At 44.1% G+C, this 118,463-nt stretch overlaps 1 protein-coding gene and 1 pseudogene across 3 annotated transcripts; both read right to left on the reverse strand.

Annotated features, from left to right (window-relative positions):
* Positions 1–9,131: 9,131 nt before the first annotated feature.
* Positions 9,132–79,815, reverse strand: LOC143765577 (uncharacterized). 2 transcript variants are annotated; one of them, XM_077252411.1, is made up of 22 exons: positions 79,580–79,815; positions 76,635–77,251; positions 71,969–72,044; positions 71,635–71,714; positions 71,204–71,257; positions 70,848–70,994; positions 70,318–70,764; positions 69,982–70,089; positions 46,430–46,492; positions 42,444–42,467; positions 42,204–42,347; positions 41,901–41,939; positions 31,796–31,867; positions 30,956–30,997; positions 30,688–30,715; positions 30,511–30,548; positions 29,670–29,804; positions 29,493–29,552; positions 29,325–29,393; positions 27,368–27,562; positions 27,169–27,284; positions 9,132–10,364 (listed from the first exon to the last, which is right to left on the reverse strand). In XM_077252411.1, exons 1-22 carry the CDS (start codon positions 79,725–79,727, stop codon positions 10,154–10,156), a joined length of 2,913 nt encoding a protein of 970 aa, XP_077108526.1. In that variant the 5' UTR covers positions 79,728–79,815; the 3' UTR covers positions 9,132–10,153. The 2 variants fall into 2 exon arrangements, with proteins under 2 accessions (XP_077108526.1, XP_077108525.1); XM_077252410.1 differs by having other exon boundaries at positions 76,635–77,257; positions 79,580–79,810.
* Positions 79,816–112,581: 32,766 nt separating this feature from the next.
* Positions 112,582–113,765, reverse strand: LOC143765578 (ADP-ribosylation factor 1 pseudogene; annotated as a pseudogene). The gene has a single exon (XR_013213419.1). The product of XR_013213419.1 is annotated as an ADP-ribosylation factor 1 pseudogene (transcript).
* Positions 113,766–118,463: the final 4,698 nt, after the last annotated feature.

Consider the following 118,463-nt stretch of genomic DNA (forward strand, 5'->3'; position numbering starts at 1 on the left):
GCCACATGCACACATTCAGTATTTGGTCAGTATTTTACCTCAGTATTTGTAAGCCAAAGCCAGGAGAGGAACAATCAGAGGGAAAGTATAATAGAAACATATGCACCACTTCTGTATTTATCACCCACTCCTGGTTTTGGCTTACAAATACTGAGGTAAAATACTGACCAAATACTGAATGTGGCCTGATAAAAAAAAACTTGCACGGCACTGGGACCACACGTGTGCAATCCAATCTTCACACACCAATGTCCTTTGATAACCCGGCAATTCATCTGCCCTGTTCTGTAAAATCACTACAGGATAGAAGATGGATTACATACAGTAAATACATATAGAATAGGTAGATATATAGATGTCAGTGACAAATACAATTAGTACAGTGTGTGTGCAAATTACTGGACGTGTTTAATTAACAACCGGAGGTAGTTTCATTTTTGCATCTTCGTTTTTCGCTCCCCTCCTTCCCAGAGCCATAACTTTTTTATTTTTCCGTCAATATGGCCATGTGAGGGCTTGTTTTTTGCGGGACGAGTTGTACTTTTGATCGATACCATTGGTTTTACCATGTCGTGTACTCGAAAGCGGGAAAAAAATTCCAAGTATGGTGAAATTGCAACAAAAGTGCAGTCCCACACTTGTTTTTTGTTTGGCTTTTTTGCTAGGTTCACTAAATGCTAAAACTGACCTGTCATTATAATTCTCCAGGTCATCACAAGTTCATAGACACCAAACATGTCTAGGTTCTTTTTTATCTAAGTGGTGAAAAAAAATTCCAAACTTTGCTTTAAAAAATAAATAAAATTATGCCATTTTCCGATGCCTGTAGCGTCTCCATATTTCATGATCTTTGGTTGTAGTACGCCTTTTGTTTTGCGTGCCGAGCTGATGGTTTTTAAATCACAGAGATATGTCACACAAAATACTTAATAAGTAACATTTCCCACATGTCTACATCAGCACAATTTTGGAACCAAAATTTTTTTTTGTTAGGGAGTTATAAGGGTTAAAAGTTGACCAACAATTTCTCATTTTTACAACACCATTTTTTTTTAGGGACCACATCTCATTTGAAGTCATTTTGAGGGGTCTATATGATAGAAAATACCCAAGTGTGACACCATTCTAAAAACTGCACCCCTCAAGGTGCTCAAAACCATATTCAAGAAGTTAATTAACCCTTCTGGTGCTTCACAGGAATTTTTGGAATGTTTAAATAAAAATGAACATTTAACTTTTTTTCACAAAAAATTTACTTCAGCTCCAATTTGTTTTATTTTACCAAGGGTAACAGGAGAAAATGGACCCCAAAAGTTGTTGTACAATTTGTCCTGAGTACGCCGATACCCCATATGTACTATTCCGTCACATGTCGGGAAGGGGTTAATGATACCATTTTGGTGCAGATACTTTCTTTTGATCGCCCATTTTAATGCAATGTCACGGCGAACAAAAAAACGTAATTCTGGCAATTTGACTGTGTTTGTCGCTACGCCATTTTGCGATCAGGTTAATCCTTTTTTTTAATTGATAGATCAGGCGATTCTGAACTCGACGATACCAAATATCTGTATATTTGATTTTTTTTTAATTGTTTTATTTTGAATGGGGCAAAAAGGGGGGTGATTTGAACTTTAATATTTTTCTTATTTTTTTATATTTTTAAAAACATTTTTTTTTTACTTTTGGCATGCTTCAGTAGTCTGCATGGGAGACTAGAAGCTGCCATAACTCAATCGGCTCTGCTACAGAGGCAATGATCAGATCACCTGTATGTAGCAGAATTACTCACTTGCTATGAGCAGCGGCGCTTATGGCAATCCGGCAGTTTCAACCATAGAGGTCTCCAGGAGACCTCTAGTTGTCATGCCGACCCATCGGTGACCCGCAATCACGTGACATGGTCACCGCTGGGCGGGATTTTCCGGCACGATTGCCAGAAGTGAATGTTAAATTTTACTGATTAATAGATCACTATTCCACCCGTGGCTGTTACGGGCACACGTCAGCTGTTCAAAACAGCTGACGTGGCAGGAAAGATGTGGGCTCACCACTGGAGCCCACATGAAAGGGAGGGAGTTTGACATTGGTGTAAATTTATGCCTGAAAAAAATGGAGTGGGCGCCCGCGTAATTTTCTTAATCAGAGTGAAAGCCAAAGGCTGGGGCAGATATTTTACTCCTTTACCCCCGAAGGTGGTGTGCAATTTAATGACCGGGCCAATTTTTTAAATTTTGACCACTGTCCATTTATGAGGTTATAACTCTGGAACTTTTCAACGGATCCCACTGATTCTAAGTTTGTTCTTTTTCGGGACATATTGTATTTCATGATGGTGGTAAAATTTCTTTGGTATGACTTCTATTATTTGTGGAAAAAAAAAACGGAAATTTGCAAACTTTGGAAAATTTCGTAATTTTCCAACGTTGAATTTTCATACCCTTAAATCACAGAGGTATGTCACACAAAATAGTTAACGAATAACATTTCCCACATGTCTACTTTAAATCAGCACAATTTTGGAACCCAATTTTTTTTCGTTAGGAAGTTATAAGAGTTAAAAGTTGACCAGCGATTTTTCATTTTTCCAGCAAAATTTTAAAAAAAACATTTTTTCTAGAGACCATATCACACATTTGGAGTCACTTTTGAGGGGTCTATATGATAGAAGATACCCAAACGTGACACCATTCTAAAAACTGCACCCCTCAAGGTACTCAAAACCACATTCAAGAAGTTTACTAACCCTTCAGGTGCTTCACAGGAATTTTTTGAAAAAAAAAATAATAACATTTAACTTTTTTTCACAAAAAATTCAGATCCATATTTTTATTTTTCAAGAGTAACAGGAAAAAATGGACCCCAAAATTTGTTGTGTAATTTTTCCTGAGCATACCGATGTATGAGGGAAAAAAAACACTGTTTTGGTGCACGGCAGTGCTCGGAAGGGGAGTGCCATTTGACTTTTTGAATCCAAAATATGCTGGAACAATTGGTGGACACAATGTCGCGTTTGGAGAGCCCCTGATGTGCCTAAATTTCCTACAAGTGACACCATTTTGGTAACTAGATCCCTCAGGGAACTGACCTAGATGTGTGGTGAGCACATTGAACCCTCAGGTGCTTCACAGAAGTTTATAACGTTGAGCCGTGAAAATTAAAAATAACAAATTTTATCCACAAATATGTTTTCAGCACAAAATATTGCATTTTCATAAGGGTAACAGGAGAAATAGCATCATACAATTTGTTGGGTAACTTCTCCTGAGTATGCCGATACCCCATATGAGGGAGAAAAACACTGTTTTTGGAGAGCCTCTGAAGTGCCTCAACAGTGAAAATCCCCCACAAGTGACACCATTTTGGAAACTAGACCCCTCAGGGAATTGAGCTAGATGTGTGGTGAGCACATTCAACCCTCAGGTGCTTTGCAGACGTTTATAAAGTTAAGCCGTAAAAATTAAAAAAATCTAATTTTTCTCACAAATATGTTTTTAGCGCAAAATTTTGAATTTTAATAAAGATAACAGGAGAAACTGCACCATACAATTTGTAGTGCAATTTCTCCTGAGTACGCCCATACCTCATGTGGGGAAATACTTCTTTTGATGCACAGTGTAAAGCTCAGAAGGGAAGAGGTGCCATATTGAAGTTCAGATTTAGCAGAATGGTTTGAGGGTACCATGTCACATTGGCAGGGCCCCCGAGGTGCTAGAACAACAGAAACCACCCTGTATGTGAACTCATTTTACAAACTACACTCCAATGAATTCATCTAGGGGTGCAGTGCTCACACTTACACCACATGTGCCTCACAAAGTTTTATACCACTGAGAGGTGAATAAGGAATAAATTACATTTTTAACACTAACCACTAAAATGTTATTTTAGCCCCAAGTTTTTAATGTTTCTAAGGGCTAATAGGAAATTTTTCTTACAACAAACTGAGGTCCATTTTTCTTGAGTGCGCCAAAACCCTACATGTAATTGGGAAATATTTTTCAGGCACAGTGCAAAGCTCAGAAGGCACGGAGCGCCAGATGTTACTGTTATGCAGGTGCCATGACCCACTGGGAGAGCCCATGAGGTGCCAGAACAGCAGAACCCCCCATAAGTGACCCCATTTTACAAAATACACTTCTTAATGAATTCAACTATGGGTGCAGTGATCATATTGACACCGCGGGTGTGTCACAGAATTTTATACCATTGGGCAGTGAAGACAAAATAACTACATTTTTGCCACCAAAATTTAGTTTTCGCCAAAGATTTTACATTTTCACACTAGTGGGTAAAAATGACAACAAAATTTGTCCCACAATTTCTACTGAATGTGGCAATACCTCATATGTGGCTGTACAGTACTACTTAGCCATACGGAGAGACTCGAGAGGAACGGAGCTCTGTTTGCCTCCTGGAGCGCAGATTTTCCTAGAACAGTTTGCGGACTCCATATACAGAGCCCCTAATTGATAGGAAAGCAGAATCCCCCCTCAAGTGACCCCATTTGGGAAACTATACCACATGGTGAATTTATCTACAGGAGTAGTGATGATTTTTACTCCATGGGTATTTTCCAGAAACTAGTAGCAATGAATGTTGCTGAGTGAAAATTGCAAACTGTTGTTGTAATGACCAGTATGCTGTAGTAACCAGTACGTTGCAATCACCAGTACGTTATGATCAACCTGTACGTCTGGAGGTATGCACATGTAAGTTAGGTGGGCTCTCATTGCTTCAGAAATCCCAAACGTGGGGCTCAGAAGGGAAAGGTTGCATTTGGATTTGGGAGCAGAGAATTTGCTGAATTTCTTTAGGGAGGGGGGGGCGAGGGCCATTTTGCTTTTCCAGAACCTTTGTACTAACAGTAACGTGGAAGCCCCCTATATTTCCATTGACAAATGACGGACCTGAGTGAAGGCTTGCTTTCTTGTGGGTTTAGTTGAAGATTTTATTGGAAACATTTTACATAACGTTTGGGATCACATTTATCCAGCGCTCTATGCTGAGCACTTACTTTGGGGGTTTCTATCTAAATCTCTGATTGACGGGATTCAGATGAAACGCCCGAGGGATCCATTCACTATAATGAGGCAGCAGAGTTACTCTGGACTCTGTCTGGGCTCTGTTGAGTGGTGCCCTTTTTTTCAGAGGTGCACAAAACTGTGGCCGATAGCACTTTTATGCACTTTTAATAAAAAGACTGAAACAGCTGGATCACAGGTCAGACAGCGTCTACAGTGCTTCCATCTGCCTCATTATAGGGAATCTGCCATGAGGGGTTCCGTGTGAATCACATATTTCAGAGATTTGCACAGAAATCCTGGTATAAATGCTCAGCGCAGAGCGCAGGGTAAACATGCACCGAGCCTTACTGCGATCTTTGGGAGGTAGAATGAACCACTCCACACTAGGTGAAGAATTGATTTTTTTTTTGCGCTATTCCTCTTGTGGTAAAAGTAATTAAACGATTTTATTCTTCGGATTGGTGTGATTGCAACTATACCAGATTTATATTGTTTTTTTATGTTTGGCTGCTGTGACACACTAAAAGATGCTTTTTTTTCAAAGACTAATTTTTGCATCACCTTATTTTGAAAGCTATAATTTTTCCAGATTTCAGCCGACTGAGTTATGTCACAGCTTGTTTTTTGCGGGACAAGTTTACGTTATTATTGGTACCATTTTCAGGCTCATGACATTTTTTGATCGCTTTCTATTCTGATTTTTGGGAGGCAGAATATCATTTTTTATATGTTTTGGCACTTTTACACAATAAAAACTATTTTATAGAAAAAATTATTATTTTTACATTGCTTTATTCTGAAAGCTATAACTTTTTATTTTTTGGCTGATGGAGCTGTGTGGCAGCTTGTGTTTTGCGGGACAAGATGAAGCTTTCAGCAATACCATTTTTACTTACATTCGGCTTTTTGATCGCATTTTATTGGACTTTTTGTTTGGCGGTAGATGATAAGGCATAATTTTTTGCCTCGTTTTATATTTTTTTACCTTATAACTAACTTTCTAGTGCCTGGTAACCCGAATGTTGTCATGATGACATCGGGCCACCATGGCAATAATCGGAACCCCATGATAACGTTGTTGGGTCTCCAGTTCAAGGGCAGGGGGGCTTTCTTCTCTCTGCCTGCTTGCTAAATGCTGAGATAGTAGCAATAGCAGCATTTAGGGGGTTAAGGTGCAGGAATCAGCTGACTCCTGGTGGCGATCACGAGCACAGCCTTTGTGCACGCAAAATCGCCTACATGTATCCATATGTCCAAGGTCACTAAGTACCAGGCAACCTCAAAGTATGGATACGTCTAAGGTCGTAAAGGGGTTAATGACCATTCACAGTTTCACTGTATCATCCATGTTGTACACAGTAGTCGTGGTAGAGGGCCTTATTTTCCAATCTTTTTCCAATTCAATTCATTTTTTTTTTAAATTGTCCAAATTTTTTTTCTCAGGGCAAGTCAAGTTCTTGCTTTGTCCCATCTTGTTGTATTTCTCGTTGTCAAATGTCAGTAACATCTGATGGAAATGAGTGTTCCTTCTGTGCACATACATCTCTTCTACAGTCCACAGCATGATAGCTTCTATGCACGGATTCATTGACAGATTCTCTCTCTTTGTACAATGTTTTAAAAAATGTAAAAGTCCCAATCTTATACAATTCAAACTCACAATCTTTTAACAATTGTCAAATCATTTATTCAGAGGCCCTCCAATGTTTGGCAATCCTTACACTTAGTGCATAGATGTTGAGAGTCTAGGAGTCACACTACCTCACTCACCATTTTAAGAGAATGTGTTGTGTATGATGCCCTCCTTTATGTCTGTACAGTTCAGTACAGTTTGTATTGAAGTCCATTTTCCTTCTAATTTTTGGCAGTTCAATGCAAGAACTGCCAAAAATTAGTAAGATGTAAGATTTAGAGTGCCTCCTTCATAAATTAAACAAGATGTGTCTAACCATGTCACATTCACCACATGCTCAGATAAGTAAGCAAAATGTTAAAATTACATTTATCGGTGGATATTTCTTTCACCATTGAAAGCAATGAAAAAGTGCAAAAACGATATGTGTTAACATAGCCTCGGGTGGAGGAGGTTTTTTTTTCCTGTCTCTTTTAATTTGCCTTATATAGTGGGTATGGAAAGTATTCAGACCTCTTTAAATTTTTCACTCTTTGTTTCATTGCATCCATTTGGTAAATTCAAAAAAGATCATTTTCTTCTCATTAATGTACACTCTGCACCCCATCTTGACTGAAAAAAAAAAACAGAAATGTAGTAATTTTTTCAAATGTATTAAAAATAAAAACTGAAATTCTGACCGTTTGCTCAGTATTGAGTAGAAGCACCCTTTTGAGGTAGTACAGCCATGAGTCTTCTTGGGAATGATGCAACAAGTTTTTCACACCTGGATTTGGGGATCCTCTGCCATTCTTCCTTGCAGATTATCTCCACTTCCATCAGGTTGGATGGTGAACGTTGGTGGACACCATTTTCAGGTCTCTCCAGAGACGCTCAATTGGCTTTAGGGCAGGGCTCTGGCTGGGCCAGTCAAAAATGGTCACAGAGTTGTTCTGAAGCCACTCCTTTGTTATTTTAACTGTGTGCTTAGGGTCATTGTCTTGTTGGAAGGTGAACCTTCGGCCAAGTCTGAGGTCCATAGCACTCTGGAAGAGGTTTTCATCCAGGATATCTGTGTACTTGGCTGCATTCATGTTTCCTTCAATGACAACCACTCATCCTGTACCTGCAACTGAAAAACACCTCCATAGCATGATGCTGCTGCCACCATGTTTCACTGTTGGGATTGTATTGGGCAGATGATGAGCAGTGCCTGGTTTTCTCCACACATACCGCTTAGAATTATCACCAGAAAGGTCAATCTTCATCTCATTAGGATTTTCACCGAAGGAAAAAATATGTATGCTACCAAAAGAGTATTACATTTACCAACTTTAGCACTTATGTCAATATTAGTTAGATAAAACTTAACCTTATTGGTTTTCTTACTGTGTGGTATTGTGTGCCCTCTAGATGGTAAAACAACCCTCTAGAATATATGAATGCCCTGTGCAAGGGCCCACAATTTGCCCCCTAGAAAATAATAATGTCCTCTGTGTGCCCCTTTGACAGTCACAGTAACCTGAGTTCCTCTATAACAATAAGTGCCCACTTAACATTTAGTAATGTCCCAAGTCTCGCCTCTGTACAGCTTCCCTGTATACAGTACAATACTCTTGTATACACAGTATAATGACCCTTGCACTGTATAGTACCCCCACACACAGTATACTGACCTCTTAGTAGTCTCCAAACTGTTTGATAGTCCTAACACTGTATAATGGCCCCCACACTGTACAAAACCCCCACACTGTATAATGGCCTCCTCACTGTAATCCCCACACTGTATTATGCTCTCTAAATAGCCTCCATATAGTATAATGCATACCATAGTCCTTCATATAGTATAATCCACTCCTCATAGTCCTCCATACAGTATAATGCACTCCCCACAGGCCTCTATATAGTATAAGGCACTCCCCATAGGCCTCCATACAGTATAATGCACTCCTCATAAAAAATACTATATTCACCTCTCCTCCTCTTTCCCCCCACTGCTCCGCTCTCTGCAGCGAGCATTCTGAACGCCCGCACGTCTCAGCACAGTGGGCGTCATGTAGTGACATCATTGCACCTGCTGTGCTGAGACGTCAGACGCAGAGGGAAAATGATGGGAGAGGGAGCATCAGCTAACGCTCCCTCTCTTATTGTTGCATTCAATTGTATCGGCATCCAGAATGCCAGTAAAGTTTAACTTACGATGACGGACGGGGCTCGGGTGCCAGCACTGGCTCACAGTCCCCATATTGTCCACGTGGCAGTGCAGGGAGATCATGTCACACGTTAAGTATTTGAATTTTTTACCTCAGTATTTGTAAACCAAAATCAGGAGTGGAACAGTCAGAGGAAAAATATAATAGAAACACGTCACCACTTCTGTATTATCACCCACTCCTGGTCTTGGCTTCCAAATACTGAGGTAAAATACTAACCAAATACTGAACACGTGAACATGGCCTTACATTGATGAAAATGGGTCACTTATTTTTATATTTTTTTATTTCAATATCATTTATTGAACTTTAAATAAACTTTTACAAAAAGTGATAATTACGGATTTTCACAATTTAATCACAGAATAAACCAAAATATTCAAACTGGCTGGTTAAAAAGGGACTTATCAGTATAATTTTCTTATAATATCAATAAAGGAATATGATCCAATGCAAAAATGTGATAGTTGGGGGAATAGGGGAAGAAGGGGGTTAGGTGCTTAATCCTCATATAGTCCACTTATCATGAAGGGTAAATTAGTCCTATTGTCTCTCAGAACTTTCTATGTTGTCTGTGTATTTTTTTGACCATGCATGGCGAACTATAAGCCTATCTGTTTGCCTATAGATGGCAGACTACTGACTTCTATAAAACCATTTACCGGTTAGTGATCTGCAAGGAAACCTGGTGCTGATTCTGGTCATTTCTGCTAAGGAAAGCATAAAGAACTGCAGAATATGCAATTATAACACAGATTTAAAAGATAAGTCACATGGCAGGCTGTGTGCTGTTGTTTACTTACACTGAAGATTTTATCACCTTATTATTACCATTGCCTGGACTACAGCAGCACATGCATGCTAGTCCAACTCCGCCCCCTCCCCTGATAAGCAGCTCACTGACAATAGACAATGTACATACAGAGCCTGGTGTGGGCAACTTTCTCAACTCTGCTTCATTGTTAAAGCTCAAAACTCTGATTATTTCACAACTGCTGCACCATGTAAACTAAGTGATACATTGTTGGATTCAGGGTCTCTTTGCCTAGATTATGCTGCTCTCAGATGAGGTAGGAAAAAGCTGGTGACAGACTCCCATTAATAGACACTTCATACGCAGAGTAGTAGTAAACTGTAAATAGTCACAACTCGAGTACATCATAATTCACGGTTGTACGTGTGATGTCCAGCATCTGTGAAATAGGAGAAGCAGGTGCAAAGACTATTGCTAGTTGCATATACAATATAAATATGGGAATATAAATATGCCGCCTGCGAGGTTTATTGCTGCTGATCTGCGATCACCACATGTAGTGATATGGGAAGGCGATTTCAATGCATAGAATGGCTAATGTCTTGGCACAACTGAAGGAATCATTTTCTTGGATCCAGTGACTTGTAAATGGTGATGCAAGGCCTTCTGCATTGACTTGATTTCTCCATTCTTTGCAGTTTCTGCCACGGACAGAAGACCCTCTTTGGCTAGCGCCATGCCAGAAAGCCTTATGTGGCCTGAAAGTGAGAAAATACAGTCAGTTATTTGTGAATACTTATTAATTCCTAAAAACAATAGCAGAGGTTTATCAACTTAAATGCACTAAAATTGAAGCGGAATTTGCACCAACAAACTGCCTTTCATGACTTCTAACAATATTTATTATGAGTTTTAGACACTTTCCACACTTTTTCTGACAGAGAGGTATGGCTAAGCTTAAAAAGGGGCATGGATTAGTGGAAAGGGGGCATGGCCTTGGGTTCGACACTGTGTACCAAAACTGCACCTAAATTTTGGTACAAATTTCTGACACAAAGTAAGAAAAATAAGTTGTATAAATTTAAAATGAATAGTCAAAAGTACACCAATTTTAGCAAACAGCATGAACAACTTTGAGGCTGGAGTCACACTAGCGAGTTTTACGGACGTAAGAGAGCAGAAAATACGTCCGTAAAACTCGCCAAACAAACGGCACAATTATTCTCAATGGGGCTGCTCCTATCAGCCGTATATTACGGATCCGTATTATATGGTCTTGTACGGCCGTAGAAAATCGCAGCGTGCTGCGTTTGTCAGCGTATTGCACAAAAAATACGCCAATGAAAGTCTATGGGGGCGAGAAAAATACGGATTACACACTGACCAGCAGTGTGACTTGCGAGAAATACGCAGCGGTGTTAGTGAAAAGCCGGTAATTCAATTGCCGGCTTTTCATTTCTCCTTCCCAAACCCGACATGATATGAGACATGGTTTACATACAGTAAACCATCTCATATCCCCTTTTTTTTTGCATATTCCACACTACTAATGTTAGTAGTGTGTATGTGCAAAATATGGTTGCTGTAGCTGCTAAAATAAAGGGTTAAATGGCGGAAAAAATTGGCGTGGGCTCCCGCGCAATTTTCTCCGCCAGAATGGTAAAGCCAGTGACTGAGGGCAGATATTAATAGCCTAGAGAGGGTCCATGGTTATTGGCCCCCCTGGCTACAAACATCTGCCCCCAGCCACCCCAGAAAAGGCACATCTGGAAGATGCGCCTATTCTGGCACTTGGCCACTCTCTTCGCACTCCCGTGTAGCGGTGGGATATGGGGTAATGAAGGGTTAATGCCACCTTGCTATTGTAAGGTGACATTAAGCCAGGTTAATAATGGAGAGGCGTCAATTATGACACCTATCCATTATTAATCCAATTGTATGAAAGGGTTAAAAAACACACACACACATTATTAAAAATTATTTTAATGAAATAAACACACCGGTTGTTTTAATATTTTATTGCTCTCTCAATCCACCTGCAGACCCTCGCTTGGCAAAATAATAAGCCCACAATATACATATCATCCGAGGATCTGTCAGGTCCCATGATGTATATCCTTCTGAAGGGGTTAAATAATTTTACAGGCAGGAGCTGCGCTAAAGCACTCACTCGTGCCTGTAATCCCTGGGTGCTGAAAGGAAAGCAGGGTGATCTGTACTTACATTGAGTCGCGGTGAGGCGCCCTCTGCTGGATGTCCTCATGAACTGGAGCCTTGGAAAAGTTCCCACGCTCGAGTTCATATGAGTTCATCCACCAGAGGGCGCCTCACCGCAACTCAATGTAAGTACAGATCACCCAGCTTTCCTTTCAGCACCCAGGGATTACAGGCACGAGTGAGTGCTTTAGCGCAGCTCCTGCCTGTAAAACGATTTAACCCCTTCAGAAGGATTTACATCGTGGGACCTGACAGATCCTTGGATGGTATATATATTGTGGGTTTATTATTTTGCCAAGCGAGGGTCTGCAGGTGGATTGAGAGAGCAATAAAATATTAAAACAACCGGTGTGTTTATTTCATTAAAATAATTTTTAATAATGTGTGTGTGTGTTTTTTAACCCTTTCATACAGTTGGATTAATAATGGATAGGTGTCATAATTGACGCCTCTCCATTATTAACCTGGCTTAATGTCACCTTACAATAGCAAGGTGGCATTAACCCTTCATTACCCCATATCCCACCGCTACACGGGAGTGGGAAGAGAGTGGCCAAGTGCCAGAATAGGCTCATCTTCCAGATGTGCCTTTTCTGGGGTGGCTGGGGGCAGATGTTTGTAGCCAGGGGGGGCCAATAACCATGGACCCTCTCTAGGCTATTAATATCTGCCCTCAGTCACTGGCTTTACCACTCTGGCGGAGAAAATTGCGCGGGAGCCCACGCCAATTTTTTCCGCCATTTAACCCTTTATTTTAGCAGCTACAGCAACCAAATTTTGCACATACACACTACTAACATTAGTAGTGTGGAATATGCAAAAAAAAGGGGGATATGAGATGGTTTACTATATGTAAACCATGTCTCATATCATGTCGGGTTTGGGAAGGAGAAATGAAAAGCCGGCAATTGAATTACCGGCTTTTCACATATATCGCGCTGAATTAAATATAAATACAGAATATATATATGTGTCTCAATGACATATATATATATATATCTAATATATAAAGCTGAATGTGTGTGTGTGTGTATGTATGTATGTATGTATGTATGTCCGGGATTGGCATCTGAACCGTAGCAGCTACAGCCACAAAATTTTGCACAGTCACACGTCTGGACCCCGAGAGCGTCATAGGCTATGTTGTGAGGTGAAATTTTAACCCCGCGCTTTCCAATTCACCAAACAATTTTGCCCCTATCTACATAATGGGGAAAAAGTGAAAGGAAAAGTGTTGGAGGCGTCGCAGCTACAGGCACAAAATTTTGCACAGTCACACGTCTGGACCCTGAGAGCGTCAAAGCTATATTGTGAGGTGAAATTTTAACCCCGCGCTTTCCAATTCACCAAACAATTTTGCCCCTATCTACATAATGGTGAAAAAATGAAACAAAAAGTGTTGGAGGCAAATTAACAGCTGCCAGATGTGAACAAGGGGGACTTAAAGAATGACAGCGATGGCACCAAAGAGTATATACTGTACAGTTGCTAAGGTGGGGCCCCAACATGGGATAATCACACCACCACGGGGATATGAACACACACACAAAATGCGCCACACACTACCACGTGCTCGAACACATATACCACCCTCAGTGCACATTTCACCACACATACACCAACCTCGCCACATAAAAGTAGAAACACAAAAGTCGCCGCTCAAAACTCGCCACGCGCAAAACTCTCCACATGCAAAACTCGCCACACGTGCAAAACTCGCCACACGCAAAACTTGCACACGCAGAAAAATAGCCACACGCAGAAAAATTGCCACATGCACAAAAGTTGCAACACATGCAAAAGTTGCCTCACACAAAACTTGCACATACTCAAAAGGCACCACACATAAAACTCGCCACGCGCAAAACTCGCCATGCGCAAAACTTGCTGCACACAACTTGCTACACTAACCTGTCACATGCAACTCGACACACAAAAAGTTGCTACACGCATGTCGCCACACAAAACTCATCTCACAAAAGTCCCTACATGCATGTCGCCACACGCAACTCAACACACACAACTTGACACACGAAACTCGCCCTAAAACACACACAAGTCTGGTATCCTTCAAAAATAAAAATCTGATTAATAAGCAGACAAACTACAAGAGCAACAAATGTACCATATAGGAATCCGGCAGCTGTCAGTCACATGACCAGTCTATTATGTGTATGTGTGAGCTAATATATACTGCCAGGGGGTGGGCTTACTGTTGGCTGGGGATTTATCAGGCTGCCATTTTAGCTTACAAATACTGAGGTAAAAATACTGACCAAATAACGTGTGAACGAGGGCTAATACAGGAGGAGATGACATACAGCTATATACTATATACAGGAGATGACACACAGGTATATACTATTTACAGGGGAGATGACACACAGGTATATACTATATACAGGAGGAGATGACACACAGATATATACTATATACAGGAGAGATGACACACAGGTATATACTATATAGAGGAGGAGATGACATACAGGTACATACTACATACAGGAGGAGATGACATACAGGTATATACTATATACAGGAGGAGATGACACACAGGTATATACTATATACAGGAGCAGATTACCTACAGGTATATAGTATATACAGGAGGAGATGACACAGGTATATGCTATGTATAGGAGGAGATGACATACAGGTATATACTATATACAGGAGATGACACACAGATATATACTATATATAGGTGAGATGACACACAGGTATATACTATATACAGGAGATTACATACAGGTATATCTAATATATAAAGCTGAATGTGTGTATGTATGTATGTGTGTATGTCCGGGATTGGCATCTGTACCGTCGCAGCTACAGCCACAAAATTTTGCACAGTCACACGTCTGGACCCCGAGAGCGTCATAGGCTAATATCAATAATATCAATCAGCTCAAAAAATACGTGCAACTAATATCAATGTGCAATGACCTATAAAACGCATGGGTCTTATCATATCCCCATGTACACAAAACTTGCACATACTCAAAAGGCACCACACATAAAACTCGCCATGCGCAAAACTTGCTGCACACAACTTGCTACACTAACCTGTCACATGCAACTCAACACACAAAATGTTGCTACACGCATGTCGCCACACAAAACTCATCTCACAAAAGTCGCTACATGCATGTCGCCACACGCAACTCAACACACACAACTTGACACATAAAACTCGCCCTAAAACACACACAAGTCTGGTATTGTCCTTCAAAAATAAAAATCTGATTAATAAGCAAACTACAAGAGCAACAAATGTACCATATAGGAAATACGGCAGCTGTCAGTCACATGACCTGTCTATTATGTGTATGTGTGAGCTAATATATACTGCCAGGGGGGAGGGCTTCCTGTTGGCTGGGGATTTATCAGGCTGCCAATAGCAACCAATCACAGCTCAGCTTCTATTTTGCTACAGTTAATTAACCTGAGCTCTGATTGGTTAATATAGGCAACAAAGACATTCTCAGTATAACAAAGCTAATATATGTTGTGAAATGCTTCTATTTGCTTAGTTTTTGCCTTTTAATAATTACATTTCTATCTATTTGTTTTGTGGTTTTTGTGTGCAGAATAAATTTTTGTTAACACATTCTATTTTGCTAACAGCAGTCATTAACCCGGGCGAAGCCGGGTAGTACAGCTAGTATATATATATATATATATATATATACACAGTGGGGCAAAAAAGTATTTAGTCAGTCAGCAATAGTGCAAGTTCCACCACTTAAAAAGATGAGAGGCGTCTGTAATTTACATCATAGGTAGACCTCAACTATGGGAGACAAACTGAGACAAAAAAATCCAGAAAATCACATTGTCTGTTTTTTTTATCATTTTATTTGCATATTATGGTGGAAAATAAGTATTTGGTCAGAAACAAAATTTCATCTCAATACTTTGTAAAATATCCTTTGTTGGCAATGACAGAGGTCAAACGTTTTCTGTAAGTCTTCACAAGGTTGCCACACACTGTTGTTGGTATGTTGGCCCATTCCTCCATGCACATCTCCTCTAGAGCAGTGATGTTTTTGGCTTTTCGCTTGGCAACACGGACTTTCAACTCCCTCCAAAGGTTTTCTATAGGGTTGAGATCTGGAGACTGGCTAGGCCACTCCAGGACCTTGAAATGCTTCTTACGAAGCCACTCCTTCGTTGCCCTGGCGGTGTGCTTTGGATCATTGTCATGTTGAAAGACCCAGCCACGTTTCATCTTCAATGCCCTTGCTGATGGAAGGAGGTTTGCACTCAAAATCTCACGATACATGGCCCCATTCATTCTTTCATGTACCCGGATCAGTCGTCCTGGCCCCTTTGCAGAGAAACAACCCCAAAGCATGATGTTTCCACCACCATGCTTTACAGTAGGTATGGTGTTTGATGGATGCAACTCAGTATTCTTTTTCCTCCAAACACGACAAGTTGTGTTTCTACCAAACAGTTCCAGTTTGGTTTCATCAGACCATAGGACATTCTCCCAAAACTCCTCTGGATCATCCAAATGCTCTCTAGCAAACTTCAGACGGGCCCGGACATGTACTGGCTTAAGCAGTGGGACACGTCTGGCACTGCAGGATCTGAGTCCATGGTGGCGTAGTGTGTTACTTATGGTAGGCCTTGTTACATTGGTCCCAGCTCTCTGCAGTTCATTCACTAGGTCCCCCCGCGTGGTTCTGGGATTTTTGCTCACCGTTCTTGTGATCATTCTGACCCCACGGGGTGGGATTTTGCGTGGAGCCCCAGATCGAGGGAGATTATCAGTGGTCTTGAATGTCTTCCATTTTCTAATTATTGCTCCCACTGTTGATTTCTTCACTCCAAGCTGGTTGGCTATTGCAGATTCAGTCTTCCCAGCCTGGTGCAGGGCTACAATTTTGTTTCTGGTGTCCTTTGACAGCTCTTTGGTCTTCACCATAGTGGAGTTTGGAGTCAGACTGTTTGAGGGTGTGCACAGGTGTCTTTTTATACTGATAACAAGTTTAAACAGGTGCCATTACTACAGGTAATGAGTGGAGGAAAGAGGAGACTCTTAAAGAAGAAGTTACAGGTCTGTGAGAGCCAGAAATCTTGATTGTTTGTTTCTGACCAAATACTTATTTTCCACCATAATATGCAAATAAAATGATTAAAAAAACAGACAATGTGATTTTCTGGATTTTTTTGTCTCAGTTTGTCTCCCATAGTTGAGGTCTACCTATGATGTAAATTACAGACGCCTCTCATCTTTTTAAGTGGTGGAACTTGCACTATTGCTGACTGACTAAATACTTTTTTGCCCCACTGTATATATATATATATACTGTATATATGTTTTAACGGACATTTGAGCACATAAATCCATTAGATGTCGGTTTTGCAAGCCTGCGAGAAAATATCGCAGTACGGATGCCATACGGATTACATACGGAGGATGCCATGCGCAAAATACGCTGACACACCCTGCCTACGGATGACATACGGACCACTATTTTGGGAACATTTCTCCGTATTACGGCCGTAAAAAACGGACCGTATTGTCTTACGCTGAGTGTGACTCCAGCCTGATAAGTCTGGCGCATTTTAAATGTCTGCTTACACTGGACGAATATCATTCCAAGGAGAGCTCGTTTTATGATAATCTTGCAGTCTAGGCTGCCAGTCACTCAAAGAAAAAGCAAAATGCTCTTTTGTTGGATGAAATGATCTTTTCTTTTGCACAAAAGATCATCGTTCTCTGCAGCACATCATTCTGTGTAAACAGAACTCATGTTGCTGAGAACCATGGCAGCCTATCTAGTGAAGATAGTTCAGTGCGCATCTGATGCCCGGTCTGCCTGCGTAAAAAGGATATTAAACGAGCACAGACCGGCAAACATGTAGCTGAAGGCTGGTTAGTTTGTAACGCCAGATGATGTATACGGATTTTAACCCCTTCATGACCGGAGGTATTTTCATTTTTGCGCTTTTGTTTTTTGCTCCCCTTTTTCCCAGAGCCATAACTTTTTTTTATTTTTCGGTCAATATGGCCATGTGAGTGATTGTTTTTTGCGAGACGAGTTGTACTTTTGAACAGCACCATTGCTTTTAACATATCGTGTACTGGAAAATGGGAAAAAAATTAAATGTGCCGTGAAATAAAAGTGAAATTCCACAATTGTTTTTGTTTTTTGTTTTTTTACCATGTTCACGAAATGCTATAACTGACCTACCATTATGATTCTCCAGGCCATTATGAGTTCATAGACACTAAACATGTCTAGGTTCTTTTTTATCTAAGTGGTGAAAAAAAATCCAAAGATTGATTAAAAAAAACCATTTGCGCCATTTTCCAATCTGATACTCGTAGTGTCTCCATTTTTCGTGATCTCGGGTTGCGTGAGCACATTATATTTTGCACGTCGAGCTGATGTTTTTAAAGATACCATTTTGGTGCAGCTACGATCTTTTGATCTCCCATTATTGCATTTTAATGCAAAGTTGCGGCGACCAAAAAAACATAACTGTGGCGTTTTTATTTTTTTTACCGCTACGCGTTTAGCGATCAGGTTAATTCTTTTTTATATTGATAGATCAGGCGATTCTGAATGCGGTGATGCCAAATATGTGTATGTTGTTTTTTTTTAACTGTTATTTTTAATGGGGCAAAAGGGGGGTGATTTGAAATTTTATATTTTTTTTATATTTTTAAAAACATTTTTTTTTACTTTTGGCATGCTTTAATAGTCTCCATTGGAGACTAGAAGCTGCCATAACCTGATCGGCTCTGCTACATACAGGCGATGGATGATCTGATTGCTTGTATGTAGCAGAATTGCTGACTTGCTATCAGCGCCAACCACCGGGCAGCACTCATAGCAATCCGGCTGTGACAACCATAGATGCAGACAAGCAAGGGCATGTGTCATTGGCTGTGTATGTCACATGTCACTCCTTGCCCAATGAGAACCAGCCATTTGCCCCGTCGTCACCATTTCCTCACTGCTGCAGCTTAGTGTTAGACGGCACCGCTGCTGCTGTGGGCGCTATACAGTCAGATAGTCTTTTTTTGCCAGTGAATTTTCTGAGAGATAGGTTTAGGGAGTCGGGAGTTGGGACTAGTTGTAATATCAGCCCTTTTCAGCACTGTTCATAGCACTGTTTGCCAGGCAGGTCTGAGCCAGTGCTGTGCAAGTGTTAGGGTACTGTCACACTCTGCAACTTTCCAACGATCACGACCAGCGATACGACCTGGCCGTGATCGTTGGAAAGTCGTTGTGTGGTCGCTGGAGAGCTGTCACACAGACCGCTCTCCAGTGACCAACGATGCCGAAGTCCCCGGGTAACCAGGGTAAACATCGGGTTACTAAGCGCAGGGCCGCGCTTAGTAACCCGATGTTTACCCTGGTTACCATCGTAAAAGTAAAAAAAAACCAAAAAACTACATACTCACATTCCGGTGTCCGTCAGGTCCCTTGCAGTCTGCTTCCCGCACTGACTGAGTGCCACCGTAAAGTGAAAGCAGATCACAACGGTGACGTCACCGCTGTGCTCTGCTCTTACTTTCCGGCCGGCAGTCAGTCAGAGCGGGAAGCAGACTGCAAGGGACCTGACGGACACCGGAATGTGAGTATGTACTGTTTTTTTTTTTTTACTTTTACGATGGTAACCAGGGTAAACATCGGGTTACTAAGCGCGGCCCTGCGCTTAGTAAACCGATGTTTACCCTGGTTACAAGCGAACGCATCATTGGATTGGTGTCACACACACCGATCCAACGATGACAGCGGGAGATCCAGCGACGAAAGAAAGTTCCAAACGATCTGCTACGACGTACGATTCTCAGCAGGGTCCCTGATCGCTGCTGCGTGTCAGACACAGCGATATCGTATGGATATCACTGGAACGTCACGGATCGTACCGTCGTAGCGACAAAAGTGCCACCGTGAGACAGTACCCTTAGTCACAGCATTTGGTGTAATCTAGCTCAGCCAATCCTTTTGGGCTAGTAGCATTGTCTGATAATCATCTGATTAGCCCGCCTGTGAAGCTAGCTACACCACCTGTGTATCTCAATTTTTACTGCATCTAACCCAGTAAATTGTTTTGGGGTTTTGGGCTTAGTAGCAGTGTCTGTACGTCAGCAGAGTAGCCCGCCTGTGAAGCTAGCTACACCGCCTGTGTATCTCAATTTTTACTGCATCTAACCCAGTAAATCGTTTTGGGGTTTTGGGCTTAGTAGCAGTGTCTGCACGTCAGCACAGGCAGAGTGCAGAGTAGCCCGCCTGTGAAACAAACTATACCGCCTGTGTATCTCTATTTTCACTGCATCTAATCCAGTTGATAGTTTTGGGCCTAGTAGCATTGTCTGCACGTCAGCAGAGTAGTCCGCCTGTGAAACAAACTATACCGTCTGTGTATCTCTATTTTCACTGCATCTAATCCAGTTGATAGTTTTGGGCCTAGTAGCATTGTCTGCACGTCAGCAGAGTAGCCCGCCTGTGAAACAAACTATACTGCCTGTGTATCTCTATTTTCACTGCATCTAATCCAGTTGATAGTTTGGGGCCTAGTAGCATTGTCTGCACGTCAGCAGAGTAGCCCGCCTGTGAAGCTAGCTACACCGCCTGTGTATCTCAATTTTTACGGCATCTAACCCAGTAAATCGTTTTAGGGTTTTGGGCTTAGTAGCAGCGTCTGCACGTCAGCAGAGTAGCCCCCCTGTGAAACAAACTATACCGCCTGTGTATCTCTATTTTCACTGCATCTAATCCAGTTGATAGTTTTGGGCCTAGTACCACAGTTTGGCCACTCAGTTCTGCTCGATTTTCATCCATCGGTTGTTGTTCCAACAACTTCAGATACAGAGTTGCCAATTAAGCACTAAAATGAGTGACAAAAGGCCTGCTGCTGGTGGAAAGGGGAATAGGCGTGTTGGAAAGGGAAAATAAGGTTGTGTCCGTGGGGTAGGTGGTAAAGCAACAGTAACATCTGCAGAAGAAAGACCATCTTCCAGCCAAAGTAAGATGTCTACTTCTTTTCGTGGACAATTTGATATGATCCCTTTCTTACGACCATCGCTACAAGCATCGCCAAAAATTCCAGATGAGGCACAAAAACAGCAGGTGCTTGAACGGATATCAAGTGCTCGTTCAAGTGGGCTCTCCTCCATGTCAACTTCAACATCAAACCTACTCCAGTCCTCAGAGTTGTCACCCCAATTGCACTTGCTTCCTCACAGCTCCCAAGTCTCCAGCTGCCCGTCTGAGCATGGGGTAGCACACATGGTTGAGTCTGTAGAGCTGTTTACGCATACTATAGCCTGGGAATCAGAGGTCTGCTCCAGAGCTTCTGTGAATCCAGACGAGGAAATTATCTGCACTGATGGCCAGAATCTTTGTGAGTCGGATCCAGGCCCAGATGAAGAATGTTCTGAGCATAATGTAGACCCTCGTTCCCAAACTGTAACTCCTGTTGGTGGAGACAATGAGGAAGATGATGAGACTGAGATACCTGATTGGAACGAAAACTTGACTTTTCGGTCGGGGCAGGAAGAGGTTGGCTCTGAGGACGACGGGTGTGAGAACACACAGGATGATGATGACGAGGTTGTAGACCCCACTTACTGTCAACCCCCAGTCCGCCAGTCCATGAGGTCAGCAGAGGAGGTGGAGGAGGATGCTAGTGATGAGTCTGATGACGAGGTAACGATGCGCCTTCCTGGATAGAGACGGAGTACTGGAAGCACGTCAACAACTGCATCCTCAAGCCCAATTATGCCTCAGACCAGAAGTCGTGGTGGCTCTACAGGTCGCACGGGCTCTAAGCCTTGCATAGCCTGGGCATTTTTTGACATCGCAAAGGATGACCCAACTCATGTTGTCTGTAAGATTTGTCAACAAAATCTCAATAGAGGCCAAAAAATCACTAGTTTGAGTACTTCATGCATGAACCGTCACATGGATATGAGGCATAAGTTGCAGTGGGAAGCTCACTGTGCTACAATGCGGCCCAGTGGGCCGGGTCAACCACCGTCTGCCCCATCAAGTGCATCTATAGGAAAAATCAGCCGTGATTTATCACCCACCAGGCGGACGCGCTTCCACACAACTCCACCAGAGCTGCCCTATGGGAACTCGGCTCTTTCTCCTCTCCTCTACCTCTTTGGCATAAGTGAGGTTTTGATAAAGACCCGCTGGGGTTGAAACGTTACCCGAATTGAATAGTCCGCCACCCATTTACCTCCTAAAAAAGCACCTGGTGATGTTTATTGTATATGTTAATAAAGAAACTACACAGTTTGCTGAACTTTCAACCAATTGAGTGCGGATGATTTTTCCTATACTTGGACTATTTTTGTTCATGCCTGCACCAACCTAGTGGCAGTGTGCACATCTTTTTCCTGGATTTCCATCAAGTGCATCCACGTCCTCTTCATCCTCTGTGACTGTGGAGACAGCAGTCGCACATGGTTTTGGAAGCAGACCTTCCACCTCTTTACCCGCAACAGCCAGTGTGATTGGCAGGTCATCAGGACATTTGCAAGTGGAAACACCTGCTGGTGTTGAGTGCTCTCCGACACCACATTTTGATCAAGGCAACATAACATCTCCGCCTGCACCTTCCTCACAGACCAGCAGTTTGCCGGGGACACCCTACTCAACTCTGTCTAAGCACGGCAGCCAGCCCTCAGTCCCTCAGATGTGGACAAGTAAAAGACCATTTCCTCCTAGCCATGACAAAGCTAAGAGGTTGAATTTCTCCATCTGCAAGCTGTTGGCTACAGAAATGCTGCCTTTCCGCCTGGTGGACACAGAGGATTTTCGAGACCTTATGTCCGTCGCAGTGCCCCAGTACCAGATGCCCAGTCGCCACTACTTCTCAAAGAAAGCTGTGCCTGCGCTACACCAGCATGTCGCATACAACATCACCGCTTCCTTGAGAAACTCTGTGTGTGACAGGGTGCATTTCACCACAGACACTTGGACGAGTAGACATGGACAGGGGCGTTACATGTCGGTGACTGGGCACTGGGTAACTACGGCAACATCAGGAGAAGGGGCTGCTGTCCAAGTCTTGCCGCCCCCACGAGTTGCTCGTCGATCCTCTATATCTAGAAGTTCCTCCACTGCTTCTGCCTCCTCAACCTCCTCTCAATCCTCCACCTGCACCCAAAGCCTGTCTGGTAATGCCACCCGCGTTGTAACTGCGCAGAAGGAATCCTGCACACGTCCTCACTATGCTGTCACCAGGGCTTAACGGCATCAGGCAGTGTTTACATTGAAATTTCTGGGAAATGTGAGTCACACAGCTGAGGAGTTGTGGTCAGCTCTGGAGACCAAGTTCCATCAATGGTTGTCTCCACTCAACCTGCAGCCAGTGAAGGCCGTGTGCGACAATGCTGCAAACCTGGGTGCGGCCCTTCGCCGGGGCAATGTTACACACGTGCCTTGTATGGCTCACGTTTTGAACCTGGTTGTCCAGCAATTTTTATCCCACTATCCCGGACTAGATGGGCTTCTGCAGAGGGCACGGTCGCTGTGTGCTCACTTCCGCCGTTCGCATCCCGCAGCTCGACGACTTGCATCTCTACAGAAGTCGTTGGGCCTGCCAGTTCACAGGCTGAAATGCGATGTGCCCACACGGTGGAATTCAACTCTGCACATGTTGCAGCGACTGTGGCAGCACCGACGAGCCCTGGTGCAATACGTTATGACGTATAGCCTGGGCCAACGAGATCAAGAGGTGGGGCAAATCACGCTGCTGGAGTGGTCTCAGATCAGGGACCTATGCACCCTTCTGCACAGTTTTGAAATAGCAACGAAGATGTTTAGTGCTGACGATGCCATTATCAGCATGACCATTCCGGTGATTTACATGCTGGAGCACACCTTACACAGTGTTCGGAGTCAGGTGGTGGAACAAGAGGAGGAGGAACAGGAGAAGTCGTATGCGGAAGGGATCATATCTCCAAGGTCATGAAGGTTGGCAGCACCAAGGCGGCTGGCATTGGAGGCTGGGGGAGAGGGATTACCGGGGGCGCATGGTAGCAGCCAAACTGTTGAGGAAGGTGCAGGAGGCGAGGAAGAAGTGGAGGACAAACTGGCGCTGGGCATGGAAGACTCATCAGATGAGGGAGACCTTGATCAAATTTCTGTTGTGCGAGGTTGGGGGGAGAGGGCAGACGATGGAAGCATGATTCTCACCTCGCCACCACCAAGACAACAAGGACTTGGTCCTCCTGGATGCGCAAGACACATGAGTGCCTTCTTGTTGCACTACCTGCAACATGACCCTCGGATTGTCAGAATCCGAAGTAATGCCAACTACTGGGTTGCCACACTCTTAGATCCCCGGCACAAAAGCAAATTTGGCGAAATAATTCCTGCCATAGAAAGGGATTCACGCATGCAGGAGTATCAGCAGAGACTGTTACAGAATCTAACATCTGCTTTTCCACAAAACACCAGTGGTGCACGTAGTGAATCTCTGAGTTCTAACTTGCCAACCGTGGGACTATCGAGTCATCACTCAAACCGTAACAGTAACATCGTATCTGGTGGTAACAGCAATTTTTTCCAATCGTTTCAAGATTTTTTTAGACCATCCTTTGCAAGGCCACAGCAGACAAAAAGTCTGACGCACAGCCAACGCCTAGAGAGGATGGTACAAGAGTATCTCCAAGTTAACATCGATGCCATGACTGTGGAACTGGACCCTTGCTCATTTTGGGCTTCCAATCTTGAAAAATGGCCTGAGCTCGCCACTCACGCCTTGGAGATCTTGTCGTACCCCGCAGCCAGCGTTCTCTTTGAGCGTGTGTTCAGCGCTACTGGTGGTGTGCTGACAGATAAGCGCACGCGGCTGTCCAGTGACAATGTAGACAGACTAACGTTCATCAAGATGAACAAATCCTGGATCCGCAAGGACTTTTCTACCCCTGTGTCATCTTGGGGAAACTAAAAGCTTGATGATTTTTGAAAATCACCTCACCAACCGTTTTAAAAAACTCTGGCGAAATTGATGCCACTTAAGTGGTGTCTGTGGCCGAATTTTTGGAAAAAATGGAGACTCTTTGATTTAGTCTCCTTGCTGAGTTTTACATGACGTTGCCATCGTCAATTCCAGGTGGGTGGGGTCATCTGCAGAGTTTATTTACTCATACTATGGCCTGGGATTCAGAGGTCTGCTCCAAAGCTTCAGTGTCTGCTAGTCAGCAGAGTAGCCCAGCCACCCACCGCCTGTTTACCTAAGTACTATTTTTAACAGTATCTGGCCCAGGAAATTCTTTGGGGCCTAGTAGAATTTGGTGCTACTCAGCAGCGTACTTCACCCATGAAGCAAGCTACACCGCCTGTTTACCTAACTACTATTTTGTAACGGCATCTAGCCCAGGAAATCCTTTTGGGCCTAGTAGAATTTGGTGCAACTCAGCAGCGTACCCCACCCATGAAGCAAGCTACACCACCTGTTTACCTAACTACTCTTTTGTAGCGGCATCTAGCCCAGGAAATCCTTTTGGGCCTAGTAGAATTTAGTGCTACTCAGCAGCGTACCCCACCCATGAAGCAAGCTACGCCGCCTGTTTACCTAACTACTATTTTGTAACGGCATCTAGCCCAGGAAATCCTTTTGGGCCTAGTAGAATTTGGTGCAATTCAGCAGCGTACCCCACCCATGAAGCAAGCTACACCACTTGTTTACCTAACTACTATTTTGTAACGGCATCTAGCCCAGGAAATCCTTTTGGGCCTAGTAGAATTTGGTACAACTCAGCAGCGTACCCCACCCATGAAGCAAGCTACACCGCCTGTTTACCTATCTACTATTTTGTAACGGCATCTAGCCCAGGAAATCCTTTTGGGCCTAGTAGAATTTGGTGCTACTCAGCAGCGTACCCCACCCATGAAGCAAGCTACACCACCTGTTTATCCTAACTACTATTTTGTAACGCCATCTAGCCCAGGAAATCCTTTTGGGCCTAGTAGAATTTAGTGCTACTCAGCAGCGTACCCCACCCATGAAGCAAGCTACATCGCCTGTTGATCTAATTACTAATTTTTAACTGATCTAGCCCAGAAAATCGTTTTGTACCTAATAGCATTTTGTGCTACTCAGCAGAGTACCCCACCTATGAAGCAAGCTACACCGCCTGTTTACCTAACTACTATTTTTTAATAGCATTTGGCCAAGGAAATCCTTTTGGGCCTAGTAGCAATTTCTGCTACTCAGCAGAGTACCCCACCCATGAAGCAAGCTACACCGCCTTCTTTCTTTCTCAATCTAACCCCTCAGGTCTGGGGTGTCCACTCTCCCTACAGCTCTTTCCTTCTCACAGGTGGACTACCGCGTGTTTTCACACTGCCGAATCTTTTGGGCCCAGGCATAAGAAGTCGTCGAGGTAATGGATAATATGTGCCGCCTTCAAACGTCCATGACGACACATTCGAGGAAGCAACTAAACGCCTCAAATAGTGAGCAGGATATGGAGCACCCCATGGGCAAACAGCGATTTATGTAGTATGCTCCTTCACAGAAGCAGCCCAATGGGAGGACACTATTCGGAGGCACAGGTAGTAACCGGAACGCCCCCTCAATGTCTGTTTTGGCCATTAGGGTGCCCCTTCTCAACTTCTTGACCCGCCTGATTGCCTCGTCAAAGGAGGTACAGTACATAATACTGTACTTGGTTCCGCGTCGATGTTGTTGTTTACTGACCTGCCCCTTGGATATGACAAATGGTGGATTAGTCTGAATGTATTGGGTTCAATTTTTGGCACAACTCCCAACGGGGGTACCACTACGTCTTCTAAGGAAAGTGTTCTGAATGGACCCGCCGCCATTCTACCTAAAGATATTTCTTTTTCTTTTTTTTGTCAAGACGTCTGGGTGTTGGTAGAGTGAGTTTAGATTTTTACTCCAGCCTTTCTTAACTTTAGAAGGGCATGACATGCCTATATCTGTGTCTCCTCCTCCTTTTACTCCTCCACCTCTTTTCTTTTCGCATGACCATGTGTAGTTGTGACTTTTCCATGTGTTTGTTGTGTCTTATGAGCAGTTTGTCAGCTTTTGGACACCTTTTAAGGTGTTTTCTATGTGTTTTCCATGTGTTTGTATGTGTTTGTGTTTGCCTGCCATTGGTTTCAATGGGGTTCGACGGTGTTCGTCGAACAGTTCGACGAACAGTTCAGCAAACATCTCCCTGTTCGACGAACCGAACCGAACCCGAACACTAGTTTTGCATATGGAGTATGCACAACCAGTATTTCGCCTAAGAGGATGATTTTTTTTGTTTGTTTGATATTTCTTTAAACTTTTTAAGTTTTTGCAATTATTATTGGACTGGAGACAGATAGAAAATACTTTTCTTACCATAAAGGGTCACTGAGTATGTTTCTTCCATTGAAAGAATAAATTGGAACACCAGACTTATGGATGGACAATTTACTATCAAAAAGAGAGTGCCAGTTTCTCATGAGCATTTCTCCCTATTGACAAGAAGAAATAGTATTTAGCTGCATCTTAACATTCTCTGAAGGTTAATAATGATCACACTGTAGCGTTTGCTTACCTTGAAGTTCACTATGGGAAGTCCCCTGTCAGTCTTCTTCACTATAGAGGACAGGGATTGACTGGAGGAGGAGAGAAGTGCTCTGAATGTCCCAAAAAGAGACATCTCCTGAGCCTGACGATAGCACTGTAAGTCGGCTCCACGGATCCCCGTCATGTCCCCAGACAGAGGAATGTTTAGTGCTATGAGACGTAGCTGTAGATTTCATAGAAAGAAGAACATCTGGTATTTATAATCAAAATTTGTCTCAGTCGGTAACTCCTCACCTATTCCTAAAGGGAACTGTCATGGCAGCCCAAGGCGTGCTGTACAGTATGCTGCTCTGACATCCCCTAATGTCTGTTTACATGGTTGACTTCCAGACTATATGTCTCAGAATTATCTGATCCTTCACAGTCGGCGTAGTGTTCAGGCACTTTACATGCTGTACTGCTTATTAGGTGCGGTAGCATTGATGACCGATTCTAAAGTAGACAAAACTTATCCTGCAACTTATACTCTAAGGTACATGTAATGGGTTGTATGCTTTCTGCCCAAATTATGTTAACTCATAAAAAGAAACACAAGTGCTTTATGGCTTACTCTGGCCAACCTCGTTAAACCCATAAGTGCCCATGGGTTGCACATGTAAGCAGATGGCTGCCACCATAGATTGACAAAATGGCTGTTGTGTGCTCTACTGCACAGATGAGAGCAGATACAGGAAGTCCTCCTGCTTGTATCTCCACCTGAGCTGGATGGTTTCAGAACCTGTGTAGTAGAGGATGCAGCTACAATCCTGGTACGCTATGGACACAGCAATTTGTTTCCAAGTGTTACTTATGGACAACGAGAGCTTCACTGTGTGAGCTAAGGTAAGCCCCAAAGCATTTTAGTTTTTCTTATGTTATTACATGTGAATGCATGGTAATTCTTTGAGCAGAAAGCTTACAATCCCTTTATAAACAGTAATATTTGTAATGTATATTTCTATTCACCTGCAATGGGATTACCTGCAATGCTAAACACAATCCATAGCCATGTATTACTGTTTCTTGAAACAAAGCCTCAGGATGTCCATGTTGAGCCTTTCTCCTCAACATGGATTTCCTTTTTACAAGCACTGAACTTTGCGGACAAGTCACATCTACAGTAGTCCCTATAGAAAACGGGTGCAGGAGCTGTCTATTCACATGCACTAGAATAATCAATGAATCGGAACAAACTAGGGCGTTTCGTAATTTTTTATCCACGTGGACTGGAGGTCTGTGTAAGCATGTGTACAATGGTCTATGTGTTGACAGTTGCACATGCGGACATCATACTTTCCAAAAGAACATTAATCTGAACTTAAGATTAGACCAAACGTGTGGTTTTGTTTCCTCGTTTTGCAGGCATTTGGCCGCCTTGGGTAGATGGAGTTTTGGTCACTTGGCCAACCTCTCACGGGTTTCCACCTTGGGGTTGTGTTATAACTTTCCTCTATTGTGAGTGTGCCACAGACAATAAATGAAAACTGCTATTGCCAAGAAGACCACCTGGTAACTGCTTAATGTTGGGGAAATCAAGTACTTTAAATTATTGTCTGGAGAGCAGGACAAGCAGCATGCATCATCCACCTCCATAGCGATAACAGACAATGTTTAGCCAGTGAGCAAAGTTGACTGTTTCCAGGTTGGCCTACATCTTTATGTAAGGAGATATTCTACTAAGAAATGTGCCCATTCAAGTTCCCTCTGCATTTATCGGACTATATACTGTATGTACAGTGTATGGCCTGTAGAAATATGGACACAAGCAGAGATGACAAATAATGATAGAAGCATATTACCCAGCAGACATGTTATACTCAGCCCTAGCAAATGGTGTATGCCAGCAGTCGAACCTCCACCTTTAAAGGCTTTTAACATGCCATGTCACATGTTTTACGAAAATATAGCCACTCAGAAGAAAATTTGATCATATGAAGAAATCTTACTGAGGGAATTCTGGGGCTGATGCTCGGCAGCACTGCTACAATATCATCATGGATATGAGAGTCTTCCTCCTGACAATAGAAAGTACTGTTAATAATAATAAAGGGCTATAAATGTGATCTTTGACAAGTAAATATAGCACTCAATGTAGGTCTCCATCGGTTACTCACTATTACTTCCGCCGACAATAAGGGGTCATCAGCTGAGAAAATGGGCTCAGACTCTTCCAACTAAAAGAAGTTAACCCATATACAACCATTTGCAACTGGTACTATAAATGTGAGGCACACATGCAAAAAAATTAGGCAAAATATACATGTTTAAGATAGTGTCTATATAAAACATACCATGATTTTACTCCATCCCACATTGGTCCGGAAGAAAGCACTACTTGGTACCTTCACGTACACCAGGCTGCCTTCCGCTACATCCTCCCAAGCCTGAGACATCTCATCTTTGTTTGCAAAAACCCAATTGTGTATCTGTTTCACCATACAAAACAAATTAATTGCCTCTTACCTCTGATAAAACATTGTGTAATAGATCATTTTAAAGATATTCATTCAAGTAAAATATCCCCCATTACTATATTCAACCAAAGAGTCTACTACACTCACCAAAGTAGATGCCAACCATTGATAGAGGCATAGGTTGAGAGGTGTGGGTGTCAATTATGTGCCAAAAAGCAAGTCTACCTTGACCAGGGTACTCAGGAGAGAATAGTAGTGTAACAAACTGAATCTTTGCCTTAAGCAGATGAAAGTCTGGCTATGACTACTGGTATAAATTGAGGATTCAGAAGAGTTTGCAAAGCAGCTCTCTCTAAAAAAGAAGAAAGACTATCTAGTTATTGCCACCTGACTCTAGAATAAAGCTGCAAGGCTGCCAGGGATAGACATTAAAGTTTGAGGTAGCTACCTCAAAAGGAGGCACTAGTGGGGTTTTCTTCTCTCTGTAAGATAATTAGTTTGTAGATTTGTTTCCTTTGCAGCATTTCCAATAAGACTCCATACACAGATGGTCTTTTGTACAAAAGTTATGGCCACTCTATCCCCAAAGTGAGAATCTGAGAAAATAAAATCTGTTGCATAGTTTCAGTCTTGAAATCGATACAAATGTATTGGTGGTATATGTGTGAAAGAATGTTTTTTTTCCTCCTGGAATAATTGAAATAATGTCCATTCTTACCTTTTGATGATGATGACCCTTTTCAGCTGGCCTAGCGTCTGATGGCAACAGAAAGTTAGATGACAAGGGAGTTTTGATGATTATGGATGTGGAGGATGACAGAACAATGAATGAATGCATTTACAAATGATGTGAATGTAGCAATAAAATTAATTATCGATAAGTAGATAACTTTACCTCGGTCTTCAGTCTCTTCATTGGGAACCTGTATAAAATGAACGAGGAGTAAGTTTTGGAATTACATGTAGTCTACCATTCTGTGTTTAAGAAAAAAAAGACATCACCACACGTCTCGCACTTAAAAAGTTAAACCTATTTATCATAGGTCATATTAAGTCATTAAATCCTGCACTCCATCCTATTAGTCTCTATTTTAATGGTGACAACTCATATTTATATTGGGTAAGTGTTTTAAATGATCCAAATTCACACTTGCTCTTCTTACCGTCTCCTTGCAATGTGGCCGTGCTGGGACAGGGAAGACTCTCTGCAGAAAGAAAGGCTTGCCAAGTAACACTTTATATGTTAAACATTATTTGTTCATAAACATAGGAATAAACCCTAGCACAATGTAAATGGTAGGAAAGTGTCACTTCTTACTTGTGCTTCTACTTTTGATGGACAAAAGGATACATGAGAAGACAGATTTCAAAATCGGCCATATTAATCTTTGATGTGCAAGTGATCTGGGATTGCTTTATCCCATAACAGTAAAAAAAGGGTAGAACTAACCAAACCGAACACTACATGATGGGTCTTAGTGGCAATAATTGGCAAGGTCCAAGAGAAGTAATCTTCTTTTGGAGATGACATTTTAGGTAATGACTTTTTCACCAGAGTCTACTTCTTATAGACTGTTTTCCAAAAAATCTATTAGATGTTATTAATGACATTTACTGTGCGTGCAATGTTAACCAAAGAGTTGACAGTACAATAAAAGTGGACGTGCACTCTTTCTGTATAGATGGAGGACAGGTGCTTGGAATTAAGGGCATAAGAACCACAGAGGTAGACCATGTGGCTGTCATAGTGTCCTCAGTTCTTTTCCCTTTACTATTAGGTGAGGAGAACCTGTACAGAACCCTCTCCGGATGAATTGCAATTTTAAGAAACAAAGAGTGAGGGATAGGCCTCGGTGGCAAAACTTGTACAATACTGTAGTAAGATTTTACTATAGGGTCACTATTGGTGTTCATAATTGCTTATTTTTGGTTACTCCAGAGGGCAGAGACCCCAGTGTAGTATAACAGAAAGCTGTTATTTCACTCATGAAAATCAAACTTACATTTAGATAAACAACTCCAGGTGGTCCGGGAGGTCCTGGAGGGCCGGGGATTCCAGGGATTCCAGGAGGGCCCTGTGCAAAGAGTCAGCATTTACTATTTCAATTTAGCACTAAAGAAGATATTTACTGATTTTGTATTGCAACATGTCTGTGTTTTATTTCATTTGAGTTTTTTACGGGAACTTGTCCGGTTATTCATGCGATTTCAAATCGCTTACAGCATAAATTGCAGCCTGGCTGCATGATGGAAACGATCTAGCTGGGAAACATATATGGACATGGGACTAGTCCTTCTCCGCCAACTTCTCCCAATGCCACGGCTGGTAACTTACAGGTCTCCAAGAGTTAGTTTTACCCTGGATTATTGCTCCGTATGGCTCTGTTCTAGGTGGGGCCAGGATATATAAGTGCACCTCATGGTTGGTCCGCTGTAGTTAGAGAGTGTGTACTAGGCAACGTGTAGAAAGTCAATGTGAACCTGCATTAGCACAGTGAGGAAGGATCTGTGGTTGGAGTTGGAGTTATGCTTGCCATGTAGAGAATCTGAACTCCAATGGGTTGGTTTCAGACTGCTACCTATACCTGGTCCTACTCTGGACTGTTGCTGGCACTTAGACCTGAGTAACTGCTGCTGGATTAAAAGTGGTCATGAATACTAGAAGTAGTTGCAGACCACTTCTAGCCTTAAAACTGATAACGGGTGAGTACAAGCCAAAATTCCCCAATTTAAGTGAGTGATTTGCAACTGTATATGCTTCAAGCTGTCAACTCATAACTGCCTGCTGTAAGTTATTCATAGAATCATAGAATGTTAGAGTTGGAAGGGACCTCCAGGGTCATTGTGTCCAACCCCCAAGGTCATAGATCCTTGGGCAAATAAAAATGAGAGGGAGACACACACCAGGTCCAACTGAGGCAGGGGAACACTATCAAAGGTCTGGGACAGTCTCATTAGACCCTCCCAGCGCCCAGCCTCTGATGCACAGGGTAGTCTTGTGAAGGGACAAATTAAGAAAGATTCTCCATTTTGTGCTTTTCGACTCCATTTTCCTGTTGCTTAAAGATAAATTCTGTTAATTAGGTAAAAGGTTATAGCTGCCATGAAGTAACTTTATCTTGTTGTTCACAAGCCTGGTATTCAACTAGGCTATGGTTTATAATTGGTAAAAAGACCTTGAGTCTTCTGACTCGAGCCAGATAATAGATTCGGGGGTGTATTGCTATACAAGACTGAGACACCTGTTAGTATGTGATTTCTATGCCAAGAAGATATGACCATATATGTAGTTTCTGTTTTTTCTGTATTCTCATGGGTTAAGTTTTTCCTGCATTCTTATAGGTTAAGAACTGTGAGCGTGTTCTTATGCTGATTGGTTGAAGTATAATTTCTATGATTATGAAAAGCAATACACAATAAAACAGGGGCCAGAGATCTGCTCGATCCCCCATACAGAGACACACGTCTCCATCTGGTAATTTTCAGTTGCCGGCAACGCCCTGTAGATTAATTTGGAAATCACTGAGTTAACCGTGAAGGATCAATTTAGATCCTCCCTCAACAGTTGGCACCCGAAAACGTGGGGCCCCAAACAGGAACGCCTCTGCCCCCCGGAGGACAACAAGACAAAGGACACTCGGACCGGACACAGGCACTGGAAAATTGGGACTGATCATCCCCCACAACAACCTCGGTAAGTTGGCAGTTATACTGTCCAGACTGACCGTTTGGTGTGGTTTTCCTGTGTTTGTGCTGCAAAGAGGGTCTGAGGTTTGTCCCCGATGGTGGGGTGATTTTTTGGGTGGAATCATATAGAGGTGTAGTTCCGTTGGCAGCCCAGTGCTCGAACCGTACCTCATAAGGGACGGACACCCCGGATTGACCAGTGATGTAATTCTCTTTACAGTCAAAATATCCTGAATTCCTGATCACTGTTAGAATCAGGCGCGGTGAGGTGATCGAAGATTGGGTAGGATGCGTAACTCAGGAATTATATATTTATATATGTCCAGAGGTGTCCGGAGGGAAAGTCTAAGACACCCTCCTCCTTTCACTGAGTACTGCGTTTTTGGGTTGTCCCAGCGGGGGACAGAGAGACCCAGTGGAACAAAACCGTAAGGCCGTCGGTATTGTGCGCGACAAAGTAAGGATATTTAGCTCTAAAGGAGAATCAGTTTCCATGGAAGGAAAAGAAGACTTTGAATTTGTGTGATGAATCTGATATTGTTAGCCCAAAGACGGGGAAAATATTCTCAATTATGGGTTTTTCTAAGGTGTTCTGGTATGTGAATTGTGTGATGAAGGTTTTGTAGAAATTAATTAAGTCTGAGAACTGCTGTATTCCGTTTCTGTGTTTATCTCTAAGATACCCGATGGGAGGGGGGAGTCAAACAGCTGCGTTATTGCTTTCTCTGTGTTGAGGAATGCTGTGATTTTCTTATCTTTGCTGTGCCTCTCATATGGAGGGGGCACGTTGCTGCGTTTTAAGTTTCTCTATATTTTCTTTTGCGCTGGGAGATTTGTGTTTAAACAATAGTTGAAATATGGTACCTAGTTTTAGAAGGAAACTTGTAAGTGATTGTTTGATTATCAGTGTAATTGAAAGATTGGTAAAAGATTTACCTGCTTCAAGTTGAGTGGTTGATATATAGCAAATTGAGGATCAACAGAGGATGTGAATTCTGATTGTTTTTGGGACGTTGAAAAAGGAAAGTTGTCTATTACTATGACAAAAAAATGGATGTTTTGTGGTGCAAGAAGGAACTGAGAAAGTGATTGAGAGTAATGTGTCAGAAATAGTGTTGAGCATTCCGATACCGCAAGTATCGGGTATCGGCCGATATTTGCTGTATCGGAATTCCGATACCGAGATCCGATACTTTTGTGGTATCGGGAATCAGAATCGGAAGTTCCCAGTGTATGGTTCCCAGGGTCTGAAGGAGAGGAAACTCTCCTTCAGGCCCTGGGATCCATATCCATGTAAAAAATAAAGAATTAATATAAAAAATAGGGATATACTCACCCTCGGTCGCGCCCTGGTAGTAACCGGCAGCCTTCTTTGCTTAAAATGAGCGCGTTCAGCACCTTCCATGACGTCACGGCTTCTGATTGGTCGCGTGCCGCTCATGTGACCGCCACGCGACCAATCACAAGCTGCGACGTCATCCCTCAGGTCCTAAATTCCCTTCTAGGAATTTAGGACCTGAGGGATGACGTCACGGCTTCTGATTGGTCGCGTGGCGGTCACATGAGCGGCACGCGACCAATCAGAAGCCGTGACGTCATGGAAGGTACTGAACGCGCTCATTTTAAGCAAAGAAGGCTGCCGGTTCACAGCGGTAAGGTCCAGGCTGCGTCGGAGAGGTGAGTATATCAATATTTTTTTATTTTAATTCTTTATTTTACACATTAATATGGATCCCAGGGCCTGAAGGAGAGTTTCCTCTCCTTCAGACCCTGGGAACCATCAGGATACCTTCCGATACTTGGTGTCCCATTGACTTGTATTGGTATCGGGTATCGGTATCGGCGATATCCGATACTTTTCGGGTATCGGCCGATACTATCCGATACCGATACTTTCAAGTATCGGACGGTATCGCTCAACACTAGTCGGAAAGACAAACAATTAAAAATGATGATCTGGAACAGGGGGTCTCCCTGCTAGATGATAAGGTCCCTCCCCAGGAAATCAAGCCTCTTCTCCCGACTGTAAGCTCTGTGCCCCTTAACTCCGGGCATCACTCCGACAGCGGTGGACACCGCGTCAAGACCCGCACACCATCAGCACTCAGACGTGCTTTCTGCTCGTTACAAAAAGCAGACTACAGATAAATTATAGAACCATCGGATCTACTGAGTGGACACTCAGTCATTCTACTGTACGTAACTGACGAAGGCCACACCAGGCCGAAACGTTTTGATCGTACTACAGAATAAATTCCTTAAATTCAAGTTGAGTGCCAGGTTCTTTATATATCACATGTATATGGTTTGGGAACCTACCTGTGCACCACCGTAGCAGTGCTCACGTGTTTTGCCTACTGTACCTTAACCCCAAGGCACCAATATATCCTGGACTGCCGAGATGTTCTATGGGCGTCTTATGGTAGTATTTAAAGATCTGGGATTCTCATTGTAAAATAAAGCCCATTCACACCTTTTTGTGACAGCTTTAATGTCCGGCCTTAAATCTGAATTGAAAGAGGCAATAATGTCAGTTAGACCTGATATTAAGACTTCCACTCCGGATGATGCATTGAAAATAGTAAAGAGTTTTCAAAAGAATTTAGCCCGTTCTGCATCAGCAGGGAAATTAAAGGTTAAATCAGTGGCCGCAGTGATTCCTACTCCAATCTCAGCCCCCCCCCCCCACAGCTGCAAGGACGCAGCTCCATTCCTTGTCAGTGGCCCATGTAACAGACTTCAGCTCCTGCCCTCCCTACCTTACACAAATCCAATATCTTTTTTAACCCTATGTCTGGGAATGTCCCTCCCCAGCCCCGCCATGTCAATTCTCAGACCAAGAGCTTGTTTTAATCTGTGTAGATGGCAGACCCAATAAATATACTCTTACAAAACCTATCCCATTGGGACCCTTCCCTGAAGTCACGGCTCAGTTCGTAATCTCTCCTATATGTCCGGTAAATTTACTGGGGGCAGATTTATTATCACAGTTCCGCTCCAGAATATAATTCCAAGATGATGGTCAGATGGTACTTACGTTATATAACCCCTATGCAGATGAACACAATGAGATCTGTATCCTACATGCCCTTCCTACGGTTATGATGGCCCTGATAGGCCCAGATTCTCCTCCAACAATGCCTGTAGAACCAGTAAAAGTGTTTTTCAAACCTGGTGCCCCTTTTCCCAAAGTCCATCAATACCCTTTGAAACATGATCAGGAGCGGTGCCTCAAGGGGCAAATACAAATGTTACTCGATAATGGTGCCCTGGTACCCTGTGTTTCCCCATGTAACACGCCCTTGTTTCCCGTTAAGAAAAAGGCCCCACCCGGCCAAACCCCTGTGTACCGGCTGGTACAAGATCCACGGGCAGTTAATGCAGTTACTGTTCTAGAAACTCCGGTGGTGCCTAATCCACATACTCTTTTGTCCCAGATATCTCAGGATGCTGCTTGGTTCACAGTCATCGACCTTGCCAATGCCTTCTTCAGCATTCCATTACACCTAGATTGCCAGTTCTGTATGCATTCACTTATCAGGGACGACAATTGACGTGGACGGTTATGCCACAAGGGGCCCAAAAAGTCCCAATCAGTTTGCAAAAAATATGGGCGAGTGTCTTTTACCCTGGCAGTTAGAACACCCCTATGTCACGCTGCTTCAGTATGTGGATGATGTTTTATTGTGTGCACGAACAGAGCAGGAAGCCATTGCTGCCACTGTTAGCCTTCTCAAGTATCTGGCAGATCTGAACTGTCGGGTTTCGGCCTCGAAACTTCACTTCTGCCTTGGTCAAGTGATATTTTTGGGTCACTGTCTCCTTCAGGGTGTCAGACACCTCACAAAAGAAAGAAGAATAGCCATCAGCTCCCTTCCTTTTCCAAAAGATGAGACTGAACTCTAGCGTTTTCTTGGACTGTGTACTTATTGTCCTCAGTGGATACCGGACGCATCCCGCATAATGCAACCTCTCTACAATGCCCTGAAAGACGGTTCAAGATATGCTGATGATTTTGGCAGATTCCACCCCGGATACGCTGTTACTACGGAAGACACTGTAGTGCATGGAGCTGCACTCCCTCCCTCACTGTCAGCACAAGAAGCAGAATTTCAGGCTCTGTCTACTGCATGTGCTCTGGCCAAAGACAGGCGAGCTAATATATATACGGACTCACAGTATGCATTTGGTATTGCTCATGATTTCGGAGCCCTATGGGTTAATCGAGGGTTTATTACTACCGCCGGAATTCCAGTGAAAAATGCTGAAGCTGTTAAAACCCTCATGGTCTCAATCAAATAACCTACCCAGGTGGCCATTATCAAGGTCAAGGCGCACGGTCCTAGGAACAGTCCAACAGACTGTTGGTAACGCCTTTGTGGATATGCAAGCAAAAGCTGCTGCTCTTCTACCCGTTGAACCGACCATACCAACTATGGTGACCACACGCTCTCAGCGTAAACAGTTACAAGAAACACTGACTCTACAGGAACCTGATGATCCACGACAGACTGAGGTTTTCTGTCGGACCCCGCGAGACCGCTTAATGACGATGCAGAGAATGTCCCCAAAGGAAGAAGTGAAACAGTGGAAGGCTGATGGAGCACGTATGGACAATGGTCTCTGGAAAAAGGACCAACTTGTGTGTCTCCCTAAGCGGATGTACCCTGCTATTGCCACGTGGGCACATGGGCCCACACATCGAGGAAAAAAATGTACAAAAATTCTACTGGGCTCCAGGTATTTCTACAGTCCTGACAGCACTCAATCATGCATGTAACATCTGTCAGACCTGCAATCCTGGTCAACTTCAACATGTACCCCCAAAGCACCTTGCTAAGCCCGACTATCCTTTCCAAAGGCTCCAAGTGGACCACATCACGTTGCCTAAGTCTGGAAGGTATAAATATTGTGTGGTGGTTGTCAATATGTTCTCCAGTTGGCCGGAAGCATTCCCCGTTACCAACATGACTGCAAAAACCACAGCGAAGAAACTGGTGATGGAAGTTATATGCCGATATGGTGTTCCAGAAATCGTCGAAAGTGACCAAGGCCCGGCCTTTTCTTCTCCTGTGTATCAGGAGGTTCTGACAATGCTTGGATCTACTGTAGCCCTCCATACTCCGTACCATCCACAATCCAGTGGGAAAGTTGAGAGGCTGAACGGCACACTGAAGGGACAATTGACCAAAATGATGCAGGAGACTACGGCTCCATGGCCAGAGCTCCTACCCATTGTACTGTACCACATTCGTACTACCCCTAAGGCAAAACATGGCCTGTCCCCATATGAGATATTGTTTGGTGCTAGGCCCCCAGTTACAAATTTCCAGCCTCAGTAGTTATCAGAGGAAACTGACCGTACTGTTCAATATGTTATTCAGCTTAGTAAAAATCTTGCTAACACCCATGTTTTAGTTTCTTCTTCCCTTCCAGATTCAGCAGAAACCGACACTTGTCACAACTTAAAGTCTGGTGGTTTTGTGGTTGTGAAAAGCCATGTCAGAAAAGACGGACTAGAACCCTTGTATGACGGTCCCTACCAAGTCCTCAGTATCACTCCTATGTCAGTAAAGCTGGAAGGAAGGTCGACGTGGATCCACGTATCGCACTGCAAGCTGGTCAAACAGACTAGTAGCAAATAAGGGGACATAATGTTTTGTTTTTTTTGTATTTCTATATAATAATATTGGTAACCGCATGGGAAAGCCTAAATTCCCCAATATCCTTGAATAATAAGTTTGTACAATATCATGAAAGATTAGTAGTACAGATGGGTATAGCCACTAAAATTGTCAGTTCTATTTTCATTTACCCTATGATTACACAAATGTGGGATAAATTGGTTAGGGCAACAGATTATCTAGATGATCAAATTTGGGATATATTGGATATACTGAATACTACTGTTGTTGTCCAAAACCAACTTATCATAGTCACTAATCGACACACTGTAGTACTGGATTACTTAACAGCAGCACAGGGTGGTATGTGTCAGGTTATTGGACCCGCTTGCTGTCATTATATAGATCCCAATAGCACTATGAAGTTAAACTTAGAGGATATTCAAAGACTCAGAGATTAATATGATAAAGACAATGCCCGTAATAAGGACAGTTGGTGGGCAGACACCTTCTCCTTTCTTAATCCAGCCAATTGGTTTAAGGGATTTGGGGGCTGGATAGCTGAAATCTTTCAAAGTTTGTTATATATTGTTGCCTTTATCCTTGTCATGTATGTAATACTAAAACTTGTTCTTTGGTGTATTTCTGTATGTATTAGGAAACTCTGCACTAAGACAACTAATGATGATACCAAAAGCGTTGCCACCCCTGCTCTTCTCTACCCTGATTTCACAAAGTTACCTGATGAAGATGTTGGAGCCAAGCGCATGGCTATCTTCAAAAGATCCCCACTACTGTTATCAACAATTGTTATTCGTAAATTCTAGTATACAGGGGGGACGGGTACGCCGCAACAGCCATGGCTGGTAACATGGCACCAGTCATGTGAAGACCAGTACCCCTCGAGCTTAGAGCTTGGGATAGTACCTCTGATGCTGGACATTAATTAACAACATTTATCTAGGGGGGAATGTGAAGGGACAAATTAAGAAAGATTCTCCATTTTGTGCTTTTCAACTCCATTTTCCTGTTGCTTAAAGATAAATTCTGTTAATTAGGTAAAAGGTTGTAGCTGCCATGAAGTAACTTTTTCTTGGTATTCAACTAGGCTATGGTTTATAATTGGTAAAAAGACCTTGAGTCTTCTGACTCGAGCCAGATAATAGATTCGGGGGTGTATTGCTATACAAGACTGAGACACCTGTTAGTATGTGATTTCTATGCCAAGAAGATATGACCATATATGTAGTTTCCGGTTTTTCTGTATTCTCATGGGTTAAGTTTTTCCTGCATTCTTATAGGTTAAGAACTGTGAGCGTGTTCTTATGTTGATTGGTTGAAGTATAATTTCTATGATTATGAAAAGCAATACACAATAAAACAGGGGCCAGAGATCTGCTCGATCCCCCATACAGAGACACACGTCTCCGTCTGGTCATTTTCAGTTGCCGGCAACGCCCTGTAGATTAATTTGGAAATCACTGAGTTAACCGTGAAGGATCAATTTAGATCCTCCCTCAACAGTCTGACAAGGAGTGAAAAGTTTTTGAACATGGTGAATGAGTACCTAGCCGACTGTGGACTATCGACTGTGTTAAGTAACTGTTCCTGTCACTGCTGCCAACCCCCTGCTACATTGTGAGTTGAGTGCCCAGAGGCTGTTTCTGCAATGTACCCACAAAGCCTTATTCCTAAAGTGCATCTGCTGGAAAACTGTACCTCAAAACTTAAGTGTAACTTCCAAGCTTAGTTGTCACTGCACTATTACAGGATATACCAAGGCTAGGGGCTCCTTCCCTATCCCTAAAGCTAGGAACGCTATAGCTATTCCTGATCCCCAGAATACTTTTGATGATGAAGACGTGGGGCCACGTGCCTTGCTGAGCTCCTAAATCAGCCATTATTTGTCCCCTCCACCACCAAGGGAAGTGGGGAGTCCTAGTGTATAAGAATACACAAAACAGACTAACAAGGGAAGACGTACAGGAATAAATGAAAATACCAATCATAAAAATATACACTCACAAACAAGGAAAGTTTGTAAAGGAAGGAAAAAACAAGTAGGCAAGGATGAGGATATTCACACATGCAAATAACCAAGCAATAGTCTTCTGAACAACACTCCAAATGCCTCCTCAAACAACCAACACCTCCAACTCTAGACCCAGGCAGTATGAAACTAATACTGGAAATCCCTGATTGCCAGTGGCCAGTATGCATAGCAAAGGAGAGTGGCCAACACTGAAGAGTTTAGACCATCAAAGCAAGAAAGCTCCAGCAGCTCTCAAGTAAACAGATTAACCCAACCACTGCAAGCAGAAACCTGCACTGTTTGATATGATGATGAAGTGCTTCTAATCAGTGCAGGAGTACAATAAATCCGACACCGTGGTCTTCTGGTCCCTCTCTGTCGCGGTAAACCCGTGACACTTGTGCCTCAAAAATAACTTTCAATCTATAAGATGAGCTCATCTCCCTCCAGCGCACACCGCTTTATACAAAAAAATTTCTGAATCGGCCTCAAAATAATCAGCTTGTATGTAAATTCAATGGTATCTGAGATCCTATATCAATCACAATATGCTAGAAGTTGTAAAGAACCTGAAATTTAGGACAAACACTGAAGTTAAATAAGAATTTTTTTAACTTACTTTTGAAAGGTAGCTATATTCTTACATATTTTTAGGTACTAACCATAGTGCTGCCACTCTTTGTATTAACTGTCTATAAATATATATAGTCAAAATTCATGAATTTATACTGTATAAAAACAAAAAAAAAAGCAGACAGAACTCACAGAGTTAAGTACTGATCCATACACCTCTGATCTGCCATTCTGCAAAAAAAAATGTTAAAATGGTTGTACTTTTTGGGCAATCCTTTTTGTTCATTTTCCATGAAATCGCCACCACAGGAGAAAGTCAGCATTACACAGTTCTCTTTGAAATAAGTGGTCATTCTGTGGAATTCAGAACAAGGGATGGAGAACATTTTCTTATAGACACTAAAAAAATCCTATTATACTCTGCTTTAGAGAGCATCCAGCTGAGAAACTAGCATAAAAAGTTCATAGAAATATGCAGTATATGATAAAACTTACCTGATGGAAGATTGTAGGGCTCTTTGCTTCTGATGGAATTATGACCCCAGGAGAGCCAGGAGGACCTGGTGGACCTGGAGGCCCAACAGGACCTGGAGGGCCAATAGTTTCAATCTTACTGTTGTCACTGCACAAACTACACCCCTTCCAATATAAGAAGAAATTATAAGTAGGGTAAATACCTAGTTAATGAGACATTAATTGTGCTGCCATCACAATGCCACGTATCTGTATACAAACCTCTCCCGGGTCTCCCTTTTCACCCTACAAGCAAAACACACAATATATTATATGCTACAACAATTATTCTTTGTTAGCCGAGGACTTAAACTAATGGTAAATTAGGTAGCCGTTATCAGGTGTACATAAATGTAGTTACTGGAATAGTACATTTTCATTCTATTTTATCTATGTAAGCCTTAAGGCCATGTGCACACGTTCAGTATTTTTTTCGCTATAAAAACGCGAAAAAACGCTTATATATGCCTCCCATTATTTTCAGTGTATTCCGCATATTTTGTGCACATGCTGCATTTTTTTCCGCGAACAAATCGCATCACGGAAAAAAAAGCAACATGTTCATTAAATTTGCGGAATTGCGGGGATTCCGCACACCTAGGAGTGCATTGATCTGCTTACTTTCCGCACGGGGCTGTGCGCACCATGCGGGAAGTAAGCAGATTATATGCGGTTGGTACCCAGGGTGGTGGAGAGGAGACTCTCCTCCACGGACTGGGCACCATATAATTGGTCAAAAAAAAAGAATAAAAATAAAAAATAGTCATATACTCACCTTCGATGGCCCCCGGAGTGTTCCCGCCTCTCACCGCTGCATGCTGCCGCTTCGGTTCCTGTAGATGGTGTGGTTCAGGACCTGCGATGACGTCGCTGTCTTGTGATTGGTCGCGAGACCGGTCATGTGACCGCTCACGTGACCGCGACGTCATCGAAGGTACTGAACCACACCATCTATAGGAACAGACGCCGCTGAGGATATCGGTTGTCTGCAGGTGAGTATAACCATTTTTTAATTTTTTTAATTATTTTTAAACATTCTATCTTTTACTATAGATGCTGCATAAGCAGCATCTATAGTAAAAAGTTGGTCACACTTGTCAAACAGTATGTTTGACAAGTGTGACCAACCTGTCAGTCAGTTTTCCAAGCGATGCTACAGATCGCTTGAAAAACTTTAGCATTCTGCAAGCTAATTACGCTTGCAAAATGCTAAAAAAAAACGGGAAAAAAACACACAAAAAAAATGCGGATTTCTTGCAGAAAATTTCCGGTTTTCTTCAGGAAATTTCTGCAAGAAATCCTGACGTGTGTACATACCCTAAGGCCATGTGCACACGTTCAGGATTTTTAGCGTTTTTTTCGCGTTTTTTCGCTATAAAAACGTGATAAAAACGTGAAAAAAACGCTAACATATGCCTCCTATTATTTACAAGGTATTCCGCATTTTTTGTGCAAATGTTGCGATTTTTTCCGCGAAAAAATCGCATAGCGGAAAAAAAAGCAACATGTTCATTAAAAATGCGGAATTGCGGGGATTCCGCACACCTAGGGGTCCATTGATCTGCTTACTTCCCGCACGGGGCTGTGCACACCATGCGGGAAGTAAGCAGATTATGTGCGGTTGGTACCCAGGGTGGAGGAGAGGAAACTCTCCTCCACGCACTGGGCACCATATAAGTGGTCAAAAAATAAGAAATAAAATAAAAAACAGTCCTATACTCACCCTCGATGTCCAGCGCAGTGTTCCCGCCTCTGTGCTGCACGCTGGCTGGTTCCTGTAGCTGGTGTGCGGAGAAGGACCTTGCCGAATGACGTCACTGTCCTGTGATTGGCCGAGACCGCTCACGTGACCGTGACGTCATGGAAGGCCCTGCGCGCACACATCAGCTATAGGAATGGACGCCGGTGAGGAGATCTGATGTCTGCGGGTGAGTATAAGCATTTTTTTTATTTTTTTTATTATTTTTAAACGTTCTATCTTTTACTATAGATGCTGCAAAAGCAGCATCTATAGTAACAAGTTGGTCACACTTGTCAAACGCTATGTTTGACAAGTGTGACCAACTTGTCAGTCAGTTTTCCAAGCGATGCTACAGATCGCTTGGAAAACTTTAGCATTCTGCAAGCTAATTACGCTTGCAGAATGTTAAAAAAACGGAAAAAAAACGGAAAAAAAACGCAAAAAAAAAAATGCGGATTTCTTGCAGAAAATTTCCGGTTTTCTTCAGGAAATTTCTGCAAGAAATCCTGAACGTGTGCACATACCCTTAAGGGAATCTGTCAGCTGGTTTTTGATAAGTAATCCAGAGTATGATGATGTAGTGGAAGAGATCCTGATTGCAGAGAGGTGTCTTTTACTGGACTGTGTTTTGCTGTTTCAATGCAATCAGTGTTTTATCTGCAGGAGATTATCACTACAGGACAAGCGGCCTCATGCATCCCAGTCCAACCATGGCTCCAGTACTGATTAGCAGCTTTCTGTCACCAAAGAATGTATACAAAAATATGTCAATCAGTGGTCGGGCAGGATAACACATCGCTCAACATTCCGATCTCTGATAAATCTGCAACAGAGAAAACTGTGATTCTATCATAACTGCTGCACCCAACCCAGTAAACAAAGTGAAGCATCGCTGGAATCCAGGTTGCTGTCCCTACCTCATTCTGCTGGCCAATTACATAGCAAAACTGTGCTGACAGATTCCCTTTAAAATCCAAATTTAATTTAACCCCTTCAACCCCGGAGCTTTTTTCGTTTTTGTTTTTCGCTCCCCTTTTTTCTAGAGCCATTACTTTTTTTTTTTTTCCGTCAATATGGCCATGTGAGGGCTTATTTTTTGCGGGACAAGATGTACTTTTGAATGATACCATTGGTTTTACCATGTTGTGTAACAGAAAACAGGAAAAAAATTCCAAGTGAGATAAAATTGCAAAAAAAGTGCAATCTCACACTTGTTTTTTGTTTGGCTTTTTTGCTAGGTTCACTAAATGCTAAAACTAACCTGCCATTATGATTCTCCAGGTCATTACGAGTTCATAGACACCAAATATGTCTAGGTTCTCTTTTATCTAAGTGGTAAAAAAAAAAAAAAAGATTGCGCCATTTTCCGATATCCGTAGCGTCTCCAATTTTCCTGATCTGGGGTCGAGTGAGGGCTTATTTTTTGCGTGCCGAGCTGGCGTTTTTAATGATTCCATTTTGGTGCAGATACGTTCTTTTGACCGCCCGTTACTGCATTTTAATGCAATGTTGCGGCGACCAAAAAAACGTAATTTTGGCGTTTTGATTTTTTTTCTCGCTACGCCATTTAGCGATCAGGTTAATCCTTTGTTTTTGTTGATAGATTGGGCGATTCTGAACGCAGCAATATGAAATATGTGTAGATTTGATTTTTTTGTTATTGTTTTGTTTTGATTGGGGCGAAAGGGGGTTATTTGAACTTTTATATATTTTTAATTTTTTTTTATATTTTTAAACACTTTTGTTTTCTAATTTTGGCATGCTTCAATAGCCTCTACAGGAGGCTAGAAGCATGCACTACACGATCGGCTCTGCTACATAGAGGTGAAGCACAGATCACCTCTATGTAGCAGAAATGCAGGGTTGCTTTGAACGCCGACCACAGGGTGGCGCTCAAAGCAATCGGCCATCAACAACCATAGAGGTCTCAAGGAGACCTCTGGTTGTTATGGCAATGCACCGATGACCCCCAATCATGTGACGGGGGTCAGCGGTGCGAGCACTTCCAGCCACGCAGCCGGGAGCGCTAATTAAATGCCGCTATCAGAGTTTGACAGCAGCATTTAACTAGTTAATGGGCGCGGGCGGATCGCGATTCCGCTCGCGCTCATTGCGCGCACATGTCAGCTGTACAAAACAGCTGACATGTCGTGGCTTTGAGGTGGGCTCACAGCCAGAGCCCACCTCAAAGCGGGGGTTCTGCCAGCTGACGTACTATTACGCCAGCTGGCAGAAAGGGGGTTAATAGCACTGATGCTGAATCCTTTTTCAGTGTCAATGATATGAGTGGCCCAGTAGGACAAAATATTACAAGAGCATTGGCCTTACCGGTAGAATTTTATAATATTTTTTTATTACAATGGGATTAGCCTTATCTGTAGAATTGTATAATAATTATCATTACAAGGGGATTGGTGTTTCCTGTAGAATTGTATAATAATTGCATATTTTAATTTCAAGTTCTCACCTTGGGTCCTGGTGGTCCAAGAACCTCTACATATTGCGCAGGAGATACAGAAGACACATCACCCTGTGTAGAATAAGATTATTAATTTATATTTTAAAATTAATAATACTACTTAGCTAAGATGAAATATTGATTGAGTTAATAGACTTCCAAACTTCAATCTTGAAAGGGTGTGGTGGATCAACTCACTCGGCTGCTTAAAGAGGTAGTCACAGGAACACTTTCCGTTTAAGCTTTCAACTGGTTTATAAAAACCATACTCCAGGCCAAAATGAGGTAAAAAACATGGCCCTTCTGGCATAACGAGAGAAATAAAATAGTGTACAGTATAGTCTGTGTGACTGTGGGGATTCGCTGACTCGGGGCAACAAAATCAGGGTTCAGTTTTCTTTAACATATGCACAGCTCTGGAGTTCTCCTCTCCAGACACACGGAACACTGAATGAGTCCAAATGCTCCATGTTTACCTACTGCACCACACTCTGGGGTGGAAATATGGTGAATAGCCTCCCACCCACTCTTCAGCAGCTGTTCACAAAAACCTAGGCCTTAATATGACTGATAAACCGCTCTCAGCACTTAGTATGCTGGAGCATTCCTTCAGATTCATATCACTGAGGCTAACATCCTGAGTGATTCATATCTCCCCTCCAGTATTTTACCAGTGACCTTCTCACACATCCCCCCATGTGTGGGGGGGGGGGAGTTTGAAGTTTGGCACCTTCAGTCACTAAACATTGAAGTCTAGACAGGGCATCTGCATTACTGTGTAGTTTCCCGGGTCTATGCTCCACATGGAAGCCGAAGTCCTGGAGCACTAGAAACCACCCAGTTACCCAGGCATTCTTCCCCTTCCTTTGTCTCATCCATCTTAGGGGCACATGGTCTGACACTAGCCTGAACTTTCTGCCTAGCAGGTAGTACCTCAGAATATCAATAGCCCATTTGATAGCCAAGTATTCTTTCTCCATGATGGCATAATTATTTTCACAAAACGAGAGTGTCCTACTTAGGTGTGGAATTGGATGTTCCTCACCATTTACTTCCTGGGAATATATGACCCCCAACCCAACCTCTGAGTCGTCTGTCTCGACTATGAACTCCTTATTGAAGTCTGGTGCGACCAAGAACCGCTGTTTACAGAGGGCGAGCTTTAACTCTTTGAACGCCATCTCCGCTTCAGAAGACCACATACATGGCCATCGACATCTTTGTGTACTTAAGGGAACATGTCAGGTCCCCCAAACTCCCAGAACCAGCAGCAGTTGTTTCTGCATATATAAAGTCCCGGTATTACATTACAAACATAAACAGATCTTTAGAAAAAGTATTTCTAAAGTCTGATTATGATATGGAAATGAGGGCTTTATCTAGTTGAGGGGGCACTAGTGTCCCCAGTCTAGTCAGCCCACTTATCATGTTATCACACCCCTGTTGGTGTGATAACATAACTTACAAGCGCTGGCATCATTAAAGTGCTACACTAACCTCACGCATTTGCGCAGCTTCTTCCCCTCTCATCACTGGTCCTCTGAAGTCGGGTGTACATGTGACGTCTTCAAAGAGGCGCACTGTGCATGATCGGCAGTGACTGCACATCCGATCATGTGCAGTGCGCCTCTCTGAACCCGAGACGCGTACTGTCATGAATCCCCAATGGCTAGGGATAGCACAGGATAAGCAAAGTATAATAAATATCGGACGAGCTCTAGGGTGATGGAACCTGGGCTGACCGCTGCCCTACGCCTGACAAACGCAACTAGAGATAGCCAGGGAGCGTGCCTACGTTGGTTCTAGACGCCACGCACCAGCCTAAGAGCTAACTAGCACTGCAGAGAAAACAAAGACCTCACTTGCCTCCAGAGGAATTAACCCCAAAGGTATAGTTGCCCCCCACATGTATTGACGGTGAAATGAAAGGAAGGCACACACATAGAGATGATGTATATAGCTTTAGCAAATAGAGGCCCGCTGAAAACTAGAAAGCAGAATGACACAAAAGGGGACTGAGCGGTCAGCAAAAAACCCTAATCAAAAAAACCATCCTGAGATTACAAGAACCCATGTGCCAACTCATGGCACATGGGGAGAACCTCAGTCCACTAGAGCAACCAGCTAACAAAGAGACATTCTAGGCAAGCTGGACAAAAAACCAAACAACTGAAAATCAGCACTTAGCTTATCCTGAAAGATCTGGGAGCAGGTAGGCAGGAACCAAACAGAGCACATCTGAACACATTGATAGCTGGCAAGGGAAATGACAGAAAGGCCAGGTAAAATAGGAAACACCCAGCCTCTGATGGACAGATGGAAACCAAAGGCCGCAACCCACCAAAGTCACCCAGTACCAGCAGTAACCACCAGAGGGAGCCCGCAAACAGAATCCACAACAGTACCCCCCCCTTGAGGAGGGGTCACCGAACCCTCACGAGAACCCCCAGGGCGATCAGGGCGAGCCCTATGGAAGGCGCGGACCAAATCAGTCGCATGAACATCGGAGGCGACCACCCAGGAATTGTCCTCCTGACCATAACCCTTCCACTTAACCAAATACTGGAGTTTGCGTCTGGAAACACGAGAATCCAAGATCTTTTCAACAACATACTCCAATTCTCCCTCCACCAGCACCGGAGCAGGAGGTTTGACCGAAGGAACAACAGGCACCTCATACCTCCGCAACAACGACCGATGGAACACATTATGAATAGCGAACGATGCTGGGAGATCCAAACGGAAAGATACCGGGTTAAGAATCTCCGAGATCCTATAAGGACCGATGAACCGAGGCTTGAACTTAGAAGAGACCTTCATAGGGACAAAACGAGAAGACAACCACACCAAGTCCCCAACAAGAAGTCGGGGACCCACGCGGCGACGGCGATTAGCAAACTGCTGAGTCTTCTCCTGAGATAACTTCAAATTGTCCACCACCTGATTCCAAATGTGATGTAGCCTGTCCACCACCACGTCCACTCCAGGACAATCCGAAGACTCCACCTGACCAGAGGAAAAACGAGGATGAAACCCCGAATTACAAAAAAAAGGAGAGACCAACGTGGCCGAACTAGCCCGATTATTAAGAGCAAATTCGGCCAGTGGCAAAAAAGCAACCCAGTCATCCTGATCAGCAGAAACAAAACACCTCAAATAAGTTTCCAAGGTCTGATTAGTTCGCTCCGTCTGGCCATTCGTCTGAGGATGGAATGCAGACGAGAAAGACAAATCAATGCCCATCTTGGCACAAAACGTCCGCCAAAATCTAGACACAAACTGGGATCCCCTGTCAGAAACGATGTTCTCCGGAATCCCATGCAAACGAACCACGTTCTGAAAAAACAAAGGAACCAACTCAGAGGAGGAGGGCAACTTAGGCAAGGGCACCAAATGAACCATCTTAGAAAAGCGGTCACACACAACCCAGATAACGGACATTTTCTGTGAAACCGGGAGATCAGAAATAAAATCCATGGAAATGTGCGTCCAAGGCCTCTTCGGGATGGGCAAGGATAACAACAACCCACTAGCCCGTGAACAGCAAGGCTTAGCTCGAGCACACACTTCACAAGACTGCACAAAGGTACGCACATCCCTAGACAAGGAAGGCCACCAAAAAGACCTGGCCACCAAGTCTCTTGTACCAAATATTCCAGGATGACCAGCCAACACAGAAGAATGGACCTCGGAGATGACTCTACTGGTCCAATCATCCGGAACAAACAGTCTTTCTGGTGGACATCGATCCGGTTTATCCACCTGAAACTCCTGCAATGCGCGTCGCAAGTCTGGGGATACGGCGGACAATATTACCCCATCCCTAAGGATACCAGCAGGCCCAGTGTCTCCAGGAGAGTCAGGCACAAAACTCCTGGAAAGAGCATCTGCCTTCACATTCTTTGAACCTGGCAGATATGAAACCACGAAATTGAAACGAGAAAAAAATAACGACCAACGAGCCTGTCTAGGATTCAAACGCCTGGCAGACTCAAGGTAAATGAGATTCTTGTGATCAGTCAAGACCACCACGCGATGTTTAGCACCCTCAAGCCAATGACGCCACTCCTCAAATGCCCACTTCATGGCCAAAAGCTCCCGATTACCCACATCATAATTGCGCTCGGCGGGCGAGAATTTTCTAGAGAAGAAAGCACATGGCTTCATCACCGAGCCATTAGAACTTCTCTGTGACAAAACCGCCCCCGCTCCAATCTCGGAAGCATCAACCTCCACCTGAAAAGGAAGTGAAACATCTGGTTGACACAACACAGGAGCAGAAGAAAACCGGCGCTTAAGTTCCCGAAAGGCCTCCACGGCCGCAGGAGACCAATCAGCAACATCAGCACCCTTTTTAGTCAAATCAGTCAAAGGTTTAACAATACTGGAAAAATTAGCAATGAACCGACGATAAAAATTAGCAAACCCCAAGAACTTCTGAAGGCTCTTAACAGATGTAGGTTGTGTCCAGTCACAAATAGCCTGAACCTTAACGGGATCCATCTCAATAGTAGAAGGAGAAAAAATGTACCCCAAAAAAGAAATCTTCTGGACTCCGAAGAGACACTTTGAGCCCTTCACAAACAGAGAATTGGCCCGCAAAACCTGAAACACCTTCCTGACCTGTAGAACATGAGACTCCCAGTCATCAGAAAACACCAAAATATCATCCAAATACACAATCATAAACTTATCCAGATATTCACGGAAAATATTGTGCATAAAGGACTGAAAGACTGACGGAGCATTGGAGAGTCCAAAAGGCATTACCAAATACTCAAAATGGCCCTCAGGCGTATTAAATGCGGTTTTCCACTCATCACCCTGTTTTATCCGCACCAGATTATACGCACCACGAAGATCTATTTTAGTGAACCACCTAGCCCCCTTAATGCGAGCAAACAAATCCGTAAATAATGGCAATGGATACTGGTATTTGACTGTAATCTTATTCAGAAGGCGATAATCTATACAAGGCCTCAGGGAACCATCTTTTTTTGCCACGAAAAAAAAACCTGCTCCCAGAGGGGACGAAGATGGACGAATATGTCCCTTTTCCAAGGACTCCTTAATATAATTCCGCATAGCAGTATGCTCTGGCAGTGACAGATTAAATAAACGACCCTTAGGGAACTTACTGCCAGGAATCAATTCTATAGCACAGTCACACTCTCTATGAGGAGGGAGCGAATTGAGCTTAGGCTCCTCAAAAACATCCCTATAATCCGACAAAAACGCAGGGATCTCCGAAGGAGTAGATGAAGCGATAGAAATCGGAGGTGCATCATCATGAACCCCCTGACATCCCCAGCTTAGCACAGACATTGTTTTCCAGTCCAGGACAGGATTATGAGTTTGTAACCATGGCAGACCAAGCACTAGTACATCATGTAAATTATACAGTACAAGGAAGCGAATCACCTCCTGATGAACGGGAGTCATGCGCATGGTCACTTGTGTCCAATACTGCGGTTTATTCATAGCCAATGGTGTAGAATCAATTCCCTTCAGAGGAATAGGAACTTCCAGAGGCTCTAGACTAAAACCGCAGCGTTTAGCAAATGACCAATCCATAAGACTCAGGGCAGCGCCTGAATCCACATAGGCATCGACGGAAATGGAAGACAGTGAAAAAATCAGAGTCACAGACAAAATGAACTTAGACTGCAGAGTATCAATGGCAAAAGATTTATCAACCCTTTTTGTGCGTTTAGAGCATGCTGATATAACATGAGCTGAATCACCACAATAAAAACACAAACCATTTTTCCGCCTATAATTTTGCCGTTCACTTCTGGACTGAATTCTATCACATTGCATAGACTCAGGTGCCTGTTCAGAAGACACCGCCAACTGGTGCACGGGTTTGCGCTCCCGTAAACGCCGATCAATCTGAATGGCCATAGCCATAGACTCATTCAGACCTGTAGGCGCAGGGAACCCCACCATAATATCCTTAATGGCCTCAGAAAGACCATTTCTGAAGTTTGCAGCCAGGGCGCACTCATTCCACTGAGTAAGCACCGACCATTTCCGAAATTTCTGACAATATATTTCCGCTTCATCATGCCCCCTGAGAGAGGGCTAATAAAGCCTTTTCAGCCTGAATCTCTAGGTTAGGTTCCTCATAGAGCAATCCCAATGCCAGAAAAAACGCATCCACACTGAGCAATGCAGGATCCCCTGGTGCCAATGCAAATGCCCAATTCTGAGGGTCGCCCCGTAGGAACGATATAACAATCTTGACCTGTTGAGCAGGGTCTCCAGAGGAGTGAGATTTCAAAGAGAGAAACAATTTACAATTGTTCCTGAAATTCAGGAAGGTAGATCTATCTCCAGAAAAGAACTCTGGAATAGGAATTCTAGGTTCAGACATGGGAGTGTGAACCACGAAATCCTGTATGTTTTGAACCTTTGCCGCGAGATTACTCAGGCTGGAAGCCAAACTCTGGACATCCATGATAAACAGCTAAGATCAGAGCCATTCAAGGGTTAAGAGGAGGTAAGAAGCAACTAGACAGCAATTAAGGGCTAGGCAGCAAAACTCTGAAGGAAAAAAAAAAAAAAAAAAAAAAATTTCCCTTGAACACTTCTTAATCTCCTGCTTCAGCCCAAACAATTAACACTTTGCTGGCCGGCTATACTGTCATGAATCCCCAATGGCTAGGGATAGCACAGGATAAGCAAAGTATAATAAATATCGGACGAGCTCTAGGGTGATGGAACCTGGGCTGACCGCTGCCCTACGCCTAACAAACGCAACTAGAGATAGCCAGGGAGCGTGCCTACGTTGGTTCTAGACGCCACGCACCAGCCTAAGAGCTAACTAGCACTGCAGAGAAAACAAAGACCTCACTTGCCTCCAGAGGAATTAACCCCAAAGGTATAGTTGCCCCCCACATGTATTGACGGTGAAATGAAAGGAAGGCACACACATAGAGATGATGTATATAGCTTTAGCAAATAGAGGCCCGCTGAAAACTAGAAAGCAGAATGACACAAAAGGGGACTGAGCGGTCAGCAAAAAACCCTAATCAAAAAAACCATCCTGAGATTACAAGAACCCATGTGCCAACTCATGGCACATGGGGAGAACCTCAGTCCACTAGAGCAACCAGCTAACAAAGAGACATTCTAAGCAAGCTGGACAAAAAACCAAACAACTGAAAATCAGCACTTAGCTTATCCTGAAAGATCTGGGAGCAGGTAGGCAGGAACCAAACAGAGCACATCTGAACACATTGATAGCCGGCAAGGGAAATGACAGAAAGGCCAGGTAAAATAGGAAACACCCAGCCTCTGATGGACAGATGGAAACCAAAGGCCGCAACCCACCAAAGTCACCCAGTACCAGCAGTAACCACCAGAGGGAGCCCGCAAACAGAATCCACAACAGCGTACATGCGATTTCAGATTATCAATAATTTGAGAGGAGGAAGCTGCATGCATGCGCAATGTAAGTATAGCGCTGGCAATGACACCAGCACTTGTAAGTTATGTTAGCACACCCACAGGGGTGTGATAACATGCTTAGTGGGCCAACTAGTCTGGGGACACTAATGCCCCATCGAAGTATCAGAGCCAACATTTACATATCATAAACAGACTTTAGAAATACTTTTTGTAAAGATCTGTTTACATATGTTATGCAATGCAGTGTTTACATATGCAGACGCAACTGTTGGTGGTTCTGGGAGCATGGGGGACCTGACAGGTTCCCTTTGAGGAGGTCGATCGGGGTGCAGCTATTACGACAAAATTCAGGATAAACCACCGATAGTAATCCATATTTCCCAGAAACGCCCTAACCTGTTTCTTCAAGAACGGTTGTGACCAATTTTGGATCACCTCTACTTTCTTCCCTTGTGACTTTATTTTGTGCCTCCTGACAATATAGCCTACGTATTTAGCCTCTTCCCCATTGCACGCTTCTTTGGGTTTATGTTAAACCCCGCCTTTATCAGCGCATCCATTACTGCCTGGTCCTTCTGCAGATGACTTCCCCAATCCGGGCTGAAAATCACAATATCATCCAAGTAAGCTGTGGTGTACTTCTAGGATCCTGTCCATGTGCCTGTGGAGATTGGCTGGTGCTCCCTGCAGCCCGAAAGGCATTCTGGTGAATTGTAAGCAACCGTCATGTATAGAGAAGGCTGTCCTCTCCTTGGCACTTTGGGACCGGAGAATTTGCCAGTACCCTTTCATTAGGTCAAGGGTGATGATGTATCTGGCTGACCATAACTTCTCAATGAGTTCATCGACCCGGGGCAGATCGACTTGGACATGTAATTCAGCCACCTGTAATCACTACAAAAGTGCCATTCTCCATCAGACTTCAGCACAAGGACAATGGGGCTGGACCAGCCGCTCTTTGACACCTCAACGATGCGGTGTCCACCGCTGTGCATACACATACGCACTCTCACAGCCTGAGCTATCTTCCCAATATGGGCATCCACATACATTAATTGATGTGGTTTGCACTAACTATCCTATAGATACATGTCCAGTCACGGTCATCAATCAGTACGTAACTGATGAAGGTCCGGGTGACCTAAACTTTTTTTGGTACTACAAATAAAATCGTTTCTGAATCACAGCATTAAGTAGAGTGCCAGGTTTCTTCTTTTTTTTTTTAAACATCTTTTTATTGAGTTTAACATGTAAAACAATCAAAAAGTAGCGGTGATGAGATATCCATGTGATAAGATTCACAGTAATTTAAGTAGTCAGTTCTTCTTAGAAGAGCAACATCATTGGTAAAATAGTTGGTTATACAAACAGCTGAAAGATAGTAAAACGTGATAAAAACGGTTCACAGCAAAGTGAAGTAAACTAGTGACTACTCTGAAGTTAGAATTAGTAGGTCACCAATATAACTTTAACATAACAGATAACAGAACAGAATAGAAAGAGGGGGAAAGAAAGAAGGGGGAAGCAAGATTTAGGATTTACCCCTAAGGTGGGGATAGTAGCCGGCATATGAAGAAGTAAAAACGAGAGAGGTGATATAGTAAATCAGAGTGAATATTTTTGATTTGTAGTGGAGTCTAAGAATCCAGAGGATCATTAATTGTTGATGATGGTCAGATATTCATTACTAGATCTAAAAGATTTCCAGGGAGCCCATGTTAAATAGAATCTGTCTTGTGAGAAATATGTGTATGCAGATATTTCCTCTATATAATATAACTGATCCACTTTATTGACCCAATCTGAGAGGCTCGGGCAGTTTTTAGTCAACCAGTGAGCTGGGATTAGAAGTTTAGCTGCCGAAAGAAGAAATGCCGGTAGAGATTTATTTTTAAATTTCGAATTGTCTCCCTTCCAATTCAGGAAAATGAGTGTCAGAGACGGAGGCTGTAGTAATTTGCAGATATTAGTTGTATATTGTCACGGGAAGCCTAAGTAGGCAAGAGCTAATAACCCGGGCCCCTGCGATCTCCCTCAGACTAGGGAAATCCTGACTGACCCTCTCCCAGAGTTTACACTGATGGTGTGCATGTCTGGGCCTCCATCCTCACCCTGTCTCCTGTTTCAACCCTAGGCTGAAACCACCACCCAGTGAAGAGACCACACACCAATACCCACAGTTAGCACAGACAAGGATAACGGAAAATATGAACCACGCCGCAGTCACTCAGGAATACACTATAAATGCATAGGGAAAAACAAATACAAATATAGGAAGGAGAAAATATGACAAAGGGAAATACACCACCAGATACGATACTCCTTCTCCTAGATCACCACTCCAGAACGAGATAACCAAGCACAAGACAGAAGCTATAATCGGCGACGCCCAATGTTCAGAAGAACTATTTAAAGGCAGTGGGCGTGACCCAGCTTCCAATCCGAGCACCAGCTAAATTAACCCCGGACCAGCTAGATAAAATCTAGCCGACGCCACTGAGCACATAGTGGACAAAAGCGGAATTACCGCTGTCTGACGAACGCCCTAGTATGAACAGCGTCCGACATGACAGTACCCCGCTTTCTACGAGGGACCCCAGGGCCCTCACGACTTATAGGACCCGGCTTGTCCGGATGGCGGCGGTGAAACATACTGACCAGCCGATCCGCATGAATGTCCGAAGCTGGTACCCAGGACCTCTCCTCAGGCCCATAACCACGCCAGTGTATCAAGTACTGTAAAGTGCGGCGCACCACACGAGAATCAACCACCTTGGAGACTTCAAATTCCAAATTACCATCCACCAAGACTGGAGAAGGCATCGGTGTCGTGTCCACAAGACCCACCATCTTTTTTAGCAATGATCTGTGGAAAACGTTGTGCATCTTATACACCGTAGGAAGCTCCAAACGGTACGCTACTGGGTTAATGACAGCGGCGACCCTAAACGGACTAATAAACCTTGGACCCAATTTAAGGGATGGTATTTTGAGTCTTATGTTTTTTGTGGATAACCACACTCAGTCATCCACACTCAGGTCCGGACCTGGCACACGCCACACGTTTGTACCTAGCACCCACGCTCAACAGGCGCTGTTTAACTGTCCTCCAGACTGATGACAATTGTGCTCCTAACTGGTCTTCCTCCGGGACGCCGGAAGAGCCCCTCTGACTCAAGGTACAAAATTGAGGATGTAGCCCGTAAACACAAAAAAACGGAGACTCCCCAGAAGACTCCTGGTGGTGATTATTGATGGCAAACTCAGCCAAAGGAAGGAACGTCGACCACTCCCCCTGGTTATCAGAAACAAAGCAGCGCAAGTACTGTTCCAAATTTTGGTTCATACGCTCGGTCTGACCATTTGACTGAGGATGAAACGCCGAAGAATGAGACAACTTGATCCCCAGCCGTGAGCAAAATGCTTTCCAAAATTTTGCCACAAACTGAGACCCCCTATCAGAAACGATGTCAGACAGAACCCCATGAAGTCTGACCACCTCCTGCACAAATACCTGAGCCAGAGTCTTAGCGTTAGGCAACGAAGGCAACGACACAAAGTGCGACATTTTTGAGAACTGATCAACAATCACCAAAATGACCGTGTTCCCAGCTGAAGAGGGCAAGTCAGTGATAAAATCCATCGAGATCTCCGTCCATGGCTTACTAGGTACCTCGAGAGGAAGTAGTGTGCCAACAGGACGGGAGCGGGGCATCTTAGCCCTAGCGCACGTGGTGCAAGCTGACACGTATGAGACCATGTCCTGTCGGATTTTGGGCCACCAAAACCGACGTGACACCAACTCCAAGGTACCCCTAACCCCTGGGTGGCCAGCCAGGACAGCATCATGATGCTCCGCCAAAACCTTTAAGCGGAGATGAAGCGGTACAAACGATTTGTTGATGGGAAGTTCAGATGGTCCTCCTCCTGGACCTCGGCAATCTCAGCCTCAACCTCGGTAGTGAGAGCCGAAACCACAACACCCTTTTGGAGGATGGGTACCGGATCTTCCCGAGGTTCTCCCCCCGGAAAACACCTGGACAGAGCATCCGCCTTAGTGTTTTTAGACCCAGGTCTGTAAGTAACAACAAAGTTGAACCGCGTGAAAAACAATGCCCAGCGAGCCTGCCTGGGAGATAGACGCTTGGCAGACTCCAAATAAAGCAAATTCTTATGGTCGGTAATAACAGTAACCTGATGAACCGACCCCTCCAGGAAGTGTCACCATTCCTCAAAGGCCAACTTGATTGCCAACAACTCCCTGTTGCCGATATCGTAGTTACGTTCGGCGGATGACAGTTTCTTGGAGACATAGGCGCATGGACGCAAATCGCTCAAGGATGAGCCTTGTGACAACACCGCCCCTACACCCACCTCAGACGCATCGACTTCCACGACAAAAGGTTTCGATACGTCTGGCTGCACAAGAATGGGGACTGAAACAAAACTGTTCTTAAGAAATTCAAATGCGCGCACAGCAGCCTCAGGCCACACGGAAAAATTGGTACTCTTTTTAGTCATGTCAGTTAGCAGTTTAGCAATGATAGAAAAATCCTTGATAAACTTCCTATAGTAGTTAGAAAACCCAAGGAACCGCTGAAGTGCTTTCAGGTTATCAGGACGTTCCCAACACCACACCGCTTGCACCTTAGCGGCGTCCATTTTAAAACCAGAAGCAGACACATTATAACCCAAGAAAGGCAACTCCTGAACCGAAAATACACATTTCTCAAGTTTTTCATATAGCTTATTTTCTCTGAGAAGCTGTAACACCTGCCTGACATGATCCAAATGAGTATCACGGTTGCAAGAATATATGAGAATGTCATCTAGGTACACAATAACGAATTTTCCCAAAACATGCGAGAACACATCATTTATGAAATGTTGAAACACTGCAGGCGCGTTTGTCAACCCAAAAGGCATCACCAAATTTTCAAAATGACCCTCAGGAGTATTAAAAGCCGTCTTCCACTCATCACCTTGACGGACTCTTATGAGGTTGTACGCCCCCCTGAGGTCAAGCTTGGTAAACCACTTAGCACCTGCCACCTGATTGAACAAATCCGGTATCAATGGCATAGGGTATGGATCACGAATCGTAATCTGGTTTAACTCCCTGAAATCCAGACACGGGCGTAGTCCGCCATCTTTCTTCTTTACGAAGAAGAACCCCGCTGCCACAGGCGAGGATGAAGGCCTGATGTGCCCTTTGCTCAAACTTTCAGCAATGTAATCCTTTAACGCTTGTCTCTCCGGACCGGAGATGTTAAACATCCTTGCTTTAGGCAATTTGGCCCCTGGTTTAAACCTGATAGTACAGTCATAGGGGCGATGTGGTGGCAACTCTGAGCAACCCTTCTCAGAGAAAACATCCGGAAAATCCAGAAGTGACTCAGGAACGCTTGAAGTCACAGCAGACACACATGTGGCCAGGCAATTCTCCTGGCAGAATTCGTTCCACTGAATTATGTCCTGAGTTTTCCAGTCAATAACCGGGTTGTGCATAGACAACCATGGAAAACCCAAAACCACCTGTGCAGGAAGATTCTTGAGCACCTTACATGTAACCTGCTCGAAATGTAGAACCCCAATGTGGAGTTTCACCTCAGCCACAAACTCAGTAATCTCCCCCTGTGAGAGAGGAGCAGCATTGATGGTGACCACACGGATAGGATGAGGCAGTTTTTCGATCTTAAACCCGGCAGTGCGTGCAAACTCCTCATCAATGAGATTTGTGGCAGAACCACTATCCACAAATACAGTGATTGGCAGCTCTCTGCCAGCGATAATAACCGTAGCAGGGAGCATGCATTGAGAAACCACCATGGAGGATATACATAAGCTCAGATTGGTCTCCTCCACACCCTCTGAGCTTAGAAGTTTTCCGCCGTTGCGTTTTTCTTAGAAGAGGACAAATGTTAACAAAATGACCAGTTTTACCGCAGTAAAAACAGGCTCCCTGCTTCCTGAGCACAGGGGCTCGACGCTTAACATGTGACACCCCTGCGATTTGCATAGGCTCCGTGGGCTCACCTGCAGCAACCTCAGGTGAACCTAAACCCTCTCCCAAAAGCGGCGTCTCATGCTCCCCCTAACGCAAACGGCGATCAATGTGGACAACCAGACTCATAGCGGAATCTAGAGAAGCAGGAGTCTCGAACATCAGGAGGGCTTTTTTAACCCTTCCAGAAACCCCATGAATAAACTGACTCCGCAGCGCGGGATCATTCCACTGTGTGTTGACCGCCCAGCTGCGAAATTCAGAACAGTAATCCTCTGCAACACGCTCCCCCTGGCGAATAGTGCGTATCTTTGATTCTGCTAGAGCCATTCTGTCAGGATCATCATAAATGTGTCCAAGAGCGGAAAAAAAACTCTCCACAGAGTCAAATGCAGCAGAATCAGATGGCAAAGAAAACGCCCATGCTTGGGGGTCCCCGTTTAATAATGACAACACCAGGCCCACACGCTGAGCCTCATTACCCGAGGAGATCGGGCGCATATGGAAATATAGTTTGCAAGCTTCATGAAAAGAAACAAATTTACTGCATTCCCCAGCAAACTTTTCAGGCAAAGGAAACTTTGGCTCAGCAACTCTACCTGTCGCTCCAGCTTGCACATTAGATACTGCTAGTCCCTGTTGCTGCACTGCCCCCCTCAACTCAGTGACCTGTAGGGACAGCGCCTCCAACTGGCGGGTTATGGAAGTCATGGGATCCATGGAATACAAATAATGTTGGCCGATTATAATGTCACGGGAAGCCTAGGTAGGCAAGAGCTAATAACCCGGGCCCCTGCGATCTCCCTCAGACTAGGGAAATCCTGACTGACCCTCTCCCAGAGTTTACACTGATGGTGTGCATGTCTGGGCCTCCATCCTCACCCTATCTCCTGTTTCAACCCTAGGCTGAAACCACCACCCACTACCCAGTGAAGAGACCACACACCAATACCCACAGTTAGCACAGACAATGATAACGGAAAATATGAACCACGCCACAGTCACTCAGGAATACACTATAAATGCACAGGGAAAAACAAATACAAATATAGGAAGGAGAAAATATAAGGGAAATACACCACCAGATACGATACTCCTCCTAGATCACCACTCCAGACCGAGATAACCAAGCACAAGACAGAAGCTATAATCGGCGACGCCCAATGTTCAGAAGAACTATTTAAAGGCAGTGGGCGTGACCCAGCTTCCAATCCGAGCACCAGCTAAATTAACCCCGGACCAGCTAGATAAAATCTAGCCGACGCCACTGAGCACATAGTGGACAAAAGCGGAATTACCGCTGTCTGACGAACGCCCTAGTATGAACACCGTCCGACATGACATATATTTCAACACTTCCTTCCAAAAGATTTGTATTGTCTCACAAGACCACCACATATGCAGGAAAGTTCCAGTATCTTTAGAGCATCTCCAGCAGGTTGATGTGGATTTAGGGTACCATAGGTTCGATAACGATGGGGTGGTATACCATCTAGTGATGACTTTATATGAATTTTCTTGCACCCTAATGCAACTTGATGGGCCATGCGAATTTTTATATATTTGGTCCACCTCCCAATCCTGTAATTCAATACCCAAATCTTTCTCCCAACCACGGATATAAGCTCGTTTGAGTGGGGTTGTGTTGACTATAATTGCTTGATATATTTTGGTCAGAACCTTCTTTGGTGGATTCCTATGGACTAATAGTTTCTCAAAACCCGTAAGTTCCCTATAAAGGTTGCCGATTTTTAAGTAGTGTTTTATGGCATTTTTGAGCCTATTATAATGAAGGAAGCTTAGTTGAAGTTGGGGGAATTTTGATTGTAATTCCATTAATGGAAGCAAAGTGGCGTCAATCATTATACCTTCTAAATTGTCTCTGATCTTGTATAGGGGGTCTGAAATAGGTGACATATAATCTTTCTGGTAGAGCTCTGGTAAACCTGCTACTCTAACCAGCGGGGAGGGCAGAGGCATCAGCAACTGTGAGTATCTTGACCAAGTTCGAATAATGTTCTTGGATATTGTGTTTGAGATTTTAATTTTGAGAATAAATTCTTTAGAAGCATGGAGTATAGCATGTATAGGTACTGGTATTGTAGTGTCCGCTATTTGTGTCCAGAGCTTATGGGCATCTCCTCTCCACCAATCAATTATTAAAGATATTGTCGCCGCATCGTGGTACTTTTGAGGGTCTGGGGCTCCCATTCCCCCCCTAGATCTGGGAAGTGATAGCGTTGCATAGTTGATTCTGGGCCTAAAGTCTCTCCAAATATACCTCCCGAACATCGAACGTACCCTTGAAAAGAATGTGTTGGGAACGGCTATTGGTAACATTCTGGAAATATAGCTGAATTTAGGGAGTATAAAACCTTTCAAAAGATTCTTCCTTCCTATCCATGAGACATAAGGGGCTCTCCACGACTTCATCAGTTCAATGGTGTTATTAAGTAGTGGGGTGTAATTAAGTGAGAGTAATAAATGCCAGTGCGGGCTCAATTTTATTCCTAAATATTTGATGAATTTCGAGTTCCATTTTATTGGTAGTTTAGTTGTGATGCCTCGGATGGTTTTTTGATCTACATTTATGCTCATTGCTTCCGATTTGTCCAAGTTTATTTTAAAATTTGAGAGGGTCCCAAACTTCTCGAACACACCCAAAACTGCTGGTATCTCTTTATCAGGGTTGGTCAAAGTTAGTAGTAAGTCATCGGCAAAAGCCGCCACCGTGTGGGTTGATCCCTCTAATTGAACTCCCCCAATGTCTGGGTGCTGTCTAATATTCTGGATTAAAGTTTCAATCGACAGGACAAATAGTGTAGGAGACAAGGGACAGCCCTGTCGCGTACCATTCCTAATTTCAAAGGGGGCAGAAAGGTCTCCATTTACCCTTACTTTTGCAGTGGGTGAGTTATACATTTGAAAGATAGCTTTTATTAAAATCGGTGGAAAACCAAAGCGTCCCAACGTCCCCTGCATGAAAGCCCAGTCCACCCTGTCGAACGCCTTCTCAGCATCTGTTCCAAGCAGAACCAATGGCTTATTGTGGGCGATAGCTCGTTGCATTAAATAAAGTATTTTCAAAGAATTGTCTCTGCCCTCTCTGCCCTTCACAAAACCTGTTCGCTCTGGCAAAACCAATGAGTCCAGTACCAGGTTGATTCGATTAGCGATCATCTTTGCAAACAATTTGAGATCATTGTTTAGAAGAGAGATCGGCCTGTAGTTGCTACACACTTCGGGGTCCTTACCCTCCTTGTGTATAAGAGAAATATGGGCCTCCAATGTTTGTTTGGAGAAGGGTGACCCCTCTAGCGTTTTATTAAACAATTTCAGAAGTAGGGGGCTGAGGGTTTCTTGGAAGGTTTTATAATAGGAGTTTGGGAGGCCATCAGGCCCTGGACTTTTACCCATTGGGCTGCTCGACAGGGCGGACCGGAGCTCGCTCAGCCCAAAGGGGGCCGCCAACTCGGTTCGCTGAGTCTCACTGAGGGACGGGAGTCTCAGCGATTCTAGGAATGAGCTGATCTCAACTTTACGTTTAGTTAATTGATCATAAGTTTCACCTGGGTGTATATTATATAAGTCGGCATAATAATCTCTAAAGGCAGAGGCAATTTCATCTGGATTTTTAGTTGAAGTTCCACTCGGGGTTTTTATTGAATATATTACCACTCTTGCCTTCTGTTTTTTGATCATTCTTACCATAAACCTAGACATTTTATCTCCGTGTGCAAACATTTTATTTTTCCATTTATTGTATATTTTAAGCGAGTTTTGGTTTAAAAGATCTTTCAAAGCTTGTCTTTTTCTTGAGAGTGATGTTAGTACTTGGGGGTTTAGCGATAATTTGTGTTTTTTTCCAATGTCTGAATCTCTGTATAAAGGGTTTTAACTTCAGTTTGTCTTGTTTTATTTTTATGAGGTCAGGGAGATCATCTCTCCTCTTAAAACCGCCTTATGGGCTTCCCACACTGTTGCAAAGGGAATAGTATCGTGATCGTTAGTTTCAAAGAATTCCTTTAGTTTTTTAAATATTTTCTCTCTGGATGATTTATCAGTCAATAGAGTCTCATTCAATCTCCATACGTTATTTTTAGGCCTATGGCCAATCTGCAGTTTGCTGATGAGTATTGAGTGATCTGAATGGACACTTGGAGTTATTTGTATATCTTTTAGAAATGAAAACATTTGCAGTGGGATAAAGAGATAGTCAATACGACTGTAAGATAATTGTGTTCGAGAAAAATGCGTATAATCCTTGGAGGTAGGATGAAAGTACCTCCAGGCATCTATTAATTGATGAAACTTTAGAATCGAGTGGACACGCCTGAAAGCTTTTTTGGGGATATTAGATTTCCCAGTCGAAGAGTCCATTACTGGTTCTAGTGGAGTATTAAAATCTCCTCCTAATATTAATGGGCCTTCAATAAAGCTGTCTACTTCTTTCATTGTTTTAGATAGCCAGATATCCTGTTTTATGTTGGGTGTGAAGACATTACCAATCCTGATTAGCTTATGCGCAACTATGCCCTTAATAAAGATGAACCTGCCCTCCTTATCTCTAAGAATGTCTAGAAGTTAGAAAGGGGTATGTTTCGATATAGCGATTGCTACCCCCCTAGATTTCCTTGATGTCGAGAAAGAATGGAACCAAGTATTATAAAAATGTTTTTCAAAATTGTGGGATTTGTCTTGGATATAGTGAGTTTCTTGTAATAAAAGAATATCCACACCAAGTCTCTTAGTGTGTGATAATACCTGGGCTCTTTTGATCGGCGAGTGCCAGGTTTCTTCTATTTAGTATTTTACCAGTGACCTTCTCACAAGGGGTTTTACTACAAAGTGAATTTTAATCAACATTTTAATTAATATATCATTGAATGAAAATAATTTCCACAACTGGATGGGTTTAAAAATAATGTTCCTGCGCAGAGATAATCTTATAAATGTGCCCCTGCTATGTGCTGTATAATGGCTATCTGACCGTACAGGAACATTGTATGATCATACCACATCTCCTGGCCAGGACCGGACTGCCCATCGGGCAGTTCTGGCAAATGCCAGAAGGGCCAGGGCCAGTAGTGGGCCGCTGCATGCCGACTCACCCTCCCCCCCCAGCGCCGCCGCTGCCGCATTCAACTATACCGGCGTCTATGATGCCGGTACAGTTGAATGCAATGATGGAGGAGAGAGCGTCACCTGACGCGCCCTCTCCCATCATTCCCCACTCTGCCTGGCGCTGACACTGCGGGTGCGCGCAGCCGCCGATACAGGAGCAGGGAGCACCGCAGGCACGAGGGGAGGTGAGGAGTGTTTTTTTTTCTTACTGGACTGTGGGCCATTCTAGGGGGGGCGAGAGATGTGGGCTCTGCTGTATACTACTATGTGGGCTGTGCTGTATACTACTGTGTGGGCTCTGCTATATACTACTATGTGGGCTCTGCTGTATACTACTATGTGGGCTCTGCTATATACTACCATGTGGGCTGTGCTGTATACTACTATGTGGGCTGTGCTGTATACTACTGTGTGGGCTCTGCTATATACTACTATGTGGGCTCTGCTATATACTACTATGTGGGCTCTGCTGTATACTACTATGTGGGCTCTGCTATATACTACTATGTGGGCTGTGCTGTATACTACTATGTGGGCTGTGCTGTATACTACTGTGTGGGCTCTGCTATATACTACTATGTGGGCTGTGCTATACACTACTATGTGGATTCTGCTGTATACTACTATGTGGGCTGTGCTATATACTACTGTGTGGGCTGTGCTATATACTACTATGTGGGCTGTGCTATACACTACTATGTGGGCTCTGCTGTATACTACTGTGTGGGCTCTGCTGTATACTACTATGTGGGCTCTGTTGTATACTACTATGTGGGCTCTGCTGTATACTACTATGTGGGCTCTGCTGTATACTACTATGTGGGCTCTGCTGTATACTACTATGTGGGCAGTGCTGTATACTACTGTGTGGGCTGTGCTGTATACTACTATGTGGGCAGTGCAATATACTACTATGTGGGCTGTGCTATACACTACTATGTGGGCTCTGCTGTATACTACTGTGTGGGCTCTGCTGTATACTACTATGTGGTCTCTGTTGTACAATACTATGTGGGCTCTGCTGTATACTACTATGTGGGCTCTGCTGTATACTACTGTGTGGGCTGTGCTGTATACTACTATGTGGGCAGTGCTGTATACTACTATGTGGGCAGTGCTGTATACTACTACGTGGGCTGTGCTATATACTACTATGTGGGCAGTGCTATACACTACTATGTGGGCTCTGCTGTATACTACTATGTGGGCTGTGCTATACACTACTATGTGGGCTGTGCTATACACTACTATGTGGGCTCTGCTGTATACTACTATGTGGGCAGTGCTGTATACTACTGTGTGGGCTCTGCTGTATACTACTGTGTGGGCTGTGCTATATACTACTATGTGGGCTGTGCTGTATACTACTATGTGGGCTGTGCTATACACTACTATGTGGGCTGTGCTATACACTACTATGTGGGCTCTGCTGTATACTACTATGTGGGCAGTGCTGTATACTACTGTGTGGGCTCTGCTGTATACTACTGTGTGGGCTGTGCTATATACTACTATGTGGGCTCTGCTGTATACTACTATGTGGGCTGTGCGATATACTACTGTGTGGGCTCTGCTGTATACTACTACGGTGGGCTGTGCTGTATACTACTATGTGGGCTGTGCTGTATACTGCTACATGGGCTGTGCTGTATACTGCTACGTGGCCTGTGTTATCTGCTATGTGGGTTGTGCTATATACTATGGGGGTATATTATATTCTATGGGGGAGGCAGTGTTATATACTGTGTGGCTGTTATATACTATTGTGGGGGTAAATTATATTCTATGGGGGAGGCTGTGTTATACTATGGGGGGCTGCATTATATATTATGGGGAGGTGGGCTGCATTATATTCTGTAGGGTGGTGGCTGCATTATACTATATGTGGGCTGCATTATACTGTATCGAGGATTATGGGGAATACGTTATACTATATGAAGAACTATGGGGTGCATTATACTATGGGAAGTGAATTGTACTACATGGATGACTATGGCGGTACATTATACTATATGGAGCACTATGAGGAGTGTATTATGCTATATGGAGGACCATGAGGAGTGTATTATGCTATATGGAGGACTGAGCAGTGTATTTTAATATATGGAGGACTATAGGGAGTGTATTATCCTATATGGAGGACTGTGGCGCACATTATAATATATGGAGGACTATGGGGTGTATTTTACTAAACAAGTAAAATGCTGCATATTCAGATTGTTTTTGCTGGAACAAAAATCATTGTTCTCAGCAGCACATCGCCGGTGTAAACTGTAGATGTGCTGCTGATAACATGATACTGTATGGGGATCTGTTAGTGATCTATTAGTGATCGTGCTGTCCCATCATTATTTCTCAGCTGGTGGAAAGAGGGAAACAAGCGTTGAACAACTTCAGTATTGTTGATCAAACTCATTTAGCGGCCTGAACTCAGCGCTTGTAAATACAACCGAAATGCTTTTGTGTGATGTACAATTGTGCAATATGTTAGCATTTGGGGCCCCATTTTAAACGTTGCCTAGGCGTAGGGCCCCACTTTGCCTAAAACCGGCCCTGCCTACAAGTATACAAAGATATTATACAGTCACCATGTGACAAGTGGGCCTGTGTAACTTCAAATGCCAGGGCTGAATTTTAGTCCCAGTCCGGCCCTGCTCCTGGCCAAGAGAGGAAGCAAAAAAGTTTACAGACATTACAGCAGGGGATCACAGCTGATTGTTTCTTTGACATAAATTATTGCTTAAAAACATGCAGGGAAATGTTTTGCTTCACAAAAAGAATCAGCTGCGATCCTATGCTGTAATATATTTTGCTTCCTCCCCTGCCCAGGAGAGGTGATGACCACTGAAACCAACAAGCACAGCCGAATCCTAACAGAGTGTACCTTGCACTCCAATTGGATTCGGCAAGCTTCACAACTTTCTGAAGAGATCAATGGGGAGGACAACCACTTTGTTGTGCTAGAGTAGGAACTCACTCAGGATAATAGGTAGAGCTAAAAAAACTGCAATTGACTCTCCCAGTTCTTGTACAGAATAGAGATCCTGACCCTAGTGGTTCCTGTGTAACCACAAACTAGAAGATGGCCACTTGGACCTATGATGCCTGAAAGGCAGTCGATTGCTTCATATTCCTCCTAAAGAATCGGAGGGCAAAGCAGAGTGTCAATTACCTACAAAAGGGAGAATTGGCTGAAAAAGCAAAGGTCCTGTAATGCTGCCATCACGCAGTATAGCACAACCTTCACAAGGGGGTGCTGGAAAATAAGAAAGGTTGCACTCACAGCGTAGCACTGCAGTACAGCAGCGCAGGTGCCACCAAGTGGCGAGAAAGTGGTCACACGAGCCAGGTCAGGAACGGTCAGGAAATGCAGTACCAGGGGAAACAGCTACACACATGGTCAAATACAAGCCAGAGAAGTCGAAGCCAGACGGAAGCAGAGATGCTGGAGACGTCAGACAGTAAAACAAGTCTGAGGTCAAGCCGGATCAGATACCAAAGGGTCACAGGACGGGGAACAAAACACTCAGACAAGCGGGGTAGCAGGAATGGGAAGACAAGGGAACTGAGCAAACGGTCAGAGGACAAATCAGGGAGTAACGTGGTCAGCCGCTCGAGCCTGGGCAGGAACTATAACTGATGCTGCCTGCAGACAGCAGCGGGCTGAAATAGCCAAACAGATCCCAAAACGAGGCAAAGAAGATAAATCCTCGCATGACCAGACCAGGGAGAGAATAACAAGAAACAAACCCTGGCCTGGATTATGACGATCCTAGAGTGAGCAAAATAAACCACGAAATACAAAATAAAGTACGTACTGTTAAATAATATGCAGCCTACTTCCTAAAAAGAAACAAGATAGGTGCAAAGTAAAGAACAGAAACAGCAAAGAGATAAACCCTAGCAGGAATTTCACTAACTGGTTTTAATCTTTCGCGACCTATGACCTATAGGTACATCATCATGCAGGCTCTAGCATCGAGTCTGCATCTTTCCCGACACATGAGAGCTGATTTTATGTGTGCCTAACAAAAGAGACATGTTAAATGCCACTGTCAATCACTGATAGCGGCATTTAACTCGCACAAACTGGATGCGGATCACAAACCCCGCCCATCGGCACCCCTGTCACATGATCGCAGGGCGCCTATGCATTGGCATGACAGTCGGGGTTTTCAGAAGACCCCCGTGCTTGCCATTGCAGATCTTGCTGTGGCTGGCGTTCATAGGAGATTATGATTTCTGCTACACTGAAGCGATCTGATGATACACAACTTCCTTATCAGGACAAACCACGGTGAACACCGTAGTTTGTCCTGATGAAGAAGTTGTATAATTCGAAACCCGTTGACTAATAAAACAATTGTCTATGAAATCCGATCTTTTCATCGTCATCTAACAGCAGCGTAGGTTAACCCATTTCTTTCCAGTTTCTCTTGATTTCTCCTTGTGGGTCTGCAGTAGCCTAAGCTTTATCAGTGGTTGTGTGCACACAAACCCAACTGGGTGAGCACAATTGTGCATGTCTATCCCAGTTTTTACCCATGTAAGACCCCATTGCTCTTTTTGTCATTTACTCACTATTTAGGGTATGTGAGTCCAAAGCACTGCATTCTATGATACAAGCACAGTGGATGGGACTTATAGAAATCCCATGCCCACTATGCTTCTATTTGACGCTGCGTAAACTCACCCGTGGAATTACGAGCCATAGGATGTAAGTTTCTGTTGCAGGGACGCTAGTCTCCGCAACAGAAATTTCCACAATAGAATGAACTGGATGCAGTAAATCCACATTGTTCAGTGAACACATATGGATTTACCTGCGTGAATAGAATGCAGCATTTTAGATGCAGCAAAAATATGATCTGTCCAAAACTATGCTATTTCCTGATTGTGGGCACATAGTCTTACTGATGACCATATAATTTTTTAAGTAGCAGTCCAGCATATGGCACTTGAGAAGGTCAGGATTGGTCAAAATGTGGGGTGATATGATAATTGTAAAAGAGATATTTACTTTACAGCATGAACCTCCAGAAGGCCCAGGCAGGCCTGGATCTCCCTTTTCACCTTGCGGTCCTCTAACTCCTGGAAGACCAAGTGCCCCGATGTCTCCTTTATCACCCTGTTGTATTAATGAGAAAAATAATTTTCATGAAGAAGTACAACATTTATAACAGAAGAAATTAGGCTAAATAAATGATCAAGATACTTCTTTTTTTCACGAATGGCACAATTTCAGCTCCGAAGTGCAAAGAATTTAGACAAATTTAAAAAATCTGACTTGAAATTAGTCAGTTGCTCAGTGAAAAATGAATGTAAACTTTCATTTTACACAATACGACTGTACTACCTTTGACCCAGGTGGTCCTTGAAGTCCAGGGATACCATCTTTACCTGGAAGTCCTGGCAAACCTTGAGGGCCATCTGCACCTGGCATTCCTATTGGCCCTGGTAGACCAGGACTGCCTTCTGTTCCTGATAGTCCTTGTAGACCTTGAGTTCCCTGGGGGCCTTGTGGACCCTGGGGGCCTTCTGGTCCTCGTAATCCTACTGGTCCTTGTTGGCCTTCAAAACCTTGAGGACCTGGCTGGCCTGGAAATCCTCTTGACCCAGGGATACCCTCAGGTCCTTGGTCTCCTCTTAACCCTGGTGACCCTGGTGATCCTGGTAGACCTGGAGATCCTGGAAGCCCAGGTATGCCAGGTGGACCTTCAGGCCCTTGTGGTCCAGAGAATCCCTGGGGACCTGAAAGTCCAGGAAAGCCCTGGGGTCCTGGAGGACCTCTGAGTGTAGGAGTCTGCAATAATAAAAATATGAACATTAGAAGGCAATTGTGTTCTATTATAGTATAGTATTGACTTACATTCACCAAACATTTACCTCTTCTTCAGGGACATCACTAAAGATTCTTTCCGCACCAGGGTGCCCTGGAATTCCTGGGGGACCTTGTGGTCCTGGTAGTCCAACTGGACCAATGCGTCCTGGGCTACCTGGAAGTCCTGTGAGTCCGGGATCTCCCCTGTCACCCTAATAAATGCAAATCCTTAGTTTTAGAAAATTCTGTTACAATCTGTTTTTAAGTAATTTAAAGTAATACCATAAAGTAAGTATACTGTCCATAGATTATTGTAGTAATATATGAATATAGTTCACTTTTAGTTAGGCAGTAACCCAAATGTTGGCCTTTATGTTCTAAATTTGTTTCATCCTTAATTATCATCCAATACATGACTGACCTTTGGTCCCTGGGGTCCTGGTAACATAGGACAAACACACTGAGAAAAGTTGCCCTAAAGAAAGAAAGAAAACATTTTAAAATAATATCGACTAATAGATAATATGGTATTTACCAGTGGATAGACAAGCCCTTAACTTTCAATCCCCAAAGTTAAACATGACTGTCCAATGTACAATCCTATAAGTCTTTTCCTCCTAGTATTATGCATGTTATATCTCAATATCTATATTTATATTTGTTTGCACAGTTGTTAATCATCATTATCAGCCACTCTGTTACAGCATCCAGCTGGCTGTAGAAATATTAAAATTGTGCCCAAAAATCACATTGCTACGCAAGGTGGCCACTTCCTATTTCTCTAATGTTGGCTCCATTATGTACCATATAACAGCATCAATTTTGTAGAAACATTCAGACACATTATATTACGTTTTGTGGACTTGTCTGAGACTCAGGTTTTCCAAGCATTCCCTCAATCAGTGTTGGGTCTTCGTGCTGGTTAAGTGAACCTGGATAGATATTAAAGAACAGATCCTGTAGACAGTGCAGTTTTACTGATTTTAGGAATATAAAAGACAAAGACAATATAAAAAAATGGGAAGCAGATAAGAAACAGAAAAGAGCCGTACAAATAGATTAAATATACCACTGGGATAAAAAAGCACTATGACAAAAAGTCATATTCCAATATCCTCAAACCTAAAGAAAACCATTATATGATATTTTTGTTAGATTTAAGTTGTATGATTTATTTTTCTCTTACCCATGTCCCTTCTGTCTGTCCTGAATACTTCTGGGTTAGATGGTAGCAATAGTGTTTTTTTCTCTTCAATGTTAACCTGCATAAAATAGGATATTATATTATTTCAGTTCATTAGTTGCTTCTTATTATTAATTTTTTATATACATGGACCTCCTGTCTCCCATCCAAACTTCCAAAATTCTGTGTGCCTGCAGCTGCCACTAGGCAGATCTTATGGTTCCTCTATGACACTGTGAAGGGAATCAGGAGTTTTGAAAATCTGTATGAGATAGAAAAAACAGCGCACATGACTCCCTTTAAAATATATAGTACAGTTTCTTGTACCATAAGTGCTGTACCCTAGCCTTACTGCAGTGACTAGTGGGAAGAGACAGAGGAGGATATTTACTTCGTATTAAACTTCCCTGGGTTAACTCAACCGACTTTTATAAAATTACAAAAGGAGTGAAAAGTTGCAAATTTATGCCAAATTTAGAGAACTCCAAACTGACCTTTTTACACCAAAAAACGGAGTTAACCCCTACAGGACTAGGCCAATTTCCTTTTTTGCATTTTCATTTTTTTTCTCTCCTACTTCCAAGAGCCATAACTTTTTTTTTCTGTCCACATAAACGTATGTGAGCTTGTTTTTTTGGGACTAGTTGTACTTCTGAATGGCACCATTCACTTTACCACATAGTATACTGGAAAACGGCAAACAACTTCCAAGTGGTGAGAAATTGTGAAAAAAACGGTGAACATTTTAAGGTAAAAATGACCTTGCAATATCATTCTGCTCATCAGTATGATTGACAGTGGCATTTAACAGGTTAACAATCGTGGGCAGCGAAAATCGCCACCTGCAATTGTTAGAGTAACACACAGCCATTACCTTCCAAGTATGGGGAGGCCATACACCTGCTTCTGACTTGTGGAAGTTCGGGTTCGTCTGGTTCAACCAAAATTTAGTCCAAAGTTTGGTTCTGGTACCAGAACTCTACCCGAACTTTAACCAAAACCTGAACCCCATAGAAGACAATGATGGCCGGACTTTGATGTTGTAAATTGGTTGTAGTAAGGGCCAGGGGGCTGCCAAACAAACACTAAAATGAATTTCTAGGAGAAGTTTGTGTTGGGAGTTCAGCACCAGGCACTAGGTGATCAGTGCGAACCCCAAACTTTACAGTCCAGGGTCGCTTATCCCTATTCTCAAACTCATCCAGTAGCTATAAGTGTGACATAATGAAATTTCGACTATAAAGATGTAACATACCAAGGGAAACACGTGATGTGACATAACTATATAGGCGTTAGTTTTAAAACTTCAGAACAAGGTAAGTGAGAGGCAAAGGACCAGTGAGGAATTTTGAGAGGAAGCATCAGGTTGGAAGGATATTTATAACTAGATGGTGGCCCGATTCTAACGCATCGGGTATTCTAGAATATGTATGTAGTAGTTTATTTATGAAGTAAACGTGAGTGAACTACGTGGCACTGTGACTGACAGAACTTGTCCAGTAAACTTGAGTGAACTACGTGGCACTGTGACTGACAGAATTTGTTCAGTAAACGTGAGTGAACTATGTGGCACTGTGACTGACAGAACTTGTTCAGTAAGCGTGACTTAACTACGTGGCACCGTCACTGACAGAACTTGTTCAGTAAACGTGAGTGAGCTATGTGGCACTGTGACTGACAGAACTTGTCCAGTAAATGTGACTGAACTACACTCACTGGCCACTTTATTAGGTACACCTGTCCAACTTCTTGTTAACACTTAATTTCTAATCAGCCAATCACATGGCGGCAACTCAGTGCATTTAGGCATGTAGACATGGTCAAGACAATCTCCTGCAGTTCAAACCGAGCATCAGTATGGGGAAGAAAGGTGATTTGAGTGCCTTTGAACGTGGCATGGTTGTTGGTGCCTGAAGGGCTGGTCTGAGTATTTCAGAAACTGCTGATCTACTGGGATTTTCACGCACAACCATCTCTAGGGTTTACAGAGAATGGTCCGAAAAAGAAAAAAAATCCAGTGAGCGGCAGTTCTGTGGGCGGAAATGCCTTGTTGATGCCAGAGGTCAGAGGAGAATGGGCAGACTGGTTCGAGCTGATAGAAAGGCAACAGTGACTCAAATCGCCACCCGTTACAACCAAGGTAGGCCTAAGAGCATCTCTGAACGCACAGTGCGTCGAACTTTGAGGCAGATGGGCTACAGCAGCAGAAGACCACACCGGGTACCACTCCTTTCAGCTAAGAACAGGAAACTGAGGCTACAATTTGTACAAGCTCATCGAAATTGGACAGTAGAAGATTGGAAAACGTTGCTTGGTCTGATGAGTCTCGATTTCTGCTGCGACTTTCGGATGGTAGGGGCAGAATTTGGCGTAAACACGATGAAAGCATGGATCCATCCTGCCTTGTATGGAGCATCTTTGGGATGTGCAGCCGACAAATCTGCGGCAACTGTGTGATGCCATCATGTCAATATGGACCAAAATCTCTGAGGAATGCTTCCAGCACCTTGTTGAATCTATGCCACGAAGAATTGAGGCAGTTCTGAAGGCAAAAGGGGGTCCAACCCGTTACTAGCATGGTGTACCTAATAAAGTGGCCGGTGAGTGTACATCACACTGTGACTGACAGAACTTGTCCAGTAAACTTGAGTGAACTACGTGGCACTGTGACTGACAGAATTTGTTCAGTAACCGTGAGTGAACTATGTGGTACTGTGACTGACAGAACTTGTCCAGTAACCGTGAGTGAACTACGTGACACTGTGACTGACAGAATTTGTTCAGTAAACGTGAGTGAGCTATGTGGCACTGTGACTGACAGAACTTGTCCAGTAAATGTGACTGAACTACATCACACTGTGACTGACAGAACTTGTTCAGTACATGTGAGTGAACTACGTTGCGCTGTGAGTGGGGGTTAAATTCCGCGCCAATATCACTGATTGGTCGCGGCCAGCTGTCGTGACCAATCAGAGACGCGGGATTTCCATTACAGACAAACAGACAGAATTAAACGATTATATAGTAGATGTTGGTCAAAATACTTTTAAATTAAATCAAAGCACATAGAAAAAGAAAATAATAAATGTAAGCGTACTTGTCATTTTGACAGGGTAATAACATGGTCTTGCTGCCTATTCCCACACAAGGGGTTTAAATTGCTTTTAGAGCATATATGAGTCTGATATGTCCAGTCTAATAATTAAGTAGTTCTTCTTAATTGGTATTCCGACAGCACAATAGGTGCTAAAGCTTCCTTCCCCTCACTTCTAAGCATGCATCGCTTGTGCCATTGTCTAATTACGTGCCTGCCCTGAACTGAAGGCTCATCTCTCTTTCATGATGCTGTTTAGTTTTGCAGACAGGAGAGCAGGAGCAGAAACCACAGCTTCCTGCAATATATCACAATGTCTTTGCAATGAAAGATATTTTGGGTAGTAACATACTTTGACATTATGTTCAGATTAGAAAACACTGATTGAAGCAACAGTGACCATTTCAAATAAAATATTGACATTAATGGCCGGTCTTTAGAATCATCTTAAAATTTACCAACAAAATGCAAATATGATTGTGTTCTCCATCTTTGAAACCAGTTTTGTAAAAAATGTAGCACAAATGACATTGCAGGAGGGTTCAGTGTCCTGCTATGACATGCACAGGATTGTGCTACTATAACTGTATAACAAAGGAATGTGAATCTAAAGCAGTATACAAGGAGTGGGTTGCTGCCTTATCTTTAAGACTTTGCTCCTTGTTCATTCTGGTAATAATGTCTGAGATTAGTATGACTGCAAAAATGTCTCCATTAAGGCTGGGTTTATTTATTAGACATGTAGAGTCATACAGTTCTTCAGAAAATAAATCCATTAAAAATGTATCTTTCAAGGAAAAAATTTTCACAAGTTGTTTGTTATTTAATACTGTACAAATCAGTAAAAAGTGGCTGAAGCAATGGTTTAAAAACATTGTCTCCACTGCTTTGCTGAGATATGGAATTTGGAATGAAAATAGTGTCATAAAAAGGAATGTAAAGCAAACGTCCACAGAGCAGATCAAAAACAGGCATTTTCAGAGTAATCTGGTGAGACTTGATGTGTCTCACTCCCATAACTTTCTGTAATATCGGTGCCATGAGAGATGGAGAGCTGCAGGATGGGAGCACAAGAGGAGTGAAGATCATAAAGGCATATCTTCATTCTTTTTACTCCGCAATACCTATAGTAGGCCTAGAGTGCTGAATGGGACAAATGCTGCTCACAGAATGATCTTCACTGCTCACATACCTCTCCTCTCCTCCTATCCCGACATTGTAATGACAAGAAGTGATGAAAGTAAGGGTTTCTCAGTGTGGTCAAGTGAGACACATCATGTTTCACCAGATCATGCTGAAAAATGGCTGTTTTGGACCTTTTCTGTGGCATTTGCTTTTTTCTCCTCTATGTGGCTGCCTTCTTATGATTGGGGAGAGTCATAGAGGTGAAAAAAAAACAAATAACCCCAGAGAAGAATCTCTGTTACCACCCCGTTGGTTGAAGTAAAATTTGTATACTGTGCACCCTAAAGTTCAAAAGCCCATATCTCAGCAAAACAATGGAAAAAGAAACGTGTTTCAATCAACACTTATTTTATGTCACTTTATTTTGCTTTGAGAAAAAAAGCCTGTTACCTTCCTCATCATTTTGCTATCAACATTATCTATAGTAGATGGTATAGGAGGTGTTGTTTCTTTCTTAGTGGTGAGATGAGTAGTCTGCTCCTCAGCCTCAAGTTCTCGTGGGCTTTTAGTAGTGAGATGTGTAGTCTGCTCCTCAGCCTCTAGTTCTTGTGGGCTTATAGTGGTGAGATGTGTAGCCTGATTCTCAGTCTCCATTTCTGGTGGGTTTCCAGTATGAGCATGGTGCTCTTGCTGCACTCTTCCATTCATATCAGATATATTTGTGGAAAAAGCTGGAGGTTCTGGTTTATCATCTTCATCTATGATTGGAGATCTAGTTGAAAGATTGAAGCTTTTTGTGTCATCATCTTCCTCTTCTGTATTTACAGAATTTTTGATGTCCTGTATTGTCTCCTTAAAAATTTTGAGGTCATCGTGCCCATCTTCATTCTCCCGCTTGCTTGTAGATATCTGTGATTCTTCAGTTGTTCTTTTCAAAGCTGAAGTTTGTTGTTTAATGGTTGTAGTCTTTCTGACTTCTTCATGAGGTTCTTCACCATTAAAGTTCCCTAATTGAGAAGTCATTTCGATGTCATCCTCCCAGTCATCCTCGTCCTCTGGATCTGTGTCTAGAAATATTATATAAAAGCATAACAGTTAAAGGAACAAGATCTGCCACTTAAATTTAAATGCCAAAGTCAGTAGGTCCACAACATATAAGATTGAAAAACTGCCACACACATGAACATTAGCTTCAGCCACAAATGCATGTTTTTTCAGTGGGTATATGCATGCTCTGTGTATTTTTACACAGTGCCTTATTTCTGCGGGAACAAACAAATTGGATGTTGTGATTGAACATAACCATTCTTCCCCCTCCCAGTTCATGTATCGGTGAAGCATTTCACATTAAAAATTTAATTTGGTTCAGCAAAAAAATGGCAGGTTCATTTGACATTTAGTTAATCTGTATAGTCACCTTAACCCCTTCATGACCCTAGCTTTTTTTCGGTTTTGCGTTTTCGTTTTCTGCTCCCCTCCTTCCCAAAGCCACAACTTTTTATTTTTCCGTCAATATGGCCATGTGAGGGCTTATTTTATTGCGGGACAAGTTCTACTTTTGAACGACATCATTGGTTTTAGCATGTCGTGTATTAGAAAACAGGAAAAAAATTCCAAGTGCGGTGAAATTGCAAAAAAAGTTCAATCCCACACTTGTTTTTTCTTGTCATGTCTAGGGTCTTGTTTATCTAAGTGGTAAAAAAAAATTCCAAACTTTGCTAAAAAAACAAAAACAAATTGCGCAATTTTCCGATACCTGTAGCGTCTTCATTTTTCGTGATCTCGGGTCGGATGGGGGCTTATTTTTTGCGTGCTGAGCTGATGTTTTTATTGATACAATTTTGGTGCAGATATGTTCTTTTAATCGCCCATTATTGCATTTTAATGCAATGTCACAGCAACCAAAAAAAAGTAATTCTGGCGGTTTTAATTTTTTTCTTGCTATGCCGTTTAGTGATCAGGTTAATCCTTTTTTTTTATTGATAGATCGGGCGATTCTGAATGCGGTGATTCGAAATATGTGTAGGTTTGATTCTTTTTTATTGTTTTATTTTGAATGGGGCGAAAGGGGGGTGATTTAAACTTTCATATTTTTTTATTTTTTTCATAACTTTTTTTTTACTTTTGCCATGCTTCAATAGCCTCCATGGGAGGCTAGAAGCTGGCACAACTCGATTGGCTCTGCTACATATAGCATCCTATGCTATATACATAGGAACGAAGCATAGATCGCTCCTATGTAGCTGAATTACTGCATTGCTATGAGCGCCGACCACAGGGTGGCCCCTCACAGCAAGCCGGCATCAACAACCATAGAGGTCTTCAATAGCCCTCTGATTGTCATGCCGACGCCACGCTGACCCCCAATCACATGATGGGGTCAGTGATGTGCTCATTTCCGGCCCGATGGTCGAAAGCGGTAGTTAAATGCCGCTGTCATCGTTTGACAGCGGCACTTAACTAGTTAATAGCGATGGGTGAATCGCTATTCCACCCGCCGCTATTGCGGGCACACGTCAGCTGTTCAAAACAGCTGACTTGTCCCGGCTTTGATGGGGGCTCACCACCGGAGCCCACATCAAAGCGGGAGTTCTGACCTCGGACGAACTATGCTGTCCGAGGTCAGAAAGGGGTTAAAGGGTACTTGCCCACGATCTGGAATAGCAGCATTTTGGTTGCAACTCACCTGTGCTGCTTCCAAAACGCTGCGTTCTATGATACAAGCACAGTGGATGGGATATATAGAAATCCCATGTCCACTGTGCTTCTATTTCACGCTGCATAAACTCACCTGCGGATCAGGTTTACGAGCCGTGGCGTGTCAATTGCTGTTTTAGAGACTAACGTCTTCGCAACATAAATTTCCGCAATAGAATGTATTGGATGAGGTAAATCCACATTACACTGCGTCCAAAGCGCTGCTATTTCCTGATTATGGGCACATATACGCAAAGTAGTGGAATCCCCCTATTAATGAGCCCAGGGAGGTGAAATGGTCTGGTCTCTAGCCAGACCATTAACTTTAATGAGCACTATGGAATGCTCTAGTTCTATGTGGGCTACAAATGAATCAGTCATTTACTGTTCTATTACCCAACAGATTACAGCTGAGTGAGGCGAGTCTCAACACCAGCCTATCGTCAAAGTAGACAACCCCTTTTATCCTTTTACTTAAGTTTTGTGTCAACTCAAGCTCTGTCTTCTAAAGAATTACAGATGAAAATGTTTGGATGATAGAACTTGTTGCAACAGGTGTACAAAAATGGTTAACTCGACATAATCTGGATCTCATAATTAATAATGAGAAAGTCATACTTCTCATTTACTAAGTTCACATCTATGGAGCTCCCACGGAAGTCAGTAATACATACAGCTGTCGTGTTCCCATTCCGTACCTGTTTCCTCTGGAATGTTACGTACAGTTGTGGTTGCTTCCTTGGCTCTGTTGCCACCAAATATTATCCACTGTGCCAGTGCTGGTACTACTGGTCCTTCCAGTATAAAAATCAGTAGCAGAACAGTCCTGTAGCCAGGTCCTGCCATTGCAGGAAAGGCTGATTTTCAAGCAGTCCTATGGTTGATAGACTTCTTTCTCGTCTCAGTGCAACATGACTGTCTCAATAACCTTTGGCACTTGGTGCTCTTATCTTTTTCTAGACTATAGGAGCACACACCCTGAGATCACCCTCCATCAGATAAGGTCATAGGATGCAAAAGAAGCCCTTTCCCCAGTTACACTTACCTGTTTTTAGTTATTGCAGATTTGCATGAACCCATGGAATTACAAAAATGTTAGTTTCAGCAAGTTTATACAGTTATTCTATATATTTTACATATCAGATCCTCATGTTGCTGAAGATCTCTTCTTGGTGTCATAAATTGGATCCTTCATTGTTTACCTTTAGTGTGGTGCTTCCCAAACTTCAGGCCTTACAGCCCCCAACAGATCATATTTTCAGGATTTCCTTAGTATTGGACATGTGAGAGAACCCGTTGCGATTTCTGATGCCTTGATAATAATTCCATCATCTGTAGAATGCTAAGGAAATCATGAAAACATGACGTGGTTAGGGCGGGGAGGACTGGAGTTTGGGAACCACTATTCTAGTGCATGGACGTCTGTGTTGGTCCTATCTACTATATAATTGTCTAAGGGTCACTTCTGTCTTTCTGTCTGTCACGGATATTCATTGGTCGCGGCCTCTGTCTGTCATGGAATCCAAGTCGCTGATTGGTCTCGCCAGCTGCCTGTCATGGCTGCCGTGACCAATCAGTGATGGCCACAGTCCGATTAGTCCCTCCTTACTCCCCTGCAGTCAGTGCCCGGCGCCCGCTCCATACTCCCCACAGTCACAGCTCACACAGGGTTAATGCCAGCGGTAACAGACCGCGTTATGCCGCGGGTAACTCACTCCGTTACCGCCGCTATTAACCCTGTGTGACCAAGTTTTTACTATTGATGCTGCCTATGCAGCGTCAATAGTAAAAACATCTAATGTTAAAAATAAAAAAAATAAATCATTATACTGTATACTCACCTTCCGCCGCCTTTCCCGCTCCTCGCGACGCTCCGGTGATCGGTCCATGCAAGCGGCAGGTTCCGTTGGCAAGGATGGTCTGCGAGAAGGACCTGCCATGATGTCACGGTCATGTGACCGCCACGTCGTCACAGGTCCTGCGCGCCTGCGCGAGAAGGACCTGCCGTGATGTCACGGTCATGTGACCGTGATGTCATCACAGGTCCTGCGCGCCTGAGCGAGAAGGAGGCGACAGAACTACAAGGGGCCCTCGGAAGGTGAGTATATGTTTAATTTTTATTTTTTAACCTGTAACATACGTGGCTGGGCAATATACTACGTAGCTGGGCAATATACTACGTGACTGGCCAATATAGTACATGGCTGGGCAATATACTTCATAGCTCTGTGCTGTATACTACGTCACTGTGCAATATACTACATGGCTCTGTGCTGTATACTATGTCACTGGGCAATATACTACATAACTGGGCAATATACTGTGTGGCTGGGCAATATACTACGTAACTGGGCAATATACTACGTGGCTCTGTGCTGTATACTACGTCACTGGGCAATATACTACGTAACTGGGCAATATACTACGTGGCTGGGCAATATACTACGTCACTGGGCAATATATTACATAACTGGGCAATATACTACGTGGCTCTGTGCTGTATACTACGTCGCTGCTGCAATATACTACGTGGTTGGGCAATATACTACGTGACTGGCCAATATACTACATGGCTGGGCAATATACTACGTGGCTCTGTGCTGTATACTACGTCGCTGTGCAATATACTACGTAGCTGGGCAATATACTATGTGACTGGCCAATATACTACGTGGCTGTGCTGTATACTACGTCGCTGTGCAATATACTATGTGGCTCTGTGCTGTATACTACATCACTGGGCAATATACTACGTTACTGGGCAATATACTACGTGGCTGGGCAATATACTACGTGGCTGGGCAATATACTACGTGGGCTGTGCAATATACTATGTGGCTGGGCAGTATACTATGTGGCTGGGCAATATACTACGTGGGCTGGGCAATATACTACGTGGACATGCATATTCTAGAATACCCGATACACCATCTCGTTGGAAATAAATGCCTATTTCTTCTTCCTCTCTGAAGAGGCAATTTTCATATTATATTTCGCCTCTTATCAATTACTTTTTGTCTCCTGCACAGATCATTCATTCGTGAACAGAACTAGAATGAAATTACCAGTTGGCATTATTGGGTCCACGGCCAAAACTGCTCAGTGTTGTGCCCAGATGACAGCAAAGGAAGGGGTCACAGCAGAATTATAATGTTATTTGTTACTATCAGCATTGACTGATATCTACAATGAGAATCTGGAAACCTTAAACCGCCCTTCCTTTTGTTAAATTCGGGATTCTGACTTGACAGCTACCCTAATAATAATAATAATAATAATAAGCTAATCTGTTTTTTTTTCTTTGTTAGACCTTACACAGACATTCATAGTATATTCACTATACCCTGATTTGATCCCAGTAAATATATCAAAAGTTCATTTGTGTTGAGGTTTGAAAAAACCCTAAATGGCTTAGTCTGTACACAAGCACTACAATGGAAAGCGTACAACATGTTATTTGTTTAGTTTTTTTCTTAGGGTACTGTCTCACAGTGGCACTTTTGTCGCTACGACGGCACGATCCGTGACGTTCCAGCGATATCCATACGATATCGCTGTGTCTGACACGCAGCAGCGATCAGGGACCCCGCTGAGAATCGTACGTCGTAGCAGATCGTTTGGAACTTTCTTTCGTCCCTGGATCTCCCGCTGTCATCGTTGGATCGGTGTGTGTGACACCGATCCAACGATGCGTTCGCTTGTAACCAGGGTAAACATCGGGTTACTAAGCGCAGGGCCGCGCTTAGTAAACCGATGTTTACCCTGGTTACCATCGTAAATGTAAAAAAAAAAAAAACAGTACATACTCACATTCCGGTGTCTGTCAGGTCCCTTGCCGTCTGCTTCCCGCACTGACTGACTGCCGGCCGTAAAGTGAAAGCAGAGCACAGCGGTGACGTCACCGCTGTGCTCTGCTTTCACTTTACGGCCGGCAGTCAGTCAGTGTGGGAAGCAGACGGCAAGGGACCTGACGGACACCGGAATGTGAGTATGTACTGTTTGTTTTTTTTGGTAACCAGGGTAAACATCGGGTTACTAAGCGCGGCCCTGCGCTCAGTAACCCGATGTTTACCCTGGTTACCTGGGGACCTCGGCATCGTTGGTCACTGGAGAGCTGTCTGTGTGACAGCTCCCCAGTGACCACACAACGACTTACCAACGATCACGGCCAGGTCGTATCGCTGGTCGTGATCGTTGGTAAATCGTTTTGTGAGACAGTACCCCTAGGGTATGTGCACACGTCAGGATTTCTTCAGGATTTTTTGCATTTTTTTGCGGATTTCCCCAATAAAAACGCTATAATTCTGCACAAAAAACGCATACATTATGCATCCTATCATTTAGAATGCATTCCGCATTTTTTGTGCAAATGTTGCATTTTTTTCCGCAAAAAAAACGCAATCCGGAAAAAGAAGCAACATGTTCATTATTTTTGCTGATTTTTTGCGGATTTCCCATGAAATTGGAGTGTCTGGAAAAAAACTCAAAAATTCCGCAAAAAATCCGCACAAAAAACGTGAAAAAAAACGCAAAAAAAAACGCATGCGGATTTCTGTCACAAATGTCCGGATTTTGTCAGGAAAATTTCTGCAAGAAATCCTGACGTGTGCACATATCCTTATACTTGCTTATTTAGAGCAATCATATTCCCCAGCGCTTTACTGATATTATCATCACCTGTACCCATTGGGGCTCACAATCTAAATTCTATCAGTATGGGATGTTTGTGGAATCTAGAGAACCCTGAAGTAACCCAGGCAAACATGGGGAGAACATAGAAACTCCTTGCAGATGTGATCACTGGTGGGACTTCCTCAGGACCCCAGTGCTGCAAAGCAACATTGTAACCACTGAGCCACTGTGCTGCCATCATAACATATATTACATCTTGTTATATTTTGTGGCTGCCTCGGATGTGTCTGTTTCTACATTGTGGATACATCTAAGCATAAATAAAATGAATAAAGGCAAAAATGGAATGCACTCACCAATCTTCAAAAAGTCAGCTTTATTAAACCTTCATGGATAAAACTTCATTGTCGGGAGGAGAGGAGTGGAGCTCGGGCGAGCAGGAGGAGACGACAGCCGTTTCGCGCAGTGCTAGCGCTTCAACGGGTCTGTATGAGTGAGGGCTGGGTGGTGAACGGGATATGCCGACAAATGACACAGCCCCCACACACCCACACCCTCCCACTTACCGAGAAATACAAACATTAAAAAGCACTTGTTAAAAACACCAAAAATACACTATCAATATTATTAAGATATTACAACAAGAGAATAACGCTAAGAGAAACTTCTTATCTTTAAACGGTTAACAAAAACATCAATAATATTACCAAAAAACGTTTTAGACAATATGCAAATACAATGTTTCCCATATTCGTAGGAAATAACCAAAAAGACATTTAAAAAAAATAGACATATCCACTCTATCATTAAAGCCAAGTGGACCCATTGCCCCAGTACGCATAATCCACTTGGCTTCTTGCCTCAGGAGAGAATTGTCCCAGTTTCCTCCCCGAATAGGGGAATTCACCCTTTCAACTCCTGCAAATGTCAGCACTGCGGGATTACCACCATGTACGTCCTTGATATGAGAAATTAATCTGGGGACACCTTTACCAGAAAGTACAGACCTGGAATGTTCACGGAATCTGACATATAGGGGACGGATGGTTTTCCCTATATAGAAGTACTTACGGGGACAATAAATAACGTACACTACATGGTCGGTTTTACAAGTTATGAACTCAACAAGATGATCCGTACTTCCCATACGTAGTACACGCTCTGTAATGTGCTGATCGCAAAACGGGCAGTGTCCACATTTATAGTTTCCCTTCGGGATACTGGAACCTAGCCAATTGTTGGTTTGTTTCGCAATGCGATTCCTGACCAGCCTATCTCTCAGTCTCATGCTGCGCCTATTGGCTATTAGGGGACCCCTCCCTGCGATATCTGCTATATTCTTATCGCGTTCTAATAGGTGCCAGTTCCTCCTAATCGATGAGCGTATCTGATTATCCATAGCACTAAAACGAAAACAAAACGCAAATCTCTTGTCTTTAATCAGTTTCTTCTCATCGCCTATTATAGCTCTCTCTAAGGCTGACTGAACCAAACTTTCAGGATACCCCCTTTGCCTGAATCTATTTTTCATCTCCATTGATTGCCTGGAAAAACCTTCGGCTGTATTGTTTGCTCTTTTCACCCGAAGAAATTGGCTATATGGTAAGGCGTTTTTAACATGCCTAGGGTGATAGCTATCAAAATGTAGCATTGAATTTGTCGCCACAGATTTCCGGTAGAGCGAGGTACAAACAATCCCCTCTTTGATTTCTACCAATACATCTAAAAATTCTAATGATTGTCCCCCAAAATTAGACGTAAACGTCATATTCATTTCATTGCTCCTATTCAAAAAAGTTACAAAATTATCAAATGATTCCTTTGTACCATCCCATACTATAATTATATAATCGACATACCTAAGATATAGTTTGATATGTTTCAAATAGATATTGATGTCAGAATAGATATATTTTTCCTAAAAAAATCCTAAAAACAAATTAGCGAAAGTACAAGCTACTGGCGTACCCATTGCTGTGCCCACTTCTTGTACATACCACCTATCCAGAAACGTAAAGGCATTGTGAGTTAAAATGAAATTTAGACTACCACATACAAAATCAGTAAAATTTTGACTATTGCCTGTGGAGCCCAATATTTGTTCAATAGCCCCAACCCCCATTTTATGGGGGATATTGGTATATAGGCTTTCCACATCTATTGATGTCAAGGCAAAACCCTGTTGCCATTCAAAATTCTGTATATAGCGTAAAAAAGCCTTAGTATCCTTCAAATATGAGGGTACATCCTGGAGTAGGGGGCACAGTAACCAATCAATATACTGGGACAAGGGCTCAGTTAATGAGCCTGTCCCAGAAACGATGGGTCGCCCTGGAGGATGATCTATGGATTTATGGACCTTTGGGATGTAGTATGTAGTTGGGGCTATTGAACAAATATTGGGCTCCACGGGCAATAGTTAAAATTTTACTGATTTTGTATGTGGTAGTCTAAATTTCATTTTAACTCACAATGCCTTTACGTTTCTGGATAGGTGGTATGTACAAGAAGTGGGCACAGCAATGGGTACGCCAGTAGCTTGTACTTTCGCTAATTTGTTTTTAGGATTTTTTGAGGAAAAATATATCTATTCTGACATCAATATCTATTTGAAACATATCAAACTATATCTTAGGTATGTCGATGATATAATTATGGTATGGGATGGTACAAAGGAATCATTTGATAATTTTGTAACTTTTTTGAATAGGAGCAATGAAATTAATATGACGTTTACGTCTAATTTTGGGGGACAATCATTAGAATTTTTAGACGTATTGGTAGAAATCAAAGAGGGGATTGTTTGTACCTCGCTCTACCGGAAATCTGTGGCGACAAATTCAATGCTACATTTTGATAGCTATCACCCTAGGCATGTTAAAAATGCCTTACCATATAGCCAATTTCTTCGGGTGAAAAGAGCAAACAATACAGCCGAAGGTTTTTCCAGGCAATCAATGGAGATGAAAAATAGATTCAGGCAAAGGGGGTATCCTGAAAGTCTGGTTCAGTCAGCCTTAGAGAGAGCTATAATAGGCGATGAGAAGAAACCGATTAAAGACAAGAGATTTGCGTTTTGTTTTCGTTTTAGTGCTATGGATAATCAGATACGCTCATCGATTAGGAGGAACTGGCACCTATTAGAACGCGATAAGAATATAGCAGATATCGCAGGGAGGGGTCCCCTAATAGCCAATAGGCGCAGCATGAGACTGAGAGATAGGCTGGTCAGGAATCGCATTGCGAAACAAACCAACAATTGGCTAGGTTCCAGTATCCCGAAGGGAAACTATAAATGTGGACACTGCCCGTTTTGCGATCAGCACATTACAGAGTGTGTACTACGTATGGGAAGTACGGATCATCTTGTTGAGTTCATAACTTGTAAAACCGACCATGTAGTGTACGCTATTTATTGTCCCTGTAAGTACTTCTATATAGGGAAAACCATCTGTCCCCTATATGTCAGATTCTGTGAACATTCCAGGTCTGTACTTTCTGGTAAAGGTGTCCCCAGATTAATTTCTCATATCAAGGACGTACATGGTGGTAATCCCGCAGTGCTGACATTTGCAGGAGGTGAAAGGGTGAATTCCCCTATTCGGGGAGGAAACTGGGACAATTCTCTCCTGAGGCAAGAAACCAAGTGGATTATGCATACTGGGGCAATGGGTCCACTTGGCTTTAATGATAGAGTGGATATGTCTATTTTTTTATAATGTCTTTTTGGTTATTTCCTACGAATATGGGGAACATTGTATTTGCATATTGTCTAAAAACATTTTTTGATAATATTATTGATGTTTTTGTTAACCGTTTAAAGATAAGAAGTTTCTCTTAGCGTTATTCACTTGTTGTAATATCTTAATAATACTGATAGTGTATTTTTGGTGTTTTTAACAAGTGCTTTTTAATGTTTGTATTTCTCGGTAAGTGGGAGGGTGTGGGTGTGCGGGGGGTGTGTCATTTGTCGGCATATCCTGTTCACCACCCAGCCCTCACTCATACAGACCCGTTGAAGCGCTAGCACTGCGCGAAACGGCCGTCGTCTCCTCCTGCTCGCCCGAGCTCCACTCCTCTCCTCCCGGCAATGAAGTTTTATCCATGAAGGTTTAATAAAGCTGACTTTTTGAAGATTAGTGAGTGCATTCCAATTTTGCCTTTATTCATTTCATGGATCATATCTGTTTTTCTATGGACTTGCACCCGGAATCGTTGAATACGGCTGTTTTGGATTAAGATTATTACCTGTCACCGGCGTTTCATCTAATGAATGTTGGACAGTGCCGTTCACTTTCTTGCTGTTTCTCCTAAGCATAAATAACATAAGCCTTTCATTTCCTATTCTTACAATTAAATGCCCATATAGTGTGGGTGTGTGTGGTATCACAGTTCAGCTCCTTTCATGTAAAATGACTGATCTGGTGCTGTTTCTGAAAAAAAAAAGAAAAGTTTTAAGGGAAAAACCTAGGGGAAATTATTGGACGCTATAACCTGAAATTGAGCTATTGTTTAAAACAGATTTTTTTGTTACATGCATTTAAAAATTTTTTTTGCCAATGCTTTTACTTCATATATATCCCAATCTTTATTAAAAAGGGGAAACTTTTTTGTAAACTTCTCATTTTCACACCAACCCCTGGGGATATTTAAGAGTCCTACTTTCTTTCCTTTCAGGAAGAGTTTTCACCAGTTTTCTTATCATCAGAGACAGGATTACAGTGACAGGTAAGACCTGATCACACCATATTCACCAATCACTATGGGAGATGTGACAGCTGAACGTGCTCCCCATGATAGTGCTTGCACAAGTGCTGTGACTCATTCTAACCGCACTTGTGCTGATCTTTATGCAGTGTGAAGAGTCCCACTGATCTGATAATACTGGCCTATTCTAAGGGTACTGTCACACTCTGCAACTTTCCAACGATCACGACCAGCGATACGACCTGGCCGTGATCGTTGGAAAGTCATTGTGTGGTCGTTGGAGAGCTGTCACACAGACAGCTCTCCAGCGAACAACGATGCCGAAGGCCCCGGGTAACCAGGGTAAACATCGGGTTACTAAGCGCAGGGCCGCGCTTAGTAACCCGATGTTTACCCTGGTTACCATCGTAAAAGTAAAAAAAAAAAAACCGTACATACTCACATTCCGGTGTCCGTCAGGTCCCTTGCCGTCTGCTTCCCGCTCTGACTGAGTGCCGCCGTAAAGTGAAAGCAGAGCACAGCAGTGACGTCACCGCTGTGCTGTGCGTTTACTTTCCGGCCGGCAGTCACAGTCAGAGCGGGAAGGAGACGGCAAGGGACCTGACGGACACCGAAAGGTGAGTATATACAGTTTGTTTTTTTTACATTTACGATGGTAACCAGGGTAAACATCGGGTTACTAAGCGCGGCCCTGCGCTTAGTAACCCGATGTTTATCCTGGTTACAAGCGAACGCATCGTTGGATCGGTGTCACACACACCGATCCAACGATGACAGCGGGAGATCCAGCGACGAAATAAAGTTCCAAACGATCTGCTACGATGTACGATTCTCAGCAGGGTCCCTGTTCGCTGCTGCGTGTCAGACACAGCGATATCGTATGGATATCGCTGGAACGTCATGGATCGTGCCGTCGTAGTGACGAAAGTGCCACTGTGAGACAGTACCCTAAGTATCAATAATCTAAACCTCAAGGCACTGAGTCAGAACTTACTGCTGGCAGATTACTGCTATTTATTCTGTAAAGTTGTGAATGCAGCTGTTGGCTATTAACAGCCTGTAATCGATGATGAGTATAAGATAAACAAATATTAGATAATTTTCACTCATCCAATATTCTCATAGTGTTCTATCCATTACAAACAAGTACTCATTATAGTCTATGGGCATGCTCACATGTCCAGCTTTTTTATAGATAAATTGACGCTATCTGTTATGACCTGGTGGTTAAGGGACCACATGAGTTGTGACCTAGTGGTTAAGGAACCACATGAAACAAGCTCTGGGAAGGTGGGAACTATACAGACCGCAGTCCCTGATCCTAACACCAACACTAGCAGTAGCCGTGGGATGTTCCTGTCACTCCCTAGACACCTCGTCACAGCCGGAGATCTAACTACCCCTAAAGGTAGAAAAGGAAAGCTAACTTGCCTCAGAGAATTTCCCCAAAGGAAAGACAGCCCCCCACAAATAATGACTGTGAGTGGAGAGGGAAATGACATACACAGAAATGAAATCAGAATTCAGCAAAGGAGGCCACGACTAACTAAATAGACAGAACAGAATAGGATACTGTGCGGTCAGTATTAAAAGCTAAAAAGCCACGCAGAGATTGCAAAAACTCCACACCGGACTAACGGTGTGGAGGGCAAATCTGCTTCCCCAGAGCTTCCAGCTAAACTGAATAAATCATACTGATAAGCTGGACAAAAACAAGTACAAAATGAACTGAAGGATTATGTCCACAACCAGTGGACAACAAGAACAAACATGGACTTAGCTTTGCAGAAATGGGCAGACTATCAGAGAAATCCAAGGAGAGATCTGACTCCAACCAAATAACATTGACAGCTGGCACGGACTAAAGACCAGAGCCAGACTAAATACAAATCCAAGAGAGGCGATCAGTGGATACAGCTGCAATGCTAAGTCCAAAGAGCAGCAGTTCCACTTAAGACCACAGGAGGGAGCCCAAGGACCGAATTCACAAAAATACCGTTTACAGCCACCGGAGGGAGCCCAAGAACGGAATTCACAACAGTACCCCCCCTTGAGGAGGGGTCACCGAACCCTCACCAGAGCCCCCAGGCCGATCAGGACGAGCCAAATGAAAAGCACGAACCAAATCGGCAGCATGGACATCGGAGGCAACAACCCAGGAATTATCCTCCTGACCATAACCCTTCCACTTGACAAGGTACTGGAGCTTCCGCCTCGAAACACGAGAATCCAAAATCTTCTCCACCACATATTCCAACTCCCCCTCAACCAACACCGGAGCAGGAGGATCAACAGAGGGAACAACAGGCACCACGTATCTCCGCAACAACGATCTATGGAAAACATTATGGATGGAAAAAGAAGCTGGAAGGGCCAAACGAAAAGACACCGGATTGATAATCTCAGAAATCTTATAAGGACCAATAAAGCGAGGCTTGAACTTAGGGGAAGAAACCTTCATAGAAACATGGCGAGAAGACAACCAGACCAAATCCCCCACACGAAGCCGAGGACCAACACACCGACGGCGGTTAGCAAAACGCTGAGCTTTCTCCTGAGACAACGTCAAATTGTCCACCACATGAGTCCAAATCTGCTGCAACCTATCCACCACAGAATCCACACCAGGACAGTCAGAAGGCTCAACCTGCCCTGAAGAAAAACGAGGATGAAAACCAAAATTACAAAAGAAAGGTGAAACCAAAGTAGCCGAACTAGCCCGATTATTAAGGGCAAACTCGGCCAACGGCAAGAAGGCCACCCAATCATCCTGATCAGCAGACACAAAGCATCTCAAATAGGTTTCCAAGGTCTGATTGGTTCGCTCTGTTGGCCATTTGTCTGAGGATGGAACGCCGAAGAGAAAGACAAATCAATGCCCATCCTAGCACAAAAGGAGCGCCAAAACCTGGAAACAAACTGGGAACCCCTGTCAGACACAATATTCTCCGGAATGCCATGCAAACGAACCACATGCTGAAGAAACAATGGAACCAAGTCAGAGGAGGAAGGCAACTTAGGCAAAGGTACCAAATGGACCATCTTGGAAAACCGGTCACAAACCACCCAGATAACAGACATCTTCTGGGAAACAGGAAGATCTGAAATAAAATCCATGGAAATATGCGTCCAAGGCCTCTCAGGGACAGGCAAAGGCAAAAGCAACCCACTAGTGCGGGAACAGCAAGGCTTCGCCCGGGCACAAGTCCCACAGGACTGCACAAAAGAACGCACATCCCGCGACAAGGAAGGCCACCAAAAGGACCTGGCAACCAAATCTCTGGTACCAAAAATCCCAGGATGACCAGCCAAAACCGAACAATGAACCTCAGAAATCACTTTACTAGTCCATCTATCGGGAACAAACAGTTTCCCCACTGGGCAGCGATCAGGCCTATCAGTCTGAAATTTCTGAAGCACCCGCTGCAAATCAGGAGAGATGGCAGAAAGAATTACCCCCTCCTTGAGAATCCCCACCGGCTCAAGGACTCCAGGAGAATCCGGCAAGAAACTCCTATAGAGGGCATCCGCCTTCACATTCTTAGATCCCGGAAGATACGAGACCACAACATCAAAACGGGAGAAAAACAGGGACCATCGAGCCTGTCTGGGATACAAGCGCTTGGCAGACTCGAGATAAATCAGATTCTTATGATCAGTTAAGACCACAACACGGTGCTTGGCCCCCTCAAGCCAATGTCGCCACTCCTCAAATGCCCACTTCATAGCCAACAACTCCCGATTGCCGACATCATAATTACGCTCAGCAGGCGAAAATTTTCTAGAGAAGAAGGCACACGGTTTCATCAAAGAACCATCAGAGCTTCTCTGAGACAAAACGGCCCCTGCCCCAATCTCAGAAGCGTCAACCTCAACCTGGAAGGGGAGAGAAACATCTGGCTGACGCAACACAGGGGCAGAAGTAAATCGACGTTTAAGCTCCTGAAAGGCCTCAACGGCCGCAGGGGACCAATTCATCACATCAGCGCCTTTCCTCGTCAAATCAGTCAGGGGTTTAACCACACTAGAAAAGTTGGCAATAAAACGGCAATAAAAATTTGCAAAGCCCAAAAATTTCTGAAGGGTCTTCACAGATGTGGGTTGAGTCCAATCATGAATGGCCTGGACCTTAACAGGATACATTTCTATAGCCGAGGGAGAAAAAATTAAGCCCAAAAAAGAAACCTTCTGAACACCAAAAAGGCACTTAGACCCCTTCACAAACAGAGCACTATCACAAAGGATCTGAAATACCATCCTGACCTGCTTCACATGAGACTCCCAATCATCAGAAAAAACCAAAATGTCATCCAAATATACAATCATGAATTTATCCAGATAATTCCGGAAGATATCATGCATAAAGGACTGAAACACAGATGGAGCATTAGAAAGCCCGAATGGCATCACAAGATACTCAAAATGGCCCTCGGGCGTATTAAATGCTGTCTTCACCCTGTTTAACACGAACAAGATTATATGCCCCTCGTAGGTCAATCTTAGTAAACCAACTAGCCCCCTTAATCCGAGCAAATAAATCAGAAAGCAGAGGCAAAGGGTATTGGAATTTGACCGTGATCTTATTAAGAAGGCGATAATCAAGACAGGGTCTCAGGGAGCCATCCTTCTTGGCAACAACAAAAAAATCCCGCACCCAACGGTGACGAAGACGGACGAATATGTCCCTTCTCCAAAGCTTCCTTAACATAACTCCGCATAGCGGCATGCTCTGGCACAGACAGATTGAAAAGTCGGCCCTTAGGAAACTTACAGCCAGGAATCAAGTTAATGGCACAATCACAGTCCCTATGAGGAGGAAGGGAACTGGACTTGGGCTCATTAAATACATCCTGGAAATCTGACAAAAACTCAGGAACTTCAGAAGAAGGGGAAGAAGAAATTGACATCAAAGGAACATCACTATGTACCCCTTGACAACCCCAACTAGTCACAGACATAGATTTCCAATCCAGCACAGGATTGTGTGCTTGTAACCATGGAAAACCCAGCACTACAACATCATGCAAATTATGCAACACCAGAAAACGAATATCCTCCTGATGTGCTGGAGCCATGCACATGGTCAATTGTGTCCAGTACTGCGGTTTATTCCTGGCCAATGGTGTAGCATCAATCCCCCTTAAGGGACTAGGACTCTGCAAAGGCTCCAAGGAAAAACCACAGCGTTTGGCAAACTCTAAGTCCATTAAATTCAGGGCAGCGCCTGAATCCACAAATGCCATGACAGAAAAGGACGATAGTGAGCAAATCAGGGTAACAGACAAAAGGAATTTAGGCTGTATGGTACTAATGGTGACAGACCTAGCGACTCTCCCAGTACGCGCTTAGGGCAATCAGAGATAACATGAGCAGAATCACCACAGTAATAACACAGCCCCTTCTGACGTCTGAATTCCTGCCGTTCTGCTCTAGTCAAAATCCTATCACATTGCATAGGCTCAGGACTCCGCTCAGAGGACACTGCCATATGGTGCACAACCTTGCGCTCACGCAGGCGCCGATCAATCTGAATAGCCAGAGACATTGATTCATTCAAACCAGCAGGCGTAGGAAACCCCACCATAACATCTTTAAGAGCTTCAGAGAGACCCTTTCTGAAAATTGCTGCCAGGGCATACTCATTCCATTTAGTGAGCACAGACCACTTTCTAAATTTCTGACAGTAAACTTCTGCAGCTTCCTGACCCTGGCACAGAGCCAGCAAGGTTTTTTCTGCCTGATCCACAGAATTAGGTTCGTCATACAGCAATCCGAGTGCTTGAAAAAAAGCGTCTACATTGAGCAATACGGGGTCCCACGGCTCAAGGGAGAATGCCCAGTCCTGGGGGTCTCCACGCAGCAGAGAAATGACAATCTTCACCTGCTGAATGGAGTCCCCAGAGGAACGGGGTCTCAAAGCAAAAAACAATCTGCAGTTATTTTTAAAGTTCAAAAATTTAGATCTATCCCCGAAAAACAAATCAGGAATAGGAATTCTAGGCTCCAGAGCCAGAGTCTGAACAACATAATCTTGAACACTCTGCACCCTTGCAGCAAGTTGCTCCACACGAGAAAACAAACCCTGAATATCCATGTCAGCACCAAAATCCTGAACCACCCAGAGATCAAGGCTGCAAAAAAAAAAAAAAAGACTCAGAACCCTTTTTTTTTCCCCTCTTTTGAGATGCATTTAACACATTGTGGGCCAGCTGTACTGTTATGACCTGGTGGTTAAGGAACCACATGAGTTGTGACCTAGTGGTTAAGGAACCACATGAGTTGTGACCTAGTGGTTAAGGAACCACATGAGACAAGCTCTGGGAAGGTGGGAACTATACAGACCGCAGTCCCTGATCCTAACACCAACACTAGCAGTAGCCGTGGGATGTTCCTGTCACTCCCTAGACACCTCGTCACAGCCGGAGATCTAACTACCCCTAAAGGTAGAAAAGGAAAGCTAACTTGCCTCAGAGAATTTCCCCAAAGGAAAGACAGCCCCCCACAAATAATGACTGTGAGTGGAGAGGGAAATGACATACACAGAAATAAAATCAGAATTCAGCAAAGGAGGCCACGACTAACTAAATAGACAGAACAGAATAGGATACTGTGCGGTCAGTATTAAAAGCTAAAAAGCCACGCAGAGATTGCAAAAACTCCACACCGGACTAACGGTGTGGAGGGCAAATCTGCTTCCCCAGAGCTTCCAGCTAAACTGAATAAATCATACTGATAAGCTGGACAAAAACAAGCACAAAATGAACTGAAGGATTATGTCCACAACCAGTGGACAACAAGAACAAACATGGACTTAGCCTTGCAGAAATGGGCAGACTATCAGAGAAATCCAAGGAGAGATCTGACTCCAACCAAATAACATTGACAGCTGGCACGGACTAAAGACCAGAGCCAGACTAAATACAAATCCAAGAGAGGCGATCAGTGGATACAGCTGCAATGCTAAGTCCAAAAAACAGCAGTTCCACTTAAGACCACAGGAGGGAGCCCAAGGACTGAATTCACAAAAATACCGTTTACAGCCACCGGAGGGAGCCCAAGAACGGAATTCACAACAGCTATCCATGTGGCAGCATAATGCTGTCCACTTTTCATTGTCAAATAGGTAGAAGTTGGAAAATGTTGATCTTTTTCAATCCTTTCAAACAAAAACCACACTTATGCTAAAAATGTTCATCGTGACCAAAAAAATGACAAAAATCTTTTAAAAATCATTGACCAAAATGAATCCATATAAGGGGATAGATATGATTTCTCATTGCAGTTCTTGAAGAGAAACACATCTTAGGAGCCCAGTTTCCTACATGAACCAGACACCTAAATAAACTCTAGAAGAAAAGCTATAATATCTGACGGCATCACAAAACGTGTCAACTGAAGGAAACAAAATTTTAAAGCGCACTCCTCTTAATATATTGCAATCATCATGTTATATGGCACTGTGTACTTATAATTCCTCATTTTTCCCTTCTGCCCTTCATTTTTCCCTTCTTCCCAGTTAAATATTTTCTTTTCTATTAGGTCTATGACATCACGTGAGTCAAAACAGACTAGCTGAATCCTTCTAAGCTCTATGTAGAAACAGGAAGCCTCTCTTCCCTGCATGAGTCATCATTAGAACTACAATTCTACATCACGTGATATAGAGTCAATGGAAAAGAGAAGAATTAGCTCGGTAGAAAAGCAAAATGAGCAATTGTAAGTACACAGTGACATACAATATGATGATGGCAATATACTGTATTAAGAGGAAAAAAACTTTCAAAAATGTTTCCTGAATAAATGAGATTCCATGCTGTCAAAATAGCATTTTTTGGTGCCATCAGGACACTATGTAGGTGTGTTACTGTTTTACAAATTTCATTTCTTGCATCAATGAAGTAACTCTGGATGGGTGCTTTATGTACCTGATTTAAATGCATGGAGTAATTCATTTCCCCTGTGTTACACCCTTCCCAATTTGCTGTCCAGGAAGGAGGCGCTGATGCCTCTTGCCCACAACCTGCAGTTGAACAGACACAACAGTCAGCAACCACATCCAGTCCAGCGTTCAGTTGTCCCTTGTCAGCAGGGTTGCCACTAGGAATTTCGGGGCCCCATACTGGCAACATTTTCGGGACCCCCTTGAGACCACCCAGGCGCCACCCCTCGAACTGTCCACAGTCCAACGCTCTGTCTTGGAATAACTCCACTTCTCACCAATCACACAGTAACAGTTCCCATCACCAGATCACACATATAGCCAGCAGCTTTTGTTTTGGCCAAAAGATTTTTCTCATCTGCCACCACAACAATTTAGGTATATTTTTATTTATTTTTCAATTTTTAAATTGACCAATAATATCACATCCAAAAGGACAAATACCATCACATCATGACCAGACACCATATTACCACCACATAGTGACCTATAATACCACATATAAGGAACAAATACTGCCACACCATGTCCAGATCACATATTACCAACACAGTGACCGAAGAATAGCACATACAAGGAACAAATACCACCGCACCATGTCAAGATCACATATTATCACCACATGGTGACCAATAATACCACATACAGGGAACAAATACCACCACACCATAACCCGACCACATAGTACCACCACATTGTGACGAATAATACCACATACAGGGCGCAAATGCGGCCATACCATGATCAGACCACATATTACCACCACAGTGACCAAATAATAGCACATACAAGGGACAAATACCACCACACCATGGCCGGACAACATATTACCACCACATAGTGACTGAATACTACAATACTGATCAATAATAAAAAAACACAATACTATATCCAAAAGTGCCATTATACACAGGAGATCTGTACTTAGTATGCAGTGTCTGTGAACAGGTAATACAGTGATCAGTGGTGACACTATACACAGGAGCTCTGTATATAGGGTCATTGTACAGGTAAGGCTAGGTTCACATTTGCGGTTGAGTCTGCAGCGTACAGTCCGCAACTGCATGCAAAAACACATGCAAATGCATGATAATGCAGTGTTTTTTTTAATCTGCATCAGCTTACGCATGACGGAAAAAAACACACGCTGCGTTTGCATGCGTTTTGCATGCATTTGCGCTTTTTATGCACATGCGTTCGATATTTCCAGGAGGGCGTGTCTCGATGGGCGTGTCTCAATCAGTTCCGGGACATGAGCAGTCCGAAGTACGCAAGCGCATCGAACGCATGCGTACACAAAGACATGCGTACGCATGCCTTCCCATAGACCGTAATGCGTTTTTTAACGCACTCATCCATATGTGCATGCCTGCACATATTTGATGGAAATTTGCCACCTCAAAAATGGCAACATGGTGCGTTAGCCGCACCCCGCCGCACACCGCGAAAAGACGCATGCGTAAACAAACGTGGGCGAAAGCATGCACCTGTGTGTACAATGTTAAAGATAGGAAATCAAGACGCATGCGGATGTATGCATCTGAAACGCTGCGGACACAACTGCAAATGTGAAACCAGCCTAATACAGTGATCACCAGTGACATTATACACAGGAGCTCTGTATATAGTGTCAGTATAAAGGTAATACAGTGATCACTGGTGACATTGTACACAGGACCTCTGTATATAGTGCTGCAGCGCCCCAGAGTCCTGGTCGTTGCAGTACTGTGGCTCCGCCGCTAAGGGGGGCTATGGTACGTCTGATGGCACTGAAGGAGTTCATCTGACCAGGTATCACAGACACCAATACATTTCATAGTCTGGCCTCCAGGGGGAGCTAAGGGTACTATTCATTAGGCCACTCCTCACAGTCTGGTAAAACTGGGGGTTAGGCAGGAAGTTAGAGAGAACGCTGACTGGGTTGGAACCAGGCAACACCTTGTGGCAGAGGGTGTTGTAGGGGAAGATTCGGTAGGGTCCCTGTCAGGGGTGGGATCCTGACAGAGGCCTGGCAAACAGAGAGAAAGCTACGGGACCGCGCCTGCACTTGATAGCGGCGGTGCCCTAAGAAAGGACAAGAAGCGAGATTTATTGTGCTGAGTGAGAAACGAGATCAAAGCAAGAAGGAGAATACCAGTAGGAGTCGTGCTGTAAGACCGAGGCAACATCCTACTGAGGTGCAAACAACCGGCGTCTGGAACGCCGAGGAGGTACAGAGCTCTAAGCCATACTTCAAACCAACGGCAGGACAGTCAGTCACAGGCGGGCTGTCTCACCTAGATCACCTACGCAGACATAGGGGGCAACCTTTGGAGAGGGGCGACTCTAGGGTCCCGGAAGAGCTCCGAGCCTACCCGTCATACGGGTGCGTCCCAACCGTAACATCAGGGAGGGACGGAGGATTAGCAGAAGATCATCTAATCGAGTTGTGAGCGAACACGAGAAACAGACACAACAGTTGTGGGGACTATCCCGTAAGCTCAGCAGGGGAGGACCACAACACATAGCGCTAGTAGGAAGGCACAGATTTCCACCTGCAAAGGGAACTCTGGAGGTGCCATCGGACCGGCCGGACTTGCGCAGCCTGGTTAACCGTATTCCGGATTGAGGACTTTGAGACCTTCAGTAAAGAGGTAAAGAGACTGCAACCTGGTGTCCTCGTTATTAACTGCGACCGGCACTACACCGCACCACTACCACCATCTACACCTATTATTTGGGCGCCCCTCAGCAGGGTCACGGACCGGGTCTAGCCACCGTGACAACCCCAGAACAGAGACTCAGAGGCCCGGTACCGGGTACCCCTCGGCCCTGCGGCAGTGGGGGCGCTGCAAACTTGGCATCACGAACAGGATCTACTTAAGCCTGAGGAATCGGGTCATGTGTGCCTTGAAACTGTGATTTATTGTGCTTGGACTGTGACTTATTGCAAAGACTGTGTGTTGCCGCTTGCCGCCAGAAGTTCCCACCAAAACCGCCGCCATTACAGCGCTAAGGAGAGCGCAGGAGAAGAAGAAGGGTGTGGAGTGGGCATAGACAAGCTGGAGAGCACGAAAGACAATGGCCGCCCAGTCTAAATATTTCTGCCCCTTGAGGACGTGTCCGTCAGCAGCCGAGATCCGCCTACTGATCCTCAATGGGGGCGGAGACAACGAAAGCAAAACCGCCCACGAAGGAGAGAGGGGGAAAAGGACGAGGAAGAAGGAGCGAGCCACATGGAGGACGCCATGGCCAGCCTCCCGGAGCCGGAGCGTGGGGTCGGAGCCGAGGACTCCCCCAGCTACCCGGAGAGGCACCGCAGCCAGACCTCCACAGTTGACGGTGACCTCCTGCAGACCGGAGCGGACGAGCTGATCCACCAACTCCTGCGGACGCAGCTGAGCACTGAGGCCGGGTGGAAGAAGACCATCATCGGGAGCCTCACCAGACATCTGTCAGCAGCCTCGTCTGGTCCGGAGCAGGAAAGAAGTTCCAGCACTCCGAAGCCAGAAAGCAAGGCCCTGACGGAAAGCGAGATGCTGCAAACGGAGATGACAACGCCGCAGCGCAAGGCCCCGCAACCAGCGCTCCAGATCCCAGCGGAGACAGAGCAGATCGGCACCGGAGGGACCGCATCTGAAGCAGGTATGAAGAACGACCCTGCCCCGCCAGCAGAGGACCTGCTGATAGGCCCAGTCGCGGCACCCCCTCTCCCTGGGACCTATAGACTCCGGCGCCTTACACCCTGGGATCGGGCCACAGGTATGGAGCACTTCTTAAAGGCCCCGAGCTCGCCGATCACCTTGCCGAGCGAGGTCTATGCGGAGCTACGGCCGCCAGAGCGAGAGTAAACCTCGATGCCATGGATGTGTAAATAGTTAACTGCTTGTTTCCCTGCTTTTTGCTGCTACCACCCGATCAGGGTTAACTCTTAAAGGGATCCCTTTGTTGACCCGGGATCCCTATTGTTTTGTTTGTTTTCTACTTTTTGCACCAGTTATCAAGAACTGCTGAATCATGAACAATGCATGATACAAACTCCTTGTATATAGTTTGCACCTTCTTAAAGGTGCTCTCTACTGGTTTTATATAAAAGACGGACTCTTTGCGAAGATACGGTTCTTGGAACTTGTACTGGAGTCCTTGCTGCATACGGACTTGCAGCTTGAGAAGTTGCACTACCTCATAGAGACTTGGTCCCCTCTTAAAGGGGATGTTCACATCCTGCACTTATGAACAGTGTTGCCTTAAGATGGTTAGATGGCAATAATGTCTTGAAAGAAAAAGTAATGATGCTAATATGAAGAAGTTGTATGTAGCCAACTACTTGATTGTAAGAAATGTTTGATAATGTGTTAGAGAATGAGGACAGAAAGTGAACCCATAGGGGTTAGTCAGTGAGTCCTCCTAGGAGCCATACAGAGATGGCTCAGTGATCTTAAACTGAAAGAAAAATGATATGTTCTATACTGTGTATAGTAGTGGAAGGACAGTAGGCCCGGGCGGAAAGCAGCGGTCCTGTAACAGAAAAGAGAGGCAGTAGGTCTGGAGCAGTTAGGACAGGCGGTCCTGCAGATTTAAAGAAGGAGAATGCATAAAAGTTAATTAGCCTTATATGTGATATAAGAAGGTCTTTAGTGGATTCAGCGAGTACGTCCTTAAAGGCAATGTTAAATTATTGTTCAAAATTTTGCACTTAGTAGAATACCCGGTTGGGTAAGAAAAGTTATTTATAGTAAAGTTATTTAAAAAGTATTTAACCATGTTTGTAACGTTCAAGTGTCCTCACCTCCCATAAAGGGAAGCTCTGTTAAGAAGTTGACTTGTACTTGCATTTTCAAAATTGTATGTCTTTTTGCTGACATGTATTGTTGTTTTCTTCCCAGTCCAGGAGTACTGGATTTAACCGGGGGGGAGTGCAGCGCCCCAGAGTCCTGGTCGTTGCAGTACTGTGGCTCCGCCGCTAAGGGGGGCTATGGTACGTCTGATGGCACTGAAGGAGTTCATCTGACCAGGTATCACAGACACCAATACATTTCATAGTCTGGCCTCCAGGGGGAGCTAAGGGTACTATTCATTAGGCCACTCCTCACAGTCTGGTAAAACTGGGGGTTAGGCAGGAAGTTAGAGAGAACGCTGACTGGGTTGGAACCAGGCAACACCTTGTGGCAGAGGGTGTTGTAGGGGAAGATTCGGTAGGGTCCCTGTCACGGGTGGGATCCTGACAGAGGCCTGGCAAACAGAGAGAAAGCTACGGGACCGCGCCTGCGCTTGATAGCGGCGGTGCCCTAAGAAAGGACAAGAAGCGAGATTTATTGTGCTGAGTGAGAAACGAGATCAAAGCAAGAAGGAGAATACCAGTAGGAGTCGTGCTGTAAGACCGAGGCAACATCCTACTGAGGTGCAAACAACCGGCGGCCGGAACGCCGAGGAGGTACAGAGCTCTAAGCCATACTTCAAACCAACGGCAGGACAGTCAGTCACAGGCTGTCTCACCTAAATCACCTACGCAGACATAGGGGGCAACCTTTGGAGAGGGGCGACTCTAGGGTCCCGGAAGAGCTCCGAGCCTACCCGTCATACGGGTGCGTCCCAACCATAACACCAGGGAGGGACGGAGGATTAGCAGAAGATCATCTAATCGAGTTGTGAGGGAACACGAGAAACAGACACAACAGTTGTGGGGACTATCCCGTAAGCTCAGCAGGGGAGGACCACAACACATAGCGCTAGTAGGAAGGCACAGATTTCCACCTGCAAAGGGAACTCTGGAGGTGCCATCGGACCGGCCGGACTTGTGCAGCCTGGTTAACCGTATTCCGGATTGAGGACTTTGAGACCTTCAGTAAAGAGGTAAAGAGACTGCAACCTGGTGTCCTCGTTATTAACTGCGACCGGCACTACACCGCACCACTACCACCATCTACACCTATTATTTGGGCGCCCCTCAGCAGGGTCACGGACCGGGTCTAGCCACCGTGACAACCCCAGAACAGAGACTCAGAGGCCCGGTACCGGGTACCCCTCGGCCCTGCGGCAGTGGGGGCGCTGCAGTGCCAGTGTACAGGTAATACAGTGATCACCAGTGCCATTATACACAGGAGATCTATATATAGTGCCAGTGTACAGGTAATGCAGTGATCACTGGTGACATTGTACACAGGAACTCTGTATGTAGTGTATATGTAACACACTGACTCACCAGTGACGTCTCTGGCTGAAGTGCTTCAGCTTCGCTTTTCATCTTAATCCAGCACAGACCGCCATCACATCTTCCAGCCAGGACTCGTCTCTGCAGGAAATAACAGTTATCTAGAGCTCCGATTGCAGAACACACATTACTTCTACACTACACCAGATGAAGAAAAAAAGGCGACATAGTGTCGCTCTGTACAGTAACAGGACCCCCCCCCCCATTTAAAACAGTGTCCTCAAAAAAATAAAATAAATACATCACTGCAGTAATAATATCCCTTAATTAGCTCCTATGGTAATAATATCCCCATCCTGGCCCCGTTTATCTCATTCCTGGCTCCAACCATATGTTTTCCCATTCTGCCCCCATGAGTATCCTTTCTGCCCCCATATGATCTCCCCATCCTGCCCCATCTGTCCCATGATCCTGCCCCATCTGTCCCATGACCCTGCCCCATCTGTCCCCATGATCATGCCCCATCTGTCCCATGATCCTGCCCCATCTGTCCCATGATCCTGACTCATCTGTCCCATGATCCTACCGCCCCATCTGTCTCTATCGTATCCATCCTGCACCATGATCCTGCCCCATCTGTTTCCATCCTGCCCCATCTGTCTCCATCCTGCCCCGTGTCTCCCATCCTGCTCCGTGTCTCACATTCTGCCCCCGTGTCTCACATCCTGCCCCCTGTCTCACATCCTGCCTCCCTGTGTCTCACATCCTGCCCCCTTTGTCTCACACCCTGCCCCCTGTGTCTTACATTCTGCCCCCGTATCTCACATTCTGCCCTCTGTGTCTCACATTCTGCCCCTATGTCTCACATACTGCCCCCTGTGTCTCACATACTGCCCTGTGTCTCACAATCTTCCCCCATGTCTCACATTCTGTCCTCAGTGTCTCCATCCTGCCCTCTGTGTTGTTTCCATTCCTGCCCCCTGTATCTCCATCAAGCCCCCGTGTCTCCCATCCTGCCCCAATGTCTTCAATCTGCCCCGGGCTTGCAACATTCAGTAAAAATAAAAAAGACACCTTTCTCCTTACCTGGCTGTGCTCCAGTGCCGAAATCCATCCCAGGCATTTCAGCACGGACTTGCCTGTGAATGACAATGACGTTATACGCCGGCGATGTGCGCGCTGATGTCAGCTGCCAGCCTCCGATTGGCGGCTTTAACTACTGCTTTGCGGGCCCAGATGGATTAGAGATTAGGAACTCAGGAACAGTAACAGTTAACTTAGGAGGGGCCAACTGTGGGTAAGACAGGAGGATTTCCTGGTTTTGGGTCAGTCAGGCTAGGGAGCCCAGGCAGGTCAGCTGGGCCTGGGGGCCCCCAGCTAAGCACTGGGCCATGTAACGTTAAGTGTGAAGCCCAGTCGTTCAGGACAGCAGAAGTGAGAGCAGCAGAATAGCAGAAGTGAGAGCAGCCGGACAGCAGAAGTGAGTGTCAGGACTCTGAACATTTTTTACCTTTTGTGCATTACTGCCCTTTTCCAAGATGGCGTCCTTGGTCTCATGTGCACTGTGTCTTCCTGCTATGAAACTCCACCCCAGCCTTCAGTCTGTGTAGAGTATTCTGCCTTGCATCCAGCTCCTGACCTCTGATTACTCCCTGGCTATACACCTGCTCCTGTGAACCTGTGTGGTGATCCTGCTACTCTGCTCTGAGTTCCTGCTGCATACACAAGGTTCCAGTAATCCTCCTTCATCTGCTGCTCGTGTTTACTTACATCAGCATTTGCTGGACATGTAAGCTGCTGCTGCTTTGCAATAACCTGAGACTATTACCCAGACCTCTCTAGTTGAGCTAAGATATGATTTGAACTGCCTAATAGCATATCTATCTGTGTCTGGACTAAGACAAGAATTTATTTGTGTCAAATATCCTCAAGAATAACTGTGCTTCAAAGACTTTCTGCTTGATTGCATTTTGCTCTGAAGTTTCCTATAGACTGCTAAGCTGCGTTTATTATTTGCACCAAGTGTTGTGGACTTTAGTTTCTCTCTGCACCTGTTTGAATCACCGTGTGATAATATAGACTTTACCACTTATAAAACTGTGTCCTGTAGTTGTCTTGTTCCACGCAAAGAATCTCCTGAGTTATCCCCTATAATTATTACAGTGAGAGCAGCAGAAGCAAAAGATATATCAATACCACCAATCAAATATTAGATACACCAAAGCAGGGTGTGATTATTTAACTTCAAATAAAAATTAACTTTTAATAAATATTGTTAAAAAATGGTATCCATTAGAAACAAAGAGGACTCACAAGAAAACATCCATAGGAATGCTTACATACAAAACACACGTACCCCAGAGGTAAAAGGGTATCCAACCCAATAATATATAACTCTGGGGGATAAAATCTCTTACCGCACGAGATCTTAAGGTATCATAAACCCTTCGGTCCTATATTCCATATCAGCAATATATTCAAATTGCAGGAGTTGCGACCGGAATATAAATTGGAACGATCTCACCTCTTATTATCTTCCTCCAGTATGGATGAGATCACCAGACATTGGCACTGTATCCGAGGGGGGGGCAATTTATCGCCACACACTTATTCCCACGCTGCCAACTAAATGATCAACCCCAGAATAGTCCACGCATCTTCCCAAGCGCAACTCCTGCAATTTGAATATATTGCTGATAGGGAAGAGCACAGGGAAAGCGAAGGATGTGAACTGTGCAGAACTCTGTGTTGATGCTGTAACTGATATGGACTTGCTGCAATTGGAAACAAACAAAGTTCTACATTTTAGATTTACATTTAAAGACTCTGTCTCTTTATGTGAAGAAGTGTCCCTGCGTCTATGGGAGGCCTCTGAGAACCAGGCAAGTGAGACAGTGGGACTGTATATATGGGATGCGGGTGGTCAGGGCAAGCTAAAGCAGACACCTATGTGGGCTATGACTACGGCCCTGGCTGCCGCTCACAATACAGCGCTTATTCATATCCGTGGATTGTCAGTTACTGCAGGGTATAACAGCCGTCCGGAGGCAAGAGCAAGACATGTTCTCTGTAACCACACTGACCACGAGGATCACGGACAAGGGACACCCCTATATTCCTTAGTATTCTTCAAGCTACCATATCAAAATGTTTTGTTTGGGGTTTTTTGTGCGCTTTTTTCTTAGCTGGACAATTTCATAATTTAGACCACAAATTCTCTCCCTTTGGCAGCAGACTTGTCTCTCATCTCCCATCTCACAATCAGTGAAATTACCCTCTAAGGCTATGTTTCTACAATGAGTATTTGGTGAGATTTTGAAGCTGTAGATTTCCTGCAGAATTTAATTTTTAACTTGCCAGATTAGGTTATTTGTGTTTCTTTGTTGCCTTTTGAATGTTTTTTTACGTTTTTACATTTTTTTCAGTTTCACTCTTGCTTCTTTTTGAATATAATTTGTTAATTAAAATTACTTTTTTTGTAAACTTCCTTGTGAGCTTTGATAATGCTTTATTGATAATGTTATGTGTGCATGTGGATTACATCCATTTTTTTGCTGCTGAAATGTAAAAAATCTCACATGAATTTTTTATATGCGAATATTCGGCATCTCATTAAAGTGTATGTGGAAATCCCGCAAATAAAACACATATAATTTGCAAGATTTCAAAAATTCAACACACCTCAATATTTGTAATATTAAAAAAAGTAAACAAGTCCCAGAACGGTAAAGGACCCAGCTTCCAGAATATAATTTTTTAATTTAATCCATTAAAAAAGTGAAAAAATATGCAAACTTTGCAAAAGGTTGAAGTGAACACTTTCTATAAGAACCAACGCGTTTCAAACGTTCCAACGTTCTTAGTCCTGGATTGATGAAATGCGTCAGTTTTTATGAAGGGCATTTAGAAAGTGAAATCTCTGTTCCCCTGTACTTTACACACTCTCTCCTGCTCCAGGGCTGAATCACTAGTGCCACCCATGGTGTCTGTATAGCAATGAACTTGGCACTCGGTATATGCAAATATAGAGCTTAGTTTTATTTATACATCCAGAGACAATGGTTATGAACATTTTCGGTCCATTAAAGGACCTTTATCAGAACACTCTTTAGCATGAACTGGATGTGGAGGGATGCTCTGTAAATGGAAATGAGCATCCGAATTAAGTTAACCTGCTGCAAACCGGTGTATGCTGTATACCAGCTGGGGAACATGAGTCAATGAAGCGCATAAGGTAAGGGCAATATAATTGCAAGGGAACAGCGCTGTGTCCAAGTCCTAGTGTGCGCCGTGCAGCAGGGGGGGAATGCGGAGCCAAGTTCATTACTATATTTCAACAGGTTGGACGCCTGACTTGAGCACCAACAGCACCATTTCTACCGATTGCCATGTTCTTCTATACCCATGGTATCTGTGATTGTCTGCAGCGCTGACTTCACATCGACAGCGCTGCAGACAATTAGTGAGCTCAGCAGCTTATGATGTCAACAAGCAGAGTCACTGAGCTAAGTTACTGACTGCAGCGCTGTCATCGATGTAATGATGAAGTCAGTAAGTATTTACAGCACTTTTACATTGGCGATATTTTGCATCAGTATTTGTTAACAGACTCCAGGAGTGGATCCAAAACACAGAAGAGGTGAAAGTCATTCAGTTATTATTTTTCGCAGTGTTTGCTCCTGTCTTTTTTTTAGTTGACAAATTCTAATGTAAAATACTGGCCAAAATACTCACTGTGTGAATGAGGCGAGGAAGCTGCTTGTAATCCTGCTATAAGTTCTTAAGGTACCTTCACACTAAGCGACTTTGCAACAAGAACGACAACAATCCGTGACGTTGCAGCGTCCTGGATAGCGATATCGTTGTGTTTGACACGCAGCAGCGATCTGGATCCCGCTGTGAGATCGCTGGTCGTTGCTGAAAGTCCAGAACTTTATTTGGTCGTCAGATCGGCGTGTATCGTCGTGTTTGACAGCAAAAGCAACGATGCCAGCAATGTTTTACAATGATAACCAGGGTAAATATTGGGTTACTAAGCGCAGGGCCGCGCTTAGTAACCCGATATTTACCCTGGTTACCATTGTAAAAGTAAAAAAAAAAACACTACATACTCACACTCTGATGTCTGTCACGTCCCCCGGCGTCTGCGCTGCTGCTCAGAGCTTCCTGCACTGAATGTGTCAGTGCCGGCCGTAAAGCAAAGCACAGCGGTGACGTCACCGCTGTGCTTTAGGGCCGGCGCTTACACAGTGCAGGGAAGCTGAAGACGAGGGACGCGACAGACACGGCAATGTAAGTATGTAGTGTTTTTTTTTTTTTTACATTTACACTGGTAACCAGGGTAAACATCGGGTTACTAAGTGTGGCCCTGCGGCTGTGTGACAGCTCTCCAGCGACCACACAGCGACGCTGCAGCGATCGGCATCGTTGTCGATATCGCTGCAGCATCGCTTAATGTGACGGTACCTTTATTCCAATGATGAGTGCACACTTTCTTGTCTTATCTGCTCCATGATATTCAACAGAGCAGGAGCAGCACCTGGGGGAAAACTGTGGCCGGCAGATGTCCGGCCCTATGACACAGTGACATGTGATGGACCCCGACTCCAAAACAAAATGAATCACACAGACGCACACAAAATAAATACACAAAGCATAATAATTAGGTGTCAAACGTTCTCAATTTTATTTACACTCATATGACACCAAAAATGGCACAACCCCCGACTCACAAAGAGTCACCCTCCAGCACTCAGGAGAGGAAAAAACCCCTGTGTTGGAAACCTCTAGGAAACCATGGCTGGAGGATCGCCCTTCCCTTGGGCTTAGAGAGTTAGTGCCGATATATAACAGATGTAACAAGTTTTAACATTTGTACATTTTAACAGATTAACAGAGAACAACATAACAAATATAGACTATAAATGTGATAAACCGGATGTGCGAGAGATTTGGCTGCGATATCGGTCACCACATTGGTTGCTAGACCGAATTTAGCTGATCTGATTGCCCAGATGGATGAACCATTTCTTCCTTACAGATCCAGGTCCACCTCTCATAAATTTAGACTTTTGGTTACAGGGATTGTTCATAATGGATAACCCCTAATAGGAGAAATACCCCCACCCCCTTCTCCCATCCCAATTTATCACCCATTAAAGGGAACCTGTCACCCCCCCAGGCGTTTTTAACTAAAAGAGCCACCTTGTGCAGCAGTAATGCTGCATTCTGACAAGGTGGCTCTTTTAGTTCTGGGTGCTGTAACTGCTGAAATAATCAGTTTTGTATGTTGTCCTAAATACCTTTTCTTCAGTCAAGGAGGCAGGCCTTTCCCCCCCTGCTGCAGCCACCACACAGCTGTCACTCAAATCTTCTTGGCGCCGGGCGCCGCCTCTTCAGCGTTGTTTTGAAATGAGCCGGCGCCTGCACTTTTTTCTCCTTTCTTGGGCAGGCGCAGTGAGTGCTGCCCGTCCTCTGTCCTCATATGCAGTCTAGCTGACTATGCCTGTGCGGCCGCCCTGCCTGTGAATCCCAGCCCCGCAATGTGAATAAATCAGAAGACACTGCGGGGCTGGGATTCACAGGCAGGGCGGCCGCATTTTTTTGCCATTGACTATTACAGACGACGGATTGCGACGGATGGCCACGCGTCGTGCGATGGTGGCGTCGTGTTTTTGCAGTCCGTCGTGACAAAAAACTTTCAAGGGAACTTTTTTTGTCCATTGGATCCGCCATTTCCGACCGCGCATGCGCGGCCGGAACTCCGCCCCCTCCTCCCCGCTCTTCACAAGGGGCAGCGGATGCGTCGTAAAACTGCATTCGCTGCCCACATTGTGCTGATTTTAGCACAACGTCCGTCGGTACGTCGGGCTGACGGTTTGCGACGGCCCCATACTGACGGAAGTGAGAAAGAGGCCTTAAACGTGCAAGTTTTTCAGGAGTGTTTTGCACTTTTTAAATCCAGAGATTGGATTTATAGCTAGTGCAGCGCCCCAGAGTCCTGGTCGTTGCAGTACTGTGGCTCCGCCACTAAGGGGGGCTATGGTACGTCTGATGGCACTGAAGGAGTTCATCTGACCAGGTATCACATACACCAATACATTTCACAGCCGGGCCTCCAGGGGGAGCTAAGGGTGCTATTTATTAGGCCACTCCTCACCGTGTGGGTAAACTGGGGGTCAGGCAGGAAGTTAGTTCAGAAAGCTGACTGGGTTGGAACCAGGCAACACCTTGTGGCAGGGGGTGTTGTGGGGAAGATTCGGTAGGGTCCCTGTCAGGTTTGGGACCCTGACAGAGGCCTGGCTACAAGAAGGAACGTCACGGGACCGTGCCTGCTCAGCATAGAGGCGGTGCCCTAAGAAAGGAACAGAAGCGAGATATATTGTGCTGAGTGAGAAACGAGATCAAAGCAAGAAGGAGAAATACCAGTAGGAGTCGTGCTGTAAGACCGAGGCAACATCCTACTGAGGCGCACAACCGGCGGCCGGAACGCCGAGGAAGTATTACTATATTCAGCTTCAGGCAATACTTCAAACCAACGGCAGGACAGTCAGTCATAGGCGGGCTGTCTCACCTAAATCACCTATGCAGTCTTGGGGGGCAACTTGTGGAGAGGGGCGACTCTAGGGTCCCGGAAGAGCTCCGAGCCTACCCGTCATACGGGTGCCGTCCTAACCGTAACATCAGGGAGGGACGGAAGATTAGCAGAACATCATCTAATCGAGTTGTGAGGGAACTTAAGAAACAGACACAACAGTTGTGGGGACTTTCCGTAAGCACAGCAGGGAAGGACCACAACACATAGCGCTAGCAGGTAGGCACAGATTTCCACCTGCAAAGAGAACTCTGGAGGTGCCATTGGACCGACCGGACTTGCGCAGCCCGATGAACCGTATTTCGGACTGAGGACCCAGAGACCTTCAGTAAAGAGGTAAAGAGACTGCAACCTGGTGTCCTCGTTATTTACTGCACCGCACCACCACCACCATCACTTACTGTACGCCCCTCAGCAGGGTCACGGACCGGGCCTAGCCACCGTGACAACCCCAGAGCAGAGACTCAGAGGCCTGGTACCGGGTACCCCTCGGCCCTGCAGCAGTGGGGGCGCTACACTAGCACTCTACACAGAAAAAAATAACGGGAAATTACTTGTAAAATAATATTATAGGGAATTACATTTCAAGCATTTTCCTAATGTACAGTTCACATAATTACATAGGTTGAAAAAAGACCTAGGACCATCAAGTTCAACCTATCTTAAAAGTTATATCTTTTATATTGCTAGATTATTTATAACTCACAATGTCATGTTTTGTTAAAAAAGCATCCAGACCTTTTTTAAATTTTTTTTATTTTTTAAATAGTAACTGCCATTACTACCTCTTGTGGTCGGCATTCCAGTCTGATTGCACTTACTGTAAAGAACCCTTTCCTATTTAGCTGCCATTATTGTCTTTCCTCCATGTGTAACAATATGTATATCCCCCATCCTGTTATACAGTATATGTCCTCCATCTTGGTATATATATATCCACGAACCTGGTATATATCTCTCCCATTCTGGGCAGTAGATGCAGATAATGTTGAAATTGCCATTGAATTTTGCGGGATGCCACTGTTTGTAGCCCATTGGTTTGTGTATACTGTATGCTTACTGGTGACCAAATACGGCTTACTGTAGCCTCCAAAGTGACTTAAAATGGTTAGGTAATGGCAGGTTATTTTATGCTTTACTTATCTGGCTGCTTCTCTGAAGTTACAAGGAGGACCAAAGGGACAGGACTATTTTGGGGGAAATATTGGGTTACTACTAGTGATGAGCGAGTATATTCGTTGCTCAGGTTTTCCCGAGCATGCTCGGGTGCCCTCCGAGTATTTGTTAGTGCTCGGGGATTTCGTTTTTGTTGACACAGCTGCATGATTTGTGGCTGCTGCACAGCCTGAATATATGCAGGGATTGCCTGTTTGTTAGGGAATCCCCACATGTATTTAGGCTGAACAGCAGCTGCAAATCATGCAGCTGTGTCAACAAAAACTAAATCTCCGAGTATGCCGAAATACTCGGAGGACACCTGAGCATGCTTGGGAAAACCTGAGTAACGAGTATACTCGCTCATCACTAGTTGCCACTTAAAGGTGTTTTCCAAAGAAAATAAGTTATCACCTATCATGTGGACAGGTGGTCACTTGCTGATTGGTGGGTGTCCGACCGCTGGAACTCACAGCAATCAGCAGAATGGGGAATTTTTATCCCCAATGGGGAACTTTTATCCCTGTTACAGAATAGAGTAGAAAGTAAAATGTCTAATCGCTCTCCATTTATTCTCTATTGTGCTGCTGTAAAAAGCTGAGTTCAGCACTCGGCAGCCCCATAGGGAATGAATGTGGATAAATGTTCCACGTTCTGCTTATCAGAGCAGGTTTGAATAACCCCTTTAAATGTCACCACTCAGCAGAGATGTTGATGACTTTGGGATGCCTACACTCTCAGACCCTGCTAGCCTTATTTTGGTTGGACCAGTGATTGCAACATAAAAAATTATCCCGGGGATTTAAGAAAACTGGACTGATTAACTAATTCATTTACTACTATTCTGAAAATGACTTTATGAAGGGAATGGCAAGCATTTTCCCTTGCTCACAATTCCCTGCAGCCACCACTAGAGGGACCTCTTTTCATAGAATTTTCAACAGTTCACATTGAACTGACTAGTAGCTATAAAAATCCATAGCAGTGAGCTCCACTAGTGGTGGCTGCAGGCAGAGAGGATTATTAACTGTGTGGAGGAAAGAGAAAATATTGAACATGCAAAAGGGAAGATATTACTTATTTGCCTGGACATTATTTGCAAGGACATTGTCTATGTAAAGGGTGGGGAACCTCAGGCCAGCTACGACGCTCGATGACCTTTTATCTGGCTCCAGGGCAGCTTCCTAGTAGCTGTATCTGTATTTTGACAGCCACCAGCCCTTTAATTTCTTCTTGCTCGGTGAGCATGGCCACTCAATGTTCACTACTGAATGCTGAGGCACGTGCAGTGAAAGATTACATCCCGACCCCAGTGCCAGCATCAGGACGCACGTCGAGGGCGGAGTTAGATCGCGATTTGTGCGGCCCCCGAAGGATGGTATAAATATCCAAATGGTCCTTGGTAGAAATAAGGTCCCTCACCCGCGGTTTACGTGATATTGATCTCTCGTGATCATTTGAATGCTTTCCCACACAACGCACAATCATCACATTGAACCAAATGATCCCACTATGTGTGCATACGATAAGAATTAAATCTTAATGCAGCATGAAATGATTTATTTATCTTACAATTAACATTTATTAACAAACATAAATTCTAAGCATCATAAATACACAACATCCGAAACATAAATGTGTACAATATAATGACATTCTTATACTTAGTATAAACAATATATAGGACTTACTAAGACTTTCTGATAAGGGTGAGGTACTGCAATTAGGAAGTGATTATCTGGCAACACAAAGATATAGGAAACCTTCCAATATTCAGAATTTCATGTCAACAGGAGATTGCAAATCCAGCTTTGTTATGGGGCACCCCGAGCTAAGGGCCAGACAGCATGCTTTCATCAGTACGTAGTAGAGATGCAATGTAAGAACTGTTCTTGATACCTGGCTTGGAAGTGGGCAAATAAACTTGTGTTGCTCACAAATGCACATGGTGCCAGTTCTTGTCATCAGAGTTTTTTTTTTAATCAGAACTATTTCTTCTTTTGAAACTGTTTTACCAAATTGGTGAGGACCTCCAGCCCCTCCACAAGTCCTTCCCCATTGGCAGCACAGCAACCTTGGACATGCCACTGGTGTCCTTTCATCTTCATCAATTCCAATTTCTCTGCTAGCTCTATGGGCTTTTGGGCACCAGGTAGATCTTGCTTATTGGCCATCACCACGAAGGGGACGCCTCTCAATTCAACATTTTCCAGGTTGTCGATCAGCTCTGCTCTGGCCTCCCCAAACCTCTCGGGATCGGCACTGTCCACCACAAAAACCAGACCGTCTGTGTTCATAAAGTAGTGTTTCCTCAGGCCTCTGTTCCTGTCCGGACTTCCCATGTCCCACATAGTGAAGGTGACGTTACAGATGGGATCCACAGTTTCGACATTGAATCCAATGGAGGGGATTGTACAGACCGTCTCATTCAGCTTCAGTCTATATAGTAGAGTTGTCTTTCCAGCACCATCAAGACCCAGTAGCAGGATCCGGGCTTTGGTTCCAGAGCAGTTCAGAAGAGTTTGGTAGAGGTTGCTCAGAAGACCACCCATATCTGCTGCAAATGTTCTTTTCTGTAGGGATCTTTCTGGGTCTTGAGTAGGTAGCTGTGCATGCGTCCTGAAAGCTCTTTTGTTATATACACACCCATGTCCTAGCAATTATTAGCGCTCTTGAGGAATTTCCTGCTTGCTCTGTCACTCTGTGCCGTGTTGGAGCTTTTCACTACAACCAGCAGTTACACTGTCAGCAGTGAGAGAATTCCTGGAAGTGACATCACTGAATGGCTCGTAAGGTCCCAGCAGATAATACTGTACTAACCCAAAACTAATATGGCTGCTCCTCATATAATACATAATCTGGTGTTCTAATAGAAGTAAAAATCCCACGCTATGAATGTTTAGAATACAAATATCTTAACCCTTGGTATGTGGACACGGAAAATTCTCTGCAGCGTTGTGACAAGAAAAAGAGGTTTAAAGGCTGTATTCCAATAATGACAACTAGGTTAATAAGCGTCTGATTACTTGTGGTCTGATCCCTTTATGACAGGGACAATTTTTGTTTCTTCACTTTTTCATAGATGCATTTTGCAGGATAAGTTGTACAGGTAAAAAAATCCCACAGCATGTCGCCGTGGGTAAGATCATATATCCATGAAATTTTGGAGAAAAAGATGCTTTGAAAACAACAGAATGCATGGTTAAAGAGAAGAAGAGAGGAAAAAAATGGAGGATGACATAGGTAGGACTCGAACAATATAAGATTCTGAGACGGCAAACCTAAATTTCCCTACTGCGGGTCTGATATTTCGATGGAGGATCTAAACTCCATCTTATGAGACCAGGTCTTATAGAATCTTTCATAACAGTTGTTGACTGAGGAGATGAGTTCCCCCATTAGCATAACTTCATTCATTTTTGAAAATCAGAAAGACAATGTCAGAGAATAATCTTTTTTCCTATATAGAGGGATGCACACCTTTTTGTCAAGACTAAATGTTTTAGGATAGAGTTTCTGTCATAATTTAAAGGGGATGGAGAAGACCAAGTGCAGGATTTAGATCAAATGTAAGATCAGTGATCTTAAGTATCACTTGTTGCATTTTATTCCAAAAATGCATGTGTAAGGAGGATGCTTTCCCTGCTCCTTACCTGGAACCACTTAGTCAGACAGCTGGGTTGTTGGGGGGGAAGACTTTCTGCCCTGGACAGAAGGGACCATGTGACGGCTGGGGGCAGAGAGGAAGAGAGGGGGGTGTGGTCAGAAAAGAGTGGGAAAGCAGAGCGCGCCAGACAGAGGGGACAGCGTGCCAGAGAGAAAGCAGGCTGCAGCGCCACGCTCCCCATGACAGAGTGCTCCCCGTGGGGCACTAAGGCTGGAGTGAGAGTGGGGACTTGGAAGCCTCCATAATCAAAGACTACGTATCCCCTTACAGTGACCTGAGCGCGCAGCCCTGGTGACCGCACTGACAAGCCTGGACCCCTGAGTGTGACTAAGGAAACTGCTCAGTGTGTGCGTATTCTTGCTGCGGAGAGAGAGAGACTGTCAGCCTGGTGTACAGAGACTCGCAGCAGAGTGGCTATGTGACTTCCTGCTTGCAGCTTCACTGGGAGAAAAGTCTTAACCCTGGAGTTTCCAGTCTTCAGGAAACAGAGAAGAGACTTCGATCCCCTGGTCCCCGCAGTATCAGTACAGAGACTGTGATTCTTGGTGAGAGACTTAACAGTGCGGAGTCCCTGATTCCTGGCTGTGCTGTAAAAGCTAAAGACTGCATCTTGTGAGTACATGAAAGCGGACTCTGCTGGTGACTGTACCCACGCTGGAATCAGGACCCTCCAGTCAGGACCTCCCTGGACTGATAAGTTACAAGAACACTCGTTAACCCTTTTGTTTTTGCTTAACTGTTTACTGTTTGATTTACCTCTATTTACTCCCTGTTTACTCCCTGCGAGGAGAATCTTACTCCTGTTCATAAATTCCCCTCAACAGTTGGTCTGTCTGTTCTGTGGTGACATACTCAACCCTGCACTCTATTACACTTGGCGTAGTCGGCAGGATGTCACACGGTAGCGCGGAAGGGGCAGACCAAGCAGTTGAGGGAGGCCCCAGGTCTAGCATCTCCCTGGGAGCCATGTTAGTTAACCTGCCAAAATTCTCAGGGAGCGATGTCATGTTGTGGAGTTGAATTATAAAGAAGTCTCGCACTCAACTTAAGTCTTATTGATTTGTAGATTTATTAGTACTAAAGGTAGCACTGGAAACGTTTCAGCCCTTGTCAGGCTTTCATCAGTCACGTGTTGTGCCTTTTAAGGTGTGTCGATACTACCTTTAATTAGGACGCAGATCGTGCGTAATGCAGTGGGTAACCGCTTGTCTTGTGGACACCGCGTCTGAGAGGTCATCACATGCACCGCAGCGGCTCCCCTCCAGCCCCTGCTCTTATGCTGGCCGTTTTGAGGTGATTACCTCCAGCCATATACATGCGCTCACCTTTTGAGCCTTTATGCATTCTGCTTTTCAACATTACCCCACTTCTTCCTCTTGAAGCGGTTACCCACTGCATTACGCACGATCTGCATCCTAATTAAAGGTAGTATCGACACACCTTAAAAGGCACAACACGTGACTGATGAAAGCCTGACAAGGGCTGAAACGTTTCCAGTGCTACCTTTAGTACTAATAAATCTACAAATCAATAAGACTTAAGTTGAGTGTGAGACTTCTTTATAATTCACTATATGGTTTGGGTACCTAGTCTCTGCACCAGATCATAGCAGTGCACACGGTGTTTACCTCCATGTTGTGGAGTTGGACAGAGCGCATCCGAGGGATGATGCGGATGCATCCTATGACATCGGCTCTGCAGGTGGAAATAGCGGTGATGGCCCTAGAGGGGGATGCACGGGACTCTGTTATGCTCAGACCCCCCCAGGCGAGAGATACCCTGGACAAAGTATTACGTATACTTGAGGAGATGCATGGGGACCCCACTGACGTAGGGGAGCTGCGCATGCGACTGTTCCACCGGGTACAAAGAGAGGGGGAGACCGTGACGTGTAGCGCCCCCACTGCCGCAGGGCCGAGGGGTACCCGGTACCGGGCCTCTGAGTCTCTGCTCTGGGGTTGTCACGGTGGCTAGGCCCGGTCCGTGACCCTGCCGAGGGGCGTACAGTAAATAAGTATGACGGATGATGGTGGTGAGGTTGTAGTGGTGCGGTGCAGTAAATAACGAGGACACCAGGTTGCAGTCTCTTTACCTCTTTACTGAAGATCTCTGGGTCCTCAGTCCAGAATCTGGATAACCAGGCTGCGCAAGTCCGGCCGGTCCAATGGCACCTCCAGAGTTCTCTTAGCAGGTGGAAATCTGTGCCTTCCTTCTAGCGCTATGTGTTGCGGCCCTTCCCTGCTGTGCTTACGGAAAGTCCCCACAACTGTTGTGTCTGTTTCTTAAGTTCCCTCACAACTCGATTAGATGATGTTCTGCTAATCCTCCGTCCCTCCCTGATGTTACGGTTGGGACGGCACCCGTTTGACGGGTAGGCTCGGAGCTCTTCCGGGACCCTAGAGTCGCCCCTCTCCACAAGTTGCCCCCCAAGACTGCATAGGTGATTTAAGTGAGACAGCCCGCCTTAGACTGACTGTCCTGCCGCTGTTTAGAGTATCGCTTGGAGCTGAATGTTGTAATACTCCCTCGGCGTTCCGGCCACCGGTAGTGCGCCTCAGTAGGGTGTTGCCTTGGTCTTACAGCACGACCCCCACTGGTATTCTCCTTATTGCCTTGATCTCGTTTCTCACTCAGCACAATCAATCTCGCTTCTGGTCCTTCCTTGGGCACCACCACTATCCTGAGCAGGCACGGTCCCGTTACGTTCGCTCAAGTTGCCAAGCCTCTGTCAGGATCCCACCCCTGACAGAGACCCTACTGTATCTTCCCCCACAACACCCTCTGCCACAAGGTGTTGCCTGGTTCCAACCCAGTCAGCTTTCTGATCTAACTTCCTGCCTGACCCCCAGTTTACCCACTATGGTGGGGAGTGGCCTAGTGAATAGAACCCTTAGCTCCCCCCGGAGGCCCGACTGTGAAATGTATTGGTGTCTGTGATACCTGATCAGATGAACTCCTTCAGTGCCATCAGACGTACCATAGCTCCCCATAGTGGCGGAGCCACAGTACTGCAACGACCAGGACTCTGGGGCGCTGCACTCCCCCCTGGTTAAACACAGTACTCCGGGACTGAGAAGAAAACAACAATACAAGTTAGCAAAAAGACATACAGTTTTGTTGAGTGCAATAACAATAAGTATATTTAAACAGAGCTTCCCTTTATGGGAGGTGAGGACACTTGAACGTTACAACCATGGTTAAATATCATAGCAACATGCTATAAATAACTTTTCTTACCCAACCGGGTATTCTACTAGTACAAACTTTTGAACAATAACTTAACATCGCCTTTAAGGATGTACACTCTGAATCCACTAAAGACCTTCTTATAATCACATTATAAGGCAATTTAACTTTTACATTCTCCTTCTTTAAATCTGCAGGACCGCCTGTCCTAACGGCACCAGACCTACTGCCTCTCCCTTCTTTACAGGACCGCCCCTTTCAGCCCGGGCCTACTGCCTTTTCAACTACTGAACACAGTATAGAACATAACATTACTTTCAGTTTAAGAGCACCGAGCCATCTCTACATGACTCCTAGGAGGACTCAGGGTTCACCTTCTGTCCTCGTTGTCTATCAACATTATCAAACATTTTCTATAGAACATTAAACTTTCTCATTATTTTTCTTACTGACATGTATGCTGGTCACTACGTCTACCCCTACGGGCCCACTGCATCCTTCCTCTAGCTTTCAGTTTCTTTCAGGAAACATCATCAGCATTTCTCTACAATTAACTAGTTGGATATATATAA

Source organism: Ranitomeya variabilis, chromosome 4 (assembly GCF_051348905.1).
Source record: "Ranitomeya variabilis isolate aRanVar5 chromosome 4, aRanVar5.hap1, whole genome shotgun sequence".
Lineage (NCBI taxonomy): Eukaryota > Metazoa > Chordata > Amphibia > Anura > Dendrobatidae > Ranitomeya > Ranitomeya variabilis.

What these genes read in the sequence shown, in the direction of transcription:
- LOC143765577 (XM_077252410.1), bottom strand. Translation starts at nt 79,727, where the DNA reads ATGGCAGGACCTGGCTACAGGACTGTTCTGCTACTGATTTTTATACTG. An exon ending in TGGGATGGAGTAAAATCATG is followed by an intron (nt 29,553 to 29,669) that starts GTATGTTTTATA and finishes AACTTCTTTTAG; the next exon opens with TTGGAAGAGTCTGAGCCCAT. An exon ending in TTCCCATAGTGAACTTCAAG is followed by an intron (nt 27,285 to 27,367) that starts GTAAGCAAACGC and finishes TCTTGTCAATAG; the next exon opens with GGAGAAATGCTCATGAGAAA.